Source organism: Bufo bufo, chromosome 1 (assembly GCF_905171765.1).
Source record: "Bufo bufo chromosome 1, aBufBuf1.1, whole genome shotgun sequence".
Lineage (NCBI taxonomy): Eukaryota > Metazoa > Chordata > Amphibia > Anura > Bufonidae > Bufo > Bufo bufo.
This window is the reverse complement of record NC_053389.1, coordinates 479,431,954-479,566,882: the sequence shown is the minus strand read 5'-3', so window position 1 is coordinate 479,566,882 and position 134,929 is coordinate 479,431,954. Positions and strand designations below refer to the sequence as shown.

Below are 134,929 nucleotides of genomic sequence, written 5' to 3'. Positions count from 1 at the left end.
AAAACACAGCCAAGGAAATTGTACAATCTGAATAATATTGGACTCTGTGAGGTATAATTAGGTCAGTATACATGGACTTGACCGCTTACTGTCCTATTTGCACACCCCTGTAGGTTGATATAAATTATATTGCTATTTCTAAGAGGTTTTTTTTTTCTTTATACTATACCGACAATGTTATTTGGGGGGGGGGGGGGGGGGACAATGTAATGTTCTCCTGTTTTTAATGTAATCTGAGATCTTTCAGAAAAGTTTCTCCCCTGAAGTAGTTTTCTTGTGTGTTTTTGTGGTGAAGCGTGTATTGAATTACTTGATTTCTCTTTTAGATTTTTGAAGCTATACCTACAGTGGTGCCTGAAAGTTTGTAAACTCTTCACAATTTATTTTACAGTATTTTTTTTTTTAAGTATGTGAACCTTTGCTTTCAGTATCTAGTGTGACCTCCTTGTGCAGCAATAGCTGCAACTAAACATTTCTGGTAATTGTTGATTAGTCCTGAACAGTGGCTTGGAGGCATTTTAGCCCATCCCTCCTTACATAATGGCTTCACTTCTGTTATGTTGGTGGGTTTCCTCCCATGAACTGCTCGCTTCATGTCCTTCCACAACATTTCTATTGAAGTAAGGTCAGGACTTTATTCTTCTTGAACCAGTCTTTTTGTGTGCTTAGGATTGTTGTCTTGCTGCATGGCCCATGTTCTCTTGAGATTCAGTTCAGACCTTTAATCCAAATACATTGTTCATCAATTATGGCAAGTTATCGTGGCCTAAATGCATAAAAACAGGTCCAAACCATACTACCACCACCATGTTTTACAAGATGGGATGTGGTTTGTATGCTGTTTTCCTTTCTCCAAACATACGGGGTCATTTATCAATCTGAAATATGCCTAAATTAGGCATATTTCAGGTGCAGATTGCAGCGCAACTAACGATTGCGACTTCTCTCCTCTCACGCCAGGTATAAAAAGTGGTAAGGCGTGGGCCAGCAGGCCCGTCTCATTTACCATTTTCTACGTTTGTTTTAGGCGTAGAAAAAGGTTTAAATGTAAGACCGCTCGGAAGCAGTCTTACATTTATAACTGGCGGAGGATTCCGCAAAGTTATGAAGAGGCATGTGCCTCTTCATAACTCCGGCAAATCCATCGCCAGTTTAGGGTTTATTAAGACCGGCATCTAAAACATTGGTCTTAATAAATGGGCCCCATAATGTTTCTCATTTAAACCAAAAATTTCTAGTTTGGGGAGCAGTGACTTTCTCCTTGCAATCATGACATGCAAACCATTGTTGTTCAGTGTCCTGATAGTGCAGTCACGGACATCAGCTAATGTGAGAGAGGCATTTAGTTGCTTAGAGGTTACCTTGGGTTCCTCGCTAATGCACACCTTGCTTTTGGCGCGATCTTTATTGTTGATTGACCAATCCTGACGAGTGTAATAATGGTATTGAAATTCCTCCATTTGGACACAATCTGTCTGACTGTGGATTGGTAGAGGCCAAACTGTTTTAGTTTTGTAACCTGTTTCAGCCTGAGGAGCATCAACAGCTCTTCTGAGGTCCTCAGAAATCTTTGTTTGATATGATACGCTGAAAATAAGGCTCTGATAGATTCCCTGCTCTTTAAATAAAAAAAGGTTGCTCACTCACACCGGATTGTCATCCCATTTGAAATTATCTGATAATCCTAAAGGTTCACATACTTTTGCCAGTAATAGAAGTGATATTGGGTAATTTTTCTCAATAAATGAAAGATGACCAGGTCCAATATTTTTTGACTCATTTGTTTGATTTGGTTATGTACATCTACTTTTAGGACTTGTTCAAAAATCTGATGAAGCTTTAGGTCGGATGTTTGCAAAAAAAAGAAAATTGTAAAGGGTTCACAAACTTTTAAGCACCACTGTAATATAGAATGAATGAATTTGTTAAATTTAATGAAAGGCCCTTTGAGAACAGTCTCTACTTCAATAGCAAATATCCTATTATAATTGGTAAAGCTGAAAAAATGTTTACCCTATTAGAATATTTTGTTAGTATGTTTCTAATATATTTATCATTCTTGAGACACAATTTTTGTGTTTTAGTGATTTTAGCTTTGAATGTTAGATTTTGCCATTATAATTTATTAATACATCTGGGGACATTTACTAAAGCGGGCGATAGAATGTTGCAAATTATGGCACACTCCTTAATTTGTAACTTTTTGTTTCTTGCCGCTTCTCTGAAGTAGTGATGAAGGCGGAGTTTAGCAAGGCCTTCCGAATTTACTATATCTTACGCCAGAAACTGGCATAACTTACAGCTCAAGTCAACGCCAACCCCTAACTGGCATAGACTTGAGTTTCTGCTGCAGTGAGGGGCAGAGATGCCTCAGAGGTGAACCTTACTCCAGCGCAGGGGGCTACATGTCTCTGACTAAGGGCTCATGCACACGACCATATGCCCTCCAAGACATACTGTCCGTGAGCGGGCCATATGTCCCAGAGCGCATAGCGTCATAGGTTACTATGATACTGTATGCATCGGGCCGCCTGCGGGACTACTGTCATGCACTCATATGAGCATATGAGTGCAGGACAATAGTCCCGCGGGGTGGACCTATGATGCTGTGCGCTCCCGTGCGCACGATGTATGCTGCTGCTGGACATATGGCCTGCTCACAGACAGTATGTCACAGAGGGCATACAGTCGTGTGAATGAGCCCTAACTGTTAGGAGCATTTAACCATGCTTAGTTGATACGTGACTTAATACGAAGCTTAATGCATTTACTATTGGTACTTAGAAATAAGGTTACATTCACACATACATGTTTGGGAGATCTGCTTTACTGTCTTAATTTCGGGGGGGATTCCAGCACATAGATTCCAGCACAAAAGAAAAAAACATTTCTTTAAAAAAATTATTCTGTTCTTTGTGTAAGGCCCCCTTCACAAATTTGGTTTGATGCTTTTTTTTTTTGCCAATAATATTACATATTATATTTTTGCGTGTAAATTTTTATATTTTTTTTTTTGCTTCCACATGCTATGCCACTAGCAAAAAAAAATGTGCATCCCTCGTTTCATATTTCCCATGGACTTTCAGCTAACATCTGCAGTTAAAAGATGCCTGGAAAAAAAAAACACTTAAAAAAAATTGCAAGTCTGGAAAAATGCCACAAAAAAACCTGCGTGTGGATGCACCCTTAGGATCCATACCCAATTTTGGTGAAAAAAAATAATATATGGGAAACCGAATATCGTGACTGCACTGCATTTCCTAGTGACAAGTTCCCTTTAATTGAGGCATTGACAATCTGCAGGCAGCATGTTATAGAGCAGGAGGAGCTGAGCAGATTGACATAGTTTTATGGAAAAACCTGTAATTCAGTAACACTTGTAATTTATACATTTAAAGGGGTTTACAAGGGCTTTAACTAAATTCTAGCTTTCAATTAACTTGTGGAAGAGTTTCAGCAGCACTTGACATTTTGTTGCACACTTATTCTGCAATCTAGGCTGTGATCACTTCAAAGATAACCAGGAAGACCCAGGAGCACATCCGGTAAAGACCACAGCAGAACAGCCCGCAGCGAGTCGGGTGGACAACTGATCACAGCCAAGATTGTGGATTCGGCGGCACAACATAATGGTAAGTACTGTTGAAACTATCTTTCTTCCATGGGTTAGCTGAAAGAACATTTTTAGTTAAAGCTCCAGAGAGCCCCTTTAAGTCTCTGCTCTTTCTGAAGTAACAGAAATAGCTGTCAATCACTGATAATAGCCGAATGAGAGCCGTCTTGCACGCTGAAACAAATATAAATTACAAGTTTTACAGAATTTTTTTTTCTACAAAACTATTTATCAATCTGCTCAACTCCTCCTGCTCTATAATATGCTGCTTGCAGATTGCATAGCATCTTCATATCGACAGGTTATTGTTAGATTTTACACAAAATAAACTATTACAATTTAAATATATATATAACCATGGCAACCAGGAAATTCTGCACAATACATATCCCTGTATAACTAGTACTAGTTTATGCTTTTTTTTCATTATTTATCTGAAGTGTACTCCTCCCCTTCACTATAGTGTAGTGATGGAGCCCATTTCTGAAAACATTATAAGGTTACAGTTGGGGTGAAATATACCTTCTAATCATCATTTTAGTTATTTATTTCAGTTTTTATCCCTTGTTCCCCAGCAACAATGTTTTTGCTGTGTTATCCAGATAGAGTAAAGCCGGAAACATACGGTAATTGGCTTCTTTTTAGTACTTTTCCTCTTAGCACCTTGTTAATAATTTTTTGCACTGTGAAAAATGTCTAAGTCCTAAGAGTTGATGTGTACATTTTCCCTCTCTGCGTAGAACATGTAACTAAAATGCACTGAAAATAACTGTAACTAAAGTATATTTATATAATAAAATAATTTTAAGTTACCGGTAACTGCTTGTGCCAGTCATTTTTTCCCAAACCTGTTTCATTGGATATTGAGCTCTCATCCTGGAAACCATGTTGCCACTTTAAGCAGTCACATTACGAAGTCCTTAAAATGTCCATAGTAAGGCCAGAGTCACATCTGATTTGTCAGAAGAACAGAAAAAACCCAAGTAAGTTCCATCAGAGATCTGTTATTTTTGACTGTGGAAAGTCCTCAATGAAGGATAAAAATAACTCAGATAAAACGGACTATGGCTACGTGCACACGAACGTTGTTTGTTTCCGTGCCTTTTTTTTTTGTGCTGTCCGCATCAGCATGTCCGTTCCGTAGCCCAACAAAATAAATAGAACATGTCCTATTAATTTCCGTTTTAGGCATTCGTCTGTTTTTTGGCGATTTGCGGACCACAAAACCAATACGGTCGTGTGCATGTAGCCTAAAGCTGATGCAAAATAAGCACAACTGATGCTGAAAAGAAAGGGGGTATATGGAGATATATTAGGGGTGCACCGAAATGAAAATTCTGGTCCGAAACCGAAAATTCAGGATGCCCTTGACCGAAAACCGAAACTGCCTTTTTGCCCAAATACTTTTAAAATACTTTTTTTTTTAATGATTTTATTAATAATTCTTTTTCATGAATTTAATAAATCATATTATATAACATGGTGCTTCCTCATACACAAGTGATGTACAAAACAACAGTGCAAGAAACAGTTGTAAAACCAACCTCAAACTGTAAACAGACGTAGCCTCAGGTCAAGAACAAATTTTTGCTGGGAGAGGGGGATCTGTATGGAGAGGGGGATCTGTGGGTGGCTCTGTTATGGAGAGGGGGATCTGTGGGTGGCTCTGTTATGGAGAGGGGGATCTGTGGGTGGCTCTGTTATGGAGAGGAAAAAAAAGGAAACAGTGCAGCAGCACTCTGCAAATCAGATAAAGTACAACAATGCTTACAAAATTTTGGTGCTAATACTACGCTTATTTATAAAAGCGAGATGCTTGGTCAATGCATTTTGTACAAAACCATCTAAGCCCGTATGCCAAACGTCAAGGCGATCTCTGTTACACGGGTCCTAACACTAAATACTACCTGTTATGCGCCATAATGACCGCCATAAAATTCAGGGAGTGTTGGACCCACATGCATGTTGGATCCACTCTGCCTTTTTCCATTTTTTGTGCCAAAATGGCCTCCATTACAAGGGATGCAGGTACCAACATGCATGCTGAGCCCACTCTATACCCTTCCTGGTGCTAGACTGCTTCCAATGAATGTAGTGAGAGCAGGCCACAGCTTTATACTGAAAATAATTAAAATCAGCCTATGGGGCAGACAGGCTAATCAGGAGTGCACGACTCGCTGGAGTGCCACATCTCCAGCATTGTAAATCTGCTAAAAAAAAGGGTGTCAGTCAGCACCTCCCAGTGCGCAGGTGCACGCCGCCATGGCAAAGACCTAGAGGGAAAAAAAGGAAACAGTGCAGCAGCACTCTGCAATTATTTTCAGTATAAAGCTGTGGCCTGCTCTCACTACATTCATTGGAAGCAGTCTAGCACCAGGAAGGGTATAGAGTGGGCTCAGCATGCATGTTGGTACCTGCATCCCTTGTAATGGAGGCCATTTTGGCACAAAAAATGGAAAAAGGCAGAGTGGATCCAACATGCATGTGGGTCCAACACTCCCTGAATTTTATGGCGGTCATTATGGCGCATAACAGGTAGTATTTAGTGTTAGGACCCGTGTAACAGAGATCGCCTTGACGTTTGGCATACGGGCTTAGATGGTTTTGTACAAAATGCATTGACCAAGCATCTCGCTTTTATAAATAGGCGTAGTATTAGCACCATAATTTTTGTAAGCATTGTTGTACTTTATCTGATTTGCAGAGTGCTGCTGCACTGTTTCCTTTTTTTTTCCTCTAGGTCTTTGCCATGGCGGCGTGCACCTGCGCACTGGGAAGTGCTGACTGACCCCCTTTTTCTGTTATGGAGAGGGGGATCTGTGGGTGGCGCTGTTATAGAGAGGGGGATCTGTGGGTGGCGCTGTTATGGAGGGGGGGATATGTGCACTGTTATGGGCATAACAGTGCACAGATCCCTTTCCCCATAACAGTGCACAGATCCCCCCTCCCCATAGCAGTGCCATAGACCAATCCCCCTACCCATAACAGCCCCGGCCCTGCTGCTCACAGCATCACTCACTGCATCTTTATTTTACCTTACAATCGTGACGCTCCAGTAACAACTCTGCAGGCAGAGCGGAGGGTGGCGTAACGTCACTTACTCACGTGATGCACCTGCTCCGCCCACTTTATGAATGAAGGAGGCGGAGCAGGCGCGTCACGTGAGTAAGTGACGTTACGCTGCCCTCCGCTCTGCCTGCAGAGTTGTTACTGGAGCGTCACGATTGTAAGGTAAAATAAAGATGCAGTGACTTAAAGTAAACCGCCCGCACAAATCCCAAACCCCATATTTTCTGGCAATATGTACCAATATCGGCCGAAATGGATTAGGCCCATTTTCGGCCGCCGGAATTTCGGTGCTAGCTATCTATAGATATATCTCATATTATTGCTCAAAAAAATAAAGGGAACACAAAAATAACACATTCTAGATCTGAATTAATTAAATATTCTTCTGAAATACTTTGTTCTTTACATAGTTGAATGTGCTGACAACAATCACACAAAAATTAAAAAATAGAAATCAAATTTATTAACCCATGGAGGTCTGGATTTGGAGTCACACTCAAAATTAAAGTGGAAAAACACACTACAGGCTGATCCAACTTTGATGTAATGTCCTTAAAACAAGTCAAAATGAGGCTCAGTAGTGTGTGTGGCCTCCACGTGCTTGTATGACCTCCCTACAACGCCTGTGCATGCTCCTGATGAGGTGGCGGACGGCCTCCTGAGGGATCTCCTCCCAGACCTGGACTAAAGCATCTGACAACTCCTGGACAGTCTGTGGTGCAACGTGACGTTGGTGGATAGAGCGAGAAATGATGTCCCAGATGTGCTCAATTGGATTCAGGTCTGGGGAACGGGCGGGCCAGTCCATAGCATCAATGCCTTCGTCTTGCAGGAACTGCTGACACACTCCAGCCACATGAGGTCTAGCATTAGGAGGAACCCAGGGCCAACCGCACCAGCATATGGTCTCACAAGGGGTCTGAGGATCTCATCTCGGTACCTAATGGCAGTCAGGCTACCTCTGGCGAGCACATGGAGGGCTGTGCGGCCCTCCAAAGAAATGCCACTCCACACCATTACTGACCCAATGCCAAACTGGTCATGCTGGAGGATGTTGCAGGCAGCAGAACGTTCTCCACGGCGTCTCAAGACACTGTCACGTCTGTCACATGTGCTCAGTGTGAATCTGCTTTCATCTGTGAAGAGCACAGGGGGCGCCGCGAATTTGCCAATCTTGGTGTTCGCTGGCAAATGCCAAACGTCATGCCTGCATGGTGTTGGGCTGTAAGCACAACCCCCACCTGTGGACGTCGGGCCCTCATATCACCCTCATGAAGTCTGTTTCTGACCGTTTGAGCAGACACATGCACATTTGTGGCCTGCTGGAGGTCATTTTGCAGGGCTCTGGCAGTGTTCCTCCTTGCACAAAGGCGGAGGTAGCGGTCCTGCTGCTGGGTTGTTGCCCTCCTACAGCCTCCTCCACGTCTCCTGATGTACTGGCCTGTCTCCTGGTAGCGCCTCTATGCTCTGGACACTACGCTGACAGACACAGCAAACCTTCTTGCCACAGCTCGCATTGATGTGCCATCCTGGATAAGCTGCACTACCTGAGCCACTTGTGTGGGTTGTAGACTCCGTCTCATGCTACCACTAGAGTGAAAGCACCGCCAGCATTCAAAAGTGACCAAAACATCAGCCAGGAAGCATAGGAACTGAGAAATGGTCTGTGGTCACCACCTGCAGAACCACTCCTTTATTGGGGGTGTCTTGCTAATTGCCTAGAATTTCTACTTGTTGTCTATCCCATTTGCACAACAGCATGTGAAATTGATTGTCACTCAGTGTTGCTTCCTAAGTGGACAGTTTGATTTCACAGAAGTGTGATTGACTTGGAGTTACATTGTGTTGTTTAAGTGTTCCCTTTATTTTTTTTTGAGCAGTGTATATATGAGAGAGAGAGAAAAATGAATATTCGGCGGCACCAGTAAACTGGCTCAGGTGCAACGTCCAAGGGAATAAGCTTCTCGACCTTAATATACGCATGAAATCGGACAGCACTCCAAGACTTGAAAAAACTTGATGTTTTATTCACCCATGTGGAACAGTAGCAACATTTCAGCTCACAACTGAGCCTTTCTCAAGCAAAAAGATATATAATTTTTTTTTTTACCATAAAATAGGTTTTATTTTGCAAGTGTTTACTATTGCAATAATACCATATGTATTTTTTTATGACCCATATAATTGCAGTATTTCCTTTTGCTTTCCCCCATTTCCACCCTGCAAAATATAATAAAATTTAATAATTTATGTTACCCAAAAATTTTCATTATTTTATTTTTTTTCTCCAAAAATATAATTAGAAAATAAGAGGGGCACACTTGGGAGTGTTGCAGTGCAATACTAATAGGCCATGAGTCCAATCACTGTATACAATAGAAAAGAGACTATATTAAAAATCAGCACATCCTAAATATATAAAATAGAATGATCTTTATTATAGCCACAGTAAAACAAGAAAGTTTTAAATATTGTATAGAATAAAGACCCTATAAGGGACCCCAAATCCTTCGAGTCTTTATTGTATATCATATTTTAAAGAGGGTTATCCAACACCTAAAATGCCTCCCCTACTGCCCAGGCCCTTGACACTATTTGTACTTACCTTGCTCTCCGACACCCATGTCGCTTCTGTCAGCCGCCACTACATCTCCCTGAAAACATCTGGTGTTGAGGGGGATGGGGCAGCCAATAGCAGGCCACGATGGGGACGAGTCTCTCTAGCATCGTGGGTGATGCTACTGTTTTCCCAGCACATCTCACAGCTGATTGATCAGAACGAGATCTGGTGAAGTCTGGAGGCCAAGTCAACACCTTCAAACCATTACTGAACAATTTTGTGCTTTGTGGCAGGTCGCATTATTCTGCTCAAAGAGGTAACTGCTAATAGTGAATACCATCGCCATGATAGGTGTACTTGGTTTGCAACAATATTTAGGCAGGTGAAATCTGTCAAAGTAAGACCCATATGAATGGCAGGACCAAAGGTATCCCAGCAGAACGTTGCCAGAGCGTAATGCTGCCTCCCTCCACCAGTTAGCCTTCTTTCCATCGTGGACCCCTGTGCCTTCACTTTACTAGGTAAGCAACATACCCAGCCACATGATTCATCAGACCAAGCTACTTTCTTCCATTGCTCCATGGTTCAGTTCTGATGCTCATGCCCATTGTAGGTGCATTCGCCATGGAGAGGGGCCAGTATGGGCACTCTGATCAGTTTGCATCCAATCACTCCCATACATGTCGTGATGTACTAATTTCTGTTGTAGTTAGCATTAAATTAATTGTCCTGAGAATTAAAAAAAAAAAACACGTACAAATATTTAAATTAAAAAAACTCATATACTCACCAGTTTCTTGAGCACTTTTCTCTGTGGCAATAGTCCAGTACTCATGACATGCCTGAATTTGGTGTGCAACAGTTGCAGCCTGCTGAGGACAGTGATTGGCTGCAGCGGTTACATGCCATATAGAAAAAACATCTTCATATACCCTTTTCTCACCCATATTCATTAGGGGACACAGAGACAATGGGTATAGCTATGGGAGGCGTTGACACTAGATAAAGCTGTTAGCTCCTCCCCTGGCAGCTATACCCCCCTCCAGCCTGGAGAGAGAGCTTCAGTTTTTTCTAGTGTCAATAGGAGGCAAGACTTCTTTTCTTTTTCAGATGGGCAAACAGGGACGCCTCGCCTCCCTGTTCTCCCGGGGTCGAGTTGCGCCAGTGCCGGTGTCCTGCACTGCTGCCTCCCCCACAGAAGACAAGGTGGATCAGGGCAGCCTCGCTCCCCTGCATCCCGCCAGCCAAGGGGTCACCCATCCAAGCCCCCCTTACCAGCATCCTGCCACTACGGTGCCAGTAGCTGAAGGGGTGACCCTGCTGGACCAGAGGAGGGGTGAAGATGGCGGCAGGAGAGAGAAGAGAGGTGAGTACACGGGACTAGGTGAGTATTTAACCCTCTGGGTTAGTCCCCCCTCCCTCTTGGTGACAATAGTCTGCGACCAGACAGGGCTTCAGCATAGCCCAGTACCCCTGAAGCATTCCCCTCCGACACAGGCCGTTTGGTTGATTGAGGAGGACATAGGGGGTTAATAGGTGCGGTATGCTTACTAGCGCCAAATTAGGTGGACTAATGTAACTCCCTAGTGCTAATCCCTTATTTACATGCAGGGAGCGGAGCGCAGCAAGGAGCGGCACATATTCCGCTCACCGACATGGCAGCATTTACCTTTCTCCACCCCTTCGGGATTGGATGCCGGGCGCGTTGCTCCTGAGGGGGTTAACCGCGATTTTTGCCGCCCTTCTCAAAGAATATGGCGGCCAGCAGGGCAGCCGTTCACACATGCGGAGAAGCCCCCCCCCCCTCGACACCTCCCACATTTACTCCCCTTGGAGCGGACCCCGGGAAGGGGTTAACCGCCCTGCGTTCGACCAGCCGCGATTTTTGCCGCCCGCTCAAAACATATGGCGGTCAGCAGGGCAGACGGTCATACATGCGGAGGAGACTCCGCCCCCCCAACACCTCCCACATTACACCCCTTGGAGCGCATGGGTGCTCCGGCCCGCGCTTTCTCTGCCCGCCCCCCGCTATCAACGGCCCGGCCGGCGGGGTGACTCCCCCATTCAGTCCAGCTGGTCTGTGACACGGCCGGTGTAGCAATGTGGGGGGGGTGGGGGGGGGTGGGGGGGTGGGGGGGGGGGGGGGAGGGAAGAAAGGCAATCTCTAAAAAGCTGGGCCGCAGCCTTCGTCCCTCTCCCCCTCCCCCAGTCGCCTGCTGACCCACTGCCTTAACCCCTTACTGCCTCTTGTCATTGAGGCCGGCTTCCTAGTTTTATAATATATATATATATTAAATAATATAGGACATGTCCGTCCATACGGGTCCACCTCCTCAGCCACACTCGCATAATTCCCAATACCGCCTTGGTGATTCTCCACCTGCGCAATCCAGTGAAGGACCACTGCAGGATACCAATCGCATCCTCCGAGGCCGTTTTGGTTGATGATTCTCCACCTGCTCTATCCAATGCGGGACCACTGCAGGATCCCAATCTGTCGTCCGGGGCCTTTTGGTTGATGATTCTCCACCTGCAAAATCCAGTGACGGACCACCGCAGGGTTGGTTGATTATTCTCCACCTGCACAACTCAGTGAAGGTTCTCTGCAGGATCCGAATCCGTCCTACGGGGCCGTTTGGTTGATAAATTCTCCACCTGCGCCATACAGTGGAGGACCTCTGGGACTCCCAATCCACCCTCCTGGTTGTTGGTTAATAATTCTCCACCTGCGCAATCCAGTGGGGTCCGCTGAAATCTCCCATCCACCCTCCGGGGTTCTTTGGTTGATAATGCACCACCTTCGCAATGCGGTGGAGAGACTTCTGGGAGTTTCCGTACCACCCTCGGGTGGTCTGGTTGATAAGTCCCCGCTTGCGCAGTCCACAACTGCCAGGGGCGAGATTCTGAAGGGTAGCTCTACGCGCAAGCGAACCGCAGAAGGACAATTTTCTCCTCGAATATTTCCGCTCTCCTACTCTTCCTCCCTAAAAATCATGCTCAAACACACCCTCCCTCACTGGGGCGGGTCCATCCAGAAGAGGGGAGAATCTCTGATTCGGATCCTGATAGGAGTCCGAAGCAATCTTCCAGAGATTGCGTCTACAGTCGTTGCCAAAAGTTTTGAGAATTACATAAATATTGGAAAAGTTGCTGCTTAAGTTTTTATAATGGCAATTTGCATATACTCCAGAATGTTATGAAGAGTGATCAGATGAATTGCATAGTCCTTCTTTGCCATGAAAATTAACTTAATCCCCAAAAAAACTTTCTACTGCATTTAATTGCTGTCATTAAAGGACCTGCTAAGATCATTTCAGTAATCGTCTTGTTAACTCAGGTGAGAATGTTGACGAGCACAAGGCTGGAGATCATTATGTCAGGCTGATTGGGTTAAAATGGCAGACTTGACATGTTAAAAGGAGGGTGATGCTTGAAATCATTGTTCTTCCATTGTTAACCATGGTGACCTGCAAAGAAACGCGTGCAGCCATCATTGCGTTGCATAAAAATGGCTTCACAGGCAAGGATATTGTGGCTACTAAGATTGCACCTCAATCAACAATTTATAGGCTCCTCAAGAACTTCAAGGAAAGAGGTTCAATTCTTGTTAAGAAGGCTTCAGGGCGTCCAAAAAAGTCCAGCAAGCGCCAGGATCGTCTCCTAAAGAGGATTCAGCTGCGGGATTGAAGTGCCACCAGTGCAGAGCTTGCTCAGGAATGGCAGCAGGCAGGTGTGAGCGCATCTGCACGCACAGTGAGGCGAAGACTTTTGGAAGATGGCCTGGTGTCAAGAAGGGCAGCAAAGAAGCCACTTCTCTACAAAAAAAACATCAGGGACAGATTGATCTTCTGCAGAAAGTTTGGTGAATGGACTGCTGAGGACTGGGGCAAAGTCATATTCTCCGATGAAGCCTCTTTCCGATTGTTTGGGGCATCTGGAAAAAGGCTTGTCCAGACAAGAAAAGGTGAGCGCTACCATCAGTCCTGTGTCATACCAACAGTAAAGCATCCTGAGACCATTCATGTGTGGGGTTGCTTCTCATCCAAGGGAGTGGGCTCACTCACAATTTTGCCCAAAAACACAGTCATGAATAAAGAATGGTACCAAAACATCCTCCAACAGCAACTTCTTCCAACAATCCAACAACAGTTTGGTGAAGAACCATGCATTTTCCAGCACGATGGAGCACCGTGCCAGAAGGCAAAAGTGATAACTAAGTGGCTCGGGGACCAAAACGTTGACATTTTGGGTCCATGGCCTGGAAACTCCCCAGATCTTAATCCCATTGAGAACTTGTGGTCAATCCTCAAGAGGCGGGTGGACAAACAAAAACCCAGTAATTCTGACAAACTCCAAGAAGTGATTATGAAAGAATGGGTTGCTATCAGTCAGGAATTGGCCCAGAAGTTGATTGAGAGCATGCCCAGTCGAATTGCAGAGGTCCTGAAAAAGAAGGGCCAACACTGCAAATGCTGAGTCTTTGCATAAATGTCATGTAATTGTCGATAAAAGCCTTTGAAACTTATGAAGTGCGTGTAATTATATTTCACTACATCACAGAAACAACTGAAACAAAGATCTAAAAGCAGTTTAGCAGCAAACTTTGTGAAAACTAATATTTGTGTTATTCTCAAAACTTTTGGCCACGACTGTAGGTGGCCAGCAGTACTGTCGTATGCATTACCCACTTCCTTTGGTGGTGTAACTGCACTACTTCAGGATACAGTGCCTGCTTTATACATTGTCCCCTGCCATGGGTGGACTAAGTTCAATAACTTGGGGTTCGGGACCTGCCATATGCAGATCCATCGGTGGGGCTATGACATTGTCACTGGTTACATTATGTGCTGTATGCATTACCCCCTTAGGCGCACTATTGCACTCCACGGGGTACAGGACTCGCCATATGCGCTAGTTCGCTGTGGGCATTCGCCCCCCTTCTTAGGTGGGATATTCTCCCTACCACTGACCAGTACTTGCCGTATGCTCACACCTTCGTTAGGTAGCTAATTACTCTACCATTGACTACGGTTCTGACTGTCCGCTATCCTTCCATAGGCGGAGTGTTGCATTTCCGTCGCATTTCCCCCTTCCGCTAGTGACCCACTAGCGGGGAGTAATTAAACATCTTCTGCGGCACTACGGCTCTAGGTGCCTTTGCTTATTTCCAAGAGGGCATGGCTACAGTTGGGTGCCACCAGTGGATACGGTGGCTATTGATCGTTACATCCTTCTTTTGGTGCTGGTTTCGCACCCGATTATGACATCCTCTGTCTTCCAGGGGGTTCCTAGCATCCCCCCCCTTGCCCCCATCTCCATGGGCCTCTGTTGCTCCGGTCGGTCCTGATATTGTCCGCATCAATACGTAATACATACTCCGTTGTACTTACCTAGTGAGTACGTTCCAGCGGGTCGACTGTTTTCGCTGACTCCGTACTCTATCCACCACTCCCCATTCTCTGGGGAAGTGGTTATGCTGGCGACTCTGATTTAGCTCCTACAGCTTGTTATCCTCCACAGGTGCGGCTTGTCGCTAATGTTAGAGTTCATAGTCGCTGCGGTGGGACATCCCCCTCTGGTAGGGGTCCTACCCTGGAGCTAGCTTGGCAGTTGCGCCTGTTCAGCGCCCTTCCAGGTAGAATTTTTAGGGTTGGCTCCACGCAACTGGGGCAGTGTGGCACGTGGTTTCTACGGATAGTATCGGGCCTCTCCCTCAGTTTTTGCGTTGCCGGGGCAAGCGCTGGCTACCACTGTGCTAGCGGTATTTTTTCCCTACATGCTTGGGTTCTTACTGCATAGCCCCTCGCTAGGCGGTGGACTCTTTAGCACCGGATCGGTGGCTTCTACGGGTGTTCCCTCCTCTGCTGGGATATGGGGCTGGCATTGCAGTGTGGCTTCCCTTGCCTGGCTTCCTTCTCGGGCAGAGTTCTTTTGGCACGGCTGCTTGATCTTTGGCTACTTCTGTATAGCGTCGGTCTCTTACAGGGTAGGGGCTTAGACCTAGCCTATTGCTTCTCCTGTTTTTTCCCCTCTGGCTCATGGTTCATTGTCAACCTGTATGCCTTGGTAGTTCCTACGTTGCTACCTTCCTTCACCTGCGTTGCATGGGGTATTCATTTGGTGCCTTTCCATTCCAGACACGATCTGGTCCTAACTGGTAGGCTGTGCCGCCCTCCACATTCTTCCTCCTACAGGGACTCTTCCATTGGTCCAGGTGTGCTAACGGTATCTGCACAAGGGCTTCCGCCTTCTCTCCAGAGCCAGAGTTCCGGAAGCATCCGCCATGGAGGTCCTGATTCTCCTTGGCGGGAGTTTCTTCCCCTCCTTCTCAGGGTTCTATGGAAGGTCCGGATGGAGGACATTCAGACATATCCTAGTCGCTCCGAAACTGACTCGTCGTGCGTGATACGCCGACCTCGTTCTCCTGGAGACGTCCCTTGGTCACTGCCACTCAGAGACGTCCTTTCAAGGGGTTGAGTCTTACATGACCTTTTCAATGATTGCGTGGCTATTGAGACCGCCGTTCTAACGTGGAGAGGGTTTTTCGGTGGATACCTTCCTCACTATGATGCATCGCCAGTATCTATTCTGGGACCTGCAGGTCCTTCTGAGGCTTCTCTGAAGCCAAGATGTTCCCCTCACTTTGGGGTTTTCTCTCTCCTTTCTACTTTAAGGGTTGGACCTTTTTGTTTAGCCCTTGTTTCCTTGATGGGTCAGGTGTTGGCGCTTCCATCTTGGGCAGCCTTCCAGGTTCCCTAGTGCCCGTGGGAATTTTCTTTCAAGGAGCGGCACATATGGTTCCTCTGTATCGTCCTTACAGCCTTGGGATCTGAATATGGTTTTCTCAGCATTCCTTCTTCTCCCGAAGGTAGTCTCTGACTTCCATAGCACGTTCCTTTCCTTCGCACCCTACGGAAGGGTGTTACATTATGGACGTTGTCAGTGCTCTGCTCATTATTAGCAGCCTCCAGTCCCTCTCGGCGTACGGACCCCCTTTTTCTCTCAGGAGGGTCATCGCTGGGGATTGGCGGCTCCAGAGGGCGATTGCACGTTGGATTCGGTCTGGCAGTGCTGCAGCTTACCGCGCTCTGAGCGGGGTTCCACCCTTAGGTGTTTCGGCTCACTCCCCCAAAGTGGTGGGCGCTCTTGGGCTAGGAGGAATCGCGCTTTGGCTGCACAGTAATGTAAGGTGGCTCCGGTCCTCCTTGCACATGTTCGCAAGAAGTTGCCAGGTGCATACTTATGCATCGATGGTCGCTGCGTGGTCTTGCAGGCGACAGTTCTTATTTGACTGCACGGGCACTTGCTTCATGGGTCTGTGGTTTTTCCCTCCCTGTTGGACTGCTCTCGGACGTCCCATGGTCTCTGTGTCCCCCAATGAATATGGGCGAGAAAACGAGATTTTGTAAAACTTACCAGTAAAATCTCTTTCTCGCTCTTCATTGGGGGACACAGCACCCACCCAGTAATGTTGTTCGGCCACAGTTGTGGCTGTTGCTGGTTAGAACCTGGTTCGGTTGTTGGCATTGTTGCTATTCCACATTGTTTCGTTGGTTTACTTCTTCTACTGCTTCTCACAAACTGAAGCTCTCTCTCCAGGATGGAGGGGGTATAGCTGCCAGGGGAGGAGCTAACAGCTTTATCTAGTGTCAACGCCTCCTAGAGGACATAGCTATACCCATGGTCTCTGTGTCCCCCAATGAAGAGCGAGAAAGCAATTTTACTGGTAAGTTTTACAAAATCTCGTTTTCTTTGTCTATTCAAGATACTTATTTCTTGACCAGAGCAAAGAGCAGTTTTAAGAAGTGTCTCTCTTGCGGACCTGTGCTGCGTTATACATACAACCCACTGGTTTCACGCTTTGTAATCTGCTTATTGTCATGAGACCCTTCTAATGAAGATATTGTCTAAAGCAGAGAACTCCTTTGAGTCTGTTGATTTGCAGGGATCTAAGGAGTCAGACTACTACAAACACTGATGGCGCATACTAGGGAAACTCCCTTAAAGGGATTGTCTGACTTAATAAAAATGTGCTCCATAACCAGAAATTGTCACCGTTTCGCCTATCCTTCCCACCGCTGTAGATGTTATATCGTCTTTTTGGCTGAAGCACTGACCTGCGGTATCCAATGGACACCACTGCAGTCAGTCACTGGATTCAGTGATATATGGCAAGTGACTGCTGAGGCCACTGATTGGCTGCTTCCCTAATATGGAGCGTACGAGCACATCCTCACCGCAGCTAAACAAAGCCTCACAGGGAGGATCGGTGCTGCAAGCAGCGGGGATGAAATGGGTTAGTATACATTCTTTTATTACTTTAGGACAATTTCTGGCTTAAGGGGATGTTTTTAATAGACAATTCCTTCAATAAAATAAAAAATCCACCTGTGGACAGAATATATAAATTAGGTTTATTTTTTTTTTGTCTTGAATGAAGAGTACAAACTGTATAAAATTGTAAATTTGTAACTGTAAAATATTCCATAGTTGTATGGAAGTGTGTATGGCATATCTGACATTTTTGGAGTGAATTCCAGTACATTCAGGACTCTCATCCAGGTTTGTTTCCTTTGGCATCCTAGAGTGCGTTATGTAATAGCGCCAAGACCGTTCTCAAGAACAACGCCAACAGGCATACTTGTAATGTGCCGCTACTGTTTTGATTAAGAGAACAAGGTGCCGTTGCTGGACTAGGGCTGGTTGTCTTTGTACTGAACTGGAAATTGTGGGTCATTGCAGCCAGGTTTGAGCTCTTTGGTACGGTGATACTCTGTACTATTGAATTGCTCAGCATCGTTACCTAAAATATAATAATTACAAATGAGTACAATTGGTACAGCATTTCAAGAATTGGTGTAATCTATGAATTACCAACAATACAGGCTAATTTTCTATATGCATCCGCTAGCAAAGTTCATGATATTACTACCCTAACCGCTGTAGACTAAAGGACGCTTACACAGGGAGGATCAGGTGTATTCTTGGGAATTACCGCTCCTACAATGCTCATTCTTGATAAATGGCCCACGTAAACAGAGCCATAAGTGGACTTCTCTTCACTTGGGCAAAGGTTCATTTCACTGCTCTAGTCATGTATGAAAAATCCCTGGCATATAGACTGGCTGGAAACACCCTCCCACCAGCAACTAATACGGTCAGGTTGCTCCCGGTCAATGTGCCGCCAATCACCCGACAAATGAGTAAAATGTGACCTCATCAGCGGCACATAAAATGTTTTTTTTTTGCAGCATATCACCCTGTGTCACCATGGGATGTGCTACTGACAAACAGTGAATCTGTATATGAACAATGGTATCCCCGTACAGAGGGAAGACTGCTGTATGTAAAAGCTCATACGAGTGAACAATAATTGGGAATGAATGGTTTATTGCCCTGGGTATTGGCCCATGTAAATAGGATATACCTTATAATGTACACCACTGAGAATAGTGATTGACTGTAGCAGCCATGTGCCGTATAACAGCACATCACCTCTGCGGTTTGTAAGAAACCAGCGGCGGATGTCCAGACCAGCGCTACAGAGAATGCTCTATGAAAGGAGTGAGCGTAACATCATCTGTTAATTTACACAATTAAAGGGCTTGTTCAAGATTTCAGTTGATTGGAGTGTTATTTGGTAAAATGTATGACTGTACTATTCAGTGATGTGTTATTTATACTACATTATATTAGTGTTTGTGATGGGGCAAATTTTGGGAGACAGGGGTAATATACGGAGGAGGCAACAATAAAAGGAAACTTCTAAAACTAGAATTTCTAGAACCCAGACAGACACTAATTTACTAATACTGTATTTGTATATGCAGACTGGAGTTATCTGAATATCATAACTGTGTCTTGTACATGGATTTGAACATACCCATTGTTTCTTTATTGGTTGTTCTTAGTCACGGGATATTAAAGGGGTTGGCCACTTTCTGGTTACTATTGACCAATGTGTTTGTGAGGGGATTATATGGCACGTAGTAAGATAGCCTTTGTAGAAATTCTGCTCCATTTACTAGATTTTATAAGGTATGCCTCCTTGTTTACAAAGTCTTGTGCTGCCCACAGCTAGGTCTTCTCCATAAGATGGCCGCTGGTGGAGGGTCATGTGACAATGCAAATCACCTCCATGTGATGTCTCCTCCATTCAAACACACTGCATCTACACTAAACTCCCAGCACAGGTGGCAGGTACAGTGTATTTGAATTGAGAAGACATCACATGGAGGTAATTTTCCTGGTCACATGACCTCCCATCAGCGGCCATCTTATGGACAGGACCTCTGTGTGGACAGCAAAAAAGGAGGCATACCTTATAAAATATAGAAAATGGTGCAGAATTTCAACAAAGACTATATTAGTAAGTACAATATAATCATCTTACAAACACATTGGTCAACAACAACCAGAAAGTGGCCAACCCCTTTAAACAACACCTATGCTATGACTAGGGAAACTGGATCACAAAAGTACGCTTTGTTCTTACTGTATGTGATGTTATGGTGGCTTTAATACAGAATATTAAAGCAGAGTTTTAACAGTATTAGGACCTTCCTTTTTCTGGATTTCTACACTATAGATCCTATTGGATTGGTCTTACTCTGCATATATTTGTGCACAGAACCCTGAGAACATCTGACATTCAAGACATTATTGGGAAACCTCCTTTGGATTACATAAATCTTAGTTACTTACATTAAATGTGTATGTTCCTGGAAGAAGCAAAAGGTAATACTCCCCATATTTATTAGTTCGGTAAGGGCAAATGCGTTGTCTGTCCTTAACATTCACTATAGCATTTTGGATGGGATTTCTGTTCATGTCAAGCACTTGTCCTTTTATCCCTGTCAGGTAATTGAAAGAGCAAATAAGTTTATAATATTAGTACTGTAACAAAACATGTGCACACCATGTTCCTCATGGTTAACTGAGGCCATTGTTTCCAATGGCTATTTCAATGTTTTCTCAACTCATAGAGTTCACACATCACTTTCAAATCATGGTTTCGAGTTTCCCCTTTTTTTCCCCCCATTCTATTTAAATCCACTGCTGGTTTTGGCCTAAAAAGAGCCGAAAAACCTACATGTGTGATCCCAGTGTATGAGAAGCTTGTGTTCTCCTGTCCACAGACTCCTGCATTGCAATTCACATACCACTGACACAATTATTGGCCTGTAAATTTTTGCCACTACAATATAGAAAATATGCAACTATTGCACTATAATGCCAGATATGCAAAATGAATAGCGCTCCAGGCTAAACCAACATTATCCACAGACAAATAAGCCCTTTCATTTCACAGTCATGTCCTTTACAACTAATGGTTTTCTGATTAATGTTGTGCGTTGATGTGAATAATGTATACCCGCCACGGTCTTGTAAATATAAGCTTGAGTCATGGTAGAATTTTTGCATGATCCCTAAACAAGGGATCTAACCATGTTGTCTGCAATACTCCCAAGTCTTAAAATTTAGTCTATGGGCAAAAGAATAAGAAGACATGACTCTTAGGCTGGGTTCACACAGGCGTTGCAGGAAAATGTGCGGGTGCGTTGCGGGAACACCCGCGATTTTTCTACGCGAGTGCAAAACATTGTAATGCGTTTTGCACTCGCGTGAGAAAAATTGTGCATGTTTGGTACCCAAACCCGAACTTCTTCACAGAAGTTCGGGCTTGGGATCGGTGTTCTGTAGATTGCTATTATTTCCCCTTATAACATAGTTATAAGGGAAAATAGTAGCATTCTGAATACAAAATGCATAGTAAACTAGCGCTGGAGGGGTTAAAAAAAATAAAATAATTTAACTCGCCTTAGTCCACTTGATCGCGGCCCGGCATCTCCTTCTGTCTCCTTTGTTGAATATGACCTGTGGTGAGCATTATTTACAGGAACAGGACCTTTGATGACGTCACTCCGGTCATCACATGGTACGTCACCATGGTAAAAGATCATGTGACGTACCATGTGATGACCGGAGTGACGTCATCAAAGGTCCTGTTCCTGTAATTAATGCTCACCACAGGTCCTATTCAACAAAGGAGACAGAAGGAGATCCCGGGCCGCGATCAAGTGGACTAAGGTGAGTTTAAAAAAATATTATTTTTTTTTAACCCCTCCAGCGCTGTTTTACTATGCATTCTGTATTCAGAATGCTATTATTTTCCCTTATAACCATGTTATAAGGGAAAATAATAATGATCGGGTCTCCATACCGATCGTCTCCTAGCAACCGTGCGTGAAAATCTCACCGCATCCGCACTTGCTTGCGGATGCTTGCGATTTTCACGCAACCCCATTCACTTCTATGGGGCCTGCGTTGCGTGAAAAACGCAGAATATAGAGCATGCTGCGATTTTCATGCAACGCACAAGTGATGCGTGAAAATCACCGCTCATGTGAACAGCCCCATAGAAATGAATGGGTCGGTATTCAGTGTGGGTGCAATGCGTTCACCTCACGCATCTGCGCTAAATACTCGCCCGTGTGAAAGGGGCCTTAGCGGTATTTGAGTCTTCCTCTCCTGACCCCAAACAGCACAAGACTTTTTTTTTTTTTTTTTTTTTTTTTTTTTTTTATTAGCAAAAACCTGGATTTCACCCTTACAACCTAAAAAAACTAATGAGCCAATAGGATTGTGATGTATATATCCTCATGGTATGCATGTGGACACAATTAGCATACTCTAAACAGGAAAACTAAGGCAAAGGATTTCCTTTGTTCTAGATACATGACATCTCCTCTGTAGCCATCTAGTTTTTATACCAAATATTGCAACCTAGCTAAAACGAAGATTTCATTATGTTTAATTAATTCTACTATATCACTAGTGAAATAGGTTCCCCATACACATTAGTGTATTGTTGGCTGAACCCACCGAGAACGGCAGTTCGGCAAACAGACTAAGGGCTCATTCAGACAACCGTATCTGTGGCAGTCCCACAGAGTTGTATGGAGCATCAGCATCCATGTATGATGGCCACTCCATTCAAACAGTGAACACATAGCCCCCATTCTCATGACTGACAAAGGCCCCAGCAGTCAGACCCCTATGATGTGGAGACCGAATAAGTATTTGTAATGGGACAACCCCTTTAAAGGGGTTGTGTCACTTCACATGTAGAGAAAGGTAATGCAAGGCACTTGCTAATGTATTGCAATTGTCCATATTGCCTCCTTTGCTGGCTAAAAGAAAAATCACGGAAAATAATGCACTTTTACAAGATCACAGAAATCGCTAAACCTTTAGAGTAGGACCTGCCTGACTTAGACCACCTTTGCGCTGGTAGGCAGGCACAGATGTGTTTTTGATTAAAATATATTGGCTGGGAGTCAAAGATTTTATTCTATCAGAGTGAGGGCTTAATCCATATATTAGGTTTGCATCTACTGTATTAGTGCATTATTTTCCGTGATTTTTCTTTTATAAATGTAGCTATGCGCATCTGCATATTCAGTTATCATATTGTGCAGGATGTTTTGTATCTTTTTCAGTGTTTTTTTTTTTTATTCCTTTTGGTTGCTAGAGTAATTCTTCCATCATATTATACCTGCTCGTTTCCATGTTTTACGACCATCCTGCAATCCAGCAGCAGTGGCCATGCTTGCACACTATAGGAAAAATGCCGGCCTCTCTGGTGGCCTGGACCGTGGTAGAGCAGATAGGCTGGTGCTTTTTTTTTTTTTTTTTTTTTTTATAGTATGCAAGCACGGCCACCTCAGCTGGATTGTAGGGTGGTCGTAACCATGGAAACAAGTAGTGTATAATGTGATGGAAAAATGAATCCAGCCAGCAAAGGAGGCAATATGGATAACCACAATACCGTAGTAAGTGGCTTGTATTAACTTTCTCTACATAATAAATGCTATTTGCTGAAGTGACACAACCCCCTTAAGCTATTTTGATCTCTTTTTGCATCATTGCTTTGATGATACAACACATACCCATATGGATTTGCTTCATGTACTCAATAACAGACACTTTGTTGTAATTCCATAACCCCTGAAGATTGGAGGACTGTGGATATTTACAGCAGGACACCTCAAGAGTGATTTCCATACACTGATTGAAGATGTAGTTGTAATCTTGCATGCCACCTGGAATCAGCAAAGTTGGGGACATATTTAAAATATTAAACCAGAGATAAAAATAGAAATCTGACGCTGAAGAAACATCGAACATGTGGTTTCAATATTAGGGGCATGACTTCCAGCGCATGGATTGTATTTTTGCCATTTCTTATAATAGCCTAGCAGATCTGCAACAGCATACTGTGATGACAGATCGCCTTTAAATATTTCCACATTCATCTCCACTTTTCATCATGAATTCTGCCGGTTTCATAAAGTAGTGCGAATACACCGCCTTCTATGGTCTCTAAATGTAGGCACATGTGGTATTTTATACACCTCTCCCCCCACTTTCCTGAAAAAGGGGTGTAGGGAGGGGGCAGGCCCAGCAAACATATCTTCTTTTACCACAGTTTTCTGGTGTAAAAGAAAACTGAATTCTATGGCAGCTCCGAGCTGGAGGATGCACCTAGTCATGAATTAGACGCATACTCCAGCAGTGCAGGGGATATTATAGACTAGCGAAAAACGCCGGTCTACGATAAACCTCCGCCAATGCGTAGTCAAACTGAATTCGATTCACAGATAGTGGTGGAAATGAGGATCCTATTAGATTTCAACACGCTGAATCCTTTTTTTCTGGTAGTGTCTTGACCCCCTTTCCTTATTAAAAGGAACATGCAGGTTCAGTCAAGTTGAGTGTGTATGATAATCAGAGGGCTGGGGTGCATAAGTCCAGGAGCTGACTGGGAACAAAGTGGCCCCGGAAAACAACCTAAAGGTGGTCCAATGTTGTAGGCAGGTCAAACTGACAGAAGGAGGGGCAACTCAAGCAGGCACAACAGAAGTAGATGGGGCCTGCAACACTCTAGTGCAGCACAAAATACTGCTACCTGCAATGCAGTATTTAACTGTATTGGCTCCTGCAGCGACTGGCAAAGTGCATAACAAAGAATCAGATCTTTATGTACTTGGCAAGCGGCTGTGAGGAGGACTTGAGTGGCCCCCTAGACATAGGCCCACCCGGAAATTTCCCTGTAGGGTTTATGGTCAGTCCGCCCCTGCATAAGTCTGTCATATACAGTACAGACCAAAAGTTTGGACACACTTTCTCATTCAAAGAGTTTTCTTTATTTCCATGACTATGAAGGCATCAAAACTATGAATTAACACATGTGGAATTATATACATAACAAACAAGTGTGAAACAACGGAAAATATGTCATATTCTAGGTTCTTCAAAGTAGCCACCTTTTGCTTTGATTACTGCTTTGCACACTCTTGGCATTATCTTGATGAGCTTCAAGAGGTAGTCCCCTGAAATGGTCTTCCAACCGTCTTGAAGGAGTTCCCAGAGATGCTTAGCACTTGTTGGCCCTTTTGCCTTCACTCCTGCGGTCCAGCTCACCCCAAACCATCTCGATTGGGTCTAGGTCCGGTGACTGTGGAGGCCAGGTCATCTGGCGCAGCACCCCATCACTCTACTTCATGGTCAAATAGCCCTTACTTTCAAAGTTTTCCCAATTTTTCGGCTGACTGACTGACCTTCATTTCTTAAAGTAACGATGGCCACTCGTTTTTCTTTACTTAGCTGCTTTTTTCTTGCCATAATACAAATTCTAACAGTCTATTCAGTAGGACTATCAGCTGTGTATCCACCTGACTTCACCTCAACGCCACTGATGGTCCCAACCCCATTTATAAGGCAAGAAATCCCACTTATTAAACCTGACAGGGCACACCTGTGAAGTGAAAACCATTTCAGGGGACTACCTCTTGAAGCTCATCAAGAGAATGCCAAGAGTGTGCAAAGCAGTAATCAAAGCAAAAAGGTGGCTACTTTGAAGAACCTAGAATATGACATATTTTCAGTTGTTTCACACTTGTTTGTTATGTATATAATTCCACATGTGTTAATTCATAGTTTTGATGCCTTCAGTGTGAATCTACAATTTTCATAGTCCTGAAAATAAAGAAAACTCTTTGAATGAGAAGGTGTGTCCAAACTTTTGGTCTGTACTGTATGTATAGCTAGCTTTAGACTAACAGTTATTCTTAGGGTGGGTTCTCACTAGCGTTAGGGATTCCGTTATGGCTTTCAGTTATAACGGAATTCCCAGACAGAATGCAAAACGGAAGCCTTTAAAAGGCATTCCGTTTGCTTTCCGTCCTAATAGAAGTCTATGGGAAAGCATAACGGATCCGTCTGGGTCCCGTTATGCAAGACGGAAAACAAAGTCCTGTCGACAGGACTTTAGGTCCCGTTATTCAAGACGGAAAACAGACAGATCCGTTTTAATTCCCATAGACTTCTATTAGGACGGAGAGAAAACAGAATGCCTTTTTAAAGGCTTCCATTTTGCATTCTGTCTGGGAATTCCGTTATTTTCCGTTATAACCATGTTATAACAGAAAGCCATAACGGAATCCCCAACACTAGTGTGAACCCACCCTTAACCAGTTTTCTTCATTTGGTAACTTACAACATTAAAGTATATAACTTGGCAGGCTTGTGAGTGGTCTCACCTTTAACTTTGTACCACTGAGCACCATTCGTGACGCCATTCTGAAAACCACTTTCGCCAGGACAAGAATTGCTGCTGAACATTTGGGCATTATTCATGGAGTATAGTGTAGCTACGTACTCCAATACATCACTGTCTGGGGATGCTGTAGATGACAGATGTTGGAATTAGACAAATGCCCTCATAAAATACCATTAGGTGAGCTCTGATCTTAGACACGCCATACTGTACCCTATATCTTTTATATACTACCGCAACAGTGCTTACCACAAATATGTAATGTATGCTAGCATTTTCAGTTCCTTAAACGGGTTGTCCCAAACATTACCTATCCACAGAATAAGTGCTAAGTATATAATCACAAGTATGTGGGTCGTGTGATTCCCTGTATAAATGGAGTGGCGGTCTAGCATTTGCACTAGTACTCCCTTCATTTCTCTGGGGCTGCCAAAGAAAAGCCGCGTAGAGATAAATGGAGCAGCAACACGCATGCTTGACTGTTACTCTATTAATATGGGGGATCACAGAAACCACATCCTCGTGCTTGATAAATTGTCTTAGTGGTCGAACCCCCACCGATCAGACCTCTATCACTTATCCTGTGGATAGGTGACACGTTGCATTCTTGGGACAAGCGCTTTAGTGCAAAATTTTGTAAAAACAGTACTAGCTTTTTCTCTACTGCACTTCCAGTCAGTACAGTGAAATAAACAAAGATATCCACAATCTGATTTCAAAGCGTTTTGAGAATGTTTAAGGAGGTGAGAGGGGCTGCAGCTAGGACTCTTAGGCTATATTCACACGACCATAGTGTTTTGTGGATCGGAAAAACACGGATACCGGCCCGTGTGCGTTCTGCAATTTGCAGAATGCACATAGAAAATGCCTATTCTTGTCCGCAATTGCTGTTCCTATCTTTTGCGGCCCCATTGAAATGAATGGGTCCACAAAATACGATCGTGTGAATGCACCCCTAGGGCTAGTTTATACGGTGGAATCAGCCAGTGGAATTTTTAGTGCGGACACTGACAAAATTCTGCCAGTGGCTGCATGGTGACTGCCTCCTATGGTTTTCAATGGGAGGCAGCGCTTCAGTTCACCCCTTTTTGGAGCAGTGTCTGGACTGACACAGCGGGTGTCTGCTCGCGGCTTAGCTCCATAGCATTACAAAGTGAACAACAGTGGCAGAAAGCATGGTAGTTTCTGCTGCATCATACATGGCAGAGTCTGAATGTGCTGTGTGAGCGGGCCTTTAGGGCTTTTTCACACAGTGTGGAATCCACACAAAAACTACTTCTCATTATTATCAACGGGAATCCGCAATGTTGTCCGTATGGCTCTGGGTTATTTCTGTGTGGATTTTCAGACAGCATAAAGATGAGACATGCCCCTTCTTGGTCCAGTTTCCACCACTAACCATGGCAGGTGTCTGAATGGCTCCACTGAATGGGGCTAAAGCCGTGGGCAAACTTGTGTCATGCAAAATGTACAACCATGGCAGAAACCCTAGGGTCAGCATTTGATTTTTGCTGTAGTTATATTCTGGTTAAACATTCCTGTGTGTGTAATATTCTGAAAGACACACTGTCTCGCAGAAAAATGCAAAGATTCAACCTTAGTATTTTACAAAATGTAAATGACTGAACTTTCAAAAGGGTTAGCACAAGTTTTTCTTATGGTAATGAAGCTTTCTGCTGTACCGCTACCAGTCCATATGAACATACTCTAAGACAGTGATGGCTAACCTCCGGCACTCCAGCTGTGGTGAAACTTCGACTTCCAGCATGCTCAATTCATTTCTATGGAGTTCTGAGAACAGCCAAGCAGGTCTACATCTTGGGAGTTTTGCCACAGCTGGAGTGCCGGAGATTAGCCATCACAGCTCTAAAACAAGCTTGTTAAAAAAAGAACCATGTCATTGTTTACTATGGACTCATTTACAGGAACATTGCACTCTTTGGGTGTGCGCTACAACTGCAACCTGACTGACTGAGGCTTTCTCTCACCCCAAGTGGGTCACTAGAGAGGGCAGATGTCACTCTGTGACTGAGGGTGAGAGAAGGACTACGGGCCCGTGCAAAGGGTTTTCAGAGATATTTGTATCTGATTGGTGGGGGTTCAACACCTGGGACTCACATTGATCAGCTGTTAAAGAAGGCATCAGTGCTCACAGTAGCACTGTGGCCCTCTCCTTGCTGACCAAGCTTAGCGTCCCCTCTACCAGTAATGGCGATAGCCACTTTGCCTGGTACTGCAGCTTAGCCCCACTGTCCTAGGGAAAGCTGTGAGAAGGCCTTTTGAAACAGCTGATCGGCAGGGGTCCTGGGTGTTGGACCCCCACCAATCAGACCCTGAGGATAGGTCATCAGTAAAAGTATCTCAGAAAACTCCTTTAAAGTCTCCCCAATTTTTTTTCCTGCCACCATTACTGGTAAAGGGGGCATGGCTTAGCAGAGTTGGGCGCTTGGTCTCAAAAGACCTCCTTTTTGGAGTTATGCAAGTGGCCACCCTACTTCAGAGGAATCAATAGGAGATATTGGGGCAGATATACTAATGCTGTCTGAAATTTAGATAGCGTAAACTCAGAGAAGTCATAAAATGTGCCAAATCTATTATAGTCGTACACACTAGGGGACATTTATAAAGACGGACGTTCCCATACCCCAGTCTTGATCCTTGTGCGCCGGAGTGAGATGTGACTAATTTATTACGAGGCAGATGCCTCTTAAATTAGTTACATCTCTAACACTCCGTGCACCAGAAACACAATCTATGTCAGCTTAAGGCTGTTATCACAAGCCAGATGGTCCCCAAAAAAAAAAAAAAAAAGTATGCAACATGGACGTCACACTGACATAATCTGTATTTTGTGGACCTCAAAATACATATGGTCATTTAAATGCACCCTTATTTTGCACCAATAATAAATCAAGTGAGTTATATGAAGCCATCTAATGTCGCACTCTTTTCTAGACATTTTACAAAAGTGTTAAGTGAGGCACAAAAATTGTCTGAAACTGCTAATAAATCTGGTGCACGGCTGTCTCACTTAGATGAGCCATTTTCTAGTTGTGCTTTGGACAGTCACAAAACACGTAAGTGCACATCTGTGGTTAGAATAGTGTTGTTTTACTGTGTATTAGATCTATGAGGCCTAGATACATAAAATCTTACCGGTATACGAGTTATCATATGGGTAGCTGGCAACCAAAGCACCACCATGGAAGTTGGCTGAGAGTACAAAACTTTCACTTTTAATCCAATCCATAACTGCTTGTGTTTCTGGCTGGATCTCATCCGTGTTCACCTCAAACGCATCAGGAAAATTCCTATTTAGATCATAGCCATTTTTATTGTACCTAAAAATTGAAATTTGAAGTTATAAAGTGACATTTTCTGAAATGTATAATAATACTGACATTAAATAGGAAACTTTCCCCCACACATATACAGGGGATTCCACAGCAAGACATTTCTCATGAGGTTAATTAACGACTTACTATATTAAATCTTCCCAAAAAGATATAATTTATATTAGGTGACAATGTATGTAGGTTTCAGTTTAATGACTCATTTACTCTGACACCTTCAATGTTCTTGATCCTATTAGGTTGTTGCCACACATCGTGGCTGTGCTGCGTTTTTGGTGCAGTTTTAGCAACAACATACCTGCATTTACGGTGAATTTTCTTCTAGCAAATGGAAAACACACCACAAAACTAATTACCTAAAAGTGTACCTGAGTTTTCAAAAAATATTCTTTGTACAGTCATAACTGTGAAGGAACAGTTATGTTTGTGCCTCCCTAATGTTTTTTTTTTTCCAGTCATATTATTCCCTTTTTCAGCTGTACAGCTAGATGCATTTCACTTAGAAGCAAGGGGTGTCTCCCTTCTGCCAGCACTGTACTGCTATGACATCCTTTCCCTAACTTGTTTTCAGCCCCAGAGCTCACAGAACAGATAAGGAGAGATAAAACACACTCACAGAAAGGCAGGAGACTCCTGTGAATTCAGATGCAGTGTAGATGCAGTTGTTTTATCAGGCTCAGGATCTCAGCTAGTTCTGACACACCACCACTTCCTTTCAGCCATCTTCTGAGTCTCTGGTACTAAGGACAGATCTTGCCTGACAACAAGCAGTGCACTGCAACTTAGGTAGAAGTGAGACCCCTAGTACGGTGACTCTTTAATGTAACTATTTTGTAATTCACTTTTGCTGTGCGTTTTCCATTCCTGAAACCCACCATACGTACAGGTATGTTGTTGCAAGAAAAACGCATGTGTTTTTTGAAAAGCACATGCTTTTCTTTTGCTACATCCAGAAAGCAGTTTGGTTTATTGATACTCTTAAGACCTGGAATACACTGCAACTTTTTGTAGCGTAACTGATTTTAACTATTGAATGACAGCTGCAGTCCACAAGATTGAATTCAACTGAATGCATTCATTTGGACTACAGCTGTAGTTAAAGAGGACCTTTCACCGATTCTTACCCTATGAACTAACTATACAGACATGTGGAGCGGCGCCCGGGGATCTCACTGCACTTACTATTATCCCCGGGCGCCGCTCCGTTCTCCTGTTATGCCCTCCGGTATCTCCGCTCACTAAGTTATAGTAGGCGGAGATTCCAGTCACTAAGTTATGGTAGGCGGAGTCTGCCCTTGTTCTGCTCTAGCGCTGGCCAATCGCAGCGCAAAGCTCACAGCCTAGGAGGTTATTTTCTCCCAGTCTGTGAGCTCTGCAATGCGATTGGCCAGCGGTACAGAAGAACAAGGGCAGACTCCGTCTACCATAACTTGGGGAACGGAGATACTGGAGGGCATAGCGGCAGAACGGAGCGGCGCCCGGGGATAATAGTAAGTGCAGAGAGATCCCCGGGCGCCGCTCCACATGTCTGTATAGATAGTTCATAGGGTAAGAATCGGTGAAAGGTCCTCTTTAAGTATTTAAAATCAATCTGTTGCGCTACAAAAAATAATAAATCGCAGTGTAGCCCAGGTCTTAAGAGTATCAATAAACCAATCAAATATCTCACAACTACAGCTGTAGCTAGCTTTCAGACCCTGCGCTGTATATAAGTATACAGGAGAAGGGACAGGGGTTTATAGCTCGACCTACACCCTGGGCACATACCTAACCAGTCCTACCTATTTCTACGCTGACTTAACAAAGTAAGTTAAGGTTGTAGTGGAGCCTAGAAGTGCACCTCTTGGTAGACTGGATAGGGATGGGTGAGGGGGCTATTTGGTACCCTTAAAGAGGACCTGTTTCCCCTCCTGACATGTCTGCTTTAGTAACTACTTGCATTCCCCATGCAATCACAATTCTGGAACATCTTCTTATCTTCTCTTCTGACTTCATGATGTACTGTTCCTCTATTAATGCTAATAGAAGTTTATGAATGAATTCCCAACTGAATGTTACCAGTTGAGGGTGACCCTGCACAAACTGACATTGGCAGCACTGACTGGATAATGTCAGACTGTTCAGGGGCTCACCCCCGACTGGTAACAACCAGTTGGGGATTCATTCATAAAGTTTTAATCTGAATAATAGAGGGATGGCACAACACAGAGTCATAAGAATAAAAGCTTCAAAATCGTAATTTCATGTGGTATACAAGTATTCACTAAAACAGACATGTCAGGGGAGATTACAGGTCCCATTTAACCTGGTGATTTTTCATTATCCCACACCTTGGTATTGTTTTCAATTTTTTTTCCCCCTATATATTTCTAGAACTGTACTATAACTATATTTGTAAATGGGAAAACATGTATTGGTTATGTGTTTTTATATGAACATCACTGTTATGTCCACCCCCACCCCCTCAACCCTTCCTGTTAGATATGTAAATTAACTAAAAGTTCATAAGAATTAACTACACTCTTTATCATTGAAATTGCAATACCAAGAAGGACAAGCTATAAGGTTATGCAAATCGAGGAAGTAGCAGGTGTTTCTAAAATCTGCAGATGGTCCAATTTTCGAGCACCTAGCTCCGAAGTGTGGCATGTGGTTGGGGCATAAAAGTCAGGTTGAAAGCAAGGTTTCTTTAGCTAGAAGAAACCTCACAAGTTAGATCAAGTCACTTGGGATTACTGTTTGATGCCTGCTGTTCTTCGAGATGCCAGTTATTGCCACTTATCGCAAACTGAGAGGGACAGAAACCTTGAAGAGGCTTTTACAAGGGAACATCACACCAGTCCTACTCCTGGGATTACAGTGTGGCATAATGTTTGGTAGCCGGACCCTTCTAGTCTTCATTTCAGATACATCAACAACTCGGCATTACATTGATTTGTTCATGGAACCAGTGGGACTGCCATTTCTCCAAAGTGTTCCACAAGCAGTACAAAGCCAACCCTCAAGTTGCTTGTGCTTTTGTGAACAGCCTGTGTGGCCTAAGCATGCTACCATGGCCTACAGCGTCTTTGAACTTGTCTCCTGAGGAGCACATCTGGGACGTCATAGATTGGCAATTGCAAAGGCAATTGTGTGGCCAAGTGCATGGTAGAATATTCCTTAGTCAACCATTAATAACCTCACTAACTAGACAAGTTATGGAAGTGCATGTATATCTGTGCGTGGTGATATTGAATATTATTTTTCCATTTTTTATCATTTGCATTTTCCTTATTGGTGTTACAATTTCAATGCTAAGGAATCTAAATATTCCAATAGGACTTATATGATCTTGACAATCTCTTAAACATGGGTAAATGAGGAGTCTTGTTGCAGTCATAAATAATAACAGCTAACATGTTTTGATTACTTACCTGCCAACAGAAGATGTACAGTCAGAAAGTACTGATGCTTCAAAGCCATCTGGGTTCATTGTAGGCATAATATGTATCCTGGTATTAGATATCAATTGTGTAATATTGTCATCACTTTGATAATTTGTGAGTAGGTAATCAATCAAATAGAGCATTATTTCTCTCCCCACTACCTGGATTTAACAAAACAAAAACATATAGTATATTTCAAAGCCATATTTTACTTTATTACTTATTTCAAGTAATCAGTTCCAGTAAGAGCAGTTAGGTAAGGCTGGGGTTCTCACGTTGCAGCCACGTGCTACTTGCAGCCTTCAGAAGTTTTCTGCTAGATATTATTACGGTATATGAATGCATGCAATTTTGAGATTAGGAGAAGTGGCTCAGTGGCTCTTTTTCCATACATAAAGGTTTGTTTGCAGTGTCTTTTTGCAAACACTGTATCTAGATATTTGCTAAAAGTCAATAGTGAAATAGTAAAATGTTTTTTGTTTGTTTGCGCCATTTTCTTTACTTTAGGTGTCTTTTTGGGGGATTATTTTTTTTTCAAAGTGCAGCTTGCTCTAGATATGGCTTTTCTCTTTCAGGAAATTTCTCATAAGCTTTTCTGTAGGATTTTTAAAAATTGTTTACAAAAATCATGTTAAAATGTATGTAAAAAAAAAAAAAAAAAAACACCACAAATAAAGATTCATGGCTCCCATTTAAAAAAAAAAAAAAAAAAGTTAAACAAAATAAATAAATAAATTGTATGGGGAGAATGTATTCATACTCTTGCTTCCTATGCCCATCTCAATTTAAAAATGTGATGAAGTATGATGAGCCACATTTATTAAGTAGCACAGGATAACAATAAGGTTTTGCCATGTGACATTCCAAATATGGAGAATTGTATGGTGTATTTTGCCTGTTGTCCACAAGATGTCGCCATTACTCGATGGTAGAACAGCTAGCTTGAAAAGCAAACCTTTGGGTTCAGAGAAATTACTGCGTTTAGTTCCCTACAAAATAACTCCTACAACGTCCTTAATAATGCACAGAGACTTTATAACCATTAAGGCTACTGTAACATCTTCTAAAAATATATTTTTTTAATTGGTCTTTATTAAAAAAAATGTTCACCAATTTTTGTCCTACAGCCTTCACTTCCAGTGAATTTGCAGATTATTGCTTTCTGTTTTACAGTATCCATCAGGGAGCTGTGTATTGGATAGCCCTTATCTATGAACTCCTGACACCTCATAAAGACTCATGGGAGGTAATTTATCAAAGAGTGTTATTTTACACCTATCTTTGATACAGCATGCGCTGCTGTACGATGCACCTAATTTATGACGGGGTGCAGGCCTCATCATAAATTGGGCGCATCCTATGGCAGTCTATATGTCTAGATTGAAATCTACTGCAGCCCCTGACTGGAGTAGATCGGTTGTCATTTACACGTCATTTCTTGGTGTAAATATTGGTGAATTAGCTGGAGCTGACGGTCCCTTACCTGCCACTCCCAAGTGTCGAAGATGGAATAAAAAATGCAGCATGCACCTAAATTTAGGTGTACTTGACAGTTAAAAAGTTCAAAACCTGGTGTGGGAAGTCTTAATAAGCATTAATAACCGTCATTATACAGGGAGTGCAGAATTATTAGGCAAGTTGTATTTTTGAGGATTAATTTTATTATTGAACAACAACCATGTTCTCAATGAACCCAAAAAACTCATTAATATCAAAGCTGAATATTTTTGGAAGTAGTTTTTAGTTTGTTTTTAGTTTTAGCTATTTTAGGGGGATATCTGTGTGTGCAGGTGACTATTACTGTGCATAATTATCAGGCAACTTAACAAAAAACAAATATATACCCATTTAAATGTATTTATTTTTACCAGTGAAACCAATATAACATCTCAACATTCACAAATATACATTTCTGACATTCAAAAACAAAACAAAAACAAATCAGTGACCAATATAGCCACCTTTCTTTGCAAGGACACTCAAAAGCCTGCCATCCATGGATTCTGTCAGTGTTTTGATCTGTTCACCATCAACATTGCGTGCAGCAGCAACCACAGCCTCCCAGACACTGTTCAGAGAGGTGTACTGTTTTCCCTCCTTGTAAATCTCACATTTGATGATGGACCACAGGTTCTCAATGGGGTTCAGATCAGGTGAACAAGGAGGCCATGTCATTAGATTTTCTTCTTTTATACCCTTTCTTGCCAGCCACGCTGTGGAGTACTTGGACGCGTGTGATGGAGCATTGTCCTGCATGAAAATCATGTTTTTCCTGAAGGATGCAGACTTCCTGTACCACTGCTTGAAGAAGGTGTCTTCCAGAAACTGGCAGTAGGACTGGGAGTTGAGCTTGACTCCATCCTCAACCCGAAAAGGCCCCACAAGCTCATCTTTGATGATACCAGCCCAAACCAGTACTCCACCTCCACCTTGCTGGCGTCTGAGTCGGACTGGAGCTCTCTGCCCTTTACCAATCCAGCCACGGGCCCATCCATCTGGCCCATCAAGACTCACTCTCATTTCATCAGTCCATAAAACCTTAGAAAAATCAGTCTTGAGATATTTCTTGGCCCAGTCTTGACGTTTCAGCTTGTGTGTCTTGTTCAGTGGTGGTCGTCTTTCAGCCTTTCTTACCTTGGCCATGTCTCTGAGTATTGCACACCTTGTGCTTTTGGGCACTCCAGTGATGTTGCAGCTCTGAAATATGGCCAAACTGGTGGCAAGTGGCATCTTGGCAGCTGCACGCTTGACTTTTCTCAGTTCATGGGCAGTTATTTTGCGCCTTGGTTTTTCCACACGCTTCTTGCGACCCTGTTGACTATTTTGAATGAAACGCTTGATTGTTTGATGATCACGCTTCAGAAGCTTTGCAATTTTAAGAGTGCTGCATCCCTCTGCAAGATATCTCACTATTTTTGACTTTTCTGCGCCTGTCAAGTCCTTCTTTTGACACATTTTGCCAAAGGAAAGGATATAGGGTGTTGATGTCATTAGACCACACCCCTTCTCATTACAGAGATGCACATCACCTAATATGCTTAATTGTTAGTATGCATAAAGAGGATGATGTGGTCAAAATACTCATTTGCCTAATAATTCTGCACTCCCTGTATGTGTCCAAATTCTTATTAACTGATAAGAATATGCTTTAAATGTGTTTATGAGCTGTCAGGAGTTTAGAGACAGGGGCTACTCCTCAACCTGTAAGAAGAGCTTCCTGATGGAGTACCTGTAAAACAGATAGAATGGCATGTAGATACACAAAATGTAAAGGCTATATAGAACAAAAACTGTTGAAAAATTATAATAATGACCAATTGAAAAAAATCTGTAGCCCAATATGAGTAAAATGCAATGAGAAGAAAATTGCTCCCAAAGGTGTCCATAGCCTTTAAATATTAATATATTTCTGGCATAGATGGAAATATATCACTGTATTCATGGAGGTTTGAATGATAAACTCACTTTTGCATGTTTTCTGTAATCCCTATTATATATCAGGTTACTACCTCATGCCCTAGTATCTGAAAATTGCCCGTAGTAAGTTTATTGATGTGTGTAACACCACTTCTAATACTATCTTTACATTGTAGTTTTCCTTTATCAATTTAGGGTAGTTTCATACTAGCACTAGAGATTCGGCAGGCACTAGAGATATGTTGGAAACATGCAGGAATGTGGCCGGATCTCTGCTGGTCCCCATTATAGTTAATGGGGCCGGGGGGCTGGACAGAGACTTTCAAGCTTCTGGCAATGCCGGAATGCAAAGAGATCAGGCAGTCTGTGACCTGCCACAACAGCCTGCTGGATCTCTGGCACTAGTATGAAACTAGTCTTAATTATTATATCAATGCACTGGATTGTTACCAGGCCTTCTAACTCACTACTTTAGCAGCTCCTATGTCTTAGACTTATTAATTACTGACTTTCAATGTTATCATTTTGGGCTACTGTGAGCGCCTACAGTGCATGTCCCCGGTTTTGGGTGATGTCCGCTTTACAATGTAGCGTCCCTAGTCACCACACATACCCTCTAACCAAGTCCGACCCAGGCAGGTGACATAGGCTTCCCTTGTGACAGGTATGTCACCCTGGTGGTGGGGCCGATGTACGAACTCTATGGAGGGCGCTAAGTATAAATGGCACCAAGTTCTTCTCCTTGTCTGACTGCAACTACAGCTACATCACACTGGCTGCTGGATACTGTGAGTGGCTCAATAATGAACCGGATGGTTTACACCATATGATATCTATTCTTCTGGATTTAAGCCTTTGATTGTAATCTCAGCATTGCTCCTTGTGGTGTATATCCATGTCACAACACTGATCAATCGATGAGTTAATGTCCCGGTTATCTTTAATTATTGATGGTCGTATGCTCTGGGTAGCACTCCTTGATCTAGCTCTGGACATGGTCATTGTGTGTTGTCTCTTTACACAGGACAATCGATTGGATATTAATCCCTAAATACGTTATAGGTTCCATGAAGAACCCAAGTGGGGCAAACGTGTTGGGACAGTGTGGGTTTAAATAGGGTGTATCGGAGTAGGTTCCAGTGCAGGGTTCTCCCACCATCTGGGTGATTCCCTGTGGTTAGAGGTAGTTAGGGTTGACTAGGGAAAGCTACCACAGCCCCGCCCTATATGCTCCCAATTATGATAATGTCATTGTTTTTTCCTCATATTAATTTTGGACCCTTTATTTTTGTTTTGTCTATCCAGTTTCATTGGACTAGTTTTATCTTTATTAATTTAAAGTTATGTATTAATTCTAACAGCTCCTGAGAATGCTTACGTTAATACTTTGTTATGCAGAGCCTAGACTCTACTTGAAGTGCTAAATATACATGCATTATTAGTTGCTACATACCTCTTACCCTTTCGAATTCTAAGGTTTTGTCACTTTATAATATTGTACCTGCAATTACCTATGTGAATCTGTCATCATACTTTTGTCACCTGTACAATTCTCGGTTTTAAAAAAAAGGTGTAAAACCCAATAAACGCTTTAATTATAAAGTTATGTATTAATAAATACAGTGATAAGTTATAAAGAACATGGCCTGTCATAATAATCATATACATTCAGTGACAGGTGAATAGATGGAAATAATCCTGTTTATTAATGTCATAATTCAACAGGTCACTAATATATCCTGGGCCAAAACATCACTTACCTATAATACAACCAGAGATGAATTTCTAATATTTACAATAAGAAAGGTATCAAAGTGCAAGCAGTAATTTAGGATCTCTCGGAAACATACCTCATTTCCATGCATATTTGCAACATACTTGAATTCTGGAATTCCAACTGTATGCTTATCTGGGTATTTCCCTATAACCAAAACCCAAAGATCTCTACCTATAGAAAATTAGGATATAAAATCATGTTAGAAATAGAAAATAATTATTATTTTATTATATTTTTTGGTATGTATTATATTATTGTAATATAACCACAGTTGGTGAGGACTGATCACTCACTTTCCACTGCTAGTTTAAAGGGGTTCTCTGGGAATTAAGGAAATGTAAATACTTAAATATTATTTTATAATAAATATATTCACAAATACCTTTCATTAGTTATAATGGCTCGTTTTGTCTTGGGAGCAATCAATAGGAGAAATAAAATGGCTGCCGTCCTATTAGTATAAACAAAACCTGTCCTAATCACACAGCAGGACAAGTTATTTCAGAACACTGAGGTAAAGAGCTGCTGCATCCTTCTCTCTGCTCTGCTTGTCAGGGTTTATGATCCTGAATACAGGTGCATCTCTGTGGCAATGGAGATGATAAGGAGACATGAGAGGAGGGTGATTTGTGGCTAATGAGCAGCAGAACTTGAATGCAGTCTCTATTACCACAGCCCCACATTACCACAGTCTTTCCTGTCCGTCCTCTCTGTACTTCATGTATCCTCATGTACTCCATTCCCACAGATTTAGCTGAAAATCTTCTCATCCGTATTCAGGAGCATAATCCCTGACAAGTAGAGCAGAGAGGAGAATGAGGCAGCTCTTTACCTCAGTGTTGTAAAGTAACTTGTCCTCATGTGTGGTCAGGACAGGTTTTCTGTGAACTAATAGGACGGCAGCCATTTTGTTTCTCCTGATGATTGCTCCCCAGACAAAACGAGCAATTATAACTAATGAAAGGTATTTGGGAATATATTTACATTGAAGTAATATTTAAGCATTTTCATTTTCTTAATTCCCGGAGAACCCCTTTAAGTAAATGAATATGTGGGTGTAAAAGTAGCAAAGCTTAGACTGTTTTACTGCATCTCTTTCTGTAAAGAAGCCTGCGTCCAATGCATGTAAAAATTGAGAGGATTAGAGGATATGCTATCATTATTTCTGTCACAGCTATCTATAAGAATGCCTTTCGACTGTCAGATACCTGTGGTGTTCTGTTTTAGTTAATTTCTAAGTTAAGTACAAATCTTATATTTAAGTGCATTTTATAAAAAAATAAATAATAAAAAATAATAATATATCATTTACTGATGAGTATCTGTCAGGTTTACAATGTTTTTAGCAGGCAGAATATCATATCCCGCTACCCTATTCTATCCATCGACTTATACCTATAGGTGGCACTAGACAGGCAGTTTTCTTCCTTCCTTTTTCCAGGGAGCATTGCCTGTAATACTATCTACACCATCTGATTTTCCACAAGGTTCTCTGCACCTTCTAATAGCACTTGCAAAGGCAAAAGAAGCCCTACTCTGTAAAAATGAGAAGCAAAAAACAGCATTCAGGGTCAGCGGTCCAGACGGTCATGAATTTGTGCACATCTACTGCATATTATTGTAAGTTTTCGTTTGGCTCTGTTCACTTATTCATGGTTGTTTGTCATAAGGACTTCTCAGTGTGCGATGTCCTTATGGGCATCCCTCCTGAAGATCTAGGGTGAGTCTGTGTGTGTGGCCATTAAGTTCCTCAACCTCCTGCAACCGCAGCTCCCCCTTCTGGGGTAGGGACAAACCTAGTTTTTGAGAAGCCTATGCACATGTTGGATCACAGGCAGGGTTTACCAAAGCTATAGAACAGGGATGGCCAACCTGAGGCTATCCAGCTGTTGCAAAACCACAACTCCCAGCATGCCCGCACTGCCTACAGCTATCAGCCTACAGCAGGGCATTGTGGGAGTTGTAGTTTTACAATAGCTGGAGAGCTGCAGGTTGGCTATCCCTGCTATAGAAAATGGAGGCAACAGGCCCCCCAATTTTTGAAAGACCTTTTGGCTTCGGGGTTGGAAACAAGTTGGGTTCCCTTCTCAGTTTGCAGAGTGCTTTTGATATACCTCATCCTTTTGAGCACTTTTTTTTATGTAACCATTCATCCAGACCTGTATAAACCCATATCTTACCGTAATGTAGCACATAATAACATTGCACTTGTTCGTTTACTGGTATCAGCTTTACTTCACATTCCCTCAGAAATGCTCTTCTATGAGATTCACTCATAGCGGTCATCTCCTGTGAGGCTCTGTGGATTTCACATTCACCAGCACAAGCTCAGCTGCCCCACCCCCACATCCTGTTACACAGCACAGCTAGCAGCCACTTACATATACAGGTGAAATTTGAATATCGTGCAAAAGTTCATTTATTTCAGTAATGCAACTTAAAAGGTGAAACTAATATATTATGATATAGACTCATTACTAGAGATGAGCGAATTTCATATTTTGAAATTCGTTCACACTTCGTTTGGTGGTAAAAGGCGAATTGCGTTATGGATTCTGTTACCACGGACCATAACGCAATTCTATGACGGAATGCAATTCTATGACGGAATCCTCTAAAGGCATTCCGTTATTCATTCCGTCATAAAAGAAGTCTATGGGCTGCAAAATGGATCCGTCCCGTTTCCATTATGCAGGGGAGTCCTCCCCTGCATAACGGAAACAGGATGGCACTTTGCTCATCTCTACTCATTACATGCAAAGCGAAATATTTCAAGCCTTTATTTGGTATAATTTGGATGATTATGGCTTACAGCTTATGAAACCCCAAATTCACAATATCAGAAAATTAGACTATTACATGAAATCAATAAAAAAAAGGATGTTAAATAGATAAAAATGTAGGACCTCTGAAAAGTATAATCATGCATATATACTCAGTACTTGGTTTGGACCCCTTTGGCATCAATTACTGCCTCAATGCGGCGTGGCATGGATGCTATCAGCCTATGGCACTGCTAAGGTGTTATGGAAGACCAGGATGCTTCAACAGCAGCCTTCAGCTCTTCTGCATTGTTCGGTCTCATGTCTCATCTTTCTCTTGGCAATGCACCATAGATTCTCTATGGTGTTAAGGTTAGGAGAGTTTGCTGGCCAATCAATCACAGTAATTCCTTGGTCATTGAACCAGGTTTTGGTACTTTTGGCAGTGTGGGCAGGTGCCAAGTCCTGCTGGAAAATGAAGTCACCATCTCCATAAAGCACGTCTTCGGAAGAAAGCATGAAGTGCTCCAAAATCTCCTGGTAGAGGGCTGCGTTGACTCTGGACTTAATGAAGCACAGTGGACCAACACCAGTAGATGACATGGCTCCCCAAATCAACACAGACTGTGAAAACTTCACACTGAACTTTAAGCATCTTGCATTGTGTGCCTCTCTATTCTTCCTCCAGACTCTGGGTCCTTGGTTTCCGAATGAGATGCAAAAGTAGCTCTCATCAGAAAAGAGCACTTTGGACCACTGAGCAACAGACCAGTTCTTTTCTTCTTTAGCCCAGGTAAGACGCTTCTGACGTTTGTTGTTCAGGAGAGGCTTCACAAGAGGAATACGACATTTGAAGCCCATGTCCAGGATCTATCTGTGTGTGGTGGCTCTTGATGCACTAACTCCAGCCTCAGTCCACTCCTTGTAAAAGTCCCCAACACTTTTGAATGGCCTTTTCCTGACAATCCTCTGCAGGCTGCGGTCATCCCTGCTGCTTGTGCACCTTTTTCTTCCACACTTGTCCCTTCCACATAACTTTCTATTAGGCTTGGTTCACACCTGAGCGTATTCGGTATGCGCATTTTACAGGCGTTTTTATCAGGCGTTTTTAAGGCGTATTTTGGGGCATTTTTGTATTTAGGAAACGCTCGTAATACGTGCGTTTGTGTGATTGACAACAGAGGCATCCAATGAAAAACTGCCTTGAGGTGTCCAATGAAAAGACACTTATGGGGGATCTGTGGAGGACATAGTTATGGGGGGATCTGTGGTCTTATGGGGATCTGTGGAGGACACTGTTATGGGGGGGGATCTGTGGATGACGCACTGTTATGGGGATCTGTGGATGACGCACTGTTATGTGGGGGATCTGTGGAGGACACTTATGGGGGATCTGTGGAGGCCACTGTTATGGGGGATCTGTGGAGGCCACTGTTATGGGGGATCTGTGGAGGACACTGTTATGGGGGTTCTGTGGAGGACACTGTTATGGGGGATCTGTGGAGGACACTGTTATGGGGGATCTGTGGAGGACACTGTTATGGGGGATCTGTGGAGGACACTTATGGGGGATCTGTGGAGGACACTGTTATGGGGGACCTGTGGATGATGCTGTTATGGGGTGGATCTCTGGATGGCACTGTTATAGGGGATGTGTGCTATGTCACATAGGGCCATGAGGGGGGCCAGCATAAGACACACATATAGCATCTTATGCTGGTCCCCCTCATGGCCCTATGTGTCCCCTCATGTGTCCTAAACTGCGCACATAACTGGCTTTGTGTGTAAAGTATTTTACTACTGTCTGAAACGAGCTCTCTCCTATTGATAAAATGGCCAGCCTCTGTACTCTCTTTCACTCTGAATGCACTGCAGCCAGCGGGAGCGAGCAGGCCGGCCGGCGCGTGACTGACGTCACTTAGTAACGCTCCTGCTTCCTTAGTGGGAGGAGCGTTACTAAGTGACGTCAGTCACGCGCCAGCCGGCCTGCTTGCTGCCGCTCGCTGCAGTGCATTCAGAGAAAGTGAGTACAGAGGCAGCCAATTTTATCAATAGGACAGAGGCAGCCAATTTTATCAATAGGACAGAGGCAGCCAATTTTATCAATAGGACAGAGGCAGCCAATTTTATCAATAGGACAGAACTTGCCAGTAGTAAAATACTTGATATATCGTGCAGCAGGACGAAACGCGCGTACGTACGCGCGTTTTTTTTTACAAGAAACGCCCATTGTCGCACGTTCCCGCTGAAGTCTATGGGCGGGAACGCGCGACAATACGCCCCAAAGAAGCTCCTGTCCTTCTTGGGGCGTAGGGCGTTTTACAGCGCGTTCGTACGCGCTGTAAAACGCTCAGGTGAGAACCATTCCCATAGGGAATCATTGTTTCTTGCCTGTTGAGCGTTTTACAGCGCGTAGGAACGCGCTGTAAAACGCTCAGGTGTGAACCCAGCCTTAATGTGTTTTGATACAGCACTTTGGGAACATCCAACTTCTGTTGCAATTACCTTTTGAGGCTTTGCCTCCTTATGGAGGGTGTCAATGATGGTTTTCTGCACAACTGTCAGGTCAGCAGTCTTTCCCATGATTGTGATTCCTAGTGAACCAGACTGAGACAATTTAACCCCTTTAGGACCCTGCCAGTTTTCACCTTAAGGACCAGGCCATTTTTTGCAAATCTGACATGTGCCACTTTATGTGGTAATAACTTTAAAACGCTTTTACTTATCCAGGTTATTCTGAGATTGTTTTCTTGTCACATATTGTACTTCATGATAGTGGTAAAATTGAGTAAAAAAAAGAAATCATTTTTCTTTATTAAAATAAATATGAAATTTACCCAAAATTTGGAAAAAGTAGCAAATTTCAGTTTCTCTACTTTTATAATAGATAGTAATAACTCCAAAAATAGTTATTACTAGGGATGAGCGAACCCGAACTGTATAGTTCGGGTTCGTACCGAATTTTGGGGTGTCCGTGACCCGGACCCGAACCCGAACATTTTCGTAAAAGTCCGGGTTCGGTGTTCGGCGCTTTCTTGGCGCTTTTTGAAAGGCTGCAAATCAACAAGCGTCATACTACTTGCCCCAAGAGGCCATCACAGCCTTGCCTACTATTGGCATGGCTGTGATTGGCCAGTGCAGCATGTGACCCAGCCTCTATATAGGCTTGGGTCACGTAGCGCTGCACGTCACTCTGCTGATTCAAGCATAGGGAGAGGTTGCTGCTGCGACGTTAGGGCGAGATTAGGCAGATTAACTCCAAAAGACTTCATTCTGTGATCGATCTCCAGCTGTGGATCATTGAAGTGCTGATATTGAATTGCTCACTTTTTTTAGGCTGCCCAGAGCGTTTTTATATCACTTTTTTCTGGGGTGATCGGCGGCCATTTTGTGGCTTGTGGTGCGCCAGCACAAGCTACCACCAAGTGCATTTAACCATCAATAGTGTGGTTATTTTTTGCTATATCCTACATCAGCTGCAGGCTGAGCCTGTGTCACCCAAGTGCATTTAACCATCAACAGTGTGGTTATTTTTTGGCCATATACTACATCAGGTGCAGGCTGAGCCTGTGTCACCCAAGTGCATTTAACCATCAACAGTGTGGTTATTTTTTGCTATATCCTACATCAGGTGCAGGCTGAGCCTGTGTCACCCAAGTGCATTTAACCATCAACAGTGTGGTTATTTTTTGGCCATATACTACATCAGGGGCAAGTTGAGCCTGTCACCCAGCGCGTAAAAAATAGGCCTGACATTTCTATTCAACCAAATCTGTACTGTTTTAGCTGGTCAAATTATTTGTAGTGACCGTAAAAGCACAGTTTTTGTTCTGGGTTGAAAAACTATTCCCAAATTTGCCATTCTCATAAATAAGTAGTTTCTGCTATATCAGGCCTACTTTAAATCTATCCCAAAAAGGATATCTTAGATTCAAGGTGCTGATAGTGTCATTCTGAAAAACTTAACACACATGCTACCGTGCAGATACAAGTCTAATTCTGTGATTAAAGGTATATCTGTCACACAGCGCGTAAAAAATAGGCCTCACATTTATATTCAACCAAATCTGTCATTACTTGTGTGCCTGTATTAGTGTAATACGGTACCTAAATAGATAGCCAGACAGTGTTAGGTGTCTGTAAAAAAAGGCCTGAATTTTAATTCAATACATTGGCCCGAATAATATTTTTTTTATTGTGGTGAACGGTAACAATGAGGAAAACAACTAGTAAGGGACGCGGATGTGACATGGTCGTGGTGGTGTTAGTGGACCCTCTGGTGCTGGGAGAGGACGTGGCCGTTCTGCCACAGCCACACGTCCTAGTGTACCAACTACCTCAGGTCCCAGTAGCCGCCAGAATTTACAGGGATATTTGGTGTGGCCCAATTCCGTTCTAAGGATGGTAAGGCCTGAGCAAGTACAGGCATTAGTCAATTGGGTGGCCGACAGTGCATCCAGCACGTTCACATTATCTCCCACCCAGTCTTCTGCAGAAAGCGCACAGATGGCGCATGAAAACCAAGCCCATCAGTCTGTCACATAACCCCCATGCATATCAGGGAAACTGTCTGAGCCTCAAGTTATGCAGCAGTCTCTTATGCTGTTTGAAGACTCTGCTGCCAGGGTTTCCCAAGGGCATCCACCTAGCCCTTACCCAGGGGTGGAAGAGATAGAATGCACTAACGCACAACCACTTATGTTTCCTGATGATGAGGACATGGTAATACCACCTCAGCACGTCTCTGATGATGACGAAACACAGGTGCCAACTGCTGCGTCTTTCTGCAGTGTGCAGACTGAACAGGAGGTCAGGGATCAAGACTGGGTGGAAGATGATGCAGGGGACGATGAGGTCCTAGACCCCACATGGAATGAAGGTCGTGCCACTGACTTTCACAGTTCAGAGGAAGAGGCAGTGGTGAGACCGAGCCAACAGCGTAGCAAAAGAGGGAGCAGTGGGCAAAATCAGAACACCCGCCGCCAAGAGACTCCGCCTGCTACTGACCGCCGCCATCTGGGACCGAGCACCCCAAAGGCAGCTTCAAGGAGTTCCCTGGCATGGCACTTCTTCAAACAATGTGCTGACGACAAGACCCGAGTGGTTTGCACGCTGTGCCATCAGAGCCTGAAGCGAGGCATTAACGTTCTGAACCTCAGCACAACCTGCATGACCAGGCACCTGCATGCAAAGCATGAACTGCAGTGAAGTAAACACCTTAAAAACAAAGAAGTCACTCAGGCTCCCCCTGCTACCTCTTCTGCTGCTGCCGCCGCGGCCTCTTCCTCCGCCTCTGGAGAAACGTTGGCACCTGCCGCCCAGCAAACATGGGATGTACCACCAACACCACCACCTGCATCACCAAGCATCTCAACCATGTCACACGGCAGCGTTCAGCTCTCCATCTCACAAACATTTTAAAGAAAGCGTAAATTCCCACCTAGCCACCCTCGATCCCTGGCCCTGAATGCCAGCATTTCTAAACTACTGGCCTATGAAATTCTGTCATTTAGGCTGGTGGACACACACAGCTTCAAACAGCTCATGTCGCTTGTTGTCCCACAGTATGTTGTTCCCAGCCGGCATTACTTCTCCAAGAGAGCCGTTCCTTCCCTGCACAACCAAGTGTCCGATAAAATCAAGTGTGCACTGCGCAACGCCATCTGTGGCAAGGTACACCTAACCACAGATACGTGGACCAGTAAGCACGGCCAGGGACGCTATATCTCCCTAACTGCACACTGGGTAAATGTAGTGGCGGCTGGGCCCCAGGCGGAGAGCTGTTTGGCGCACGTCCTTCCGCCGCCAAGGATCGCAGGGCAACATCCTTTGCCTCCTGTCTCCTCCTCCTCCTACTCAGCTTCCTCCTCCTCTTCTTCCACCTGCTCATCCAGTCAGCCACACACCTTCACCACCAACTTCAGCACAGCCCGGGGTAAACGTCAGCAGGCCGTTCTGAAACTCATATGTTTGGGGGACAGGCCCCACACCGCACAGGAGTTGTGGCGGGGTATACAACAACAGACCGACGAGTGGTTGCTGCCGGTGAGCCTCAAGCCCGGCCTGGTGGTGTGCGATAATGGGCGAAATCTCGTTGCAGCTCTGGGACTAGCCGGTTTGACGCACATCCCTTGCCTGGCGCATGTGCTGAATTTGGTGGTGCAGAAGTTCATTCACAACTACCCCGACATGTCAGAGCTGCTGCATAAAGTGCGGGCCGTCTGTTCGCGCTTCCGGCGTTCACACCCTGCCGCTGCTCGCCTGTCTGCGCTACAGCGTAACTTCGGCCTTCCCGCTCACCGCCTCATATGCGACGTTCCCACCAGGTGGAACTCCACCTTGCACATGCTGGACAGACTGTGCGAGCAGCAGCAGGCCATAGTGGAGTTTCAGCTGCAGCACGCATGGGTCAGTCGCACTGCGGATCAGACCCACTTCACCACCAATGACTGGGCCTCCATGCGAGACCTGTGTGCCCCGTTGCGCTGTTTCGAGTACTCCACCAACATGGCCAGTGGCGATGACGCCGTTATCAGCGTTACAATGCCACTTCTATGTCTCCTTAAGAAAACACTTAGGGCGATGATGGAAGAGGAGATGGCCCAGGAGGAAGAGGGGTCATTTTTAGCACTTTCAGGCCAGTCTCTTCGAAGTGACTCAGAGGGAGGTTTTTTGCAACAGCAGAGGCCAGGTACAAATGTGGCCAGACAGGGCCCACTACTGGAGGACGAGGATGAGGAGGAGGTGGAGGAGGATGAGGATGAAGCATGTTCACAGCGGCGTGGCACCCAAAGCAGCTCGGGCCCATCACTAGTGCGTGGCTGGGGGGAAACACAGGACGATGACGATACGCCTCCCACAGAGGACAGCTTGTCCTTACCTCTGGGCAGCCTGGCACACATGAGCGACTACATGCTGAAGTGCCTGCGCAACGACAGCAGAGTTGCCCACATTTTAACGTGTGCGGACTACTGGGTTGCCACCCTGCTGGATCCCCGGTACAAAGACAATGTGCCCACCTTACTTCCTACACTGGAGCGTGATAGGAAGATGCGCGAGTACAAGCGCACGTTGGTAGACGCGCTACTGAGAGCATTCCCAAATGTCACAGGGGAACCAGTGGAAGCCCAAGGCGAAGGCAGAGGAGGAGCAAGAGTTCGCCAACGCAGCTGTGTCACGGCCAGCTCCTCTGAGGGCAGGGTTAGCATGGCAGAGATGTGGAAAAGTTTTGTCACCACGCCACAGCTAACTGCACCACCACCTGATACGGAACGTGTTAGCAGGAGGCAACATTTCACTAACATGGTGGAACAGTACGTGTGCACACCCCTCCACGTACTGACTGATGGTTCGGCCCCATTCAACTTCTGGGTCTCCAAATTGTCCACGTGGCCAGAGCTAGCCTTTTATGCCTTGGAGGTGCTGGCCTGCCCGGCGGCCAGCGTTTTGTCTGAACGTGTATTCAGCACGGCAGGGGGCGTCATTACAGACAAACGCAGCCGCCTGTCTACAGCCAATGTGGACAAGCTGACGTTCATAAAAATGAACCAGGCATGGATCCCACAGGACCTGTCCATCCCTTGTGCAGATTAGATATTAACTACCTCCCCTTAACAATATATTATTCTACTCCAGGGCACTTCCTCATTGAATCCTATTTTTATTTTCATTTTACCATTATATTGCGGGGCAACCCAAAGTTGAATGAACCTCTCCTCTGTCTGGGTGCCGGGGCTTAAATGTGTGACAGTGGCCTGTTCCAGTGGTGGGTGACGTGAAGCCTGATTCTCTGCTATGACATGAAGACTGATTCTGTGCTGACATGAAGCCAGATTCTCTGTTACGGGACCTCTCTCCTCTGTCTGGGTGCCGGGGCCTAAATATGTGACAGTGGCCTGTTCCAGTGGTGGGTGACGTGAAGCCTGATTCTCTGCTATGACATGAAGACTGATTCTCTGCTGACATGAAGCCTGAATCTCTGTTATGGGACCTCTCTCCTCTGCCTGGGTGCCTGGGCCTAAATATGTGACAGTGGCCTGTTCCAGTGGTGGGTGACGTGAAGCCTGATTCTCTGCTATGACATGAAGACTGATTCTCTGCTGACATGAAGCCTGAATCTCTGTTATGGGACCTCTCTCCTCTGCCTGGGTGCCTGGGCCTAAATATGTGACAGTGGCCTGTTCCAGTGGTGGGTGACGTGAAGCCTGATTCTCTGCTATGACATGAAGACTGATTCTCTGCTGACATGAAGCCTGAATCTCTGTTATGGGACCTCTCTCCTCTGCCTGGGTGCCTGGGCCTAAATATGTGACAGTGGCCTGTTCCAGTGGTGGGTGACGTGAAGCCTGATTCTCTGCTATGACATGAAGACTGATTCTCTGCTGACATGAAGCCTGATTCTCTGTTATGGGACCTCTCTCCTCTGCCTGGGCCTAAATATGTGACAGTGGCCTGTTCCAGTGGTGGGTGACGTGAATCCTGATTCTCTGCTATGACATGAAGACTGATTCTCTGCTGACATGAAGCCTGAATCTCTGTTATGGGACCTCTCTCCTCTGCCTGGGTGCCTGGGCCTAAATATGTGACAGTGGCCTGTTCCAATGGTGGGTGACGTGAAGCCTGATTCTCTGCTATGACATGCAGACTGATTCTCTGCTGACATGAAGCCAGATTCTCTGTTACGGGACCTCTCTCCTCTGTCTGGGTGCCTGGGCCTAAATATCTGACAATGGACTGTTCCAGTGTTGGGTGACGTAAAGCATGATTCTCTGCTATGACATGCAGACTGATTCTCTGCTGACATGAAGCTAGATTCTCTGTTACGGGACCTCTCTCCTCTGCCTGGGTGCCGGGGCCTAAATATATGACACTGGACTGTTACAGTGGTGGGTGACGTGAAGCCAGATTCTCTGCTATGGCATGAAGACTGATTCTCTGCTGATGTGAAGCTAGATTCTCTGCTATGGGACCTCTCTCCAATTGATATTGGTTTATTTTTATATATTTTTATATTTTATTTTAATTCATTTCCCTATCCACATTTGTTTGCAGGGGATTTACCTACATGTTGCTGCCTTTTGCAGCCCTCTAGCTCTTTCCTGGGCTGTTTTACAGCCTTTTTAGTGCCGAAAAGTTTGGGTCCCTATTGACTTCAATGGGGTTCGGGACGAAGTTCGGGTCGGGTTCGGATTCTCGAACCCGAACATCCAGGTGTTCGCTCAACTCTAGTTATTACTTTACATTCCCCATATCTCTACTTCATGTTTGGATCATTTTGTGAATGCCATTTTATTTTTTGGGGACGTTAGAAGGCTTAGAAGTTTGGAAGCAAATCTTGAAATTTTTCTGAAAATTTCCAAAACCCGCTTTTTAAGGACCAGTTCAGGTCTGAGGCTTACATAATAGAAACCACCTCGACATGCTGGGAGCTGTAGTTCTCTCCTCTTATACCTCCTCCCTTCCTCTGATATCCCATAATTACAGACTGGACATTTTGGGAGTTGTAGTCCTCTCCCCTTATACATCCCTGTAATCTCTCTTGATGCTGGTGGTATATAAAATATGCTTTCCATTCTGTGTGTTGTATTGTCACCCACTGTCCCAGATATGGTATCCTCCTTTTGGAAGTTATGAAAGTGATCACCCTAACCTGTTATATAATGTATGCAATACATGTAGGGTTACCACTTTTCCCAGCAGATTATCGGTAATACTGGCTAGGCCAGTGGTTTGCCAGGCAGCTGCCAACCCTAGTGGAGACCCGGCACCCCACCAAATAGCCGTTTTCGGCAGCCTGGAATCAAAACAGTGGATGGAGCCGAAAGCAAAAGGCTCCATCAACTGTGCAGTGGCCTTGAAGTTGCCACCATATTGCAGCTTTTAATGGGGTGGTGCTGCCCCTTTAAATTATTTCATCCATGCTTTCAGTGTAATAGCCGGTGCAGATGGAGCCCAGCAGTCATGTATGATGTCTTTCCTCTGTTAACTGTCTTCTTGTGTCTGATGTGGAAAGGGGCCCAGCACCAATCAGGGATGTGGCTGGTGATCAGTCAGATGTCTAGGCTCAGTCAAGGAGAGAAGACAGCAAGAGGCAGTTGAGGGGAAGATGACAGTTGGGAGGAGGGAAGAGTGTGTCTAATGGCCTCGATAGCGCACAGGGAGCCAACCGTCTAGAAATTCCTGGACAGTCCGTAAAAATAGAGAACTTTTTTGCAGTGTCCGTGAAAAAAATTTGAATTTTTTTGGAGGTTGGTGGCACTTTAGAAGGTGACTGATTGTAATTCTCATCATTTTAGACTTCACAGTAAACAATGATAATGTTTTCAGTATTAGTTTCTGATCTATAGACATGTATTACCTATAATCTTTATAGTTTTCCAATTTGTCCGTAAAATTTTTTGACTTTCCGTGATTTTTGGATAAATTATCCAGAAAAAAATAAAAATTTAGGTTGGCAACCCTGATAGAGCGGCCCTGACAAAAGAGCCCTGATCCATGTGCTCCACCCTATCTTGTTAGCGTGAGTTGTTAGAAACAGAGTGCCCTCAGGGCGAGATATGTAACTATAGGGCCATGTGCCTTAGGCCTATTGCACACGACCGTATGGCTTTTTCAGTGTTTTGCGATCCGTTTTTCACGGATCCGTTGTTCCGTTTTTTGTTTCCGTTGTGTTTCCGTTTCTGTTCCGTTTTTCCGTTCCGTTTTTCCGTATGGCATATACAGTATACAGTAATTACATAGATAAAATTGGGCTGGGCATAACATTTTCAATTGATGGTTCAGCAAAAAACGGAACGGAAACGGAAGACATACGGATGCATTTCCGTATGTGTTCCGTTTTTTTGCGGACCCATTGACTTGAATGGAGCCACGGACTGTGATTTGCGGGCAATAATAGGACATGTTCTATGTTAAAACGGAACGGAAAAACGGAAATACGGAAACGGAATGCATACGGAGTACATTCCGTTTTTTTTGCGGACCCATTGAAATGAATGGTTCCGTATACAGACCGTATACGGAACGCAAAAAACGTCCAGTAAACGGGAAAAAAAAACGTCCGTGTGCAATAGGCCTTAGTGAAAGACTGACACCATCAATCTGTCCACCTGATAGATTGTTCAGTTGCCTATACTAGCAGCCACCAAGCTTATAATAGCAAAGTGACCATCAAGCTTTGTGCCAAATAGTGACTGTAACGGCTAAGCACTGCACCTCCTGCTCGAATAAAGTCAAGATGCCAGTGTCTGTTTCATGGCTGCGCCATACTCAAGTGGGTCCCTCGATAGGGTTGAGGGTCACATATAAAACTGACCGGACAATGCTGTTAGTCTGTTCATTTACATTGGTAGCTCTGCAAGGGGTTCAATACGAGCCACTGGTCCGGGGGCTTGTTGTCGGCAGTCTTGTCAGTAACAGAACAAACCTGCTTACCCAAAGCAGAAAACCCTGCGATCGTCAGGGGGGACAATATAAATACTGCGGTTATCCAAAATGGAGTATATTGACACAGTGTGGTCAGTAAGCGGTTAAGGGCATATGCAGTAAGGCACATTGACAGTCACTAAAGGGTTAACCCTTCAGAACACTGCCATGAATATTAGTCATAGACACCTGTGACATCACAAGCACGTGTGTCATAAGGGAAGAGCCCTTGTAAAAAGCGGGTGAGCGGCCATATTTGGTGCCGTACTTCATGGCCTGAGGACCTTGAGCTTGACTACCCCCGCCCACTGTACCTTGACGAAATTTGGAGGTTCTAGCAGGAAGCCCATCGCCCAATGGGAGGAAAGGGACATCCGCTTAGCCAACCAGATCAGCCCGGCTGCTGCACCCCTCCCCTTCCCCCCCCTTATTATTTATGTTGCAGCCACATAGTGGCATTACCCTCTAAGCCCAAGGGAAGGGCAGCCCTTCAGCCATGGTTCCCTAGAGGTTTCCTCCACAGGGGGTTTTCCTCTCCTGAGTGCTGGAGGGCGACTCTCCGTGAGTCGGGGGTTTGCCATTTTTAATATTTTGAATAAACAATTTGGCCATTTATCCCCAATTAATGTGTTCTGTGTCTTTATTTGTGTCTTTAATTTGCGTACTTTGGTTTCAGGGGTGCATGCATGATTTTCTCAGAGAAGAGCTTAAAGGGGTATTCCCATCTGGGACATATATGGCATATATTGATAGGATGTGCTATAAAATGTCCTATAGGTGGGGGTCCCACCTCTGGGACCCCCTCATATGTCCAGAACAGGGGTCCGAAGCGAAAGGAGAGCACATTGTGCATGCGTGGCGTCCTCTCCATTTATTGCTATGGAAGTTCCAGAAATAGCGAGCACACTTGGTAGTTTTCTGAAGTCCTATAGCAGCGAATGGAGAACAAGCAACACCAGCTGAGCGCTGGTTTGGCTATTTTCAGGAGTCCCATAGTGGTGAATGGAGAATTCACCACTATGGGACTCCTGAAAATAGCCAAACCAGCGCTCAGCTATTTTCCAAAATTCCATAGAAGTGAATGAAGGGTGGCCGCACATGCGTGACTTGCTGTCTGTACACTTTGGGGGCCCCATCCTATAGATATTCCATAAATGTTCCAGATGGGAATACCCCTTAAAGTGAAATTCATTTTGAAATAACCAAGTTAGCAGAGGGTTGCTAGGACTCAGCAGTGTTAGGAGTTAGCATTGTTGCGCAGAATAAGAGCAGTCGCTGGCGAAGCCGAGGGTCAACGACTGTTCAGGTGAACACTGTGGGTGAATAGATCAAAATTCTCTGCCAATTTTATGGTGTTGAAAAGATGCAAATTTAGGGTCTATTCACACGACTAAGTGTTTTGCGGTCCGCAAATTGCAGATCCACAAAACACGGGTACCGGCTGTATGAGTTCCAGTTCAGCCCTATGATAGAAATGCCTATTCTTGTCCGCGATTGTGGACAAGAATAGGACATGCTCTATCTTTTTTGCGGTGCTGCGGAATGGAGTTGTGGACGCAGACTTTTGCGGCCCCACTGAAATGAATGGGTCCCAGAAATACGGTTGTGGACCCTTAGTCGCATATCCCATCCACAGTGATGCCAGGGGTGATAGCTCCAGTGCCCCCAAACTACTAGCCACTGTACCCCCATAGTTGAAAACCACTGTGTCGCCAAACTGCTAGCCACTGAGTCTCCATAAGTGAAATCCACACTGCCCCTACAACCCCAAGTAATACTGTTAAAGGGGTTATCCCATCATTAATATAAAACATGAAAATCAGACATCATATAGTACATGACAATCTCTTGCAAAGCTAGAACTAGCCCTGCACCTCACATGGATCCAGTATCTAACCATTCATTGCTCCAATTGTTCTGCTAGTTTCTCTTCAGGCTGGCACCTCAGGGGGCATGTCCTTTCTCAGGGGGTGTGTCCATTCTGTTGCAGCGCTCTCTCTCTCTCTATCACAGCACAGTAGGCAGTTGAGGGATGAAACTGAACATGTGTGGCCATCTCAGTGAACCAGACAAAGAAATAAGAAAAAAACTAACAGCAGGTGGCCCTATAGAGATCCATTTTATTGAATAACAGGTGCTGGTTTGAAAACCGTAGAATATTTTTTGTGGGACAACACCTTCAACATAGGAGCTATCCACACTAATGCCAAAAGGTGACAACCAAAGAGTGACCATACGTCCTCTTTTTTCCCAGACATGTCCCCTTTCTGTATACTAAAAAAATTCTCCAGCCAGAATTTATATTTGAACAAAAATGTCTGGGATTCTCAAGGGGGACACGGCTGGGAGTGGGGGGACAGCAGGACAGACCCTATAATCTGCTTCAGTGCAAGAGCTAAAGGACCAGTGATGATGATCAGTCCAGGAGGAGAGAAGTGGGAAGGATCTGTGATGACGTAACCATCATATGATCAGTGCAGGTGGGGATGGAGCTCAGCAGTAGAGAAGTGGTGAGCCTGGGAAACCTTGGAAGTTGTAGTCCTCTCCTTCTTTCTTAATTGTCCTCTGATATAACAGAATGGACATGCTGGGAGCTGTAGTCCTCTCCAGTGTCAGACTGAGGTGCCTAAGGCCTACCAGTAAAATTCATTCTGGGGGCCAGTGCTCATTTGCATGCAAATATTACCCGTTCACACAGCGGTAGACAGCAGCAAGATGTTACAAGGCGGGTGCCTAGGAAATCAGGATACTAGATGGCCTGCCGCTATGCCTACAAGTCATCTCAGCCACCACATGCATCTGTAATAATAATCTATCCAGTTTTTATATGGACATAGGCTGGTTGAGATGGTGTATGCTGCCTATCTATATGTAGTGCAGTCACTCCACTGTGCCATGTGCCTGGTGTGCAGGGGGTGGAGGACTAGGGGCCTAGCTTGCTCGGGGCCCACCAGGGGATCCACCTGTACCTGAGGAGGTGCAGGTCATAGCAGTTGAATTCAGGAGGGCATGTGCGGTCGCTGGCTGGGCACATGAGTACTTAATTCTTATAGCATAAATTACTGTTAAGAGCTCATTATGCACCTGTTCAGAGGCAAAGAGGTGGACTTGGGTGGCCCCCTGGGGCATCGGCCACCAGCAAATTTCCCTGTAGGGTCTATGGCCAATCCTCCCCTGTTAACTCTGTATAGTCAGCTTCAAGCCACCAGTACATGGGTGCATGTTAACAAACAGATCTTCTGTGCAGATTTTCGTGCGGATTTCTCTGCATTTCCACACCAAATGCACAACAAAATCTGCATGTGTTACTTTTGATGCGGACTTAACCCTAGATCTCACCCTTTGCACGGCAATGGTTGAAATCTGAGCTAAAAATATGCAGAAACAATTGACATGCTACAGATTTCAAAATCTACAAAGCGGGTCAGTTTCCTCACGGAAGAAAATACTCAAAGTGTACATGAGATTTGTCAAATTTCATTCACTTTGCTGTTACTGTATTAGGCCTCATGCACACGACCGTTGTGTGCATCCGCGGCCGTTCTTCCGCTTTCCGTAGAATATACTAAAAGAACTGTGTACATGACTGCCCCCTGCTGCCTGGAAGGTGCTGCCAGGCAGCAGGAGGCAGACCCCCCCTCCCCCCTGTATTTAACTCATTGGTGGCCAGTGCGGCCGGTCCCCCCTCCCTTCCTTGTATTTAACACATTGGTGGCCAGTGCGGCCGGTCCCCCCACCCTAATTAAAATAACCGACCCCCCATCATTGGTGGCAGCGGAGAGTTCCGATTGGAGTCCCAGTTTAATCGCTGGGGCTCCGATCAGTTACCATGGCAGCCAAGACGCTACTGCAGTCCTGGCTGCCATGGTTACTTAGCAATTTTAGAAGCATTATACTTACCTGCGATGTCTGTGACCGGCCGGGCGCTCCACCTACTGGTAAGTGAAAGTTCTGTGCAGCGCATTGCTTATAGCACAGACCTGTCACTTACCAGTAGGAGGAGCGCCCGGCCGGTCACAGACATCGCAGGTAAGTATAATGCTTCTAAAATTGCTAAGTAACCATGGCAGCCAGGACGGCAGTAGTGTCTTGGTTGCCATGGTTACCGATCGGAGTCCCAGCGATTAAACTGGGACTCCGATCGGAACTCTCCGCTGCCACCAATGATGGGGGGTCGGTCATTTTAATTAGGGGGGGGGGACCGGCCGCACTGGCCACCAATGTGTTAAATACAAGGGAGGGAGGGGGGGCCGGCCGCACTGGCCACAAATGTGTTTAATACAAGGGAGGGAGGGGGGGCTGGCCGCACTGGCCACCAATGAGTTAAATACAGGGGAGGGAGGGGGGGCCGTAATGGCCACCAATGAGTTAAATACAGGGGGGGGAGGGAGGGGGGGGTCTGCCCCCTGCTGCCTGGCAGCACCTGCCAGGCAGCAGGGGGCAGTCATGTACACAGTTCTTTTAGTATATTCTAACTTGAAGCGTCCCCATCACCATGGGAACACCTCTGTGTTAGAATATACTGTCGGATCTGAGTTTCACATCTAACTCAAATCCAATGGTATATTCTAACATAGAGGCGTTCCCATGGTGATGGGGACGCTTCAAGTTAAAATATACCATCGGATTGGAGATGGTATAAACTCCGATCCGATGGTATAAAAGGGACTCCTGACTTTACATTGAAAGTCAATGGGGGACGGATCCGTTTGCAATTGCACCATATTGTGTCAACGTCAAACGGATCCGTCCCCATTGACTGGCATTGTAAGTCAGAACGGATCCGTTTGGCTCCGCACGGCCAGGCGGACACCAAAACGACTTTTTTTTCATGTCCGTGGATCCTCCAAAAATCAAGGAAGACCCACGGAAGAAAAAAAGGTCACGGATCACGGAACAACGGAAATCCATTTTGCGGACCGCAAAATGAAAACGGTCGGGTGCATGAGGCCTAAAACTGTAGTTTTTCCACACAAACTGCACGTAATCCGCACCGTGTGCAGGTAGAGTCATACCTGATAACTCTTAGGGCTCATGCACACGGCCATTGGCTCATGCCGGATAACGGCTGTTTGCGTTCCGCATTTTGAGGAACGGAACATCCTGCCCTCTGTAGAACTGTCCTATACTTGTCCACAAAATGGACTAGTATAGGACATGTTCTATATTTTTGCAGGGCTGCGGAATAGATATACGGATGCGGACAATACACGGCGTGCGGTCTGCATATTTTACAGCCCCACTGCAGATGCGGACCCGTTTGTGTGCATGAGGCCTAACAGGGAGGATTGCTTGGTTTTAAATACAGTAAATATTCTCATTATAAAGAGCTCACACACAGTGTATTTAGGAGCTAAACTACTGCGTTTTTTTTATTTAGTCTTTTGTGCCAAATCCAGAAGTGGATACACAAGGAATGAGAAATATAAAGGAAGGACTTCCTTTCTGCTGGATCCACTTCTGGTTTTGACTCAAAAACCTGCATGAAAAAACATGGTGGTGTTCTTCCAAAAAAATCTGCGTGTGAAACCACTGTAATGGGAACGCTTGTTCCCGATAATCTGCCCATCTAAAGGTGCAGCCAATTTCCAGATGAATGAGCGAAACGCTTGTTCATCAGGTGAAAAGTCATTCATGCAGGCAAGTAAATTATTGTTTCTGGGCAGCAGATTGTGGGGTCTAAACAGTGATCTGCTGCCCAGAAACAATGCAGCTGTACGAGGTGATCTCTGCATGTAATACCACCTTAAAAGGGGTTGTGTCATCTCAAACACTGGTGGCATATGCATGCTCCGTTCACTTTGCGGGCTCCATTTTAGGCCTCATGCACACGACCGTTGTTGTGGTCCGCATCCGAGCCTGCATTTTTGTGGCTCGGGTGCGGACCCATTCACTTCAATAGGGCCGCAAAAGATGCGAACAGCACTCAGTGTGCTGTCCGCATCCGTTGCTCCGTTCCGTGGCCCCGCAAAAAATATATAACCTTTCCTATTCTTGTCCGTTTTGCGGACAAGAATAGGCATTTCTATAATGGGCCGCCCGTTCCGTTCCACAAATTGCGGAACGCGCACGGACGCCATCCGTGTTTTGCGGATCCGCGATTTGTGGACCGCAAAACACACAACGGTCGTGTGCATGTAGCCTTAGGCGGTCTAGATATGCATCAGATTTATCACAGTGGCCCATCAAGGTCTATAGAAATTAGCTCTGCCTAGCCCCACATGAAGTTGTGGCTCAATGAAAAGAGGGTGTGATTTAGTTGTAAAGGAGCGTGAGCTAATATGGTACCATTTGCATCACAATAATGTTTAGGTAGGTGGTATAGATCAAAGTAACATCCACATAAATACCTGTCACGGATGTTCCCGTGACAGGTGGAAGGAGATCGGTGAGACTGGCAACATGTGGTTTGATCTGACAGGTTTCCCTGTGGGTCAATAGGCGTCTGTGTTGTTTCTGGTATGGCCACACCCCTTGCCTCAAGTGTTGCTAATGTGGTTATTTAACCCCTTCAGGACCCTGACATTTTTCACCTTAAGGACCAGGCCATTTTTTGCAAATCTAACATGTGTCATATGTGGTGTTAAATTTAAAACGCTTTTACTTATCCAAGCCATTCTGAGATAGTTTTCTCGTCACATATTGTACTTCATGACAGTGGTAAATTTGAGTCAAAATATTTCATTTATAAAAAAAATACCAAAATTTACCAAAAATTCTGAAAAATTAGCAATTTTCAAAAATTCTATTTCTCTGCTTTTAAAACAGATAGTTATACCTCGTAAAATAGTTATTAATTTACATTTCCATTATGTCTACTTTATGTCTGGATCATTTTGTAAATTACATTTTCTTTTTTTTGGGACGTTAGAAGGCTTAGAAGTTAGAAGCAAATCTTGAAATTTTTCAGAAAATTTCCAAAACCCACTTTTTAAGGACCAGTTCAGGTCTGAAGTCACTTTGTGAGGCTTACATAATAGAAATTTTAGAAACTACACCCCTCAAGGTATTCAAAGCTTATTTTACAAACTTTCTTAACCCTTTAGGTGTTCCACAAGAATTAAAGGAAAATGTAGATGAAATTTCAGAATTTCACTTTTTTGGCAGGTTTTCCATTTTAATCCATTTTTTCCAGTAGCAAAGCAAGGGTTAACAGCCAAACAAAAGTTAATATTTATGGCCCTGATTCTGTAGTTTACAGAAACACACATATGTGGTCGTAAGCTGCTGTATGGGCACATGCCAGGGCGCAGAAGGAAAGGAACGCAATATGGTTTAGAAGGCAGATTTCACTGGGATAATTTTAAGTTGCCATGTCACATTTGAAGACCCCCTGATGCACCTCTAGAGTAGAAACTCCCAAAAAATTACCCCATTTTGGAAACTACAGGATAAGGTGGCAGTTTTGTTGGTACTATTTTAGGGTACATATGATTTTTGGTTTCTCTATATTACACTTTTTGTGAGGCAAGGTAACAATAAATTGCTGTCTTAGCACTTTTTTTTTTTTTTGCCATTTACAATGTTCATCTGACAGGTTAGATCATTTGCTATTTTTATAGAGCAGGCTGTTACGGACTCGACAATACCAAATATGATTGGTTGTTTGTTTCAGTTTTACATAATAAAGCATTTTTGAAAAAAAAAGATTTTTTTTAGTGTCTCCATATTCTGAAATCCATAGGTTTTTTTTTATTTTTTGGGGCGACTTTCTTATGTAGGGGCTCATTTTTTGCGGGATGAGATGACGGTTAAATTGGTATGATTTTATTTATTTTTTTATGGTGTTCACCTGAGGGGTTAGGTCATGTGATATTTCTATAGAGCAGGTCCTTACGGATGTGGCAATACCTAATATGTATACTTTTTATTTATTTAAGTTTTACACAATAGTCTCCATAGTCTGAGAGCCATAGTTTTTAAATTTTTTGGGCAATTGTCTTGGGTAGGGTATCATTTTTGCGGGATAAGATGATGGTTTGATTGGCACTATTTTCGGGTGCATATGACTTTTTGATCGCTTGGTATCACACTTTTTGTGATGTAAGGTGACGAAAAATGGCTTTTTTGACACAGTTTATTATTATCTTATTTACGGTGTTCATATGAGGGGTTAGGTCATGTGGTATTTTTATAGAGCAGGTTGTTACGGACGCGGCAATACCTAATATGTCTACTTTTTTTTATTTTTTTACATTTAACACAATAAAAGCATTTTTAAAACCAAAGAAAATCATGTTTTAGTGTCTACATAGTTTGAGAGCCATATTTTTTTTATTTTTTGGGCGATTGTCTTAGGTAGGGGCTCATGTTTTGAGGGATGAAGTGATGGTTAGATTGGAACTATTTTAGGGGCATACGCCTTTTTGTTCGCTTGGTGTTGCACTTTTAGTCGATACAGACGCGGCAATACCCAATATGTCTACTTTTCTTTTTTTACAATTTTTTTTGCTTTATTTTGGGAAAAGGACGCTTTCTTTTTTTACTTGAAACTGAATTTTTTTAAAAAAAACTTTATTTTTGCTTATGAAATTCGTTCACACTTCGTTTGGTGTTAAAAGGTGAATTGCGTTATAGATTCCGTTACCACGGACCATAACGCAATTCTATGACGAAATGAATAATGGAATGCCTCTAAAGGCATTACGTAATAGAATTGCGTTATGGTCCGTGGTAACGGAATCCATAACGCAATTCACCTTTTACCACCAAATTAAATGTAAACGAATTTCAAAATATGAAATTCGCTCATCTCATATATTAGTTTCACCTTTTAACCCCTTAAGGACTCCGCCTCATTTCACCTTAAGGACCAGGCCATTTTTTGCAAATCTGACCAGTATCACTTTAAGTGCTGATAACTTTAAAACGCTTTGACTTATCCAGGCCATTCTGAGATTGTTTTTTTCCAAACATATTGTACTTCATGACACTGGTATAATGAAGTAAAAAAAAAAATCATTATTATTTATAAAAAAAATACCAAATTTACCAAAATCTTTTAAAAAATTGCAAATTTCCAAGTTTCAATTTCTCTACTTCTATAATACATAGTAATACCTCCAAAAATAGTTATTACTTTACATTCCCCATATGTCTACTTCATGTTTGGATCATTTTGGGAATGATATTTTATTTTTTGGGGATGTTACAAGGCTTAGAAGTTTAGAAGCAAATCTTGAAATTTTTCAGAAATTTTCAAAAACCCAATTTTTAGGGACTAGTTCAGGTCTGAAGTCACTTTTTGAGGCTTACATAATAGAAACCACCCAAGGAAACCCCTCAAGGTATTAAAAACTGATTTTACAAACTTTGTTAACCCTTTAGGTGTTCCACAAGAATTAATGGAAAATAGAGATACAATTTCAAAATTTCAAATTTTTGGCAGATTTTCAATTTTAATAATTTTTTTCCAGTTACAAAGCAAGGGTTAAACTCAACATTTATGGCCCTGATTCTGTCGTTTACAGAAACACCCCATATGTGGTCGTAAACCGCTGTACGGGCACACGGCAGGGCGCAGAAGGAAAGAAATGCCATACGGTTTTTGGAAGGCAGGTTTTGCTGAACTGGTTTTTTTGACACCATGAAGCCCCCCTGATGCACCCCTAGAGTAGAAACTCCAAAAAAGTGACCCCATTTTAGAAACTACGGGATAGGGTGGCTGTATTGTTGGTACTAGTTTAGGGTACATATGATTTTTGGTTGCTCTATATTACACTTTTTGTGAGGCAAGATAACAAGAAATATTTTTTGTTATTTACAATATTCATCTGACAGGTTAGATCATGTGATACTTTTATAGACCAGTTTGTCACGGATGCGGCGATACCTAATATGTATACTTTTTTTTTATTTATGTAAGTTTTACACAATGATTTCATTTTTGAAGCAAAAAAAAATCATGTTTTAGTGTTTCCATAGTCTGAGAGCCATAGTTTTTTCAGTTTTTGGGTCTCTTTTATGGTCTCTTTTTTTGCGGGATAAGATGTCTGTTTGATTGGCACTATTTTGGGTTGCATATGACTTTTTGATCGCTTGCTATTACACTTTTTGGGATGCAAGGTGGTTTATTTAGCACAGTTTTTATCTTTTATTTTTTACAGTGTTCATCTGAGAGGTTAGGTCATGATATTTTTATAGAGCTAGTCGATACGAACGCGGCGATACCAAATATTTTTTTTTATTTATGTAAGTTTTACACAATAACAGCTTTTTACAAACAAAAAAAATTATGTTTTAGTGTCTCCATATTCTGAGCCATAGTTTTTATTTTTTTTGGGTGATTGTCTCAGGTAGGGGCTCATTTTTTGTGGGATGAGGTGACGGTTAGATTGGTACTATTTTGGTGGGCAAACGCCTTTTTGATCGCTTACTGTTGTACTTTTTGTGATGTAAAGTGACAAAAAAATGGTTTATTTAGCACAGTTTTTATTTTTTATTTTTTACAGTGTTCATCTGAGGGGTTAGGTCATGTGATATGTTTATAGAGCCGGTCGATACGGACGTGGCGATACCTAATATGTATACTTATTTTTTCCCCCTATTTTTTACCAATTTTTTTTACTTTATTTGGGGAAAATTACGTTTTTGTTCATTTTTACTTGAAACTTTTAATTTTTTTGGGGGAAAAAACTTTTTTTTCACTTTATTTTTTGTCCCACTTTGGGACTTGAACTTTTGGGGGAATATTCCTTTACAATGCATTTCAATACTTCTGTATTGGAATGCATTGGCTGTATGAGTAATACTGTGTGTATTACTCATACAGCTTCCCGAGCCTGTCAGATCCACGGGGCTGGATCTCACAGGCTCTTCACCGGAAGGCAGCGCAGATGCCTCAGGAAGGCATCGCGCTGCCTTCCATGCCATCGGGTCCCCCCCACAGCCCCATGGGGACCCGATGGCACCGCCGCCGCACTATAGAAAGCCGCAAACCGCAGGTCTGAATTGACCTGCGGTTTGCGGCGATCGCAGACACAGGGGGGGGGGGGGGGGGGTCACGGGACCATTTAGCCTATGTGCCTGCTCAATGATTTGAGCAGGCATCATGTTCCGATCACCGCCCGCCGGGCGGCGTTGATCGGAACAACACATGACGTACCGGTACGTCATGTGTCCTTAAGGACTCGGGAAACATGCCGTACCTGTACGTCATGTGTCCCTAAGGGGTTAAGTTGCATTACTGAAATAAATGAACTTTGCACGATATTCTAATTTTTAGAGTTTCACCTGTAGGCTGCTGGAACTTGTAAGATTTCATTCCAATCCACAACATGGTGAGTCTTACTGTATGCTACAGCCTGTAATCAGCAGATCTATTTCTCACTTTCCTTTCTGTAGAAAGTCCATTATTTTTAGACACAATAGATATCTCTGCTGGTAACGTTAGTGCAACGATCTATAGTAAGAACCATGGCGTTATAAGCAAGATATACAGGTCCTTCTAAAAAAATTAGCATATTGTGATAAAGTTCATTATTTTCTGTAATGTACTGATAAACATTAGACTTTCATATATTTTAGATTCATTACACACAACTGAAGTAGTTCAAGCCTTTTCTTGTTTTAATATTGATGATTTTGGCATACAGCTCATGAAAACCCCAAATTCCTATCTCAAAAAATTAGCATATTTCATCCGACCAATAAAAGAAAAGTGTTTTTAATACAAAAAAAGTCAACCTTCAAATAATTAAGTTCAGTTATGCACTCAATACTTGGTCGGGAATCCTTTTGCAGAAATGACTGCTTCAATGCGGCGTGGCATGGAGGCAATCAGCCTGTGGCACTGCTGAGGTGTTATGGAGGCCCAGGATGCTTCGATAGCAGCCTTAAGCTCATCCAGAGTGTTGGGTCTTGCGTCTCTCAACTTTCTCTTCCCAATATCCCACAGATTCTCTATGGGGTTCAGGTCAGGAGAGTTGGCAGGCCAATTGAGCACAGTAATACCATGGTCAGTAAACCATTTACCAGTGGTTTTGGCACTGTGAGCAGGTGCCAGGTCGTGCTGAAAAATGAAATTTTCATCTCCATAAAGCTTTTCAGCAGATGGAAGCATGAAGTGCTCCAAAATCTCCTGATAGCTAGCTGCATTGACCCTGCCCTTGATAAAACACAGTGGACCAGCAGCTGACATGGCACCCCAGACCATCACTGACTGTGGGTACTTGACACTGGACTTCAGGCATTTTGGCATTTCCCTCTCCACAGTCTTCCTCCAGACTCTGGCACCTTGATTTCCGAATGACATCCAAAATTTGCTTTCATCCGAAAAAAGCTTCTCTGTAGCCCAGGTCAGGCACTTCTGCCGCTGTTTCTGGTTCAAAAGTGGCTTGACCTGGGGAATGCGGCACCTGTAGCCCATTTCCTGCACACGCCTGTACACGGTGGCTCTGGATGTTTCTACTCCAGACTCAGTCCACTGCTTCCGCAGGTCCCCCAAGGTCTGGAATCGGTCCTTCTCCACAATCTTCCTCAGGGTCCGGTCACCTCTTCTCGTTGTGCAGCGTTTTCTGCCACACTTTTTCCTTCCCACAGACTTCCCACTGAGGTGCCTTGATACAGCACTCTGGGAACAGCCTATTCGTTCAGAAATTTCTTTCTGTGTCTTACCCTCTTGCTTGAGGGTGTCAATGATGGCCTTCTGGACAGCAGTCAGGTCGGCAGTCTTACCCATGATTGTGGTTTTGAGTAATGAACCAGGCTGGAAGTTTTTAAAAGCCTCAGGAATTTTTTGCAGGTGTTTAGAGTTAATTAGTTGATTCAGATGATTAGGTTAATAGCTCGTTTAGAGAACCTTTTCATGATATGCTAATTTTTTGAGATAGGAATTTTGTGTTTTCATGAGCTGTATGCCAAAATCATCAATATTAAAACAAGAAAACTACTTGAACTACTTCAGTTGTGTGTAATGAATCTAAAATATATGAAAGTCTAATGTTTATCAGTACATTACAGAAAATAATGAACTTTATCACAATATGCTAATTTTTTGAGAAGGACCTGTAAATCTCATTACTGACAGCTCTCACTACCTGCACTCTCTTCTGAATACAGAATTGTGTGCAGTCCGCACAGTGAGCTGTCACTTGTCCCACAGAGATTAGTACAGTGTGACGACACACAATGCTATGTACACATATACACTCACCTAAAGAATTATTAGGAACACCATACTAATACGGTGTTGGACCCCCTTTTGCCTTCAGAACTGCCTTAATTCTATGTGGCATGGATTCAGCAAGGTGCTGATAGCATTCTTTAGAAATGTTGGCCCATATTGATAGGATAGCATCTTGCAGTTGATGGAGATTTGAGGGATGCACATCCAGGGCACGAAGCTCCCGTTCCACCACATCCCAAAGATGCTCTATTGGGTTGAGATCTGGTGACTGTGGGGGCCATTTTAGTACAGTGAACTCCAATGAAATGATTCGAGCTTTGTGACATAGTGCATTATCCTGCTGGAAGTAGCCATCAGAGGATGGATACATGTTCTCATTCTGTTTACGCCAAATTCGGACTCTACCATTTGAATGTCTCAACAGAAATCGAGACTCATCAGACCATGCAATATTTTTTCAGTCTTCAACAGTCCAATTTTGGTGAGCTCGTGCAAATTGTAGCCTCTTTTTCCTATTTGTAGTGGAGATGATTGGTACCCGGTGGGGTCTTCTGCTGTTGTAGCCGATCCGCCTCAAGGTTGTGCGTGTTGTGGCTTCACAAATGCTTTGCTGCATACCTCGGTTGTAACGAGTGGTTATTTCAGTCAACGTTGCTCTTCTATCAGCTTGAATCAGTCGGCCCATTCTCCTCTGACCTCTAGCATTCACAAGGCATTTTCGCCCACAGGACTGCCGCATACTGGATGTTATTCCCTTTTCACACCATTCTTTGTAAACCCTAGAAATGGTTGTGTGTGAAAATCCCAGTAACTGAGCAGATTACTGAAATACTCAGACCGACCCGTCTGGCACCAACAACCATGCCACGCTCAAAATTGCTTAAATCGCCTTTCTTTCCCATTCTGACATTTAGTTTGGAGTTCAGGAGATTGTCTTGACCAGGAGCACCTCCCTAAATGCATTGAAGCAACTGCCATGTGATTGGTTGACTAAATAATTGCATTATTGAGAAATAGAACAGGTGTTCCTAATAATTCTTTAGGTGAGTGTGTATATATATATATATATATATATATATATATATATATATATAATCTAATCTATATAATTTGGGTTATTCCTGCAGTATATAAATCTGAAGTATATAATTCACCCTGTGAGGCAAGGTAACAAAAAAATGGCTGTTCTGGCACAGTTTTTATTTTTTACAATGTTCACCTGACAGTAGATAATGTGATATTTTTATAGAGCAGGTCGTAATGACGCGACGATACCTAATTTGTCTATTTTATTTTGGATTTACACAATAAAAAAAAAAGAATTTGAAAAAAAATATGGTTTTTGTGTTCCCATTTTCTGAAAGCCATATTTTTATTTTCTTTTTTGGGCGATTATCTTAGGTAGGTGCTAATTTTTTGCGGGATAAGATGACGGTTTGATTGCTACCGTTTTGGGGCACATGACTTTTTGATCGCTTGGTATTACACTTTTTGTGTTGTAAGGTGATAAAAAATGGCTTTTTGGCACGGCTTTCAATTCATTTTTTTTATAACTTTTTATAACTTTCACTGCAAATACAGTGAAGGAGTTTAAGCATGCATGGGATAGGCATAAGGCCATCCTTCATATAATATAGGGCCAGGGGCTATCCATAGTATTCAGTATATTGGGCAGACTAGATGGGCCAAATGGTTCTTATCTGCCGACACATTCTATGTTTCTATGTTAGATCATGTGATATTTTTATAGAGCAGGTTGTTATGGACACAGCGATACCTAATATGTCTGTTTTTTTTTTTTTATATATATATATTTTGGTTTTACACAAAAAAAGCAATTTTGAAACAAAAAAAAAAATCATGTTTTAGTGTCTCCATTTTCTGAATCTTTTTAATTTTTTTGGCGATTGACTTAGGTAGGGGCTCATTTTTTGCGGGATAAGATGGTTTGATTGGTACTATGTTGGGGTACATAAGACTCTTTTGATCACCTTTTATACCATTTTGTGGGAAGTGCGGTGGGCAAAATTGCAATTCCATCATAGTTTTTCTTCTTTTTTTTATGGCGTTCACCGTGTGGTAAAAGTACGTGATCCTTTTATAGATCAGGTTGTTACGGACGCGGCGATACCAAACAGGTTTAGTGTTTTTCATTTTTTACATTTTTAACCTATTATATGTGCGGATATAGGAAGAAGTTAGATTTTTTTACTATTTCTTTTTACTTTTTTCACACTTTGACTCAGACCCACTTGTTTCTTGAAGATCCAATGGGTCTGATGCCTCTACAATACACTGCAGTATACTGCCGCTCTGCAAACCTTGACTTGGGGGGGCTTGTTGCCATCCTGAAGGGGAGGGGGTGACGGCTGTGAAGGTCAAAGTTAAGGGGATGGGCTGCTGTGGAGTTCCCATTTTAAGGAGGCGGGGCAATGTGGGGGGGGGTCATTGTTAAGGGGTGGGGGGCTGTGGAGTTAACTGTTAAGGGGGTGGGGTCACTGTTATGGGGGATACTGTCAATCTTTTAACAACACACACAAACATTAAATGAAATAGATGAAATATACCCGTGCGAAGCCGGGTCCTTCTGCTAGTTCATATATATAATGCATAGGCCATATAACGTTATGAGGCTGATATTTCTGCAGGGAAACCATTGCTAGTCTCCCATGCAGAAATAAATGTAGACAATTTTAAATTTATCCAACATCATACACTAAACATAAGACCACTGCCTACATACACAGCACCCACCTGACGCTGCCATACACAGCGCCCACCTGACGCAACGGAAAAACGGAAACGGAATGCATACGGAGTACATTCAGTTTTTTTTGCGGAACCATTGAAATGAATGGCTCCGTATACGGACCTTATACGAAACGCAAAAAACAGTCGTGTGAAAGAGGCCTTATGGAGAGAGCCTGCGATGGACCGCAACCTAGTGCACTTTTGTGTGGCACGCTGCACCATTTTGTTGCACGGGTGATGAAAGCACGTACTTTGGGCTTTCAAAAAATAAATAAAAGATAGATAGATAACAGACCGATATATAATTAGGCAATTGATGATAGATTAGTTAGATAGCGGGGCACAATCATAAGGGGTGCAGAGACTGTGGTTTTCCATTAGGTCTCTCCTTCCCATATGCGAAGATCAGTACTGTAAATGAAGCATTTTAGGTGGGGTCTTGTTAAAGATTTTGAATTGACGTCCCGGAGCAACAAGTTACGCTCAGCATTAATTCATGCTAGGAGTATTAATGACGTAAGCCCCTGGCCAGTATCCATAGGTTCCTTCCCAAATTCAACTGTATCACCATCCTTAGGACAGTGATACAGTTGTATACTGTGATGCAGGCGCCAGTATTTTATGCTGCACTGTGGTATTTGGTTCTGCTGGGGCATTATTTTGTGCTGCACTATGGTACTGCTGGCCCCATGTACTTCTGTTGTCCATGCCTACTTGTGTTTTTTTTTTCCAGGGCCACTTTAAGTTCCCAGTCCTCCCCTGGAGGCTGCAAACCTCTACACAGCCAGTGGTGCTCCCAGCTGAGAAGTGGATACAACTGTATGAAGTCAATGCCCTTTGAACTTAGTACAACCAGAGCAGCTGCACAAATCATTCTAGTTGTTTGTTTCGATGTGTCAGAAGTTGATTTGGTTATGTGGTACCTCGGCTCTGCAAAGTGTACATGTTTTAACCCCTTGGTGCGTGCAGCAGGCGACATAGCCGCCGGGTTTCTGCTGTTTCAAACAACAGAGACGCATGGCGGATGTATGCAATCAGCCCTACAGCTGATTGCATACATTTATTTCCTCAGATGCCGCGGTCAAATGTGACCAAAGCATCTGAGCGGTCTGGAAGTGGGAGCCGCATGCTCCTGCACATGTAACTGTGTTTCCCGGCTCCAGCTAAGATTGGGGAAAATGTTATAGTACAGTAATAGCCCGAAGCCTCAAGCAGGCTTCAGTATCTATTACTAGTATATACCAATACAGGCCAGCAGGTGGCAGCACTGTATTGGTATACTGTAAATGGAGTGTTCAATGATAGCTATTTAGCCATCACAGAACACAATATGCAATCTAATGATTGCCAGTTATAGTCACCCATTAGGACTTTTAAAAAAAAGTAAAAGTTAAATTTTTATTTTTTTTTTTAAAGGTTTTTAGTTTTATTTTTTTCAATGTAAGGCTACTTTCACACTAGCGTTGTTTTAATCCGGCGTTCAATTCCGACACCGGAACTGCCCGCCGGATCCGGAAAAACGTGTGAAAACGGATTACATTTGAATCCTGATCAGGATTTTGATCACAATGAAAAAATGCATTGGAAAAAACGGATCCGCCATTTATGGACTTTAACTTTTTTTTCACATTTTTCGGGTTTAACATGCAAAAGCCTGATCCGTTTTGACTGAACACACAGTGCCAGATCCGGCGTTAATGCAAGTCAATGGGAAAAAGGCCTGATCCGGCGTTCAGTCAAAGTGTTCAGGCTTTTTGGCCGGAGGTAAAAATACTGCATGCTACGTTTTTCTGAAAAGCCTGATCAGTCAAAAAGACTGAACTGAAGACATCCTGATGCATCCTGAAGGACTGACTCTCCATTCAGAATGCATGGGGATAAAACTGATCAGTTCTTTTCCGGATTTGAGCCCCTAGGACGGAACTCAACGCCGGAAAAGAAAAACGCTAGTGTGAAAGTACCCTTAAAACGCAAGAAAAACTATACAAGTGTGGTATCAATGTAATCATACCGACCTGGAGAATGAAGGTAACCAAACAGAACAATGCGACCGTGTGGGCAATGGGAACCTGATGCCCAAATAAATGCCCTGTGTCTGCAGATTACCACATAGGCAAATTTATTCAACTGACAGCTCATATGATATCTTTTATTTTCATATAAAGTGAAGCCTAAACCACTTCTACATATTATGTAGTTATCTGTTTACAGGTGTAAGCAGAACTCCAGTCCAAACATTAAAATGTGCCTATTATTTCATAAAGGACTGGACATTTCATAGTGACATGTTAGATGTTTTGATTGGTGGGCATCTTAGTGCTGAAGGCCCAAATGGGAGGCAAAGAAACCAGCTGACATCTTCTTCCATTTAATTTCAGTACCCAGATCCCCACCGATGACTTCTAACATATCACTATGACATGGACAGAGTTTTTTGAAATGACATTTTAAGATTCTGTCAAATATCTATGAGCAACATCTGCTCCCAGCAATAAATCTAGTTACGTTCGTCATCCTCAAACATATCATAGGGGAATTCATTTTTAAGGCATCTAAATAAGTTTTAACAAGCACAAAGCACAACCTAACCAATAATGTGGGGCGTTGGGCCACCACTCCTTACTCTTAAAATAACTTTGCTCAATGATTTTACCTTTTACCCGGTATTTCCATACGGTTGTTAATGTCATATGTACTATACTAATTCGTCTGTTTTATCTACTTTGTAGCTGAAATCAGTAATAATATTACTATAATTGTGTTTGACATAAAGCTTAAAGGAGTCATCCCATGACTAATGTAAAAAATGAAAACATCATATAGTACATGACAGGCTCTTTATAACAAAGCTAAAACCAGCCCTGTATCTCAGATGGATCCAGAGATCTCCCCATTCATTGCTCTGCTAGATTTATATCAAGCTGACAGCTCAAGGGGAGTGTCTATTCTGCTGCAGCTCAGGAGGCGTGTCCATGCTCTCCCTATCACAGCTCAGGAAGTTGGTCCATGCTCTCCCTATCACAGCTCAGGAAGTTGGTCCATGCTCTCCCTATCACAGCTCAGGGGGGCAGTTGAAGAATAAAACTGAGCATGTGCAGCCTTCTCAGTGAGCAGGACAAAGAAATAAGAAAAAAACTGCAGGTGGCGCTATATACATTGAATAACTCAGTGGCTATGCTAAATTTTTAATTACATGCAATTACAAAAGTATTTAGATCCAAGTGCTGGTTTGAAAACTGTAGAATATTTTTCATGGGACAACCCCTTTAACCTCTTAAGGACACATGACGTATCGGTACGGCATGTTATCCTGGTACTTAAGGACACATGACGTACCGGCACGTCATGTATAGTTCCGATCACCGCCGCCCGGCGGGGGGTGATCGGAACCCGGTGCCTTCTCAAATCATTGAGCAGGCACCTTGGCTAAATGCGCCGGGGGGTCCTGTGACCCCCCCCATGTCGGCGATCGCAGCAAACCGCAGGTCAATTCAGACCTGCGGTTTCGGAAGTTTCTGATCCCCGCGGTCACAGAAACTTCAAATAAGCTTTATTTTAATGTTTAACCCCCCCCCTGCTGCCCTCTTTGTTATCTACCGGCGGGTGCAGAGAGGGGGGGTGCAGGGAGTGCGGCAGGGAGGGTGGGCGGGGCGGGCTATGCTTGTGGGGGCGGGCAGGCATGCAATCATCCGCCCGCCCGCCCCCTCTCTCAGGATAGCCGAGTGGTTTGCAGAATGTCAGCACATTGCTGACACTCTGCTTGAAACGCCTGACATCTGTGCTGGCACAGATGCCATGCGTTTAACCCCTTCCATGCCTCGGTCCGTAGGGACCGCTGTATGGAAAAGGTTAAGAGGGAGGGAGCTCCCTCCCTCACCCATCGGGGGTTGCTGTGCCTTTTCATCACCCCCTCCCCATCACCCACTGCTCTGCTATGGCAGCGAGTGATGGTTACCATGGCAACCGGACGCCTTCACAGGCATCCGGCTGTCCATGGTACTGATCAGAGGCTGTCCATGGTGCTGATTAGACTTCTGCTATAGTTTACCTGAGGGGTTAGGTCATGTGATATTTTTATAGATATACTTTTTTTTTATTTTAGTTTTATACAATATCATATTTGAAACAAAAAAAGAAAAAATATGTTTTAGTGTCTCCATAGTCTGAGAGCCATATTTTTTTTTATTTTTTGGGGCGATTGTCTTAGGTAGGGTATAATTTTTGCAGGATAAGATGACGGTTTGATTGGCACTATTTTGGGGTGCATGACTTTTTGATCGCTTGCTATTACACTTTTTGTGATGTAAGATCACAAAAAAATTGCTTTTTTGACGCTTTTTTTTTAGTGTTAGGTCATGTGGTATTTTTATAGCGCAGGTTGTTACGGACGCGACGATACCTAATATGTCAATTTTTTTTTTTTTTTTTACATTTAACACAATAAAAGCATTTTTTAAACAAAAAAATGATGTTTTAGTGTCTTCATAGTCTGAGAGCCATAGTTTTTAAAATTTTTGGGTGACTGTCTTAGGTAGTGGTTAATTTTTTTGCGGGATGAGGTGACAATTATATTGGTTCTATTCTGGTGGGCATATGCCTTTTTGATCGCTTGGTGTTGCGCTTTTAGAAAGTTTTTTTTAGCACAGTTTTTATTAAATTTTTTTGACGGTGGTCACCTGAGGGGTTAGGTCATGTAATATTTTTATAGAGCCAGTCGATACGGTCGCAGCAATACCTAATATGTCTTATTTTCTTATTTTCCGTATTTTTTACAATTTCTTTTTTACTTTATTTTGGGAAAAGGACACTTTTTTTACTTGAAGCTTTATTTTTTTATTACTTTTTATATTTGTCTTGCTGTGGGACTTCACCTTTTCAGGGTTTGATCCCTGTTTCAATTCAGAACAATACATTCTGTATTGTACTGAATTGAACTGTCAGCGTCTTACACAGTAAGACGCTGACAGTTGCCTAGGAGACCTTAGGCTGGATCTCCTGGGCTTCTGTAGCTGGCAGGCTCCAAAGCCTGTGTAAGGCATCGGGGCTGCCATGGCAACAATTGGCCCCTACCAGCGCAGCGTGGGGGGCTGATGGAGTCAGAGGGACCCCCCTTCCTCTGTAAACCCTGCATGTGCCACGGTCAGCGCTGACCGCGGCATGTGAAAGGGTTAATCCACCAGAATCACTGCATACAGCGATGCTGGTGGATGCAGCAGGGGCCCGGCTATCAGTATCATGCACGTGGGAATGCGTTAAGGCACCACATTCCCCGACTTACATGATTTTGCGGGAAAGGGTTAAAAGTTGCAAAAGCTGCAAAACTCACTTCAGTAGGGGGTGGTGTGGAAAACTGGAGTAGCATTTCTAGACAAAGGTTTTAGAATTAAAGATGCAATATAGTTAAACAACTTGCAACATTTGATACATTTGGTGCATATTAAGCCAATACAAACACAAGCAAAACTGATTTTAAATATTCCCTGCATTGTAAGTCGGGGAGTCACAGATTGTAAGGTCTTGCGAGCAGTGTTTTAATTGAATATATTAGTCTGTAATTCTGTGATGTCAATTTTGCTTTGTACATGTACCCTCTGAACTGTAAATTGTTGCAGAATATGGTGGCGCTATACAAATAAAATATTTTACTACTATTATTATTATTTTCCTGACTTAGTCAGCTGCTGACTTTTGTGTACAGGTATTTTTAAATAGACATAATAGTACCTATATTTTGGAATCCCTCTATTTTCACGTAAATGTAGGACACCCATGTAACAGATTGTTCTAGTCTGTAATTACCACTCCCTGCTTTCTTTTAGATGCAATAAAACCTTAAAAGAATCCCACCCAAACTAATCCTATCTAATCCTGTTAATCTTTTAAAGCCTGTATCCCTAACAGTCAAACAATAGCCGCAATAGAAAGCCTTTTCTTTTCATACAAGTACAGTCGTGGCCAAAAGTTTTGCTGCTAAACTGCTTTTAGATCTTTGTTTCAGTTGTTTCTGTGATGTAGTGAAATATAATTACACACACTTCATACGTTTCAAAGGCTTTTATCGACAATTACATGACATTTATGCAAAGAGTCAGTATTTGCAGTGTTGGCCCTTCTTTTTCAGGACCTCTGCAATTCGACTGGGCATGCTCTCAATCAACTTCTGGGCCAATTCCTGACTGATAGCAACCCATTCTTTCATAATAACTTCTTGGAGTTTGTCAGAATTAGTGGGTTTTTGTTTGTCCACAAGTTCTCAATGGGATTAAGATCTGGGGAGTTTCCAGGCCATGGACCCAAAATGTCAACGTTTTGGTCCCCAAGCCACTTAGCTATCACTTTTGCCTTATGGCACGGTGCTCCATCGTGCTGGAAAATGCATTGTTCTTCACCAAACTGTTGTTGGATTGTTGGAAGAAGTTGCTGTTGGAGGGTGTTTTGGTACCATTCTTTATTCATGGCTGTGTTTTTGAGCAAAATTGTGAGTGAGCCCACTCCCTTGGATGAGAAGCAACCCCACACGTGAATGGTCTCAGGATGCTTTACTGTTGGCATGACACAGGACTGATGGTAGCGCTCACCTTTTCTTCTCCAGACAAGCCTTTTTCCAGATGCCCCAAACAATCGGAAAGAGGCTTCATCGGAGAATATGACTTTGCCCCAGTCCTCAGCAGTCCATTCACCATACTTTCTGCAGAAGATCAATCTGTCCCTGATGTTTTTTTTTTAGAGAAGTGGCTTCTTTGCTGCCCTTCTTGACACCAGGCCATCTTCCAAAAGTCTTCGCCTCACTGTGCGTGCAGATGCGCTCACACCTGCCTGCTGCCATTCCTGAGCAAGCTCTGCACTGGTGGCACTCCGATCCCGCAGCTGAATCCTCTTTAGGAGACGATCCTGGCGTTTGCTGGACTTTCTTGGACGCCCTGAAGCCTTCTTAACAAGAATTAAACCTCTTTCCTTGAAGTTCTTGATGATCCTATAAATTGTTGATTGAGGTGCAATCTTAGTAGCCACAATATACTTGCCTGTGAAGCCATTTTTATGCAATGCAATGATGGCTGCATGCGTTTCTTTGCAGGTCACCATGGTTAACAATGGAAGAACAATGATTTCAAGCATCACCCTCCTTTTAACATGTCAAGTCTGCCATTTTAAACCAATCAGCCTGACATAATGATCTCCAGCCTTGTGCTCGTCAACATTCTCACCTGAGTTAACAAGACGATTACTGAAATGATCTCAGCAGGTCCTTTAATGACAGCAATGAAATGCAGTGGAAAGGTTTTTTGGGATTAAGTTAATTTTCATGGCAAAGAAGGACTATGCAATTCATCTGATCACTCTTCATAACATTCTGGAGTATATGCAAATTGCTATTATAAAAACTTAAGCAGCAACTTTTCCAATATTTATGTAATTCTCAAAACTTTTGGCCACGACTGTACATGTGATTCTGACTAATATGGCAGGTTTTCTAAAAGTGTAACACTGTTTTCAGGTGTAAAGCTGCATTTAGATGCTGCGAGGAGCAGCCGATTGTCGGGAAGGAAGCATACCTTCCTGATAATTGGCTGCTCATTAAGTGGAGGTGAAGCTCTACATTTACAGGCAGCAATCACCTCCACAGTATGAGGAATAGCGATCGCTACAGCTATAACTGCTTTGTTTCTGGGCAGCAGATCACTCTTTAGACAGCACCTCAGATTATTTCACCCGGTGATTTGGCGTTTTGCTCGTTCATCAGGTGATATGCGGCACCTTTACATGGGCTGATTTTCGGGAAAGAGATTATGTAGGAGCATTCCTAATCCATTCTGCTCCAACTGTATTACGTTATAGCAGCACTGGTGATATGATTAGTATCTGAGAACGTCATGATCCAGAGGAATACATAGCTGGGTATGTTTTCTCCTGATACTATGAGTATTGAATAATACATGTAGGTCACCTTACTGTTGTCTAAGAGGAGCTGTGATCATTACAGCCCTCAGGGGGATATTCTATATACCACAAAGCAGACAGGACATATAAAGTATTAGGTTTATAACTTGATCCTGGGTTACTGGCATCATATAGAGAAGTGAACACTAAGCATGATGCTGTATGTCATACTACGATGTGTAAATTCATATGGCCTACCATTTTAGCAAGACAACATTGTCACTAGAGATGAGCGAATTTGATATTTTGAAATTCGTTCAAGCTTCGTTTGGTGGTAAAAGCAGAATTGCCTTATGGATTCCGTTACCACGGACCATAATGCAATTCTATGACCGAATGCATAACGGAATGCCTTTAGAGGCATTCAGTTATTCATTCTGTCATAATAGAAGTCTATGGCCTGCATAACGGATCCGTCCCGTTTCCGTTATGTAGGAGAGGACTCCCATGCATAACGGATACGGGACCCCATAGACTTCTTTCAAAATATCAAATTCGCTCATCTCTAATTGTCAACCAATTAGTTAATAAATGTTAATTGCTTACTAAGAAATCATCTTCTTTACTAATGTTCACTTACTAAAGTATGTGCAGTGCATTTAGAAAGTTATTAGACCCTTTCACTTTTATGGCCTTGTGCTAAAATAAAATAAAAAACCATGCACCATCAATCTGCACTCAATCCCCATAGTGAGAAAGTGAAAACAGAATTTTGGTTTGCAAAGGTTTGCAAATTTAATAAAAATGAAAAAAAGAATGTTCAAATGGACATAAGTATTCAGATCCCTGCTATGATAATTGACATTTAGCTCTGGGGACCTAACATTTCTCTTGATCATCCGTGAGATGTTTCTACACCTTGATTGGAGTCCACCTGTGGTAAATTCAGTTGATTGGACACGAATAGGAAAAAACAAGCCATGATGAGGAAAAAACTGCCAGTAGAGGCCGGAGACATGTAGAGGCACACATCGGGAGAAGGGTAGAAAAACATTTCTGCTGCACTAAAAGTTCTCAAGAACACAATGGCCTCCATAATTCTTACACAGAAGATGTTTGATACAACCAGGCCTTTTCCTAGAGCTGGCTGCTACTCCAAACTAAGTAATCAGAGGAGAAGGGCCTTGGTAAGAGAGGTGACCAATAACCTAATGGTCACTCTGGCTGAGCTCCAAATATCCTGTTTGCAGATGAGAGAAACTTCCAGAAGGTCAACCATCACTGCAGCACTCCACCAATCTGCGCTTTATGGCAGAGTGGCCAGAAAGAAGACTCCCCTTAGTTAAAGACACATGAAAGTTTGCATAAAAAGCATATGAAGGACTCTCAGATTGTGAGAAACAGGATTCTCTGGTTTGAAACAAAGATTGAACTTTTTGACATCAATTCTAAGCGTCATAACTGGAGGAAACCAAGCACTGCCCAATACCATCCCTATAGTGAAGCATGGTGGTGACAGGATGATGCTGTTAGGGTGTTTTTTCAGTGGCTGGCTGGAACAGGGAGATTGGTCAAAGTTGAGGGAAAGCTGAAAGGGTCAAATAACAGATATTTTTAATGAAAACCTGGACTTCAGACTAGGCCGAAGTTTCACATTCTAACAAGACGATCCTAAGCACACAATCAAGACAACACAAGAGAGACTTATGGATAAGGGCTCATGCACACGAACGTATTTTCTTTCTGCTTCCGATCCGTTTTTTTGCAGACAGTATGCGTAACCATTCACTTCAATGGGGCTGTAGAAAATACAAAAGTTACTCCGTGTGCATTCCATTTCAGTTTGTCCGCATGGCTGTTCCGCAAAAAAGTAGCGCATGTCCTATCATTGTCCGCAAATCACGGTCCGATGCCCCATTCAAGTCAATGGGTCCGCAAAAAATACGGAACGCACACGGAAACACATCCGCATGTCATCCATATTTTTCGGATCCATACTGTAGAAATGCTATGCCCAGCCCATATTGCTCATGTGTTTGGTGAATTATAAGTTACTGTTTCTGTATACTACCTGCAAAAAACTGATCAAATACGGAAACCATACGGATATGTTTTGTGCATTAACGGAACGGAAGAGGACTTAGAGGGAAAAAAAACCTCAGATACTGAACGGATCCATGAAAAACAGACCGCAAAACAACAACGGTCGTGTGCATGAGCCCTAACTCTGAATGAGTGGCCCAGCCAGAGCCCTGACTTGAAACCGAACATAAGTGGAGAAACCTGAAAATGGCTGTCCGACGGTCCCCATCTAATGTGACAGAGCTTCAAATTCAAATCTTGTGGCATCATACCCAAAACTGGAGGCTGTAATCACTGCCAAAGATGCGTCAACTAAGTACTGAGTAAAGGATCTAAATACTTAGGCCCCTTTCACACGAGCGAGTTTTCCGCGCGGATGCGTTGCGGGAGGTGAACACATTGCATCTGCACGGAATCCTGACCCATTCATTTCTATGGGGCTGTTCACATGAGCGGTGATTTTCACGCATCACTTGTGCGTTGCGTGAAAATCACAGCATGCTCCTCTTTGTGCATTTTTCACGTAACGCAAGCCCCATAGAAATGAATGGGGTTGCGAGAAAATCACAAGCATCCGCAAGCAAGTGCGGATTCGGTGCGATTTTCACGCATGGTTGCTAGGAGACGATCGGGATGGAGACCCGATCCTTATTATTTTCCCTTATAACATGGTTATAAGGGAAAATAATAGCATTCTGAATACAGAATGCATAGTAAAACAGCGCTGGAGGGGCTAAAAAAAAATAAAAATCCTTTAACTCACCTTAATCCACTTGATCGCAATGCCGGCATCTCCTTCTGTCCCCTTTACTGAATAGGACCTGTGGTGAGCATTAATTATAGGTCAAAGACCTTTGATGACGTTACTCCGGTCATCACATGGTACGTCACATGATCTTTTACCATGGTGAATCACCATGGTAAAAGATCATGTGACGTACCATGTGATGACCGGAGTGACGTCATCAAAGGTCCTTTACCTATAATGCTCACCACAGGTCCTATTCAGTAAAGGGGACAGAAGGAGATGCCGGGCTGCGATCATTTGGACTAAGGTGAGTTAAATGATTTTTTATTTTTTTTTAACCCCTCCAGCGCTGTTTTACTATGCATTCTGTATTCACAGAACACCGATCCCAAGCCTGAACTTCTGTGAAGAAGTTCGGGTTTGGGTACCAAACATGTGCGATTTTTCTCACGCGAGTGCAAAACGCATTACAATGTTTTGCACTCGCGCGGAAAAATCGCGGGTGTTCCCGCAACGCACCCGCACATTTTCCCGCAACGCCCATGTGAAAGGGGCCTTACTGTATGTCAATGTAATATTTTAGTTTTTCCTTTTCAATAAATTACCAAAAATTTTGAACATTCTGTTTTTACTTTGTCATTATGGGGTATTGAGTGCAGAATGATGAGGAAAAATTTGAACTTTTTTTTTATTGTAACTCAAGGTCGCAGCATAACAAAACATGAAAAAAGTAAAATGTTCTGGAGACTTTCTGACTGCACTGTATATGTATAATTTACCAATCTTACTAATAACGAGAATAGCCAAATAGCCTTGTGTCGTTAGTTTTAACATTTTTAAATATATGAAGACATAAAATTATCTTGAAAAAGCAGATGGAAAAGAATCCCCAGAAGTCAAATCAATGCTGGGAGATCTCTTCAGGTATAACAGAGCAAGATAAATGGTCTCTGACACTCAGTTGGATCCCTAAATTATCTTTTAGTCTAGCATATACAGTGGATATAAAAAGTCTACACACCCCTGTTAAAATGTCAGGTTTGTGCTGTAAAAAATGAGACAAAGATAAATCATTTCAGAACTTTTTCAACCTTTAATGTGACCTATAAACTGTTCCACTCAATTGAAAAACAAACTGAAATCTTTTAGGTGGAGGGAAGAAAACCAAAAAAAAATTATTTGGTTGCATAAAATGTACACACCCTCTTATAATAATTGGGGATGTAGATGTGTTCAGAATTAAATAGGAGTCAGCATACACCTGCCATCATTTAAAGTGCCTCTGATTAACCCCAAATAAAGTTCAGCTGCTCTAGTTGGTCTTTCCTGAAATTTTCAGTCGCATCCCACAGCAAAAGCCATGGTCCACAGAGAGCTTCCAAAGCATCAGAGGGATCTCATTGTTAAAAGGTATTAGTCAGGAGAAGGGTACAAAAGAATTTCCAAGGCATTAGATATACCATGGAACACAGTGAAGATAGTCATCATCAAGTGGAGAAAATATGGCACAACAGTGACATTACCAAGAACTGGACGTCCCTCCAAAATTGATGAAAAGACGAGAAGAAAACTGGTCTGGGAGGCTACCAAGAGGCCTACAGCAACATTAACCACCTCAGCCCCCAGTGCTTAAACACCCTGAAAGACCAGGCCACTTTTTACACTTCTGACCTACACTACTTTCACCATTTATTGCTCGGTCATGCAACTTACCACCCAAATGAATTTTACCTCCTTTTCTTCTCACTAATAGAGCTTTCATTTGGTGGTATTTCATTGCTGCTGACATTTTAACTTTTTTTGTTATTAATCGAAATTTAACGATTTTTTTGCAAAAAAATGAAATTTTTCACTTTCAGTTGTAAAATTTTGCAAAAAAAACGAGATCCATATATAAATTTTGCTCTAAATTTATTGTTCTACATGTCTTTGATAAAAAAAAAATGGTTTGGGTAAAAGTTATAGCGTTTACAAACTATGGTACAAAAATGTGAATTTCCGCTTTTTGAAGCAGCTCTGACTTTCTGAGCACCTGTCATGTTTCCTGAGGTTCTACAATGCCCAGACAGTACAAACACCCCACAAATGACCCCATTTCGGAAAGTACACACCCTAAGGTATTCGCTGATGGGCATAGTGAGTTCATAGAACTTTTTATTTTTTGTCACAAGTTAGCGGAAAATGATGATTTTTTATTTTATTTTTTCTTACAAAGTCTCATATTCCACTAACTTGTGACAAAAAATAAAAACTTCTATGAACTCACTATGCCCATCACGAAATACCTTGGAGTCTCTTCTTTCCAAAATGGGGTCACTTGTGGGGTAGTTATACTGCCCTGGCATTCTAGGGGCCCAAATGTGTGGTAAGGAGTTTGAAATCAAATTCTGTAAAAAATGACCAGTGAAATCCGAAAGGTGCTCTTTGGAATATGGGCCCCTTTGCCCACCTAGGCTGCAAAAAAGTGTCACACATCTGGTATCTCTGTATTCAGGAGAAGTTGAGGAATGTGTTTTGGGGTGTCTTTTTACATATACCCATGCTGGGTGAGATAAATATCTTGGTCAAATGCCAACTTTGTATAAAAAAATGGGAAAAGTTGTCTTTTGCCAAGATATTTCTCTCACCCAGCATGGGTATATGTAAAATGACACCCCAAAACACATTCCCCAACTTCTCCTGAGTACGGAGATACCAGATGTGTGACACTTTTTTGCAGCCTAGGTGGGCAAAGGGGCCCATATTCCAAAGAGCACCTTTCGGATTTCACAGGTCATTTTTTACAGAATTTAATTTCAAACTCCTTACCACACATTTGGGCCCCTAGAATGCCAGGGCAGTATAACTACCCCACAAGTGACCCCATTTTGGAAAGAAGACACCCCAAGGTATTCCGTGAGGGGCATGGCAAGTTCCTAGAATTTTTTATTTTTTGTCACAAGTTAGTGGAAAATGATGATTTTTTTTTTTTTTCATACAAAGTCTCATATTCCACTAACTTGTGACAAAAAATAAAAACTTCCATGAACTCACTATGCCCCTCAGCGAATACCTTGGGGTCTCTTCTTTCCAAAATGGGGTCACTTGTGGGGTATTTATACTGCCCTGGCATTCTAGGGGCCCAAATGTGTGGTAAGGAGTTTGAAATCAAATTCTGTAAAAAATGACCTGTGAAATCCGAAAGGTGCTCTTTGGAATATGGGCCCCTTTGCCCACCTAGGCTGCAAAAAAGTGTCACACATCTGGTATCTCTGTATTCAGGAGAAGTTGGGGAATGTGTTTTGGGGTGTCTTTTTACATATACCCATGCTGGGTGAGAGAAATATCTTGGCAAAAGACAACTTTTCCCATTTTTTTTATACAAAGTTGGCATTTGACCAAGATATTTATCTCACCCAGCATGGGTATATGTAAAAAGACACCCCAAAACACATTCCTCAACTTCTCCTGAATACAGAGATACCAGATGTGTGACACTTTTTTGCAGCCTATGTGGGCAAAGGGGCCCATATTCCAAAGAGCACCTTTCGGATTTCACAGGTCATTTTTTACAGAATTTGATTTCAAACTCCTTACCACACATTTGGGCCCCTAGAATGCCAGGGCAGTATAAATACCCCACAAGTGACCCCATTTTGGAAAGAAGAGACCCCAAGGTATTCGCTGATGGGCATAGTGAGTTCATGGAAGTTTTTATTTTTTGTCACAAGTTAGTGGAATATGAGACTTTGTATGAAAAAAAAAAAAAAAAAAAAAAAAAAACTCATAATTTTCCACTAACTTGTGACAAAAAATAAAAAATTCTAGGAACTTGCCATGCCCCTCACGGAATACCTTGGGGTGTCTTCTTTCCAAAATGGGGTCACTTGTGGGGTAGTTATACTGCCCTGGCATTTTCCAGGGGCCCTAATGTGTGGTAAGTAGGTAAATGACCTGTAAAAATCCTTAAGGTGCTCTTTGGAATATGGGCCCCTTTGCCCACCTAGGCTGCAAAAAAGTGTCACACATGTGGTATCGCCGTATTCAGGAGAAGTTGGGTAATGTGTTTTGGGGTGTCATTTTACATATACCCATGCTGGGTGAGAGAAATATCTTGGCAAAAGACAACTTTTCCCATTTTTTTATACAAAGTTGGCATAAAACCAAGATATTTCTCTCACCCAGCATGGGTATATGTAAAATGACACCCCAAAACACATTCCCCAACCTTTCCTGAGTACGGCGATACCAGTTGTGTGACACTTTTTTGCAGCCTAGATGCGCAAAGGGGCCCAAATTCCTTTTAGGAGGGCATTTTTAGACATTTGGATACCAGACTTCTTCTCACGCTTTGGGGCCCCTAGAATGCCAGGGCAGTATAAATACCCCACATGTGAACCCATTTTGGAAAGAAGACACCCCAAGGTATTCAATGAGGGGCATGGCGAGTTCATAGAAATTTTTTTTTTTGGCACAAGTTAGCGGAAATTGATATTTTATTTTTTTTTCTCACAAAGTCTCCCGTTCCGCTAACTTGGGACAAAAATTTCAATCTTTCATGGACTCAATATGCCCCTCACGGAATACCTGGGGGTGTCTTCTTTCCGAAATGGGGTCACATGTGGGGTATTTATACTGCCCTGGCATTCTAGGGGCCCTAAAGCGTGAGAAGAAGTCTGGAATATAAATGTCTAAAAAATTTTACGCATTTGGATTCCGTGAGGGCTATGGTGAGTTCATGTAAGATTTTATTTTTTGACACAAGTTAGTGGAATATGAGACTTTGTAAGAAAAAAAAATAATAATTCCGCTAACTTGGGCCAAAAAAATGTCTGAATGGAGCCTTACAGAGGGTGATCAATGACAGGGGGGTGATCAATGACAGGGGGGTGATCAGAGAGTCTATATGGGGTGATCACCACAGTCATTGATCACGCCCCTGTAAGGCTCCATTCAGATGTCCGTATGTGTTTTGCGGATCCGATCCATGTATCCGTGGATCCGTAAAAATCATACGGACATCTGAATGCAGCATGACAGGGGGGGTGATCAATGACAGGGGGGGGTGATCAATGACAGGGGGGTGATCAGGGAGTCTATATGGGGTGATCACCCCCCTGGAAGGCTCCAGGGAGACGCCTGTATGTGTTTTGCGAATCCGATCCATCTATCAGTGGATCCGTAAAAATCATGCGGACATCTGAATGGAGCTTTACAGGGGGTTGATCAATGACAGGGGTGTAATCAATGACAGGGGGGTGATCAGGGAGTCTATATGGGGTGATAACCACAGTCATTGATCACGCCCCTGTAAGGCTTCATTCAGACGTCCGTATGCGCTTTGCGGATCCGATCCATCTATCAGTGGATCCGTAAAAATCATGCGGACATCTGAATGGAGCTTTACAGGGGGTTGATCAATGACAGGGGTGTAATCAATGACAGGGGGTGATCAGGGAGTCTATATGGGGTGATCAGGGGCTAATAAGGGGTTAATAAGTGATGGGGGGGGGGGTGTAGTGTAGTGTAGTGGTGCTTGGTGGGACTTTACTGAGCTACCTGTGTCCTCTGGTGGTCGATCCAAACAAAGGGGACCACCAGAGGACCAGGTAGCAGGTATATTAGACGCTGTTATTAAAACAGCGTCTAATATACCTGTTAGGGGTTAAAAAAAAACATCTCCAGCCTGCCAGCGAACGATCGCCGCTGGCAGGCTGGAGATCCACTCTCTTACCTTCCGTTCCTGTGAGCGCGCGCGCCTGTGTGCGCGCGTTCACAGGAAATCCCGGCTCACGCGAGATGACGCGTATATGCGTCGCTGAGCGCAGGGCTGCCACCTCCGGAACGCGAATCTGCGTACAGCGGTCCGGAGGTGGTTGAAGGAGCTGCAGGAATATATGGCAAGTACTGGCTGTGTGGTACATGTGACAACAATCTCCTGTATTCTTCATATATCTGGGCTATTGGGTAGAGTGGCAATACGAAAGCCTTTTCTTATGAAGAAAAACATCCAAGCCAGGCTACATTTTGAAAAAACACATCTGAAGTCTCCCAAAGGCATGTGGGAAAAGGTGTTATGGTCTGATGAAACCAAAGGTTGAACTTTTTGGCCATAATTCCAAAAGATATGTTTGGTGCAAAAATAACACTGCACATCACCAAAAGAACACCATACCCCCAGTGAAGAATGGTGGTGGCAGCATCATGCTTTGGGGCCGTTTTTCTTCAGCTGGAACTGGGGCCTTAGCTAAGCTAGAGGGAATTATGAACAGTTCCAAATACCAGTCAATATTGGCATAAAACCTTCAGGCTTCTGCTAGAAAGCTGAACATGAAGAGGAACTTCATCTTTCAGCATGACAACGACCCAAAGCATACATCCAAATCAACAAAAGAATGGCTTCACCAGAAGAAGATTAAAGTTTTGGAATGGCCCAGCCAGAGCCCAGACCTGAATCCGATTGAAAATCTGTGGGGTGATCTGTAGAGGGCTGTGCACAGGAGATGCCCTCGCAATCTGACAGATTTCGAGTGTTTTTTGCAAAGAAGAGTGGGCAAATCTTGCCAAGTCAAAATGTTCCATGCTGATAGACTCATACCCAAAAAGACTGAGTGCTGTAATAAAATCAAAAGGTGCTTCAACAAAGTATTAGTTTAAGGGTGTGCACACTTATGCAACCAAATTATTTTATTTTTATATTTTTTTCTTCCCTCTACCTAAAAGATTTCAGTTTGTTTTTTAATTGAGTGGTACAGTTTATAGGTCACATTAAAAAGGTGGAAAAAGTTCGGAAATTATTTATCTTTGTCTCATTTTTTTACATCACAGAAACCTGACATTTTAACAGGGGTGTGTAGACTTTTTATATCCACTGTATAACCTCTGAATCCTTTTACATTATGCACACAGAAACTGGGTTGCGGCCAGATCTCTGCCAGTCCTCGTTATAATCAATGGGGCCAGACGGAGATGCAATAGCTTCTGGCAATGCAAGAATACAGAGAGATCCGGCAGGCTGTTCCTTCAAAAACAGGCACAAAAGGCATTCAGTCATAGAATTGCGTTATGCTCCGTGGTAACGGAATCCATAACGCAATTCTGCTTTTACCACCAAATGAAGCGCAAACAAATTTCAAAATATGAAATTCGCTCATCTTGAATCCCTACAGATAATCTTAAGTCCTCACAGGACCTACTTCTCTGTTCTCTTCTCATCTGGTCTTCACACAATTGACTACAAGATTTCTCACATGCCTCTCCCATACTCTGGAACTGGCTACCCCAGAACATCAGACTCTTCCCCATCCAAACCTTCCAAAGTAACCTGAAAACCCACCTCTTCAGGAAAGCCTACCACCTGCAATAAGCATACTGCCACCACACAGCGAAATGAGCAGCATTTACCCTCACCTATTGTGTTTTTCCCCCTTCCTTTGTACATTGTAAGCTTTTGTGGGCAGAGTCCTCTACCCCTCTGTACCAGTCTGTTAATAGTTTCCTTTTTATTGTATTTTTCATATTATATATTAGTAACCCCTTCTTGATGTACAGGACTGAGAATAGGTCAGATAATTGCTAACAAGCATTCATAGGAAAGCTCGTTAGCAATTATCTGCTGGTGTAAAGGTGCCACAAATTACCCAATGAACAAGTGAAACGCTCGTTCATCAAGTAAGATGATAGTTTGTAGAAGTACTGACTGGTAACTTCAGATCTTCTTTGAGCTTTCTGAAGGTGATCACAGGCTGAGCCTTTGCCATTCTGGCTTTTCTTCGATCCATTCAAACAGTAGTTCCCTGCTTTCTTCTGCGTCTTTCAAGTTTTGGCTGCCACTTCAAGGCATTTGAGATCATTTTAGCTAAGAAGCCTGTTTGTTGCACTTCTCTATATATTTTCCCTCTCCAATCAACTTTTTAATCAACATATGTTCTTCATCAGAACAATGCCTATAACAACAAATTTTTCCCAGTCATTAATTCAGAAGGAAATGCACTATAAATCAACATGTCCAACATTTGCCACCCCTACCTTAAATAACGCTTGTTATTCCACAGAAGGAATTATACCAATTTTACTCCTCACTGCTATTATTTTGAACAAGCCCCTTTCAAGTAATGATTCAATTACTCAGAATGAGCGGCATTCATGTCCTAACTGTTGGGTTTTTTTTTTTTTCTACAACTCTACTCACTTGCAAGTCAATTTTTTGCTATTAAGAAATTTAACTTCTATCAAAAACAGTGATTTATCAGTTTAATGATGTTGGACTGTTGTTTTTCGAACACTACTACAGTGATGGCCAGTTCACCGTGTTCGCCTGCGAACACATGCGAGCTGCCATCTTAACTGACAAGTCCGGCGATGCACAGGTAAGTCCTTACCTGTGCGCGAGCCAGTCTGAAATGAAATGCGGTCACCGGGAGCAGGCAGTTCAGAGAACAGCCACCGGGGGCCTTCATCGGGCTGTTCTCGGAACTGCCTGCACCCGGAGACCGCATTTTATTTGAGACCGGCTCGCGCACAGGTAAGGACTTACTTGTGCCTCGCCGGACTTGTCAGTTAAGATGGCAGCTCACATGTGTTCGCGGGCAAACACGGCAAACTGGCCATCACTGCACTACTATATGGCACTTCATGGCTGAGTTGAAGTGGTTCCTAAACACCTCCACTTTGCAATAACACCACTCACAGTCGAGGGTGGAATATCTAGGAGGGAAGACATTGCACAACTGACTTGTTACAATGGTGGCATCCTATTACAGTACCATTCTGGAATTCAGTGAGCTCTTTAGGACGACTGTCAGGAATAAGGACCGCCTTATCCTTAGTTATTATAATGTTTGCAGTGATATTATATTTTTTATGGTTATATTTTGTAGTGTAACATATTTCAGTTTGATTTACATTATATATATATATATATATATATATACACACACACACACATACATATATACACAGTGTGTATTTATATATTTGTATCTTCTGTATTACAAGACCAGCAGCCATGCTGGGGGTAATTGATTTATGAATTGGTTTAAGGCTGCATAGAGCGAGTCGAGCTGTCTGCCTCATACCTGGGAAACAGCCAAACTGCTTCCCGGGAGATAGTTAGCACAGAGATGCTAACGAGGATGGGCCCGTTTGCTGATCCCACTTCAGGACAGGGGCCTGCAGACTCTCTGGCACCTTTTGTCAGCAGGGGGGTTCCTAATCAGAGAATGAACAATAATTTGTAGTCCTTCATAACTTGTTCAGGATGGGGAAGATGTCTCCAAAATCCAGCTCATCACCTCTGGTATGATGGGGGCATGGCATGGACACCAGACATGGCGTATCAACTCGCCTTCATTTTCGTAAAAGAAGGATCTCACCTTCTGAGCGTCCTGGACGTGTCTCGTTTCATATGCTAGGACTCGGAACTGTGAGATATGAATTATAAAAAAGGGCTGGGGCCTGTATCTTCACCAGGGCAACTGGAAAAATATCTTTAGGATGTTTTCAAACCTGTTCACTAGATGGACAGGGGGCAGGCTGCATGTGTAATGAAGCTCAGCCCAGAGGGGCCGAGTCAGAGGTGTGAGGGAGAATCCCCCTCAGGCCTGCCCCTTGTTGAAAGACATAAAAATGTAATCCCTGGGATATTTGGGTGTCACAAAGTGGGAAATCTAATCGAATTGGTTTGTACACCATTACTCTGCGCTTCTCAGCCTTTTGGCTAAGGTCAAGTGTAGTATCTGTTCTTAGATTCCTGGTGGACAGAGCCCTGCCAGGATGTAGAGCAGAGAACCACACAGCAAGCCTAGGGTGTACGGCTTGGGTTTAAAGGTACCCTTGCTAGGGGACCAAGGCCTCTGCTGGATCTATGCCAGGGGCTGAGATGTTTATAAGCCCGGAGGTGCAGAAGTGCCCCAGGAATGGTGACCTTGGGGTGCCGGAACTCACTGGGGGTGGGAGCCCACTGAGTAATGGTACATTTGCATGTACTTCACTTTCAGATATTTTGAGTGTACACACCTCTGTCAGCTTCGGCCCAGAAAAGATAAGGAATTTTTACAATTCCAGTCGAATGTCCGGGCCGTAATGGCACACATTCACTTATTTATTTTTTATGTTCACTGTGTGTTCAGTTTTCACACTGTGTGTCACTAGAATTTCTTGGGTATGGTGCCCTTACGGGTACCCCCCTAGAGGTCTATGGGGGGTGTGTGTGGCCATCCCAGTTCCGCACCCCCCTGCCAAACCCCTTGGTCTCTCCCTTCGGGGGAGAGACCAGCCTAGTTGTTGAGGCTCCGTGCTACACCTGGGGTGGCGCCTAGGTTAAAGACCGGAGCCACAGACATGGTGTACCCTCGGCTTCGACTGAGGGTTGCCTGGGTGCACCTCCGGCTTCGGCTGGGGCTTACCTGTTTTGTCTTGGTTCCTTGCAGGAGCCTTCTGGCCCGGAGGGACTGAAAAAGGTTTATGGGGGTCCCTTCTTCTTTGGAAGAGGGCCTGAGATGGACCATACCTAGTGCACGATTTTGTTACACGGTGGAGAAAGCACGCTACTCGGGCTTAAAAAAAATAAAATTACTCTTTCCAAATCTCCTGGGAGGAAAGGACTTTTACCACGCAATTGTTTGCCATTTATGTATGTCTCTTGTTAATTATTTTTTGTAACCAAATGCTGTCCATTTTTCATACATTAAACCTAAAAGTTTGATAGTTTGTCTTGTAACCTTAAGAACCTGTTAGCTCCATGAAGAGTGTGTGTGCAGTCTGAGGCTGTATGTTGTTTTTCCGTGAGGCTTACAACCATGTGTGTGTCTGCTTGCGAGTGGAACACTCAGGAGTGTCCTGTCGACCTCATAAACAGCCAGGTGGTGGCGGCAAAAGTTTTGTGTTATTGCGTGGGTGTGCTTGCAGGCTTCAGGTGGCGATTTATGCTCGAGTTACGGTCCGGCGTGAGGTGAATGGGCCTGAAGGGCTTGGGCAACCCTTGTCACGTGACGCAGTGGGCTGGTCTGGTCCCCAGTACGTGACAACGACCTATTTTTTTCACAAATGTTTGTAAAGGCAGACTGCAGGCCTAGGTGCAGGATTTTCTACACCTATGTCAATGGCACTGTATGAAACACCTGAATTCAATTAAGAGGTGTTTCTCCATACTTTTAGTGTATTAGGTGCAGTGGTTTGGACAGAAAAAAAAACTAAAAACTGCTGCTAGAAGTTATAACCTTAGTCAGAGAACAAGCAGCTAAGAAATAGGTTACAGCACAAAGCTCACTTTGATACACTGATCAAACTAGCGGTACAAGTCAGATTAATATCTGCCATGCTGAATGCGAACAAAGGCCTAGAGAGTTTACTTCCCTCATTAAATGGTAACTTATACGACAGTGTGAAAGCAGAGTAGAAGCTACTGTACACCATATTACTGTGTAGATACCTTTGCCAGAAAGAAAATACTTTACTCAGGAGGAATCATTTACTGAATAAGTAAGTCCAGCTACATACTTAGACATACTCTACAAACACATTTAAAGCCTGTAACAGCACTGGCCATGTTACATCCTTCAAGCCTAGCTAGGTGAACAATTTATACCTATAGCGCAGTTATAGGGAGTCTGTCATCAGCTAAATCAAGCACAGTGCTCACCTGATTCCAAATGCGCCATTTGTGCAGATAAAATCACCTTTTATCTGCAAGGGAGATTGCCAGGGCCAAGCAGTAGGTATGTAATCTCTCCTAGCCCAGTCAATCAGGGAGGATCCGGGCAGTGAATGCAACAGTGCCACCCTCATTGCATTAAAATCTTCATCATCTTTTTTTTTTTTTAAAGGAATTTTATCTGTAGGGAAGCCACAGATCACTATAAGAATAGCACATTCGGAGTCAGGTGAGTCTATCTGGCACTATGCTCATGACAAATTTCAATATATAGAAATACCTGTAGAACACAACATTAAAATAATTGTTGCACTTTATTTTAAAGGATTGTCTTATCAGAACGGGCTATTATCCATAATCTCCATGGATGTCATAAACCCCCTCGCAGAAGTCGTCCTCTTATTAGACCGAGCAGAAAGCAACTGCAATGAGAGTCTCACTCTGTTGCAAATTTCTTTTTTATTGAGTTTATAATAGGACATAGGACATGAATAAACAGCACATGTGACAAAACTCCTTTGAATTTTTTGCATACATAGTACAAACAAAAAACATATTAAAGTAGGTTAAGAGTTTCAGGAAGAACCCTCGGCCAAGACCAGCCAACTACAAACATGTCCCATAACCTCTGGGTGAGAAGACATAATGATAACATAGCAAAGCCCATATCCATTTCACTTCAGAGTAGATGGTAACACAAGTTCAGCAAGTACAGCTAAGAGGACCGGAGACCACTGTTAGTATCAATGGCAATAATTTGCCTTACTGTGCTCCCCAGGGGAGTTGGTCTCCTGCCGCAGACATCGCGATCTGCCACCGACATTTGCAGAAGATCATGACAAATGGTCGGAAGTTAGTGTAGACATGAATTCTCTCCAGGCATTCCAGAGTCTGTGGAACTTAGGGAGATTATGTACTATATGGCAGAGCTGCTCCATGCAGGAGATTTGGACCACTTTGTGGATCCATTGGGAAACCTAGGGAGTAGCATTGTCGCTCCAGTGGAGGGGGATCAGCACTTTTGCGGCTACTACTAGTGTGGCCCAGATCTGTCTATTAAAGCATGGCGGGAACACCGGGGGAAGGCAGAGTAAGAGGATTCTTGGGGTCAGGGATGGAGCCCGTGGGCAGACTTTAGCTATGAGCTCTCCAATTCTTTGCCAAAATGGTTTTAGGAGGGCACAATCCCACCAAATGTGGACATAAGTGCCCACGTTGGAAAGACAGCACCAGCAGAGGTTAGGAATAGAGGCATTGATCCTATGCAGGATGACAGGAGTTTTATACCAGCGGCACGTCAATTTATAGTTAGTCTCCTGCAGTGTAATGCATCTGGAGGGGCCACAACTATGTTTGTAGACTTGTAAGATTTCTTGGGGGGTGAGAGTCTGGCCTAGTTCTTGTTACTGATGTAGTGCAACAGGAAGTCCAGGGGAAGCATAATCAGTTCCCTGTATATCTTAGAGATAAGTTTGGGGACAGGGGAGCGTAGTGCAGATAATTGCTCTAGCCAAGTGGTTTCTTGTGGCAGTGAGCCTAGTTTTAGGAATGTCCTGAAACCTAGGGCTATCTGATTATAGGTTAACTGTGTGACAGAGATATAGGGAAACTGACTACGCAGCGCCTGTAAATCCGGTAGAGCGCCATCAACCAGTATATCCTCGATTTTCTTTGCGTTTAAACTCTTTTGTAAGGGTAGATAGTGATATATGGATTGTTAGACCAAGAAGGTCTCCCACTCCAGTGATGGGGGAAGGGGGTGACCATATAGGTGTCACCTTGCAAAGAGAATCCCATACCTGGAGGGTTGCCTTGGTGATATTCAGTAAGGAGGGCAGCAGTTTACAGATTTGGAGGAGCAAAAGGCCTTGAGTGAAGTGCCTGAGACTGCTTCCTATATGGGAACACCCAGTTTAGGGAAGGTCCCCCGATGCCAGTCAACCTTCCTAGCCAGATAGACTGTCTGAAAGAGCACTTCTATGTCAGCGAGCCCTATTCCCCCGGCCCACTTAGGTTTCGTCAGAGTCTTATAGGCTATTCTATGACTAGTTTTCCACCAAAGAAACTGCAAAAACCCCATACGAGCATTCGTAAAAAAGGCCTAGGGAAAATAGACAGGCAGCGTTTGGAATAGGTAGAGAAATTTTGGGATGACCATCATTTTAGGAGGTTAGCTCGTCCAAACCAAGAGATTTTCCAGCCATCTATAATCTTTGAGACTTGGGACAGCATTGAGTACCAATGCCCAGATATTTGATAGAGGTGTGGGACCATGGGAAGGGAGATCCAGCAGTAGCTCTAGCGACCATCCCCCCCAGGGCAAGAGGCGTTTAGCACCGACGATTTTGGAGAGTCTTACTTTTAAGGAGTCGCCATGACCAAGTATTACATAGTACGAAAATTCTCAATGTTATCTCCTTCCTCAGTGGTATCAAATTGGTAGCATACATGTGCTTGTTTTTGTATAATTAAATGTTTGATTATCCTGAAACTGTGACATGGATTTAGCAAATGATAAACTGCAAAAATGAAAAAGTGGAACGGATCACTCGACAAGAAATCATAAATAAGGTTCATAAAATAAATAAATATGCTTCATTTAGACCAGATTGTGAAACAAATGAATTAATCTGGGTGTATCAAATGATTATAGAAAATATATAAGAATGATTGAGATAACACCAAAATGCATCTGGTAGTTTTCATATGGCAGTCTATTACATAGGACGGGCAATAACCAGGGCGGTCATTTAGGAAAGACAGTTATCCAGATGGTAAAACCTCCTCCCAAAATCAAGTTATACAATGTTTGATTATTCATATAAAAACCCTGAAATATCTAAAAAAATTGAGACCTAGGAATTGCCATTCCCTTGTTAGTATGAGAAAAAAACTCCTTTGAGGAGATATTGGTAATTCCCAGCTGTCAATTTATTCATACATTTCCAGGAGGAATACATTAAAAACAGCAAAATTCCAATTTCTAAGAACAGATACTCCAGTATTGTAATTGATTATTTGATGGGTAATGCATGCATTTACTAAAAAACAGGAGGTTTCAGGAAAAATATCTGGACTTAAAATATGTAGTCTATTTGCATAGCATTGGAGGGTAACTAAACTTTCAGATAAAATGTTAATAAGCTGTTCCTAATGCCATAGTAACACTTTTGTTAATATACTTTATCAATGCTTTTTGTATTTTTAATACACTTCCCACCCAGGAATTGTAAAATGACTTGACCAGAACCTTATTGCATGCCTGTATTCTGCTAGGAGACTGAAAAGTGTCTTTAGCAAGGAGTACCATCACCACCATCATTGTTGCTGTTCATACTCTGCTATTAGGAGAATGTTGCACTGACATAATGTGGAACTGTGCCTTTTGCTACTATTTGTACTACAATCCCTATAATCAACCTAGTAAAAAGATACTTAATTTATTGCTAACAATGGGCCCGATCATTGTCTCCATCGTTCTCTGGTCCTGCCTTGCACCCATGCATCAAGGGCTGTGGCGTTTCAAAAGTCAGCTATATACAATCACGCACCTGTGTAGAGCAACCTCTATGCGCACGGGAGTGACTTGTTGAATTTGACTTTCTCCACTTACAGCTTACGTATCAGACACCCAGGCGTTAATCAAGTAGCCTTTTAATCTGGAGATTGTATTACAAGATGTTGCAGGGTAATCCAGATGGTAAAATAATTATGCCAACAATAACTCCTAACTCAGAAGATGGATGAGGCTACTCAGAAAGCTGAGCACACTATGAGCAAGGCATCACTGGGAAAACAGGGAATGGCTAGGCTAAACTAACTAGAAACCTGAAAACGGGGGGGGGGGGGGGGGAGGAGCATACCAATACACAAGGCAAGATACTGGAACAGAACAAGGGCACCCCAATCAACACCAGCCAGGAGCCCCAATACCAAAGTGTGCTCCGGGAGCGGAAAGAGTGTGCCATCCTGTCACTGCACACCAAGATTAGAGATCACCACTGTGATCTGTGAGTACTACCACCACCCTTAGAGCCACAACTATCACTCCCAACCTCTATGCACTCCCCAGAGGTCTGCTATAGCAGTCAGCCTAGTGAAAGGCCAATTGTTTTAGACAAGCAAGTCCTGGTATATGAAACTAGATGCTTCTGAAGTCATTGTGAGACTTCCTGACTGTCATCAGAATCATAGAATGAATTATATATAAGTCCTTTTTAATAAATAGTAATAAAAATGTAAAAAATGTAGAATAATAGGTGATCACCACTAGGTAGAAAGTGATGGATACCCTGAAAAAGTACCTAGATAAAAATGTTCATAAAGTCTTTCATAAACAGTTTTTCATATAATAGTGGCCACTGGTCAGAGGATAAAATCGAGTAAAAGATGTGCCTTATAAGATTGAAAATCCATGAGTAGGATAGTCCTTCATAAGGAAATAATCACTGAACAGAGGATTAATATCGAATGGTGCCCCTTTGTGTACTTGTGGCTCAGTTTGTACGGTATTTTATAGATATCAATCGCCGCTCAGCAGAGGATAGATATTGCACCTTTTCAATATGTTTTTGATAAAAACTGCAGGCATGTACATATAGTTGCAATTCAAAGCTTATGACAATATGTAACTGTTAATTGTTGTATTCCATATGCCAAGCTGTGGAGGAAAGGGATGCTCTGTGCCTGAGTGCGGCGTCCCGCACTGTCTCTGGCTACAGAGGTCACTTACCCTTCCCGGCGCTGATAGTGTTGGATCCTCTGGTAGTGATCGGCTGTTCCTGGGAGGCTGTTTCAATTCAGTCCAGTTCACAGGAGTCGGTGGCGTGCCGTGGATCCGCAAAACACATACGGACGTCTGAATGAAGCCTTACAGGGGGGTGATCAATGACAGGGGGGTGATCAGGGAGTCTATATGGGGAGATCAGGGGTTAATAAGGGGTTAATAAGTGACGGGGGGGGGGGGGTGTAGTGTAGTGGTGTTTGGTGCTACCTTACAGAGCTGCCTGTGTCCTCTGGTGGTCGATCCAAGCAAAAGGGACCACCAGAGGACCAGTTAGCAGGTATATTAGACGCTGTTATCAAAACAGCGTCTAATATACCCTTCAGGGGTTAAAAAATTAAATAAATCGCATCTACAGCCTGCCAGCGAACGATTTCCGCTGGCAGGCTGCAGATCCACTCGTTTACCTTCGGTTCCTGTGAACGCACACGCCTGTGTGTGCGCGTTCACAGGAAATCTCGCCTCTCGTGAGAGGCACCGCCGGCGCGTCCAGGAGAAATAACAGGGCCGCCGCCAGGACGCAATCCCGCATACGGCGGTCCTGAGCTGGTTAAAGAGCTAAGAAAGGTGCTACTAAGTTAGATTAATGAGTGGAGTAGAGGTGGCCTTTTTAAAAAGGCACAGTAACGACTTCCGGTTCCGGCGCACACATGTGAGTACGTGCGGTGGAGGAGCTCCGTATACCCTGCCACATATCGGGGGTTTGCCGGGACCAGAAGCTGGATCACCGCCCCCTAACTTGAACCGGGTGGCTCATGGACAGATACCTGGTCCGCAACGGCCCCCTGCAGCTGACTTCTTCACTCCTGCCGCGAGAATCGGCTCTGACGCGATCAGACAATATGGCGGAGGGAAAGCGGAGAATAACCCGCTCCTCCTCACAACCCCCCCTTCCCCCCGATGCAATCGCTGCAGCTCCAGGAGTTGGAGCTCCCCAGTAAAGAAATCGCTTTGGCGGTTGCGCAAATACTGGCCCCAGATATTAAAGCCACGCTGGAATCCACCATTGCTGGGACTATGAAACAATTGCAACTGGACATTGCACAGAACTCTTCCCATATTCGGGAATTAGAGCAAAGAACAGGGACCCTGGAGGATGAGCTATGCAAAACTCAGTCTCAAGTAAGAGAAATAGTTCGCATTAACCAGGCCCTGCAGGATAAAGTGGAAGACTTAGAGAACCGCTCCCGGAGGAGCAATATTCGCATTGTGGGTCTCCCTGAGGACATCCCAGCGCATCATTTGGCGGGTTTTTGCTCCTCAGAGCTCCCGCAGGCACTGGGGTTTGAGCTGCCGCTTACTGTAGAGAGGGCTCATAGAATTGGCCCCCCCAGAGAACCACGTGTTGACAGCCAGCCATCCAGACCGAGGCCGGTTATTGCTAAGTTCCTTAACTATGCTGACAAGGAAGCCATCTTGGGGAAGTACAGACGCCTGAATCAACCTCTAAGAGTTAGAGGGAATAAGCTCCTTTTGTTCAGCGATTATTCTATGGAAGTAGCCAAAAGAAGAAGAGCGTTTTCTCAGATTTGCAGACAGCTGGTCCAGAAGAAAATCCGCTTTGCTCTCATTTATCCGGCTGTCCTACGCGTATTTAAACAAGATGGAGGAACTGATACCTATTTAACGCCGAGAGAGGCAACAGAAGCCTTAGAGGATGGTGACTTCTCTGACAGCTCGATATCAACGCCCAGAGGTCGTTCTTCACCCAGAGGAGGTCGTTCCGGTGGTCAATCGACTCCGAGGCATGGTGATACTTACCAGAATAGGCCTGGAGAGGCCCTAAGCCAGGTATCCCGCTTGGACTGGGACTGACATCTGCTGTAGAAGGCGGCTATGGCTGAAAAACACGTATCTGGAACTTGTGAGTTACCAGCTTGATACTGCCGGGACTTTGCTTATCCTTGCACCGTTAAGGTGGGGAAGGTCGTTGTTGTAAATGCCTTTAAATGGAAGCAGGGTGGGGGAGGGTGGGTAGAAGGGAGTGAAGGGTTTTATTTGCTTAGTATCCATGGGTTGTGGAGATGTCGGCATAATGAGTTTACACAGGAGGGAATCTGGCGGGACAGAGTCCGAATGTACTCGCCAGTTCGGTGCGAAAAAAGTGAAGTCCAAAGTGCCTTATGGCGGATTTATGTGGGTTACACACACTCAAACCACTTTTTTTTGTTAATGCTGTTGTTAACTGGTTGGGGGGAATGTTTTTAGCCACTTTTACGGTCATGCTCCATAGATGTTTTGCACATTCTATACCTGATATCTGCGACCGGGGAAAGCCTCCACCAGGTGATGCTCCTTGCAAGCCCTTTATATTGAACATTTTATAAAAGTAGTCACTTGGAATGTAAAGGGCCTTAGAGCCCCACAGAAAAGACTAATGGTCCTCAAACACCTTAAGAAATTGAAAGCAGATATTGCATTGCTACAGGAGACACACCTGGGGAGGCTGACTTATGGCGCATGCAGCGCCTCTGGGTCTTGGGATCCCCATCCTGCAGTAGGAAAGCGGGGGTGATAATTCTTATACATAAACGAGTAAGTCATGATGTAATCTCAACTGAATGTGACGAGGAGGGCAGGATCATACATCTTAAATTGTCCACAGCTGCAGGTCTACTAGACCTATTCAATGTTTACGGACCTAATACTGGTCAGGCTTCCTTTTATAGAGACCTGGAAAGCAAAGTTCTTCAGGAAGCAGGAAACCAGATTTTGGTCATGGGGGATCTTAACGCAATACATAGCCTAGAGGAAGATTGAAAACAGACGCAGCCTAAGTTCCAATCTACGCAGCCTATTAGAGGTGGGAGGTATTCCCTAGAACCTTTCATTAAGTCCACAGGTATGATAGACATTTGGAGATTCCTGAATCTAGTGGAAAGGGAATTCACACATTTCTCGCATGTACACCGGTCTTGGTCTAGGATTGATTATGCCCTGACCTCGCCACAACTCTCGAAAAAGGTCCTTCAGGCTGAGATCACGGACATGGTGATATCTGACCACGCCCCGGTGTGCATCACTATTGCCGAAAACACCCCCAGAGGTACTGATCGGGTTTGGCGCATACCTAGCTACCTTATGTCGGACGATGATTTTTTAGACAGATTGAAAGGCTGGTGGAGGGAATTCCTAGACAACAATTCGGGCCATCGGGACAATCCTTGCCTCCTATGGGACACGGCAAAAGCGGTTCTCCGCGGGAATATTATTTCATACACAACAGCTAGAAAACTGAAAATATGGCTTGGGTTCCAGCATGCCACTGATTAGGTCCGTTCGGCTTACACCTCTTATTTAGCGAGTTCTACTGACATGAAAAGGATTAAGTGGGTAACGGCAAAACACAATTACAATCACAAATTAGAGCAACAAGTTAAACTCCACATGGATTATCACTCGGCCAAGCTGTTTAAATATGGCAATAAGGCAGGTAAAATGCTAGCCAATTTAATCAACGCACAACGTTATAATCCTGCCATTAGGTCAATATTAGATGATAGTGGGGAAAAGCACACAAACCCGAAAAGATATAGTCGAGTGCTTTAGGAAATATTATGAAGCACTTTATTCCCAGGACGGGTTTAACCAGTCACAGGCGGAGGAACTCCTAGCTAATGTCTCTCCCCCCAAACTTTCAGAGGATATGCTGAATAGCCTGAATAAACCAATTACAGTTGAGGAGGTTCAGTGTACCATTAAATCGCTTGGTAACAGAAAGGCACCGGGTCCGGATGGGTTCCCGGAGGAGTTCTTTAAAGCCCTTACGGCGGATGCCTCCCCGGTTTTACAAGAGCTGCTTAACTCCTGTCTACACTGGGGGGACATTATGTCTACAGGAAAGTTAGCCCATATTAAACTTATCCCTAAACTGGGTAAAGATGTTGCTCAGATGGGGTCTTACCACCTTTTTCATAGTCAGGACCCAACTAGTTGCCCTGCTCTGCTGTCTGTGGATGCGGAAAAGGCCTTCGACAATGTGAACTGGAATTGGCTTAGGAAGACGCTGGAGGCCTTTGGCTTCGCAGGGCCATTCCGGACGTTTCTTGACAAATTGTACGCTGGCCCGATGGCTCAAGTCCATTTGCCTGGTTTTTTGTCGACGCCCTTCCGCCTCCACAGAGGTACGAGACAGGGTTGCCCCTTATCCCCGCTCCTTTTTAATTTGGCCCTGGAATCTGATACATTCCAATGTATATCAGGGGATTAAGGTAGGAGCTAAAGAGACTAAACTCACCTGCTTCGCAGATGGCATACAAATTTTTCTTAATTCCCCGGAAACTGATCTAAAAAGAGTTTTAGATTCTCTGCAACATTTCGGGCAGGCGACAGTCTTTCGGGTGAATGTGAGCAAAAGTCAATTGTTATACTTAAAAGGGTATACCAGGGATCGCAACGCACCAATTATACTCCAGGAAGTGGAGGTAGTCCCCCAATACTTGACGTATCTTGGTATTAAAATAGGTAGGAGTCCACTGTCCCTATATAAATTAAACTACGGCCCGCTAATCAGAAAGATAGAAGAACTTGACAGGTGGCTGAATTTGCCTCCCTCGCACTTTCTCCCATATAGTCAAATTAGTTATTTTTGTCGGTCTCAGTCGTTGGCCATGGGAGACCAGGAAAGGAGAGCTTGGTTCGATGCCCTAATGGGAAATCAAAATAGCTCTCTTTCAGACCTATACCGGAAAATTCAAAATACTCATTTGATTCCTATAGAAGCAAAGGTATTCCAGAAATGGGAAGTTGAGCTGGAGGAAGCAGAGTTGACCCCAAAGTTAAGGGAAGGTTTGGAGCGTGTGAGGCAGGCGACAGGAAATGAGACTTGGAGGGAAATGCACTTTAGGATTTTGCACAAGGCAACATATGCGTTTGACTTGTCTTACAGTGCCGCTCCAGTGCACTCTCTTAGATGGTGTCCAAAATGTCAACTTCAGAAAGCCAATCTGTTGCATGGGCTGTGGAGCTGCCCGTCTTTAACTCCCCTATGGAAGGGAGCGCTAGAACTCATGAAACAGATCTGGGGAGTGGAAGTACAATTGACTCCACTACATTGTATTTTTCATTATATACCTTGGGATACCAAGGGGGAAATAACTCACTCCACACATATCAAAAAGGTATCCATCTGTTATTACTAGCAGTAAAAAAACTATATTGAGACACTGGATATTTCCTACCATCCCCACACTAGACGAAACAGTGGGCATCATGAACCGTATTCTCTATATGGATAGGCTAGAGGCAGAAAATAATAAGGATAAGTCCACGAAATCCTTCTTCAGTAAGTGGAAGAAATTTATCAGCCATGTTCTAACTCCTACGGAAATTCAGGAGGTAATGAAGCCTTTCCGCCACACTAAATGGTATCTGGAAGAACAGATAAAGGGGACGTTAGGTGCACTAGAGACAGGTATTGCATGATGGTAGCACTCGCTAATCAGAGGTTTAGGTGTGGTTCCTTAGGGATATAGACAGATAGTGACTGGCGAGTTGCGGTGGTGCAGACATCTTCGATGGAGAGTTCTTTTACTTGACCGAACGTTGGGCACACAGTTGGGGTGATAAAGGTTCATGGGAGGGGGAGGGAGAAAATAGAAAATTTGGAAATGTGATTACCTTATGCTATATGTGACACTTTATTGTACATGTATTCTAAAATGGCATATGTGTCTGCTAAGTGTCTCTTCTACATCTGTACGCTGCTTATTGTTGTTTCCCTGAATAAAAATATTTTGAAAAAAAAAAAAAAGGCACAGTAACAGGTATTTGAGAGCCAGAATTCTTGCTGTTTCTCAGGTGTTCAAATACTTATGTTCAGCAGTGCAAGACAAATAAATTCTTTAAAAATCATACAATGTGATTTCCTGATTTTTTTTTTATACCACCTACAGTGTGAATTTCCGACCCCTCTATGATTTCTAAGTGGGAGAACTCGCAGGGTGTTCAAATACTTCTGTTCCTCACTGTAACTTGACTGCACAAAAATGTAGTTTTCCCCACCATCCACTATAGTGCCCTTTTTATTGAAACTAATGTCCACATCTAGCATATGATGTTATAATTTCCAAGGCAGTTCACTTTGACTCATTACATATGTAACAGATCTCCTAGCACCCTGACCAGGTACCTCCGTTGATAGTGGCTCCTAGCGCTTCCCGAGGTCCCCAAGCACTCCACTTGACACCGTAAGCGCTGCAGACCCCACGAACCGCCGAAGCTTGGTTGAGGTCTCACCGTCTCCTACCCACCCTGGACCTACGACAAGGCTCCAGGCGGGGAACCTCTCCCAAATCCCGAGAGCAGGAACAGCTCTTACAAGAGCTAGTAGTTATGCCAGAGGAGTATAGCAAAATCTTCAGCGTATAGCAATCCCCCAGTGTCGATCAGTTACCCAAACACCAGCCTCAACATGGTAAAGGGTAAAACAGGAACTCTTTATTTGAGCACACAAGCATTGATTTATTCACATTTTTCAACAAGGTTACCACCCACAGGGTTTTGTAAAAACAGCCAATAACCACGTACAATACACTCAGACACTCCCACACAAAATCCTCCCCTCTGCCCGTGATCCAATTACCTCACTCTGGGTTGATGCAATCATCACAGGCAGGAGAATACAGAATGTCTTCTGTCCTGGAGACAACCGAGACGTAATTCAATTATCTCTCAGGACAAAGGACATCGCCAATACACACAGAGAGACAATGGAACAGACCTCACTACTCTGCGTATACAATGTCCCACCCTTTTCAATACACATAGTCATTTAACATCCCAAAATGGCACGAATTAGACCAGGGGTTCAAGTTAGTACAAGTCCTTTGTGAACAAAGGAAGCCTGGCTGATGAGAGGGCCCATAATCCTGGGGCCAGAGGCTGGTAGCCAGGCCCCTCCAAAACCCAGTGGCGAGGTTGGTTTCGCCACAACATATATCTGTAGTTTTGTGACAGGAGCTCCTTCAGTCCTGTTCTCCTTTGTTCCTTCAGCTGACTGTACCAGGGTGCCTTCAGCTGACTGTACCAGGGTGGCTTCAGCTGACTGTACCAGGGTGGCTTCAGCTGGAGCGTCAATGCTTCACTGTCCATTATACAAAAGGCCAACCACATCAAATGCCTATCTTTTAGTACACTGCTGTTCGCCCATGATAGATTCTCTGTGATAGCAACTCTTTTAAAGCTCTGGAAATTATATATTGTTAGTTAGTGTTCACCTATGTGCATGCCTTTGATTTCCTGACTTAACCAGTTTACTTGATGTGGTATTTCCATTTGTTGTCCATACCTTGTATATTTGCTGCAACAAAAATAACTACAAAAAGAATGTGCTACGAACATACATAAATAAGTATGCACATAGCAGCATACCTAGAAACCTTTGTTTTTTCACTGTAAAGGGTGTGTTATGTCTAATTTAGGCGTATTTCAGCTTAGTTAATGACCCCCTTTGTCCCTTGCATGGACCTAGATTTAGATTTACTATACCTTTCTGCTAATTTTTATTTTTTTTATTATTTTTATTTCGCTTTACAAATGAAAAATCAATGAATCATTAGACATTTCCAACTATTTTTATGGTGTAGAGTCTGGGCAGCTCCTTTAAATAGCTTGCATCACTGCTGCTGTCAGCTCATGACAGACATTACAGTCATTCGGTTTTCTCTGGTCTTTTTTCTCAGTCTTCACACAGAAGAACAATGTTAGTGATACCATGTCAAAATTCTAATCCAGAGACTCCAGAGTCCCTGGCAGTGGTTCTTCTAACTGAATTATTGCTGATGCTGGACAGTACCCTGGCATAATCTATTGTCTAGGACACGGGTCCCCCACACTGGCTGAGATCACAGCCAGCTGAAGTGGAGGAAAGCTGCTTTAACCTGATATATTTCAGGCTGTTTTAAGATCTAAGCATTAAAACAAGACCAGGATCATGTGCTAGCTGCCACAGAATCTCAAGAGAACCTAAACCAGGGGTCATCAACCTCCGGCACTCCAGCTGTTGTGAAACTACAACTCCTAGCATTCATACTTGCTCTGTCATTCTCAGAACGCTCACAGAAATTAATGGAGCATGCTGGGAATTGTAGTTTCACAACAGCTGAAGTGCCAAAGGTTGATGACCCCTGGTTTAGGTCCTCTTGAGCCTTGTCTCTTGAGATTCTGTGGCAGCTAGCACATGATCCTGGTCTTGTTTTAATGCTTAGATCTTAAAACAGCCTGAAATATATCAGGTTAAAGCAGCTTTCCTCCACTTCAGCTGGCTGTGATCTCAGCCAGTGTGGGGGAGGAGGGGGGAATGGCACAGGGGAACATGCCGACAGGCTGCAGGGAGAAAAGGAGAGGCATTTGGACAATGTATCAGGTGTCTACTTTCAGAAACTATATGGTTATGGGGTAGTTTGTATGAATTTTTATTTCATAATTAAATTTTTATTTATACATGTCAAACCTGCAAAAAGTGTCCTGGCTACCAGAGTGTGTCCAAACACCCCTGGCTGCAACAGGGTTAAAAGTCATTCATGCTGAATGACAGATGTGCATTCCGTCAATGGAAGCCCAGACTAGATCAGATCACGAGATTTATTAGCATTTATTTTTGTTTTAACTTATGGCACAGTTACCCATGAAAACAACCTTCACAGACCATTAAAAAAGTTGTTCAAAAAATGGCTGTCTGAAATGTATAATGTGTATTTTTGCATGGAGTCGACTGCAGAAACCCGAGGCTGACCCTCACACTTCTATGGCATTCTAAACTGCAGAAACAGCAGAATACCCCTGTGGACAAACCCCTTTCAAAGCGGCCAACCTGTATGTGGCTACCAACAGGAAATTGTGGCTAGAATAGACACATCAATTCTTTTTTTTTCCAGTGTTTTTGGATGCCACAACAAAACACTAAATTTATTTAAGAGTTTTATTTGTTATTTTTGTTAAAAAATTAAAAACTTTCACCTTACAGAGGTTACTTTCACATATGCGCTTTGCATTTCGGTTTTGAGATCCAGTAGGTCAAAAAACTGAACAAACTGGAACAGAATGCACCCTGATCTGGTTTGTTCTGTTTTGTCCCCATTGACAATGAATGTGGACAAAACAGAAGCGTTTTGCCCCGGTTTTGAGATCCTGTGCCAGATCTCAAAACCAGAATGCAAAATGCATATGTGAAAGTAGCTAGAGAAAGGTGATGAATATTACCTGTGATGTATAACACAGTAGAAAGCATATACTGTTGAATCGATCAGTAGAAGTTGTAACAAAGGGTGCAAAGTGCTCACATTTTTAAATACATGAAATGCCAAAATTATGCCACTAAAAGCAGCTCAGACACTAAGCACTGTATTACACTGGCCAATAGTCGCCCAGTTCATCGTTAACAAACGCTCATTAGCGATGATCTGGCAGTGTAATACTGCCGCCGATTATGGTAATTTGAATCTTTCAACAGATTTAAAAAATCATCGATTGCCATGGCAGATAGTGCTGTGTAATCACGATCTGCTGCCAGCAAACAATGATTCTGTATGGGGACGAGCGATGGCATTAGCGATCTCTTCTCTCCATACTGTGGAGGAGATCACTGCATGTAATAGCAGTGGTCTACTCTGATGACGAGCTGGCGATTGCTGGGAAGGAACGTTTCCATCTCGACAATCGCCTGCAGGATTGTTTAATCTAATACAGCCTTTAGGGTTGCTGGTGTCATAAGCATCCATGTCGGAGGCTCTGGGGACATAGCTATTTACACCGATTTCCATGTAAACAGTACTGTACTGCGAGTCACTGACTTGCCTGAAGTTTGATTGCAGGAAGATCATCTTCTCGTTAAGTATATACTGTATCTCACAAATTGCACACAGAAAAATTGTGTCAGTCATTGTGTGCACCTTACAGGTGCTGACTTCTAAAAGACAGTATTGAATAGAGAATCACCTTTGTGCACATACGTCATCTTGCTGTCATAGCAGCATGTCACCCTTCACTTATTTCTCTATGCACTCCTCAAAGCAGTGGTGTAAAACTAGATATTTCAGGGTGATTATATATGAAATCCTATGAAGCCTACGTTATATTAATAGTGGCTTTGAAAAAAGGTGGTTTATACATAGACCATATTGCAACCATCTTACATACAGCATGCAGCTCATGGACACCTTCTTCAAAAACGCTGCCACAATATTCTACAGGTTGTGTCTGGTATTGCAGCTCAGCTTAATTCACTTTAAAGGGGTTTTCATACATTTTGATATTGATGGCCCATCCTCAGGATAGGTCATCAATATGGGGTGTAGCTAGCCAGCCAAGACCTGTCCTAGGTTGCTAGTATAGCTTATATGTGTATACAGCTAGACCTGCCAAAAGCCTAAATACAGTTCCTATGTTTGTGTTAAAGACAAAAGCAGAGTTATTTACTGTGACTTCATGTTTTGGATGTCATATTACTGTTATATACAGCCAGGTCCATAAATATTGGGACATAGACACAATACTAACATTTATGGCTCTTTACACCACCACAATGGATTTGAAAGGAAACAAACAAGATGTGCTTTAACTGCAGACTGTCAGCTTTAATTTGAGGGTATTTACATCCAAATCAGGTGAACAGTGTAGGAATTACAACAGTTTGCATATGTGCCTCCCACTTGTTAAGGGACTAAAAGTAATGGGACAATTGGATTCTCAGCTGTTCCATGGCCAGGTATGTTTTATTCCCTCATTATCCCAATTAAAATGAGCAGATAGAGGGTCCAGAGTTCATTTCAAATGTGCCATTTGCAATCTGTTGCTGTCAACTCTCAAGATGAGATCCAAAAGAGCTGTCACTATCAGTGAAGCAAGCCATCATTAGGCTGAAAAAACAAACCCATCAGAGAGATAGCAAAAACATTAGGAGTGGCCAAAACAACTATTTGGAACATTCTTAAAAAGAAGGAACGAACCGGTGACACCAAAAGACCCGGAAGACCACGCAAAACAACTGTGGTGGATGACAGAAGAATTCTTTCCCTGGTGAAGAAAACACCCTTCACAACAGTTGGCCAGATCAAGAACACTCTCCAGGAGGTAGGTGTATGTGTGTCAAAGTCTACAATCAAGAGAAGACTTCAGAGTGAATACAGAGGGTTCACCACAAGATGTAAACTATTGGTGAGCCTCAAAAACAGGAAGGCCAGATTAGAGTTTGCCAGACGACATCTAGAAAAGCCTTCACAGTTCTGGAACAACATCCTATGGACAGATGAGACCAAGATCATCTTGTACCAGAGTAATGGGAAGAGAAGAGTATGGAGAAGGAAAGGAACTGCTCATGATCCTAAGCATACCACCTCATCAGTGAAGCATGGTGGTGGTAGTGTCATGGCGTGGGCATGTGTGGCTGCAACTGGAACTGGTTCTCTTGTATTTATTGATGTGACTGCTGACAAAAGCAGCAGGATGAATTCTGAAGTGTTTCAGGCAATATTATCTGCTCATATTCAGCCAAATGCTTCAAAACTCATTGGACGGCGCTTCACAGTGCAGATGGACAATGACCCAAAGCATACTGCAAAAGCAACCAAAGAGTTTTTTAAGGGAAAGAAGTGGAATGTTATGCAATGGCCAAGTCAATCCCCTGACCTGAATCCGATTGAGCATGCATTTTACTTGCTAAAGACAAAACTGATGTGAAAATGCCCCAAGAACAAGCAGGAACTGAAGACAGTTGCAGTAGAGGCCTGGCAGAGAATCACCAGGGATGAAACCCAGCGTCTGGTGAGGTCTATGCTTTCCAGACTTCAGGCTGTAATTGACTGCAAAGGATTTGCAACCAAGTATTAAAAAGTGAAAGTTTGATTTATGATTATTATTCTGTCCCATTACTTTTGATCCCTTAACAAGTGGGAGGCACATATGCAAACTGTTGTAATTCCCACACTGTTCACCTGATTTGGATGTAAATACCCTCAAATTAAAGCTAAGAGTCTGCAGTTAAAGGACATCTTGTTCGTTTCATTTCAAATCCATTGTGGTGGTGTATAGAGCCAAAAATACTAGAATTGTGTCAATGTCCCAATATTTATGGACCTGACTGTATATTGTGATCACAGAAACAGAAAAGATATGCCTTTAAGATTAATTTTGTAATGTAAGGTAAGCTCAGTGACACAGCAGAAACAGAAAGCATAGTGTTAATCTGTTGTTGCTGGGCAGAAGTCTAGACCAATCATAGCCAGCTTCTCACACAGCAAGAGTTTTCACCTATCACAGCCAGCCTCACACACAGCCTGCCTGGAGCTACTAGAGAGGGGTCGTTGATCCAGGGAGTTATTCTGATTGGAGTCGGGAAGGAATTTTTTCCCCTTGAGAGGGGAAAATTGGCTTCGACCTCCAATATTTTTTTTTACCTCGCTCTGGATGAACTTGCAGGATGACAGGCCGAACTGGGTGGACAGATGTCTTTTCTCAGCCTTATAAACTATGTTACTATAACGTTGTTAACAAGCACTATTACATCATGGTGTCAGTTTAAAGACATTATTCCACATTTTTCAAACCGGCACATGCCTCTAAATACTTTTGTAATTGCATGTAATAAAAAAATTTGTATAGCCCCTGGGTAACTCAATAAAATGTATTTGTATAGCACCAGCTGCTATTTGTTCTTTTCCTTATTACTCTGTCCACCTCACTGAGATGGTCACACATGCTCACTTTACATCTTCAACTGTCACCAGCCATATCTTCTGTTACAAACTGTGGCAGTTATAGGAAAAGAGCTACAGCAGAAAGGGCATACCCCCTGAGAAAGGACATGCCCCTTCCAGCTTGAAATAAATCTAGCAGAACAATTGGGGAAATGGATGGGGAGATCTCTGGATCCATGTGAGGTACAGGACTGGTTCTAGCTTTGTTAGAAAGGGATTGTCATGTGCTATATGATGTCTGATTTTCAATTGTTGCATGAATCATGGGATAACCACATTAATCACCAAAACTCTAGTGACAGGTTTCCTTTTAAGAGAGTCTGTTACCGCCCAAAAATAAAGTTTTATAGTAAGCATACTGCCATGTACGGTAGGTGCTTCAAAACATTATTATACTTTGTACCATTTCTTGTGAAAATCTGGTCCTCTAAGGGTCCATTCACACGTCCACAACTGTTTTGCGGTCCACAAAACACGGACTACGATAGAAATGCCTTTTCTTGTCCGTGGCTGCCGACAAGAATAGGACGTGCTTTTTTTTTGCAGAGCCGCAGAACGGAAGTGCGGATGTGGACAGCACACTGTGCTGTCCGCATCTTTTGCCGCCCCATTGAAAATTAATGGGTCCGCACCCGTTCCACAAGATTGTGGAACGGATGCAGACCCATTTTGCGGACGTGTGAATGGCTCCTTATCATGAAAAATGCTTCTTTTTATTTTTATGAAGTTTTTTGGAGCACCAGGAGTGGGGTTGTTCTGTCTGGAGCACCTTGCTTCCCCTGTGTCATTGCTACCAGCTCTTCGGGACTGAGTGAAACAAGAAAGGGAGGCCTGGGCAGTGTTACTAGTGGAGCGATGGTGCACCAAATGAAGTGGCCCTGCCCTCTATATGATAATCGATGACCTATCCAATATCTGTAGCCCAGACAACCCCTTTATAAATGATGTTTTACCCTCTGAATGGAATCAAGGGAAATTATAAAGTTGTATAAGTTTATGATACACTAAACATTCCACTAAACACTCAGACTAGCTTGTTTGTCAGGTGATGGCATCTGTTATGTGGCACTAAAAGTCATCATTTGTCAGCAGAATATTGACCTATGTAAACAGGCGATGTGCTGCTGACAAATAAAATCCGTATGGGACCAAGCGATCGTGTTAACAATTGTTTGTCCCCATATGCACGAAGGTGGCCATATGTGAACACCACTTAACTAGCGATATTATGCAGCATGTCGACCGGCACTCATTAACGAGCAGAGATCTGACCATCTAAAAAGGTCCTTTCACACATGCAGCCAAATTGAGACATTAATTGCTTTTTTCATATATAGGATCATTGTAAGCGAGATGAAGATGCCCGATGACAAGAGTGTATTTTATGCCAGAAAAGAATGATTTTTAGGTCAGCATAAAACATGAAATCGGTGCCCAATGAGCAAATTGCCTTTAAAAAGGGTATTCCGTTGTTATAAGTTATCCCCTATCCACAGGACAGGGGATAACTATCAGATCTGTGGGGGCCCAGTATCCCCTGCAGCCCCCCTGAAATGAATGAAGCAGCCGGTCACACATGCGTTCAGCCACTCCATTCATTTCTATGGGAGTTCTGAAGAGTACAGCGCTCAGCTATGTCCAGAACACCCACAGAGATGAAAGAAAAAAAAAAAAAGATAAATATATCATATATTGAGCAAATAAAGGACAAAGGGACACTCTTTTGGGTGAATGGAAACTTATAGGTACGTTTACTTATATGCTGGGAACTTTAGGGTAGGGTAGGATTTGGCTTATGATAGGTCATCAATATCAGATCGGTGGGGTCACCGCAACCAACCAGCTGCTGCCAGCTCCGTACAATGTGCAGCGGCCGTGCCGGGTTATTGCAGCCCAGCTCCCATGCTAGTAAATGCCAGTTGAGCTGCAGTAAACCTGGCACGTGAATGGGAGTCCAGCTGCAGTCACACGACAAAGCCACTGCAAGTCCTGGCGTGGTGTGAACATAGCCTTATTTAGACAGGATTGGACAACCCCTTTAAAATTATATATATATATATATATATATATATATATATATATATACACACACACACACACACACATCTCATTACGCACCTTATCAAGGCAAACAAGGGCAGAAATGAAGTGATCTTACCTTCCACTGACTTCCCGATACTGTGAAGATATGTGATTGATGGGTAGTTTGCACTGAAGTTCTTCAGAACAGTTGCTAACTGTTGAGAATTGTGGTAGGTAAAATCTAGACTTTGTGCAAAGAGAGGGAGAATCCTCAGCCACATGAGGGACACAGCAGCCTGTAACAGAGAGGTGACAGTAATTGATCACAAGCAGTTATGGGGTTCCATAACTTCTTAGAATCTAACTACTCATTGACTGATGACATCTTAAAGGGGTTGTCCGGGTTCAGAGCTGAACCCGGACATACCTCCATTTTCACCCAGGCAGCCCCCCTGACTTGAGCATCGGAGCAGTTTATGATCCGATGCGCTCCTTTGCCCTGCGCTAAATCGTGCAGGGCAAGGGCATTTTCCAGAGTTCCAGTGACTTACCAGGCTCTCCATGGGGCTGCAGGAAGCCGGGTGACGTCACCGCCACTGATGGGCGGGATTTAGCGCTGCCCTAGCCTGTAAAACGTCACCGATCACACAAAAGAGCCCTTTACCTGCGCAATCCAGCGCAGGGCAAGGGAGCGCATTGGGACATAAGATGCTCCGATGCTAACATCAGGGGTACTGCCTGGGTGAAATTAAGGGTATGTCCGGGTTCAGCTCTGAACCCGGACAACCCCTTTAAATTGCAATTTCCCAGTCAGGTGCTCTATGTCAGTGGTCCCCAACCACCGGTCCGTGGCTCAGGACCGGGCCCTGGATGATTGTTTGCTGGGCCGTGGCAATACAGACGAGGAAAGATGCTAGGCGCATGCGCGCGGGACGCGCACATCACACTCAACTTCAGGTGGCAGAGCAGGAAGGAAGGAGAGCGCTCCTTCCTTCCAACTATGGTGCTGGCCAGCCACTGCCACCAATGAAAAGCCTGCCAAAGGGGTTGTGAGGGAGGGATTGGTTATTTAGGATGTCACTGCCCCACCAATGGAAATAAACATAACGAAAAGATCACACAGACAGACATCAGCAGAGCCCAGTGCAGCAGAGATATATAGGGTTATATATTTTAATATGCATCTTGTGTTTTGTTATGCGCGTGAATCAGTCAGGGCCGACCAGCACTTTTTTTTATCACTTTTATTACCTTTTTTGGGAAGTAAGGTGGATAAAATTTCAATTTCATCATAGTTTTTTTTTTTTTTATGGCGTTCACCGTGCGGGTAAAGTAACATGACCATTTTATAGATCAGGTCGTTACGGACGCGGTGATATCAAACATGTGTAGGGAATTTTTTATTTTATTTTTTTAAATCAATGATAAATGTGTTTTTTGATTTTTACTTTTTCACATTTTTTTGACCCAGACCCACTTGGTTCTTGAAGATCCAGTGGGTCTGATGTCTGCATAATTGTCACAGCCAGACTGCTGAGAAGCTCTGACAGGAGCCTTTCAGATCCTCCTCCTTGAATTTCTTTGTTTTGGTTGAGTTCCTCATCTCGTTAGTCTATCTCAGCTGTCATGCAGTTGGACTGATTGCTGCCCTTTAAGTTCCTCCCCAGAATGCAGTAGTGTGCGGCTTATACAACTTCCTGGAGTGTGTGCGCATGCTGTTCCTAGTTCTCAGTCCACAGTCCCCAGTCGTCTGCAAGATAAGTGCTGTTTATGTATTTATGATTTTCTGTTTTCTGGATCCAGGTGACCCTGACTCCCTCCGTGTCTGTGTAGGGAGCCGGTGGTCGTATCCCCTCACTATTGTAGGGTCTTCAGGTGTAAGATAGTCGAGGTACATGGATATGCGCCCATCCACCTTTGGGGTGAGCAATACGGGAGCATAGGCTGAGCAATACGGGAGAGCGGCAGGTCTCATGCAGGTGTCTCCCTTTTGTTCCTTAGTTGTGGATCCAGTGAGTCATTGTTTATATTGTATTGTCTTGTTTCCTGTACACCATCCGTGACATTATAAGCCGCCAAAACCGTCTCAAGCATGGATCCGGTTTCACTTTTGGCTGAACGCTGCCAGGGTCTTTCAGAGGGATTGAAAGATGCATTTGCCTTTCATAAGAGGCCAATCTCCCTGGACTCTGCTATGTCTCAGGCCGTTCGTATTGACAGGCGTCTTAGTGAGAGAGGAGAGATCTCTCCTTCCTGTCATACTCAGTCCCGGGACAGTGCAGCGGTCTCATTCTGTGCGCAGGGGTCTCAGTCACTGTCAGCCCCTTCTGAGCAGGAACCCATGCAGCTGGGGTTGATTGCCTCAGACAATAGAAGATTCAGCCCGCATGGGAGGGTTTGTTTTTGTTGTGGAGGTATAAATCATTTGGCAAATGTTTGTCCCTCTAGGAGATACAGGCAGTTTTCTGGGAGTAATAAAGAGACAAAAAGGAAAAAAATCTTTTAAAAATGTTCCGTCTGTTACTATTGGCAGGGTTGAGGCGGAAATTGAAGGTTTTCCGTTTGCTTGTAGTTCCCGTTTTGTCCTACCTGCTAGGGTGGCGCTAGAGAGCAAGAGCATTTTTTGTGAGATTTTTGTGGATAGTGGAGCAGCTGTCAATCTCATTGATAATCAATTTGCAATAGCTCATGGTTTCCAGGTATGCACTTTGGGAAAGGATATTCCTGTTTTTGCTATTGATTCCGCTCCACTTTCTCAGAAATCATTAAAGGGCATAGTTCACAATATCCGTTTAATTGTGAGTGATGCTCATGTTGAGGATGTGTCATGTTTCGTCCTTAGCGGTTTGCCTACTCCTCTAGTGTTGGGACTACCCTGGCTCACTAAACATAACCCCACCATTGATTGGCAAGCGAGGCAAATAAATGGTTGGAGTGACTTTTGCAGAGAGAATTGCCTCATAACATCTGTTTCTGAGATTTCTACTAAGACTGTACCACCTTTCCTCTCTGAATTTTCGGATGTCTTCTCTGAGAGTGGAGTTCAGGATTTGCCTCCGCACAGGGAGTATGATTGCCCTATTAATCTCATCCCAGGCGCCAAGCTGCCTAATCTCGTTTATACAATCTCTCCCAACCTGAGAGGGTCGCTATGCGTGCTTATATCTCTGAGAGTCTGAGAAAAGGACACATACGACCCTCGAAGTCACCTGTTGCCGCTGGATTTTTCTTTGTTAAGAAAAAAGATGGTTCTATAACACCTTGTCTGGATTTCAGGGAGCTGAACAGTATCACTATTCGTGATCCTTATCCGCTTCCTCTGATCCCGGACCTGTTTAACCAGGTTGTTGGGGCTAAAGTCTTTTCCAAATTAGACCTAAGAGGGGCATACAACCTGGTCAGGGTCAGAGAAGGAGACGAATGGAAGACGGCTTTCAATACCCCTGAGGGCCATTTTGAGAATTTGGTTATGCCTTTTGGTTTGATGAATGCCCCAGCCGTTTTTCAGCATTTCGTGAACAGCATTTTTTATCATTTAATGGGAAAATTTGTATTAGTGTATTTGGATGACATTTTGATTTTTTTCTCCTGATTTCAAGACTCATAAGGAACACTTACGTCAGGTCTTGCTCATTCTGCGGGAGAATAAATTATACGCAAAACTGGAAAAATGTGTGTTTGCAGTTCCAGAAATTCAATTTCTGGGGTTTCTTCTCTCCGCTTCTGGTTTTCGCATGGACCCCGAGAAGGTCCGCGCTGTGCTTGAGTGGGAGCTTCCTGAGAATCAGAAGGCGCTGATGCGTTTTTTGGGCTTTGCCAATTATTACAGGAAATTTATTTTGAATTATTCCTCTGTTGTTAAACCACTCACTGATATGACCAGAAAGGGGGTAGATTTTTCTTCCTGGTCGGTAGAGGCGCGTAAGGCCTTTTCTAATATCAAGGAGAGTTTTGCTTCCGCTCCCATCCTGGTACAACCTGATATTTCGTTACCCTTCATAGTTGAGGTTGATGCTTCTGAGGTAGGGGTGGGTGCTGTCTTGTCTCAGGGTTCCTCTCCTGCCAAATGGCAACCGTGTGCCTTTTTCTCGAAGAAACTCTCCTCCGCAGAGAGAAATTATGATGTGGGAGATAGGGAATTGTTGGCCATCAAGTTGGCTTTTGAGGAATGGCGCCATTGGCTAGAGGGAGCCAGACACCCTATTACCGTGTTTACTGACCATAAAAATCTGGCCTACTTGGAGTCAGCCAAGCGTCTGAACCAGAGACAGGCCAGATGGTCTTTGTTCTTTTCAAGGTTTAATTTTGTTGTCACGTTCCGCCCTGGGGTTAAGAATGTGAAGGCAGATGCCCTGTCACGTTGTTTTCCGGGAGGTGGGAATTTTGAAGACCCGGGTCCCATTTTGGCTGAAGGTGTGGTGGTCTCTGCTCTTTTTCCTGAATTGGAGGCAGAGGTGCAGGCAGCCCAGTCAGAAGCTCCTGATCTTTGTCCTCCTGGGAGGTTGTTTGTGCCTCTCGCTTTGAGACACAAGATTTTTAAAGAACACCACGATACGGTCCTTGCTGGGCACACGGGGGCAAGAGCCACACTGGATCTCATCGCTCGGAGATTCTGGTGGCCTGCGCTTCGTAAGTCGGTTGAGGGTTTTGTGGCAGCTTGCGAGACTTGCGCTCGTGCCAAAGTCCCTCATTCACGGCCATCAGGTCCTCTCCTCCCTTTGCCCATTCCTTCCCGTCCTTGGACACATCTGTCCATGGACTTCATAATGGACTTGCCTCGTTCCTCGGGGAAGACTGTGATTCTGGTGGTGGTGGACCGTTTTAGCAAAATGGTGCATTTTATCCCTTTTCCTGGTTTGCCCAATGCTAAGACGCTGGCGCAGGCATTTATTGACCACATTGTCAAATTGCATGGTATTCCTTCAGACATAGTCTCTGATTGGGGCCCGCAGTTTGTTTCCAGATTCTGGAAGGCTTTCTGTTCTCGCTTGGGGGTTCGGTTGTCATTCTCTTCTGCTTTCCACCCGCAGTCGAATGGCCAGACGGAGCGCGTCAATCAGAATCTGGAGACATATCTGCGCTGTTTTGTGGCGGAGAATCAGGAGGATTGGTGTTCTTTTTTGTCCCTTGCTGAGTTTGCTTTAAATAACCGTCGTCAGGAGTCCTCTGATAAGTCACAATTTTTTGGTGCATATGGGTTTCATCCGCAGTTTGGGACTTTCTCGGGAGAGGGGTCTTCTGGTTTACCTGATGAGGACAGATTCTCCTCGTCTTTGTCATCTATTTGGCAAAAGATTCAGGATAATCTAAAGAGCATGAGTGAGAGATATAAGCGTGTGGCAGATAAGAGACGTGTGCCTGGTCCGGACCTGAATGTTGGTGATCTGGTGTGGTTGTCTACCAAGAATATCAAATTGAAGGTTCCCTCCTGGAAGTTGGGTCCTAGGTTTATTGGGCCTTACAAGATCCTGTCTGTCATCAATCCTGTTGCCTACCGCCTTGATCTTCCTCAGACTTGGAAGATCCATAATGTTTTTCATAAGTCCTTATTGAAACCTTATGTTCAACCTATTGTACCCTTGCCTTTGCCTCCTCCTCCGATTATGGTTGATGGAAATCTTGAATTTCAGGTCTCTAGGATTGTGGATTCTCGTCTTGTCCGCGGTTCCCTCCAGTACCTCGTTCATTGGGAGGGTTATGGTCCTGAGGAGAGGATGTGGGTCCCAGTGACGGACATTAAGGCCTCTCGTCTCATCAGGGCTTTCCATAGGTCCCATCCTGAGAAGGTGGGCTCTGAGTGTCCGGAGTCCACTCGTAGAGGGAGGGGTACTGTCACAGCCAGACTGCTGAGAAGCTCTGACAGGAGCTTTTCAGATCCTCCTCCTTGAATTTCTTTGTTTTGGTTGAGTTCCTCATCTCGTTAGTCTATCTCAGCTGTCATGCAGTTGGACTGATTGCTGCCCTTTAAGTTCCTCCCCAGAATGCAGTAGTGTGCGGCTTATACAACTTCCTGGAGTGTGTGTGCATGCTGTTCCTAGTTCTCAGTCCACAGTCCCCAGTCGTCTGCAAGATAAATGCTGTTTATGTATTTATGATTTTCTGTTTTCTGGATCCAGGTGACCCTGACTCCCTCCGTGTCTGTGTAGGGAGCCGGTGGTCGTATCCCCTCACTATTGTAGGGTCTTCAGGTGTAAGATAGTCGAGGTACGTGGATATGCGCCCATCCACCTTTGGGGTGGTCGCATAAGCTGAGCAATAAGGGAGAGCGGCAGGTCTCATGCAGGGGTCTCCCTTTTGTTCCTTAGTTGTGGATCCAGTGAGTCATTGTTTATATTGTATTGTCTTGTTTCCTGTACACCATCCGTGACAATAATACAGTAAACTTATGTATGTACTATGTACTGTATTTTCACTTTACAAAGTCTGATTAGACTTCTGCCTTTAGCAGAAGTCTAATAAGCACCATGGACAGCCTCTGATCAGTACCATGGACAGCCGGACGCCTGTGAAGGCGTCCGGTTGCCATGGTAACCATACCTCGCCACAGCAGAGCAGTGGGTGATGGGGAGGGAGGGGGGCCCCCTCCCTCTCCAATCAGGGGCTGAAAAGGCACAGCAGCCCCCGATGGGAGAGGGAGGGTCCGAAACCGCTGGTCTGAATTGACCTGCGGTTTGCTGCGATCGGCGCATTTAGCCAAGGTGCCTGCTCAATGATTTGAGCAGGCACCGGGTTCCGATCACCGCCCGCCGGTGATCGGAACTATACATGACGTACCGGTACGTCATGTGTCTTTACGTAACAGGACAACATGCCGTGCGTGCTGGTACGTCATGTGTCCTGAAGAGGTTAAAAGGGAATCTGTCACCAGGATCTTAGCCCATTATCTGCAGTCATACATGTGTAGTACTGCAGAGTCCAGATAACTATTTTTATTCTGCTGATGCTCCCTGTTCCTCCACCGTCAGCACTAAAAGCTGTGCTGAAATACCAAGTCCGGACTGCTGTGCTAATATAATAGAGAGGACCATGTGCACATGCACAGCAGTCCTAACAATGTATTTCAGAGCAGCTCTGTGCGGGGGAATAAGGGGGGGGGGGGGGGGGGGGGGAGTAAAATAAAAAAAGTGATCTGGACTCCTCATCTGTAGTACTACTCCTGTATTAATGCAGATAATAGTCCAAGATCATGGTGACAGATTCCCTTTAAGGAAGTTAACCACAAAAAAAAAAAAAAAGGTCTAGTTTTATATTTTATGGTCTACAATGTCATGGAGAAATGTGAGAGAAAAATCTACGTATAGTGTGTGTGTATATATATATATATATATATATATATATATATTTATATTATAAATCGTTTTCCCATTAATATCAGCTTGGTGGGTATCTTTAGGCATCCCAACCAATCAACTGAAACTCTAAAGAGGCTTTGTCAGCGGTATGGCATTATCGGTTGAATTTGGTTGATCATTTGTCATTGTGCTCAAGGACAATGCAGTAATTTTTTTTCAAACTGACTCTGATCGACTAATTTAGTCTGGCATGGTGCTTTTGGGAACATTCGCATAAACGATCCCACAAACTGAACAATTGCAATGTCGCCATAACTGTCTCATGTGTATGGCACAATTTAAAAAGGTAAAGAGCAGTCTTTCAAGTATTTATCTTTCTAATACATATCTATCTATCTATATTACAGTGACTGGGTTAGACATGGCCCCAAACGATACGCTGGGTCCTCCAGACACCATCGAGATGTAACCAAGTGCCGCTGCTCTCCAGAAGTGATGGTACGGCGTGACGTACCTCAATGGGAAATAAGTCCAGAGACTCAGTTTCCAGTATACCAGTGTGCATCTTTACTGGAGGAACTCAAGTGCAAAACAATACAAGCAATGCACTGGGCTGACTTCTCCAGTCACCTCTTTGGTACTAGCAGGTTCCGTGCTGAGGAAAGGCTTGAGCTAGCTGTTCCCCTGTTTGTAAGAAGACTAATAACCTGTTCAAAGGGTTGGTGACCTAGGGTCTGTGGCAGATTATCCTCGTCTCAGTTTCTTCTGGGCACTCGTGTAGTCTGTCAGAGCCTCTCCTACTAAACACTGGTCCCTATCTACAGGCCACTAGGGGCTCTGACTGCTCTACTTTTATACAGTTTCTAAGTGATCTAGCACCTTCTAGTAGGAAGGGTAGACCTTTAAAAGCACAGCCTAAGGGAAACAATGTTGCATTTCAAGGCTCCCATAGACTTGTATTGGGCCTTAATACAAGTCAATAGGAATGACTAAGCAGTTTTCAGTCATAGACAACAGTCTGACAGAGCTAAACTAGACAGTCAAAAGTTCACTATGTCTGACTTCCCTCCAAAACTCCACTCTGCATAGTCCCTTATGACAGCAGAGTAAAATTACTAGCTTTCAGAGGTCACACAAAAAATTTTCTGGAAGAGTAAAAATACTCCTACCATCTTTGAGTAGTATTTTTAGCCGGGGAGGAGTACGAAAGTCTCAGTAATTCAAATACATAGTAGGTAGGCCTAAACTTGTTCACATCTGCGTCAGAGGCTCAGAGTTTGGGTCCTCTGTTGCAGATTGTCAAAAAGACTGAACAAAAAAGCCTTATATGCAGGACTTTGTCTGGTAAAAAGACAGGATCCCGAACGGAAACTGAACGGACTCCATCATAGTTAGTGGAGTCTGTTCAGTTCCCTTCATGTCAGTTATGTGCCAGATCTAGCACTTCTGTTATTTTTCTTGTTCTGCTCATGTAACAGGAGCAGAACAGAAATGAATAGTGGTGGTGTGAATGTGCCCTAAGAGGTGGGTAAGCAGGGAACCATTACTAGTCTAAACATCAGGCTATCATAGCCAAGTGATAAAATCCAGTCCATACAGCGGATCCTCCCTGTACTTTACCACTTGACTATAAATGGCCTGCACTACATACATCACACACACACCGCACTACATACATCAGTGTGTGCACTGTCACCTCGTAGCGCATATCAAACTGGATGTCCAGGCTGTACTTTTCCACCACTCCTGAATCCTCTTCAGCTCCCCTGCCAGAATGTTCGCCGGTATCCTCGGGCACAGCACACTGCTCTCCCTACTCTGAGTACAGCAACGCTCTACCACAACTCCTGGGAGCTAGCCCCTCCTCCTTAGAGCTCTTACTCCCGCCAACTGCCCCCTGCTGCCGGACACAATATTGTTCCGACAGCCCGCCCATACCAACCAATAACAACGCTCCTTGCTGTACGGAGCTTTGTTATTTTCGGGTACAGGTAGCATCGATCCGCTGCCCGTGCCGTTCACAGTGCACCCTGCTCTGATGAATGCCAGGGAAAGTCTAAGGCATATTGGTACACTTTAGACTTTTTTCAGGAGTAAAATGGCCTGAACACCCATTTATGACGCTTGTACAGGCGTTATTGCAACCTCTGCTAGCTTCTAAGCGCACAGGCTGCAAATTCCCAAAGTCTCTTTGCGTGAGCTGGCTAAGCATTAATCCTTTTCCAAAATTTAGTACAAATACAGTGGAACAACAGCGCAAATGAACAGGATATATCATAAAATACAATTCTTCAATATGAGTGCAAACAACGACCAATCGCAGTGCAAGTTAACCATTCAAAGTGCCCAAAATAGCGTTGATGGCTTTGCTTGGCAGCAATAGGGGCAAATGTCCAAAAATTTCAGAACTCCAAAGTACCCTTGCTCCAGGGCACTACAATATCTATATAATATCTAACATCTATCTGTATAATCATCTTATCTAACTATATAGGCCCCCTTCACATATGTCTGCCCAGCCAGTTCAGTCCCCCTCCAGTGTGAAATAGAATACCCTGGAGAGGAAGCCAGAAGTGATCACATAGTTTTCTATAGAATAATTCTCGTATAGCAGCAGACAGAAAAATGCTGCATGCTCAGTTTTGCTGTCTGGCACTATCAGTGGATAGATGCCGGATCTGTGCACATACAGGTAAAACTAGAAGTTAGAATATCGTGCAAAAGTTCATTTATTTCAGTAATGCAACTTAAAAAGGTGAAAATATAGGAGATAGACTTATTACATGCAAAGCGAGATATTTCAAGCCTTTATTTGGTATAATTTGGATGATTATGGCTTACAGCTTATGAAACCCCAAAGTCACAATCTCAGAAAATTAGAATATTACATGAAATCAATTTAAAAAAAAATGTTAAATAGAAAAATAAATTAAGGACCTCTGAAAAGTATAATCATGCATATGTACGCAGTACTTGGTTTAGGCCCCTTCTGCATCAATTACTGCCTCAATACAGCGTGGCATGGATGCTATCAGCCTATGACACTGCTGAGGTGTTATGGAAGACCAGGATGCTTCAGCTCTTCTGCATTGTTCGGTCTCATGTCTCATTTTTCTCTTGGCAATGCACCATAGATTCTCTATGGTGTTCAGGTAAGGAGAGTTTGCTGGCCAATCAAGCACAGTAATCCCATGGTCATTGAACCAGGTTTTGGTACTTTTGGTAGTGTGGGCAGGTGCCAAGTCCTTCTGGAAAATGAAATCACCATCTCCATAAAGCTAGTCTGCGGAAGAAAGCATGGTGCTCCAAAATCTCCGGGTAGACGGCTGCGTTGACTCTGGACTTAATGAAGCACAGTGGACCAACACCAGTAGATGACATGGCTCCCCAAATCAACACAGACTGTGGAAACTTCACACTGGACTTCAAGCATCTTGCATTGTGCGCCTCTCCATTCTTCCTCCAGACTCTGGGTCCTTGGTTTCCAAATGAGATGCAAAAGTAGCTCTCATCAGAAAAGAGGACTTTGGACCACTGAGCAACAGACCAGTTCTCTTCTTCTTTAGCCCAGGTAAGACGCTTCTGACGTTGTTTGTTGTTCAGGAGAGGCTTGACAGAGGAATACGACATTTGAAGCCCATGTCCAGGATCCATCTGTGTGTGGTGGCTCTTGATGCACTAACTCCAGCCTCAGTCCACTCCTTGTGAAATCCCTTAACACTTTTGAATGGCCTTTTCCTAACAATCCTCTCCAGGCTGCAGTCATCCCTGCTGCTTGTGCACCTTTTTCTTACACACTTGTCCCTTCCACATAACTTTCTATTAATGTGCTTTGATACAGCACTTTGAGAACATCCAACTTCTTTTGCAATTACATTTTGAGGCTTTCCCTCCTTATGGAGGGTGCCAATAATGGTTTTCTGAGACTGAGAAACAATTTAAAGGCTCAGGAACCCTTTGCAGGTGTTATGGATTAATTAGCTGACTAGAGTGACACTTTGAGCCTAGAATATTGAACCTTTTCACCAAATTCTAATTTTCTGAGATTGTGAATTTGGGGTTTTCATAAGCTGTAAGCCATAATTCTCCAAATTATAACAAATAAAGGCTTGAAATATGTCACTTTGCATGTAATAAGTATCTCATATTAATTTCACCTTTTAAGTTGCATTACATAGTTGATACGGTTGAAAAAAGACATAAGTCCATCAAGTTCAACCAAGAGATAGGTGGGGACGCGAATCCCAGAAGGAAGTGATACTCAGATTTCTATACGGTTTCATAAGCATTTATGTTGTTTACTTTTAAGAATTCATCTAAACCCTTTTTAAAACTGTCCACTGTTCACTCTTCCTGCTGTGACCATGTCCTGAGGAAGTCTATTCCACAGATTCACAGTTCTTACAGTAAAGAAGCTTTGACGCTTCTGGAGACGGAGCTTTTTCTTCTGCAGTCAGAGGCAGTGCCCCCTTGTGGCATTTTACATGAAACAGTTTTTCACCGTATTTTTTGTATGGCCCATTTATATATTTGTATTGGTTAATCATGTCCCCCCCCTTAGACATATCTTCTCAAGACTAAATAAATTCAATTCTTTTAATCTTTCTTCATAACTAACACCCTCCATGCCCTTATCAGTTTAGTCGCTCTCCTCTACTTTTGTCAGCTTGTAGTTTATGGACATCTTCAATAGACTGCACAGTTCTACATAGCTTAGGGTCATCTGCAAAAATATAAATGGTGCTATTAATCCCGTCCTCGATATCATTAATAAATCAATTAAATAATAGAGGGCCCAGCACTGAACCTTGGGGTACACCACTTATAACAAGGGACCATTCTAAATAGGAATCATTGACAACTCCCTGGACATGGGCCTTCAGCCAGTTTTCAATCCAATTACAAACTATATATTTTCTAAGCCTATAATTACCTGTGAAGGGACTAGATCTTTTTTGCATATGGGCACCACATTTGCCTTGTGCCAATCACTTGGTACTGTACCAATACCTAGGGAATCTTTAAGAATTAAACAAAGGCACAGCAATAACTGAACTGAGCTCTTTAAGTACTCTTGTTCACATTTACCTTATTTAACTTATCTTGGACCATATCTACAGTTAGCCAATTGAGTATATTACTGGATGTATTAACAGCCCCAGCACCACAGATATCAGCTCCTTTCTCTTCTTTTGTATATACAGATCAAAAAAAATATTTACCGTATATACTCGAGTATAAGCCGACCCAAGTATAAGCTGAGCCCCTAATTTTACCCCCAAAAAATTATTGACTCGAGTATAAGACTAGGGTGGGAAATGCAGCTATAATGCAGAGTGTATGTGTATATAATGCACACACTCTACATTATATACACACACATCTGCAAGAGGGTGACTCCCTGTATTTAATGCAGAGTGTGTGCATTATATACACACACACTCTGCATTAAATACAGGGAGCCATCCACAGATCTCCCCCCTAAACAGTGCCATCCACAGATCCCCCCTAAACAGTGCCATCCACAGATCCCCCCTCCCCTAAACAGTGCCATGATGGCACTGTTTAGGGGAGGGGGTATCTGTGGATGGCACTGTAGGGGGATCTGTGGCTGGCACTGCCATCCACAGATCCCCCTACAGTGCCATCCACAGATCCCCCTACAGTGCCATCCACAGATCCCCCTACAGTGCCATCCACAGATCCCCCTCCCCGACGCTCACAGCAGTATGCTTACTTTGTCTTTGCTCCGGTAATACAGGCAGTGCGGGGAGCGGCGCTCACTCACTGACGTCACGCGCCTTCTCCCACTAGGCGGCGCAGGCGCGTGACGTCAGTGAGTGAGCGCCGCCCCCCGCACTGCCTGTATTACCGGAGCTAGACTAGACTCGAGTATAAGACGAGGAGGCTTTTTGAGCACAAAAATATGTGCCAAAAAACTCGTCTTATACTCGAGTATATACGGTAGTAATTCTGCCTTTTCCTTCTCTTCAGTGACTACCCCCCCGCCCCCTCATTACCATCCGATCCCCCTCAGACCTACCTGCTCGGACCTTGGTTTCTTAGCATTTATATATTTCAAGAATTTTGGGGGTTTTGTTTTGCTATCGTTTGCCACCTGCTGTACACATATCAGTTGTTTCCAGCTTCTGGCCTAGAATAGCTCGCCGGATACAAGTGATCTATTTGAAGCAGGCCTAATATCTAACTATTATATATCTTTATAATCTATATATTTATCGGCTAGTATAATAATTACTTATATAGCTGTATATCAGTTGTGTCCAGCTCCAGGCCTAGAATAGCTCGCCGGACACAACTGATATACAGTCAGGTCCATAAATATTGGGACATCAACATAATTCGAACATTTTTGGCTCTATACACCACCACAATGGATTTGAAAAGAAACGAACAAGATGTGCTTTAACTGCAGACTGTCAGCTTTAATTTGAGGGTATTTAAATTCAAATCAGGTGAACGGTGTAGGAATTACAACAGTTTGCATATGTGCCTCCCACTTGTTAAGGGACCAAAAGTAATGGGACAGAATAATAATCATAAATCAAACTTTCACTTTTTAATACTTGGTTGCAAATCCTTTGCAGTTAATTACAGCCTGAAGTCTGGAACGCATAGACATCACCAGACGCTGGGTTTCATCCTTGGTGATGCTCTGCCAGGCCTCTACTGCAACTGTCTTCAGTTCATGCTTGTTCTTTGGGCATTTTCCCTTCAGTTTTGTCTTCAGCAAGTGAAATGCATGCTCAATCGGATTCAGGTCAGGGGATTGACTTGGCCATTGCATAACATTCCACTTCTTTCCCTTAAAAAAAAGTCTTTGGTTCCTTTTGCAGTATGCTTTGGGTCATTGTCCATCTGCACTGTGAAGCGCCGTCCAATGAGTTCTGAAGCATTTGGCTGAATATGAGCAGATATTGCCCAAAACACTTCAGAATTCATCCTGCTGCTTTTGTCAGCAGTCACATCATCAATAAATACAAGAGAACCAGTTCCATTGGCAGTCATACATGCCAATGCCATGACACTACCACCACCATGCTTCACTGATGAGGTGGTATGCTTAGGATCATGAGCAGTTCCTTTCCTTCTCCATACTCTTCTCTTCCCATCACTCTGGTACAAGTTGATCTTGGTCTCATCTGTCCATAGGATGTTGTTCCAGAACTGTGAAGGCTTTTTTAGATTTCATTTGGCAAACTCTAATCTGGCCTTCCTGTTTGAGGCTCACCAATGGTTTACATCTTGTAGTGAACCCTCTGTATTCACTCTGGTGAAGTCTTCTCTTGATTGTTGACTTTGACACACATACACCAACCTCCTGGAGAGTGTTCTTGATCTAGCCAACTGTTGTGAAGGGCGTTTTCTTCACCAGCGAAAGAATTCTTCTGTTATCCACCACAGTTGTTTTCCATGGTTTTCCGGGTCTTTTGGTGTTGCTGAGCTCACCGGTGCGTTCCTTCTTTTTAAGGATGTTCCAAACAGTTGTTTTGGCCACACCTAATGTTTTTGCTATCTCTCTGATGGGTTTGTTTTGTTTTTTCAGCCTAATGATGGCTTGCTTCACTGATCGTGACAGCTCTTTGGCTCTCATCTTGAGTTGACAGCAACAGATTCCAAATGCAAATAGCACACTTGAAATTAACTCTGGACCTTTTATCTGCTTATTGTAATAATGAGGGAATAACACACACCTGGCCATGGAACAGCTGAGAAGCCAATTGTCCCATTACTTTTGGTCCCTTAGCCCTTTAGGACACAGGGCGCAGCGGGCGGTGATCGGAATCCAGTGCCTGCTCAAATCATTGAGCAGGCACCTGGGGCAAATGCGCCGGGGGGTCCTGTGACCCCCCCGTGTAAGCAATTGCAGCAAACCGCAGGTCAATTCAGACCTGCGATTAACCCGGAAACGCAGCAAATCGCAGGTCAATTCAGACCTGCGATTTGCTGCGTTTCCGGGTTATTCGGGTCTCTGAAGACCCGATAACCCGGAACAGGATGGTGATCGGTGGTGTGATATTACACCACCGATCACCATCCTGCAATCCTGAGAGGTAATGGTGACATCACCCCTCAGGATCGCTTGTGATTGGTAGGTGGGCGAACGGCGGGAGGTTCAAATCTCCTCCTTTTGTGTCCAGGGAGCAGAGGAGAGAGGAACGCTGCCGCATCTTAGCACCCCCCATCTGTGCCCAGCACCCGATCTGTACAATCAGGTACATAGGGAAAGGTTGGGTTAGGCAGGGATAATAAAGGGAAAGTTAGTGACCCTAGACCCCCCAGGGGTGCTGCAGCTTGCCCCCCCTCCCACAACTTTTTTGGGGCGCAGGCATTTATTTATTTTTTGTGCGTACGCTCACTGTGGCCGGCACTCTTAGCATCCGGCCACTGTTAGCGCATCACACACCCCACCGCTGATCAACTTCGGACGGTTCATCAGCGGTTTTGATTTTTTGCCCTTTTTTTAGTTAGTTTTTGGGTGAGTTTGCGAACACCCATGCCCCCACACACATAATAAAGATTTACATGCACGCACACACACACTCCCCTATGGCCCGCCAGATGTTCTCGGCCGAGGAGGCATACGCCCAGCTTGCCTCCGAGTCCGAGAGTCCTAGTCCTGTTGTCATCCGTGTCCTCATCTAGCGATAATGATGAGCCCCCAAGGCGGCGGAGACGCCGCCAGGCGGAGCAAGGGGACCACCATGCTAGGGACCCTGTGGCCCACCCTAGTACGAGCAGCTCTGGGGCTCGTACTAGTTTTCTGGCCCATCAGTTAAATCCACCGGAGCCCCCTGCCGGTGAACTTGTCTGGTGTACCCCAGAGCGTTTTGAGCCCGTGATTCCTGATTTTGTAGGCCAACCAGGAATCCAGATTTCCACAGTGGGCTTCACTGAATATGACTATTTTAGTCTTTTTTCAGTGACCACTTTGTAAATCTAATGGTGGAGAAAATAAACCTGTACGCCCAACAGTTTGTTGCTCAACACCCAGGCTCCTTTTTGGCTAGGCCCGGTGGCTGGACCCCGGTCAGTGCAGCCAAGATGAGGACATTTTGGGCCTCGTGCTGCACATGGGCCTAGTCAAGAAACCTAGTGTCAGGCATTACTGGAGTGGGGACGTCCTCTACCAGACCCCACTTTACAGTACGGCCATGACACGTACCCGGTTTGAGGCCATCCGGAAATGCCTGCATTATTCAGATAATGCAGCATGTGCCCCCCAAGGTGATCCTGCCTATGACCGCCTGTACAAAATCAGGTCGGTCATCGATCACTTTGGGGCCAAATTTGTACAAGCCTATGTACCTGGAAGGGAGGTCGCGGTTGAGGAGTCTCTCATTGCGTTCAAGGGGAGACTCATTTTCCGCCAGTATGTTCCCTCAAAGCGAGCGAGGTATGGCGTGAAGCTGTACAAACTTTGTGAGAGTACCTCAGGGTACACTTACAAGTTGTGTACGAGGGGCGAGATTCCCGTATTCAACCCCCAGAATGTCCCCCCACTCTGGGTGTTAGTGGGAAACTTGTGTGGGACCTTATGCACCCACTGCTAGATAAAGGTTATCACCTGTATGTGGATAACTTTTATACTAGTATCCCCTTGTTCCAGTCCCTCGCCACCAGATCCACTTCCGCTTGTGGAAAATCAACGCGGCCTCCCTGCCCACCCCCTCCAGGTACCTATCCCCAGGGGTGAGACCCGTGCCCTTACCAGTGAAAACCTGTTGCTGGTCAGATATAAGGACAAGAGGGATGTCCTTGCACTGTCCACAATTCATGGTAACGGCATCACCCCTGTCCCTGTGAGAGGTACCGCGGCAACGGTCCTCAAGCCCGATTGTATCGTAGACTACAATCGGTATATGGGAGGAGTTGATCTCTCTGATCAAGTCCTTAAGCCATATAACGGCATGCGCAAAACCCGGGCATGGTACAAAAAAGTTGCGGTCTACTTGGTGCAGGTTGCCTTGTACAACTATTTTGTGCTGTCCCGGAGCGCTGGCAACACAGGGACATTCCTTCAGTTCTATGAGGCAGTCCTCAAGGCCCTGATCTTTTCGGACAAGGAAAGAGTACCTCGGGAACTGGAGGCCCCGGATCGTCCCTGGCCAACACTTTCCAGGTGTGGTCCCCCATACTGGGAAGAAGGGACGGACCCAAAAAAAAGGGCAGAGTGTCGCAGGAGGGGGATACGGAAGGACACCACTACTCAGTGTGACATGTGCCCGATCATCCGGGCCTCTGCATTGACAGTTGCTTCAGGGAGTACCACACATGGAGTACTAAATTTATATCCCAATTTAGCCACTGACAATCGGATAAAAAAACTGGTTCTCAGACTTGACACAAACTAAAAAAAAAAAAAATTTATATTATTTAGTAAAACTAAAATAAATCAAAAAGTTGACATATTAGGTATCGCCGAGTCCGTAATAATCTGCTCTATAAAAATACCCCCCCTAACCCCTCAGATGAACACGGTAAAAATAAATAAGTTTTTTCACCTTACATCACAGAAATTGTAATAGCAAGCGATCAAAAAGTCATATTCCCCCCAAAATAGTGCCAATAAAACCGTCCTCTCATCCCGCAAAAAATGATCCCCTACCTAAGATAATCTGCTAAAAAAAAAAAAATGGACTATGGAGATACTAAAATGTTTTATTTTTTTGTTTATAAAAGATAATAGTGTAAAACATAAATACATTTAAAAAAAATAGATATATTAGGCATCGCCGAGTCTGTAAGAATCTGCTCTATAAAAATACCCCCCCCAACCCCTCAGATTAACACGGTAAAAAATAAAAATTGTGCCAAAAAAGCAATTTTTGGGCAAATTTTCCATTTTAATATGTTTTTTTCCCGATATCAAAGAAAGGGTTAACAGCCAAACAAAACTTAATATTTATTACCCTCATACCGCAGTTTACAGAAACACCCCATATGTGGTTGTAAACTGCTGTATGACGAAACGGCAGGGCGCAGAAGGAAAGGAACGCCGTATAGTTTCTGGAAGGCAGATTTTGATGGCCTTTTTTTTTGGGCACCATGTCCCATTTGAAGCCCCCCTGATGCACCCCTAGAGTAAAAACTCCATAAAAGCGACCCCATCTAAGAAACTACACCCCTCAAGGTATCCAAAACTGACTTTACAAACGTCGTTAACCCTTTAGGTGTTCCACAAGAGTTACTGGCAAATGGAGATGAAATTTCTGAATTTCTATTTCTGGTAACCTGGTCTCACAAAAATGTAATATAGATAAACCAAAAATCTTATGTACCCTAAAAATAGTCCCAACAAAACTTCCACCTTATCCCATAGTTTCCAAAATGGGGTCACTTTTATGGAGTTTCTACTCTAGGGGTGCATCAGGGGGGCTTCAAATGGGACATGGTGTAAATAAACCAGTCCAGCAAAATCTGCCTTCCAAAAACCACACGGCGCACCTTTCCCTCTACGCCCTACTGTGCCCGTACAGTAGTTTACGGCCACATATGGGGTGTTTCTGCAAACTACAGAATCGGGGCAATAAATATAGCATTTTGTTTGGCTGTTAACCCTTGCTTTGTTACTGGAAAAAAAATATATTAAAATGGAAAGTTTGCCAAAAAATAGAAATTCTCAAATTTCATCTCCATTTGCCAATAACTCTTGTGCAACACCTAAAGGGTTAACGACGTTTGTAAAATCAGTTTAGAATACCTTGAGGGGTGTAGTTTCTAGAATGGGGTCATTTTTGGGTGGTTTCTATTATGTAAGCCTTACAAAGTGACTTCAGACCTGAACTGGTCCCTAAAAATTGGGTTTTTAAAAATTTCAAGATTTGCTTCTAAACCTTGTAACATTCCCAAAATATAAAATTTCATTCCCAAAATGATCCAAACATTAAGTAGACATATGGGGAATGTAAAGTAATAACTATTTTTGGAGGTATTACTATGTATTATAGAAGTAGAGAAATTGAAACTTGGAAATTTGCTATTTTTTTTTATTTTTTGGTAATTTTTCAATTTTTTTTATAAATAAAAAAGTCTTTGTTTTTTTTCGTCACATATTGTACTTTATGACACTGGTAAAATGAAGTAAAAAAAAAATAAAATCTCAGAATAGCCTGGATAAGTCAAAGCATTTAACCGCCTCACGTCCGCCCATAGGATATAAACGTCCTATGGGTGGACGTCTATTTCTGACAGCACGTTTTAAAACGTCCTGTCAGAAATAGCAGCTGCACGCTAATCGTGCAGCTGCTGATCGGGTTGCCCGCTGTCAGTGACAGCAGGGCAACCCTAAGACAAGGCAGGGACAGTGCCCAGGTGTCCCTGCCTTCACGATCGCTGCAGACACAGCGCTCACCGAGCGCTGTGTCTGCAGAGCAGGAAGCGCTGTGCGCTTCCTGTTCCGGCCCGGCGGTCATGTGACCGCCGTGACCGGAGAGTGCAGGGGCTGTGTGAGGTCTCAGAGACCTCGATCAGCCCTGCTGTGAGGCTGTACAGCGCTGGATTGCTGCTGTACAGCCTCTATAGGGGTGCATTTGTCCTGTAACTGGGGCTACTATGTCAGCCCCAGTTACAGGAGAAATCAACTGTGAAAAAAAAAGAAAAAGTGAAGTAAATGTCCCCCAGAGGTCTTGTATGACCTTATGGGGGACGAAAAGTGTAAAAAAAAATAAAAAAAATAAAGGGTTGAAAAAATAAAAAATAAAGTTTCACATGTAAAAAAAAAAAAGTTCCCAAGTTAGGAATAAAAAAAAAAAAATTAAAATAGAAAAAATAAAGTAAAATAGACATATTTAGTATTGCCGCGTCCGTAAAAACCAGCTCTATAAAAATATCACATGACCTAACCCCTCGGATGAACACCGTAAAAAATAAATTAAAAAAACTGTGTCAAAATAAGCAATTTTTGTCACCTTGCATCACAAAAGGTGCAACACCAAGTGATCAAAAACGCGTATGTCCCACAAAATGGTACCAATAAAACCGTCACCTCATCCCGCAAAAAATGAGCCCCTACATAAGAAAATCTCTCAAAAAATAAAAAAACTATAGCTCTCAGAACATGGACACATTAAAACATAATTTTTTTGGTTTCAAAAATGCTATTATTGTGTTAAAGTGAAACAAATAAAAAAAAGTATACATATTAGGTATTGCCGCGTCCGTAAAAACCAGCTCTATAAAAATATCACATGACCTAACCCCTCGGGTGAACACCGTAAAAAAAAAATAAAAAAAAACTGTGTCAAAACAAGCAATTTTTGTCACCTTGCATCACAAAAGGTGCAACACCAAGTGATCAAAAACGCGTATGTCCCACAAAATGGTACCAATAAAACCGTCACCTCATCCCGCAAAAAATGAGCCCCTACATAAGAAAATCTCTCAAAAAATAAAAAAACTATAGCTCTCAGAACATGGACACATTAAAACATAATTTTTTGGTTTCAAAAATGCTATTATTGTGTAAAACTTTAATAAATGAGAAAAAGTATACATATTAGGTATCGCTACGTCCGTAACAATCTGCTCTATAAAAATGTCACTTGACTGAACCCCTAAGGTGAACGCTGTAAAAATAAATAATAGAAACTGTGCTAAAACAACCAATTTTTTGGTCACCTTGCCCCATAAAGTGTTATATTGAATGATCAAAAAATCATATGTACCCAAAAATAGTACTAATAAAACTGGCACCTTATCCCCTAGTTTCCAAAATGGGGTCACTTCTTGGGAGTTTCTACTGTAAGGGTGCATCAGGGGGCTTCAAATGGGACATGGCATCTAAAAACCATGTGGAGTTCCTTTCCTTCTGCGCCCTGCCGTGTGCCCATACAGCAGTTTACGACCACATGTGGGGTGTTTCTGTAAACCGCAGAATCTGGGTAATAAATATTGAGTTTTGTTTGGCTGTTAACCATCGATGTGTTAGAGAAAAAAATTGATTAAAATGGAAAATCTGCCAAAAAAGTGAAATTTAAAAATTTGATCTCCATTTTCCTTTAATTCTTGTGGAACGCCTAAAGGGTAAACAAAGTTTGTAAAATCGGTTTTGAATACCTTGAGGGGTGTAGTTTCTACAATGGGGTCATTTATGGGGGTATCCACTATGTAGGCCCCACAAAGTGACTTCAGACCTGAACTGGTCCTTATAAAGTGGGTTTTGGCAATTTTCTTAAAAATTTGAAGAATTGCTTCTAAACTTCTAAGCCTTCTAACGTCCTAAAAAAATAAAATGACATTTCCAAAATGATGCCAACATAAAGTAGACATATGGGGAATGTTAAATAATAAATATTTTATGAGGTATCACTTTCTGTTTTAAAAGCAGAGAAATTGAAATTTAGAAAATTGCGATTTTTTTTACATTTTTGGGTAAATTTGGGATTTTTTTCATAAATAAAGGTGAAATATTTTGACTCAAATTTATGACTATCATGAAGTACAATGTGTCACGAGAAAACAATCTCTGAATGACTTGGATAAATAAAGGCGTTCCAAAGTTATTACCACATAAAGTGAGATATGTCCGTTTTGCAAAATTTGGCCTGGTCAGGAAGGGGGCAAAGGGCCCAGATGGGAAGTGGTTAAAGTTATCACAACTTAAAGTGACACTGGTCAGATTTGCAAAAAATGGCCTGGTCCCTTAGGTGAAATAAGGCTGTGTCCTTAAGGAGTTAACAAGTGGAAGGCACATATGCAAACTGTTGTAATTCCTACACCGTTCACCTGATTTGGATGTAAATACCCCCAAATTAAAGCTGACAGTCTGCAGGTAAAGCACATCTTGTTCGTTTCATTTCAAATCCATTGTGGTGGTGTATAGAGCCAAAAATGTTAGAATTGTGTCCATGTCCCAATATATATGGACCTGACTATGTGAAGCAGGCCTAATATCTATCTATATTTATCTAATATCTACTTATATAATCTATTAAATTAATATCTGTCTATTAATCGAACTATCATCGCCCAGTATAATAATTACTTATATATCTGTTTCCCATTATGCATCTACAATATCAATGTAATATCTATATAATGTATCTAGCTAATAAATAATCAGTCATCTAACTAATATATAATCTAATCTGTATATTTATCAAACTGACAAATATTATGAGAGAGAGAGAGAGAGAGAGAGAGAGAGAGAGAGAGAGAGAGAGAGAGAGAGAGAGAGAGAGAGAGAGAGAGAGAGAGAGAGAGAGAGAGAGCACATATCTATATAATCTATTATTCTAATTAATATCTATCTATTTATCAAACTATGACCTTTCAGTCTAAAATCATTTATATAAATATTTACTCATCTATCTACATTATTTATCTAATATAAATCTAATCAAATATAATTAGGCACCTCTCCAATATCTATGTATCCATCTATTTCTCAGCCTATCACACAGCAGCGCATTGTAGGTGCCCTCTACAGGTAAAGTGCGCACCCCAGGTGACAAGTAACTTCTAAGCACAGTGCCGATTCCTAGAAAGTTGGAAGTGTCCAGTGACCGCAGTCTACAGGGTGCTAGAAGAGGTCGGTACCGTTATCCGGGTCTCCGGGAGCATCATCTTCAGGCAGGCGCTGTCCAGACGCTTTCCTCGGTGCCCGTAGCTCCGTGCAGCGGCCGCTCTCCCAGCTACCTCCCGCTTCTTCACTGCTTCCTGGGTCGCTCTGAACTAGCGCCGCCTAGCGAACCTTTTATATACTGCTCTTGGGATGCCTGTGACCCTCTCTGACCAAATAGTTCCCTAGGGTTGGGTGTCAAGCAGCCAGTTATGTGAATGAGGGGTGGATCTCACAGACATACAGGAAGCAGGATGACTGATGACAAGTCGCAGGAAACACAACATGTATGTTTCAACTTGTTTTAAAAAGGGCAGTACAGGTCTATGAATGTCTAGAGAACATGTCCCTGATGTGTGCTGACTACTACTACTAACATCCTCCCCACATTCTAACGTATGGATTCCCTGCCCACTGAATGTAAATAATTTTTAACTGGAAAATGTATACATGACAGTGAGATCTTCCAGGAGGAAATATTAATAGGGTCCATAAAATGGGACACCCACTGCTGCCCAAACAAGGAAGAGAAGATGGTTGGGAATCGGGGTTGTCCACCCTCTGAATTCCTGGACAGTCCTGGATGCCTCTGAATTATTTAAACTGAAGTAATTTGTACAGTTTATTATAATTGTAATTATTATCGTTTTATAGTGATACTAGACATTGAGCCCATTACAATAATGGTGTCACGGTCTTTGTTGTGCGCCGTGACACATTTGCCATACATGCTGGTTGCCAGGGGCAACGCGTTGTTGCAGCATGTATGGACTTTGCTCCCCTTCTCCTGGTTCCTCCCCTGTCTGGTGCTGGAGGGGTTAACTGCCTGGCTGGGTGTGCCACTTGGGCTTTATCACCTGTGGCTTCCAGGCTGGATTCGGTTGTACTCCAGCCTTTGTTGGTGCTGGAGCTTTGCTCCTTTCCTGGGTGTTTTATCTGCCGTCCTTAACCACTTCCCATCTGGGCCCTTTGCCCCCTTCCTGACCAGGCCAAATTTTGCAAAACTGACATATCTCACTTTATGTGGTAATAACTTTGGAACGCCTTTATTTATCCAACTCATTCAGAGATTGTTTTCTCGTGACACATTGTACTTCATGATAGTCATAAATTTGAGTCAAAATATTTCACCTTTATTTATGAAAAAATCCCAAATTTACCCAAAAATTTGAAAAATTCGCAATTTTCTAAATTTCAATTTCTCTGCTTTTAAAACAGAAAGTGATACCTCATAAAATATTTATTATTTAACATTTCCCATATGTCTACTTTATGTTGGCATCATTTTGGAAATGTCATTTTATTTTTTTAGGACGTTAGAAGGCTTAGAAGTTTAGAAGCAATTCTTCAAATTTTTAAGAAAATTGCCAAAACCCACTTTATAAGGACCAGTTCAGGTCTGAAGTCACTTTGTGGGGCCTACATAGTGGATACCCCCATAAATGACCCCATTGTAGAAACTACACCCCTCAAGGTATTCAAAACCGATTTTACAAACTTTGTTAACCCTTTAGGCGTTCCACAAGAATTAAAGGAAAATGGAGATCAAATTTTTAAATTTCACTTTTTTGGCAGATTTTCCATTTTAATCAATTTTTTTCTTTAACACATCGATGGTTAACAGCCAAACAAAACTCAATATTTATTACCCAGATTCTGCGGTTTACAGAAACACCCCACATGTGGTCGTAAACTGCTGTATATGGGCACACGGCAGGGCGCAGAAGGAAAGGAACTCCACATGGTTTTTAGATGCCATGTCCCATTTGAAGCCCCCTGATGCACCCTTACAGTAGAAACTCCCAAGAAGTGACCCCATTTTGGAAACTAGGGGATAAGGTGCCAGTTTTATTAGTACTATTTTTGGGTACATATGATTTTTTGATCATTCATTATAACACTTTATGGGGCAAGGTGACCAAAAAATTGGTTGTTTTAGCACAGTTTCTATTTATTTATTTTTACAGCGTTCACCTGAGGGGTTCAGTCAAGTGACATTTTTATAGAGCAGATTGTTACGGACGTGGCGATACCTAATATGTATACTTTTTCTCATTTATTAAAGTTTTACACAATAATAGCATTTTTGAAACCAAAAAATTATGTTTTAATGTGTCCATGTTCTGAGAGCTATAGTTTTTTTTTATTTTTTGAGAGATTTTCTTATGTAGGGGCTCATTTTTTGCGGGATGAGGTGACGGTTTTATTGGTACCATTTTGTGGGACATACGCATTTTTGATCACTTGGTGTTGCACCTTTTGTGATGCAAGGTGACAAAAATTGCTTGTTTTGACACATTTTTTTTTTTTTTTACGGTG

General features: G+C 43.4%; 1 protein-coding gene and 1 long non-coding RNA gene across 2 annotated transcripts; one reads left to right on the top strand and one right to left on the bottom strand.

The window, feature by feature from the left end:
• Window positions 1-17,643: 17,643 nt before the first annotated feature.
• Window positions 17,644-132,739, bottom strand: CPM (carboxypeptidase M). The gene is made up of 9 exons (XM_040409742.1): window positions 132,589-132,739; window positions 109,872-110,031; window positions 37,909-38,006; window positions 32,630-32,802; window positions 29,020-29,204; window positions 25,847-25,990; window positions 23,195-23,347; window positions 19,947-20,095; window positions 17,644-18,045 (listed from the first exon to the last, which is right to left on the bottom strand). The coding sequence occupies exons 1-9, from the start codon at window positions 132,613-132,615 to the stop codon at window positions 17,824-17,826; spliced, it is 1,311 nt and encodes a 436-aa protein (XP_040265676.1). The 5' UTR covers window positions 132,616-132,739; the 3' UTR covers window positions 17,644-17,823.
• Window positions 41,279-64,375, top strand: LOC120980578. Its single transcript, XR_005774550.1, has 3 exons — window positions 41,279-41,368; window positions 54,156-54,161; window positions 64,302-64,375. It is a non-coding gene; the product is annotated as an uncharacterized LOC120980578 (long non-coding RNA).
• Window positions 132,740-134,929: the final 2,190 nt, after the last annotated feature.

What these genes read in the sequence shown, in the direction of transcription:
- CPM (XM_040409742.1), bottom strand. Translation starts at nt 132,615, where the DNA reads ATGATGCTCCCGGAGACCCGGATAACG. An exon ending in TCCCGGAGACCCGGATAACG is followed by an intron (nt 110,032 to 132,588) that starts GTACCGACCTCT and finishes TCTCTGTTACAG; the next exon opens with GCTGCTGTGTCCCTCATGTG. An exon ending in TCAGTGGTACAAAGTTAAAG is followed by an intron (nt 23,348 to 25,846) that starts GTGAGACCACTC and finishes TGCTGATTCCAG; the next exon opens with GTGGCATGCAAGATTACAAC.